The sequence below is a fragment of the Cupressus sempervirens genome, chromosome 3 (assembly GCF_028749045.1).
Source record: "Cupressus sempervirens isolate cs-2001-9-10 chromosome 3, ASM2874904v1, whole genome shotgun sequence".
Lineage (NCBI taxonomy): Eukaryota > Viridiplantae > Streptophyta > Pinopsida > Cupressales > Cupressaceae > Cupressus > Cupressus sempervirens.
In genome coordinates this window covers 28,248,818-28,392,996 of record NC_143120.1, presented here as the reverse complement: position 1 = coordinate 28,392,996, position 144,179 = coordinate 28,248,818, and the positions used below count along the sequence as shown (strand labels likewise).

General features: G+C 35.6%; 2 protein-coding genes across 3 annotated transcripts; both read left to right on the top strand.

The window, feature by feature from the left end:
* The first annotated feature begins 54,384 nt into the window (after positions 1 to 54,384).
* On the top strand, positions 54,385 to 131,817 carry LOC149564602 (uncharacterized). 2 transcript variants are annotated; one of them, XM_089818151.1, is made up of 6 exons: positions 54,385 to 54,727; positions 91,868 to 91,968; positions 107,121 to 107,198; positions 107,528 to 107,599; positions 108,249 to 108,349; positions 129,977 to 131,817. In XM_089818151.1, the coding sequence occupies exons 1-6, from the start codon at positions 54,710 to 54,712 to the stop codon at positions 131,617 to 131,619; spliced, it is 2,013 nt and encodes a 670-aa protein (XP_089674277.1). In that variant the 5' UTR covers positions 54,385 to 54,709; the 3' UTR covers positions 131,620 to 131,817. The 2 variants fall into 2 exon arrangements, with proteins under 2 accessions (XP_089674277.1, XP_089674276.1); XM_089818150.1 differs by lacking the exon at positions 91,868 to 91,968 and having other exon boundaries at positions 54,505 to 54,727.
* On the top strand, positions 122,331 to 123,261 carry LOC149564603 (uncharacterized). The gene is made up of 2 exons (XM_089823323.1): positions 122,331 to 122,749; positions 122,875 to 123,261. Exons 1-2 carry the CDS (start codon positions 122,429 to 122,431, stop codon positions 123,259 to 123,261), a joined length of 708 nt encoding a protein of 235 aa, XP_089679449.1. The 5' UTR covers positions 122,331 to 122,428.
* Positions 131,818 to 144,179: the final 12,362 nt, after the last annotated feature.

Below are 144,179 nucleotides of genomic sequence, written 5' to 3'. Positions count from 1 at the left end.
GTGATATGATAGAGGATAAACTTGGACACTTGAACTCCTATAGCAGTGACAAGGGGGACTGCTTCTACCCATTTTATGAAATAATTGGTGGCAATGATTATCCACTTGTGTCCTTCTGAAGAGAGAGGTGCAATAACACCAACAAGGTCAAACCCCCAACATGCAAATGACCATGGTGGCATAATAGGCTGGAGATCTTGAGTTGGGGCTCAGATTAAGTTAGCATGTTGTTGATAAAGTAGACACCATTTTACAAAGTCACATGCATTATGCTCTAGGGTGGGCCAATAATATCTTTCCCATATGATTTTCTTAGCTAGAACTATCACATTTGTGTGAGTGCCACAAAGTCTAGTGTGTACTTCTTTGAGAGCCATTGGAGCCTTATTCTGGTCTAAACGTCGAGAGAGAGTATCATGATAGTGATGATGATATATGGTTTGAGCTATAATAGTATAATGGGATGCTCTATGAATAAGGTTTTAGCATTGGGTTTGTGTGAGATGGGGAGATGTGATACCATTTTGTAGGTAAGCATGAATTTCATGGTACCATGGGGATTTGGGACCAACCAAGATGTAGACCCATGTTGATTCATCATTCTCATGTGTAGGCTCGTGTAGTTGCTCAACTAATAATTCATACTATATAGCCTCCCACGAGATCTCTAAAAGTGAGCCAATAGTGGCCATGGCATTGGCCGCCTTGTTTTCTAATCTAGGTATCTATAGGAATTGAATCTGAGTAAAATGTTCCTTCAACTGATCTACCAACATTTTGTAAGGTTGTAGCTTGTCATCTTTGGTCTGATATTCATCTAGAACCTATTTAATAATGAGTTGTGAATCTTTGAAGACTTGAAGCTCTATCATGTTCCTCTCAACTACTATCTTGAGTCTTGTAATAAGGGCCTCATACTTTGAGATGTTGGTACACTAAAATTGTAGTTTAAAAGATTTAGGAATGTAATCTCCCTAAGGTGTGACCAAGAGTATGCCAACTCCGGAGCCATGGGATGTATAAGATCTATCAAAGTATAACTTCTAGGATGGTTGTTCATCTATTAAATAGAGGTGTTCATTTGGGAATTCCATAATGAGAGGGCGATCCACAACCAAAGGTGCATCTACCAAGTAATCTACTATAACCTGGCCTTTGATGGCCTTTATGTCAATGTATTAGATGCCTAATTTGCTGAGCAGCATGACCCATTTAGCTAGGCACCATGTGAGCATTGTGGGTGACAACATATACTTTAATGGATCAATTTTGGATGTTAGTTACACAATGTAACTTAACATGTAATGGTGCAACTTCTGAGTGGCAAATACCATGGCTAAGCAAGAGTTTTCCATTGGTGTGTAATTGAACTCATATCCAACTAAAGCATGGTTGATGTAGCAAATAGCCCTTTCCTTTCCTGCATCATCAAGTTGTGCCAGAAGCGCACCTAGGGCTATGGGAGTAGTTGTAATGTATAATATGAGTGGGCATCCTACAATTAGAGGAACCAAGATAGGTGGGTTAGCCAAGTATTTCTTGATGAGCTCAAAGTTGCATTGAAAAATGGGGTCCCACTTGAAGTTTTGATCCTTTTTGAGTAGATGTGTAAATGGTTGGCACTTGTCAGCAAGCTGTGAGATAAATTGCCTGACTGATTACAACTTTCCTTGAAGAGAGCAGAGTTGTATGAGTGTCTTAGGAGGAGCCATATCCATGATGGCCTTGACCTTCTTAAGATCAATCTCAATTCCACGTCATGATACAATGAATCTGAGGAGTTTTCTTGAGGTAACACCAAAGACACATTTCTTAGGATTGAGCATGAGATGATATTTAGCCAATTGATCAAACACTTCCTCGAGATGAGACAAGTGATCAAGGGCATTAAGAGATTTGACTAAAATATCATCCATGTAGTCCTCAAGAGTTTTATGGATGAGGTCATGGAAGATGACCATCATGGCATGCTGATATGTTGCCCCAACATTCTTTAACCCAAATGGCATCATGTTATAACAAAATGTCCCCCAAGGGGTGGTAAATGTTGTCTTATGTTGGTCTTCCTTCGCTATTTGAATTTGATTGTATTTGGAGAAACCATCCATGAGTGATAAGAGTCCATGGCCTAGGTGAGATCAATAATCATGTCTATGTTTGGTAATAGGAAATCATCCTTTGAGAAAGCATTGTTGAGATCTTTGAAGTCTGTGCAAATTTTGATATCACTAGAAGGTTTTGTGACAGGTACTATGTTGGAGATCCAATCTGAATAGTCAATTGGGCGAAGGATCTTTGCCTCTAGCAATTTTTCTGAGTTTTCTTTAACCAATAAAGCGACTTTGGGGTGTATCTTACCAAGCTTTTTCTTGACAGGTTTGGCCTTTGGATCCATGGCCAAATGGTGGACTACAAACTTGGGGTCTAATCTTGACATGTCTTGATAGGACCATGCAAAGCAACCAACATTTTCATGGAGGACTTTGATAAGAAGATCTGCCTGCTCTAGTGGTAGAGATGTCATGATATATGTGATCTGTGGTATATTAGTTAGACTAATATTGACTAGTCTAGTTTCCTCTGTCAAGACTAAAGATATGGGAGGCTTACAATCTTGTGGGGGAAGGATGAAATTTCCATCGTTGGGTGTCTCTAAGAGGTTTTCACTGTTGGATACGTCCTTTGTTTTCTTTTCATTTTTTGAATCATTCAATGGTGCTCCAGAGGAGTTTTCACCAAAGAATGGTTTGCTTTTACTTTTTTGCTTTTTTGTTTCATTTTTCAACTCAATTTTGCGACTAGATATTTCCTCCTCCACAACGTAACCTATTGGATCTAGTTTGTAGACATATGCTAATGGTGGTTGTAGCTGTTTATGTAGTGTTTCTACCCCCATGAATTTAAGGAGTGTGTGTTCTATAAATAATTTTTCAACATGGACAACACTTGGTTGGTCCCAATCAATGAGTTCGAGGTGAGCAAGTAGCACGTCTATGAGATTTAAGGATAATCGGCAGAGCATACAGGATCCTAGGATAATTTTGTCAAGGAAAATATCATCATAGGCTTTCTTTTCTACCTCTTCAAGAATGTCTACGACCTCAACGTGACTATTTTGGATGTTTGTGAAGGCATGGCCTTCTTTCATAGTGCCCCCAGTTACGAGGAGTCCATAGCCTAAGCCTTTCTTTTTCTTTTCTTGGTATGCTTTGATAGGCTACTTAATGCCTGATTCTAGACAGCCCAAACCACCTCCTTGATAATCCTATTGCTCAGTGGCAAGGCAATGTGTCCAAGGATATTTTTGTTTAAAGTGATCAAGAAGTTCTTCACTTTTAGGAGGTAGATCCTTGTATATCCATGTGCTAATGTTTGGCATAGTTTCCTCTCCATCAAGGATACCCTTGGTAATAAATGTGGTAGGGCCCAACTATCTAAGTTGAGAGGTGGTATCTAACCTTGGCCCATGATGTGTCAGGTGCCCTTGAGTATGTGGATCAAGTGGTAGAGTGCCAACAGAAAAAGCATCTATGAGATTATATTCACCACAACCTTGGTAGTTGATCTTAACTGTGGAACAATTCGAGGCTAAAATGGCATTTAGATTGTGGCAAGTGCTAGAGGAACTAGCTATGGTGTGGTCAACTTTGATTCTAGGGCAATGGTTGGTGTATGAAGCTTTGACCACATTGCAATAAAAAAAGGGTTCAAGATCTGCATGGATGGTTACCTTAGTTCCATTATGTGTAAATTTGATGCACTGATGGTATATGGATGGGACAGCTTTCATGGCATGAATCCATGGCCAGCCAAGGAGGATGTTGTATAGAAGGTTAAGATCAACTATGTGACAAACTATTTCTTGAGTGGCAGGACTGACTCTAAGAGGGAGCAAGATGGTTCCTTCAGTGGTGCGCTCCAAGTTTTCATATGCTTTGATGGTGATTACCTCATTACTGATATCTGCCTCAATGTATCCTACCTGTTTGATGAATTTTAAAGTACATAGATTTAAAGCCAATCCATTATCTATCATGACCCGTTTGACTACAAAGTTAGAAATCATGATAGCTATACTAAGTGGAAGGGTACGATAGGGTTCAACTGCTAGGATATCAAAGGTCTTGAAGCACAAAGCACATGATGCAAAAAGATGGCTGACCAAGTTGCAAAACTCAGTGGCATTTATGTCAGTGGGGACGCATGACTCATGGAGAGTACTGTCAAGGATCTCTTGATAAAGTGGGCTTGTTTGTAAGAAATCTAGAATGGAAATTTGAGTTGGCATGTTTCCAAGGTGTTCCAAGATATTATATTGTGGTCCTAATGAAGGTGACCCTAATGAAGGTGTTTTGGATGGAGGTGGTCTTGATGGTGTAGACACATATGGGCCAGTTATATTGAGTCGAGCTCATCGAGTAGTAATTGTAGAGTGGGTGTCTGGGCCTTTGACGTTTATAACATTGATAGAAGCCTCAACTTGTGATATGCATCCAATGAGGCTCCCATAGTCCAAGTACGATGAGGTATAGTTTTGAGACTTGTCTTGATTATCTGCTTGTTTTTTTTAGTGGTATTGGGTTTATTGGTGGGAGTATTTATAGGTGCTTTGCCCACATTTGTGTTGTAGGGAGGAAAAGTATTTTGGTACATCAATAATCTAGCATTGGGTCAGGCTTGTGCTCCCATTGTGATCTCCTTTTGGTCAATAAGGTCTTGGACATAGTACTTGAGTTGCATACACTTGAGGGTTGTATGTCTTTTGACACGATGGAATTTGCAAAACTCATTATCCTTATACCAAGATGCCCTAGACTGGTTTGGTTCCAAGGGTTATGTTTGTGGATATCGAACAAGGTTTTCCTTGGCCAATTTTTCAAAGACTGCATCAAGAGGCTCCCTTAATGGGATGTATACGCGTGGTTGTCTCTAAACACATGGTTTAGGTCCAGCCAAAAGTGTGATGGAACTAGTTTGATTTTGATAGGCGAGCACTTGTTTATTGTTTTGCATAGGCAATTGCTGATATGCAAGTGGTTGTTGTTGATAAGGTTGTTGTTGACAAAATGTGGTGGGAATGTTGGCTGCAGTCCTAATGATATGAACATGTCGAGTGTTGAAATAACTATGTTCTTATTTTTATTCCAATAGCATGGTTTGTCATTGCTTGGACCTCGGTCCTAGGTGCTTTCTTTGTAAATTTTGATGACACCATCTTTGATGAGCCCTTGCTTGAGTCTCATCCCTTTTTCCTTAATGTCTTTGTATGTTTGTAAATAGTTCATAACCATGTGGTGGGCAAGACTAGGATGTGCGTTGTTAATGAACATTTTGACAAGGTGACGCTAGGGGATGGTACATGAGATCCTAGTTGTGAGGGTTTACCAACAAAGGTTTTAATGGTGCCCTAGGGTATACAATAGAACCACTCAAGGGCTGGTCTTTCTAAGCTTTTTAGAAAAAGTCACATGACAAATACATCATTATAGGCCACTTCTTCGAAATGTATATAGAATTCTTCAACATGCATGACTGGATCAGTTTTCCTTCTAAATTTATCAAACTTGGGGATCTCAAAGTGTTTAGGAAATGGTGTCGTTGTGATGGTTTTGTCAAACGGATATGGATAATCATTTTCAAATATAAAAGTTTTGGAGTCTGTCCCATCTATGAGAGCCTTGAGAGCATTTTTCATTTCTTCCAATTTAGAGTTTATAGGTGGGGTAATGGATGCCCCTAGTCTAGGTGCCTCCAGTGTGGGATACACAACAAATGCTAAAGGTTGATACAGGAAACCTTGACTTCCATATGGTGGTTGTGAAAAAATAGGTTGCACGACTAGTGGGATGGATGTTGTGGGTTGTTGGGATGTAGTTTTTGCATATTGTTGCATCTGTTGGTTAGATTGATGGTGGGGAGGGTAAGTATGAGGGTGTTTGTTTCCCTACTATAAAATTATGTGTAGATACATGGGCATACTGCTAGTGTGATGATTGTGACTGAAAAGATGGTAGCATCAACAATTCCTAAGCCATGCTTTGGGAATGTATACTTTGCCCAATATATGTTGGTTGTGCTTCTGCTTGAGAGAGCAATTGAGTATTAATAGAGGCAAGGTAATTAATATGAGGAAAAGTGTTCATAGTAGGATATTGTTGTGGAGGGGTGATTTGACTATTGCCCAAGGGTGACATATAAAAATAGCTGGTCATGGGTGGTAATGAATAGACTTAAGGATTGGACGATGATAGTGACTGAGGTATGGACATAGTGGTAGGCCCTTGTGCCATACCAACACTCCAAGGCCCTAAAGGGGATGAGGTCAAAGTACTTTGGCTAGTAACAAATGGATTGATAGTGATGTTGGCTAGGATGGAAGATGAGGTATTTGACCCTAGTGGAGGCATGCCAGTAGTAAATGAATTAGATGTGCTTTGAGATGAAAGGGAAAATGTAGTGTTGCTGGATGTAAAAGGGGGATTTTTTGAAGTAGAAGGATGGGTGGTGGAAGCAACTATAGATGATATACTTGGGGTTGGTTGAGATGTGTTATGTACTAAGGGTTGAGTGAGGATGGGATGGATGTTTTGTGGAATGGGAGTAGTCACCTAGGTTGAGGGTATATTTGGGTTTGTCAGTTTTTTCTATGGTGGTTGGTACCAACTGTTAGGTGAGGAGAAAGGATCATGAGGGATAGATGACCCTACAGATGGTGGTTTCCACCCAAATAGAGGATGTGCAAGATCCATAATGTTGGGAGGTGGTGGGCGTCCAAACTCAAAGGCACCAACATTGTCCCTTAAGAAATTTGCCATGATGGTTTCCTTATTTCAATCTATGATGGCATTAACAATGGTTGCATGGCCAGGTTGGTTCATGAAAGTATCAATATCTATGGAAGAACTTGTATCTTTAAGGGTTTGTAGTGGTGGATCTGGTGGTGTCATGGAAACTATGGGATAGGGCTGAGCCCGAGCTGTGCTACTATTATGAGTAAGATCCATATCCTTCTTTTCGTGTGTTCTTATAGAAACGTGTGGAGGGTGGCATGAAAAGATAATTTCCCTAAGGATGAAATGCAAACAAGAGGACAATGAGTGTATGTGAAAAGATGATTTACTTAGGTGTGACTAGGGTGGAAGGATTTCCTAAGATGTAAAGGAGGATGTGCGAATAATTTTTTAATGGTATCTAGGAAGCCTAAATGATATGGTACTAAGTGGAGGAGATTGTGTTTCTCTTAAGTGTGAGCTTGAGAATATGGTGGTGATATCAAACCCTAAAGTATCCTTGTGACCTTGTGGAAGACAAATGGGATAAGTGCGTAGCCCAACCTTTTGCCTAAGGTGATATGGGACACAAGTGATAGTTTATCCTAAATGATGCTTAGTTTAGAGACAACTATGGTAGTGAGATGGATGGAGATTTCTTTAGGGAAGAAAATCTTAAAAAGGGGGGTGATAAGAAATGCTTCTAAGTGTGGAGCAACTAATGGAGGACACTAGGTTGTAATGATGCTTAACTTTGGAGGAATTTTGAAAATCTAAGGTTGATGATAAAAGAGGGAAGAAATGGTTCTACCACATGTGCAGATGGGATGAGGAGCTATGTGAAAGACTAAGCCTATGAGGAGATAAGTGCATGAGTGTGTGTGGAAAAAGGAGGACTAATCAGAGTAACTACCACTAGAGTTGTCTATAAGACTACGGTTGACACCTCATCAGAGAGTTAGGTTCTAAATATTGTAATCCCACTCAGTTTGTAGAGCAATGTTTGCATTGTCCTTCTCAATTTGGTCTAGTTTGGAAATACTTGGGTTGGGGATATACTTCTTGCGTTCTACTTCTATTTCCTTTTAAACTAGGATTTGTGGAAGTTGAGCTTTTTTGAACTTGGTTTTGGTTTGGCCTAACATGCGATAACTCAATGAGATTTGATCACAACTGTTGGTTTTTAGAGGTAGTGACTACATTAAGTATACCTTTTAACCTTGGGTTGAAAATATAAATCAATTGAGGAATAACTAGGTTTCAAGAAAATGGTGGTTTTGATTAAAGATGTTTTTCTTGGGTAAAATGGTCTTTTTTGGGATATTTTCAGGATATAAGTAGTAAAGTGGGACAAACTAGGCCTAGGATTGTTCCAAATAAACTTACTAACAATCTTTTTGAACAAGGATAGGGATGACCTCATTTTGAAAATGGAGGTTTGGCTTTGCAAGGAAACTTTTCGATCAAGTAGGATATCTAACAATGGTATTTTGAGAAAGGAAACCTTTGGACCAAAGAGGGACAAGTTTGTTTACAACTAGACTTTGTCAATAACTGCTTTTGAGATAACAAGAATAGTTTTTTAAAAAAGGGGGAAATTGGACCAACGAAACCAAAGTTGTCGCAAATGGACTTGCTAACAACTATTTTCTGTGAAAATATCAAGGATGGGGTCTTTCAAAGAAAAAATGTGTTATTTTCAGTAAAGTAGGATAAGTAACAAGGATACTTTGAAAAGGACAAACTTTGGACTAAGGAAAAAAGGATTTGTGACTAGAACTTTCTTAGTGGTTTGTTGTTTGAGGGAACAAGTATAATTTTGGATAAGGGAAAGTTGAACTAACAAGAAAAAAGTTGTTGCGAATGGACTTGCTAACAACTTTTTTTTTTTAAATAATAAAATATAAGATTTGTGTAAGGGATTTATGAGCAAATAGCTTCTCAAAGGACAAAGCAACTTTGAGAAAGACAAACAAATGATCTCTTTAGCAAAAGGATTTGATAACAACCATAGAATTGTGTATGTTTTTACAAATGTTTTTCATGGGTCTTGAGCACAAGTAAGACAATTCAAACACATGCTTTATCCTTAAGCTCAAATTTTTTGTTGCAATATGCTATTCAATGGCCCACAACTTGATGTCTCCTAATTCTAGTGCAATATGTCCCTCTCATTGAAGAGGTGATTTGATACAAGAGTCGATCGACAAATTATACACATCAAAGAATCTTCAAGGCATGGCAAATAGAAATCCCTCTTCTACAACAATGGCCCTTGGAGATGAAACCCAAGTGGCCTTATGCCTCTTCCAAGAGAGCACAATGGTGAGTAATCTAGAGGGATGTTGTTTCCCTTGCACCATGAATGAACATACCATGGATAAAATCAAGAATGACTAAAATAGGGTTGTAAATGGGTCTGTGGCATCTCATCAAATAGTTGTTACGTATGTGATCCATTTAAGAATATATTTTATACATGTTGAAATCGTGGGAAAGTATTCCCACCTTAGGCTATCCCCAAAAACACACCGCTCGAACTTGGGTGATAGAGCAAGAAAGTTTACTTTTCCCCTCATTTATATACCATCCAGACTTTTTACCAGTTTGAACTTCTCACCAGAGGGGAAGCACTTCTCAGAGGTGGATGAACTCTCTTAGAAGCACTCCTAGGTTGTTGTGGATGATCTTGCTAACAACTTGCAGTACATGCGTCATGTATTTTAAGGTCTTAAGATGTAGGAAATAGAGAAGACAAAGATGTGCTAGAGGGCACAATCTCAGAACACGCAAGGCTCTTGGTTCATTTCTATTTGGATGCTTTAGTGTATCCTAAAAAATTAGTTTCTAAAGACACACATGAGATTAACATTCAATTTGTTCATTTTCAACTTTATAGCGATGGTCAACAAAGGGAAATCGAGTCAACAAAAGTAAATCAATTGAGAAAGCTTTGTAAAAGGAGGGAATAAGAGCGAATTTAGCTTTAGGGCATTCAATATTTCATGATTTCATTTTAAGCACTAAAAGTGAGGTGTTCGCACATAATGTTCATTTGCACCTTTAAATGAAGTGTTCATCGCATTAGTTCTATTTTTAGTACTTGAAATACGAGAGTGGATTTTTAAATAAAAAATTATCCAAGCATTCCAATCAAAAAAATGCTCTAAAAAACTTAGACATTCATTCCATGAAAAAGTGAGATTTGTTCATTTTTAAGCCTTAAAACACAATTATAATGATGAAAACCTGCAAAATCTTATTAGTGTTATGCTCCAAAAAGTACTTGCAATAGAGAAATGTTTAAAAATTTATCGTTAATTGGTCAAACCTACAAACTTGTGGGCTTAGGCCACGATCTCGCAATGCAAGAATGTGGTTAAAAGTCACGAGATTGAGGTACAACGACTGGTGAAAAAAAAAAAAAAAAATGGGCCGTAGGTTAAAAAGTTGCAAATAGATCCCACAAAACAGCAATCCCATAGGTTTTTGGGAGCATTTTTGTGGACAGATGGGTTGGCGGGTTCGATTGGAGAGAGAAAAAGTGAGTTTTTAAGATTGACTAACTGTGTTGAGCGTTCCTGCCAGTAAAAATTGACATTCTCGTAGGTATAGGGTCAGCAACGATGTAGGGGATGTGATTAGTGGCATGTGGTGATGGTGGTTGAAGGAAAACAACGATCCCACCTTCGTGGGTTTGCGTTCCCACTAGTTTATGACAGTGATCCCACAGTTGCGGATTCATGATTTTAGGGTGGCAAGATCGTGAACAAAGTGCATATGGAAGTGCTTTAAAGTAGAAAACAATTTTATGGTTGGGAGCGCAATTTCTGATGAGAGACCTATGTACCTACAAAAATATTAGAAAACCACCTGCGCATACACACAAGTACAAAATGTCAATTTTGGTTAGTCTAACATATAGCAAATAAAAATATGATTATAGTGACCCAAATGCGGGTCCCACCTGACATGCCAAAATGTATCACTTAATCTAGTTGTGTAATAAAGGAATACTAACTAATAATGAAAGCATTAACACAACTAAATAATTTAACACTTATGATAGGATGGGGTTATCACCACAAAAGGAAGCAAACCAAGAGTGGTAGGCTCCTTATGGTATAACCTACAATGACGTAGTTGTGTCCCTGATGGGTAGAGATGTGTGCTCACGAGGTGCTCAAGCTTCTGATTGATGGATGATGATCAAGTATGGGGGTGGATGGATGATTCAACAATGGAGCTTAAGGGGCAAGTGACTTAACTTTGATGGGATGGGTTAGTTAGGAGGCTAGGTGAGGTTAGTATGGGTGAATGGGTTGGACTAGGGGTAAAGATAGGGTATAGGGATGTTTTAAGGGTTTGGAGTGATTTATTAAATGATTTATTTAATAAATATGGGATGAGGGGTTAAATTAAATAGATTTGGACATTTGTTTAATTTAATGGAGGAATGGGGATTTAATTGATAAGTTGATTTTGGGTTATCATTCAATTTTATCAATTGGACTATAGTTAATTAAATTAATCAATTACCGAGGGGATGACGATTAATTAATTAAATAATAAATATTTAATCGGTAATGTCCTAGGAGATGACTAAATATGATTACTTATTTTGTAATTAGATTTAGGTGTCTATAGAATGGAGCTATAAATTTGCAAAGTGAGTTTTATTGTATCAAATCAAACTTGTTTGTTACTTTCTAACAACTGTGGCAATAAAACCCTTTAATCAAGGTTGACCTAATAGTCATATTGTAAATCCTTCAATTAAGGTAGCATTCTAATGGGATGTTCTAAAGACCTCTAACAAGGCCACTCCTAATAGGGTGATTAAATCCTTTAATAGAGTCACACCTAATAGTGTGTTTTGCAACCTTTAATAGGGTTGTATCTTAATTGAGCTCACTTTAGAAGAGTTAAAATTGGTAGCATGTTACTTGGTGGTTATCCCAAATTGGGTTTCCACATTAAATCCTAGTGTCATACTTGTTTGAATGCTATTTTCATGTTTCATGTTATTTGTTGTTATATGTTTATGTTATTCGATATATACTAAATACAGAGCTAAGTGTTGGATGAATAAGTTGAATTGTTGATGAATTGCTATATTTTTCAAGTGGTTTTATGAGATTGTAAAAAGTTGTTTGAATTTTTTAAAGTTGAATTTGTATATCTAGACTCGTGGATAACTGATTCACCCCCCTTCTCAGTTATTCTAAGCATACCAACATGCATGATTCTCATTTGAGTAAAAAAATGTGAGAACCACTAAATGTTGCAAAACCATCGATGACACCGCCTAGGTAAGGATGTGTGTTGCTTCAAGTTTATTTGATTTTAATATGAATTTGGTTGAAATGTGATTTATGTGATTTGAAAATATATTTTTTTGAAACCTGATATATGTGATTTGAAAATAAAATTGCCTAGCTTGAAACCTAATTTATTTTTAAATGAAATTGATTGAAATTGCATAAACTTGAATTAGTACATGTACATATACATATACATATGCATATTCTTAGGCATATGCATATACATATACATATAAATACACATATACACAAGATAATGTGTTATGAGTTCTTCATCAATGTGATGAAACCCGAATCCAAGAGGCAGTAGTGCATCAACCTTATCATGAATGTAACCAAAGTTAAGAACCATGATGAGAACATCTATTTCTTCAAGTTTATGTGATTTGAAAATGAAATTTCTTGAAACACAACTTATGTGATTTGAAAATGAATTTTTTTCAAACCTGATTTATGTGATTTGAAAATAAAATTGTCTAGCTTGAAGCCTGATTTTATTTGAAAATGAAATTTCTTGTAACCACATAAACTTCAAGTTGCACATTTACATATACATATGCATATGCATAATCATACGCATGTACATGCACATACACATGCACATACACATACACATACACATACACATACACATACACATACACATACACATATACATGAGTTAATATTTTATGAGCTTTTCATCAATGGGATGGAACCTAAATCTAGGGGCCAGTTGTGCATCAATCTTATTATGATTGCAACCAAAGTTAAGAGCCATGATGAGAATGTGTATTGCTTCAAGTTAATGTGGTTTGAAAAATGAAATTTCTTGATACATTATTTATGTGACTTGAAAATGATTTTCTTTCAAACCTAATTTATGTGATTTGACAATGAAATTGCTTGAAACAACAAAAACTTGAAGCAATACATGTAAATATGCATATGCATACACATACACATATGCATACATATACACATACATATATGCATACACATACACATACACATATACATATAAATATACATATACATATACATATATGCATATACATGTACGCATACATAGACATGAGATAATTTGTTATGAGTTATTCATCAATGGAATGGAACTTGAATTCAGAAGGCGGTTGTGTGTCAACCTCATCATGATTGTAGCCAAAGTTAAGAAGAGTCAAAGAATTGAGTAAAAAGAAAGTGTGACCTAGTATCCTATGGTTAATGAAGAAGTTGAAGCAGAAGATTAAGGAACTTAAGTAATTATTAAGAAAATAGTATTAGTTGAGTGTTGGTAATGGTCGAGCAAGATGAAGGGAAAACTAAAGTAAATACCAAGTGCAATGAAGGTTGAGTGAGCCAGTGTAAGTCGCGTGATAAATATCAATAGAGATCGAGCTACTTAGTGTTAATCAAGTTAAAGAATAGAGTGATGGTTGAGTGTCATCAAAATAATAGTTTGTGAAAGAAACAAGATTTGAGGCAGACATGGTTGATTTACAAATTGGTCAAAATGTGTAAATGATAAGGATTGATGAGCTAGCATATTTAATGCATGAATAGAGTTTGTTAAATGATCTAAGGTGAGGATTTAATGAGAAGTTTCCACAAGTTTCAAGAAAGGAGAGGAAAGAAAAACTAATGAACATATGAAATGAATCTGATTAAACCCTAAGTTTTATGGTTATATTTAAGGAACAAAAGATTAACCAATCTATTTAAGGAGGCTCAAGATGTGTTTTAGGTTGATTGTTGGACTAGAAAATTTGTGAAGAATAGAGTTGCAGAGGAAAAGTGAGAACTTGGTGAAGCCATATTGCTTGAAGGGTTGCCCAACATATCAGAGAGGGAGAATGTGATGAAGTCCAATCAATGAAATAGGAATGAGCTTAATGGAGATCTGAATTTGCAAATTGAGTTTTATTATATCAAATCAAACCTATTTGTTACTTTCTAAAAATTGTGGCAATAAAACCCTTTAATCAAGGTTGACCTAAAAGTCATATTGTAAGTCCTTTAATCAAGATGGCATTCTAATGGGATGTTCTAAAGACCCCTAACAAGGCCGCTCCTAATAGGGTGATTAAATCCTTTAACAGGGTCACACCTAACAGAGTGTTTTGCAACCTTTAATAGGGTTGGATCTTAACTGAGCTTACTTCAGAAGAGTGAAAATTGGTAGCATGTTACTTAGTAGTTATCCCAAATTAGGTTTCCATATTAAATTCTTGTGTCATACTTGTTTGAATGTTGTTTTCATGTTTCATGTTATTTATTGTTATATGTTTATGTTATTCAATATATACTGAATAGAGAGCTAAGTGTTGGATGAATAAGTTGAATTGTTGATGAATTGTTATATTTCGAGTGGTTTTATGAGATTGAAAAAAGTTGTTTGAATTTTTTAAAAGTTGAATTGGTACATCTAGACTCGAGGATAACTAAGTCACCCCCCTCTCACTTATTCCAATCATACCAACATGCATGATTCTCATTTGAGCACAAAAAAGTGAGAACCACTAAATGTTGCAAAACCGCTAACGACATCGCCTAGGTAAGGATGTGTGTTGCTTCAAGTTTATTTGATTTCAATATGAAATTGCTTGAAACATGATTTATGTTATTTGAAAATGATTTTTTTGAAACCTAATATATGTGATTTGAAAATAAAATTTCCTATCTTGAAACCTAATTTATTTGAAAATGAAATCGCTTGAAATTACATAAACCTAAAGTAGTATATGTACATATACATATACATATGCTTAGGCATACGCATACACATATGCATATACATATACATATACATATAAATACACATATACATAAGATAATGTGTTATGAGCTCTTCATCAATGGGATGAAACCCAAATCCAAGAGGTAGTAGTGCATCAACCTTATCATGAATGTAACCAAAGTTAAGAGCCATGATGAAAACATGTATTTCTTCACATTTATGTGATTTGAAAATAAAAATTCTTCAAACATGATTTATGTGATTTGAAAATGTTTTTTTTCAAACCTGATTTATGTGATTTCAAAATAAAATTGCCTAGCTTGAAACCTAATTTTATTTTTAAATGAAATTGCTTGAAACCACATAAACTTGAAGTTGTACACATGTACATATACATATACATATGCATAATCATACACATGTACATGCACATGCACATACACATCTACACATATACATGAGATAATGTTTTATGAGTTTTTCATTAGCAGGATGCAACCTAGATACATGAGCTAGTTATGCATCAACCTTATCATGCCTGCAACCAAAGTTAAGAGCCATGATGAGAATGTGTATTCCTTCAAGTTTATGTGGATTGAAAAATGAAAATTTTTGATACATGATTTATGTGACTTGAAAATGATTTTTTTTGAAACCTGATTTATGTGATTTGAAAATGAAATTGCTTGAAACCACATAAACTTGAAGTAGTACATGTAAATATGCATACATATATGCACACACACACACACACACACACACACACACACACACACACACACACACACACACACACACACACATACACACACACACACACACACACACACACACACACACACACACACACACACATACGCCTACATATACATGAGATAATTTGTTATGAGCTCTTCATCAGTAGGATGGAACTTGAATCTAGAAGGTGGTTATGCATCAACCTTCTCATGATAGTAGCCAAAGTTAAGAGTTGTCAACCTTATTTAGTGAGACCTAGTGGGTCCTAGGTTTAATATTTGAACCATGATGAAAACCCTAAACCTAAACATGATTCTAACCATTTATATAGTCCTCCTTTTAAATACATAAATTTAGAAACTATAATTACATAAAATTTCAAATGTGAATAAAGTTAGCTAAATAAAATCTATCAAAATGATACTTAAAAGAAAAAATATTACACAAATATCAATGTCACAAGTAGCATAAATAAATCCTTTTGATAAAATTAAGAAGATGAGCTTTTATGCAATTGGAAACTTTGATCAATACAAAGTTTTTTTAATTTTCACTACTAAATTATAAAACTAAAAATGGTATGTGTAGTGTGGAAATTGATTCAATGATGTATCGAGACATACCAGGGTTTCAATAGAAAGTACACCACACTACCAGTGTTTAGATGCATGGCTCTACATCATTGAATCAACTACCACACAATGCATAATATTTGTAGTTTTTAAAATAGCAATGCAAATATTTAAAAAAATCCCACATTGATCATAGTTTCTGGTTGCACAAGAGCTCATCTTCTTAATTTTCTCGAAAGAATATATTTATGCTTCTTCTGACATTAATATTTGTGTAATATTTTTCCTAGTACACATCATTTTGATATATTTTATTTAAATGACTTTAATTCACATTTGAGATTTTATGTAATTACAATTTCTAAATTTGTGTATTTAAAGAGAGGACTATATAAGATGTTATATATAGAGGGAAGCAAGTTGTGTCTATACTTCACCTTTGAAAAATATGATATGTGGATTGTGGGGAGATGTTGTGTTGATGCGATAATCTTTGTGCCTAGATCTTTCGGAGTATTTAGTACTACAAGGCCATTAAACATAAGGCATTTAAGTTTCATGATGTACATGTAGTTAATAAAGACTAGTGTGAAACTATTGTCTAAAACCTTTCTCATGAGATAAAGTGTTCCTATTCACACATGCATCGTGATGGTGAAATGCATCTTTTCAAAATAAGCATACAAACATATATATATATATATATATATATATATATATATATATATATATATATATATATATATATATATATATATATATATATATATATATATATATATAATTTTAAATATTTATGATCTAATTGTGGTCCAACTATGGTCCAAAAAAAGAAATCAACCCTTATATTATTTCTAGCTATGCACTTTTTTTTAGAGTCCCAACAAATAAGTTCAATTATAATACAAAGAAGGTATCGTAAAAAGAAAATTTTAGCCTCTCAAGTCTTACAACACTTGCACTCTATTCCTTCATCACATGCTTTAGTTGTTGATTGTCCATCAATGTTGACCCAACTAAAGCATATGTTAGATGGCAGTGACTGATCAAGGAAGTACTGCACATACTCCATAATTCCTTGGGGGGGTTTGGGGCCAAGTCAAGCCCTAAGCAGGGGTTTGGGGGCAGTAACCCCCAATATAGTCGAGGCCATTAGGCCACGACTATCTAGGGGTTTGGAGATGAAGCCCCCAAGGATTTTTTTTGGGGCTATTTTATTAGCATTTTATGGCTAACATGTAGTAACTAATTTTAACCCTAAAGTGGCAAAAATACTTGTCTAAAAGGGCTTAGGGTTAGGGATCGTTTCATTGTTGGTGATGCAAAATTGGTTCTTGCGGCAGTATTGAGTTGTAAGGGATTACAGATTGTAATTAGGTTGCAATCACTAGATTGTAATAATATTGGATTTGTTGTTTGGTGGACGTAGCCCAAGGATTGGGTTAACCAGGTTAAATTTGGTGTCTTGTGTTGTTTTTTGTGTGATTTATTATTTTTTGATATTGTTCATATTTGCATGTAATTGTTATTTCAATCTGTGGTTAAATCCTAACAAGTGGTATTAGAGCCAATTTTTTTTAGTTATCCTCTGTAAGAAAGTCTTATGGTTGAGTGGGAGCGATGGCAGATGAGGGTAAGCTGAAGGTTGACAAGTTTAATGGGTAGAACTTTTAGTTATGGAAGATGCAAATGAAGGAATATCTTTATCAGAAGGATTTATGGAAGCCATTGGAAGGAAAAACCAAGAATTAGGGATCTATGACAATGACAACTGGGATATTTTAGACAGAAAGGCACTTGGAAGCATTCAATTATGCCTGACACAATAATTGGCTTTTAATATTACAAAAGTGAAGATGACAAAAGAGTTGATGGAAACCCTAGCAAAATTGTATGAAAAGCCCTTTGCTTCAAACAAGGTATTTCTCATGAAGCATTTATATAATATGAAGATGGCAGAAGGTGGATCTATTGCAGATTATTTAAATGAGTGTAATACTTTTACTAGTCAGTTATCTTCTGTGGGTATTAATTTTGATGAAAAAATTAGGGCTCTCTTGATTTTGTGTTCTTTGCTTGAAAGTTGGAATGGCTTGGTAATGCTTGTGAGTACTTCCATTTCTGGATCTAATACTCTAAAATATGATGATGTGATTAGTGTTATTTTGAGTGAGGAAACTCATAGGAAATCCTTAGGTGGATCTACATCAAGAAGTGCTTTGACCACACAAATTCGAGGCATAATGACTAAGAGAGGAATTAATTTCAGAAAATCATGGGAAATCAAGAGGAAAGTCAAAAGGGAAAGGGTCTCAATTGAGAGGACCAAATGACTACTAGTATTATGGGAAACTAGGGCATAAGAATGAAAAATGAGGAGATAAACTAGATGGAGACAAGGAAGCAAATGTGGTAAGTAACAAATCTAAAGAGGATGCTTTGCTTCTATCTTTAGAAAGTGTTGATGACTCATGGGTTTTAGATTATGGTTCTTCATTTCATGCTACACCTCATAGAGGTTATTTCATTCATTATGTCCAAGGAGATTTTGGGCTTGTTTATTTGGGGGATAATGAAACCTATCAGATTGTTGGAAAGAGAAAAGTTAAGATTAAGTTGCAGAATGGGAATCATTGGCTACTACATGAGGTAAGACATGTTCCAATGCTAAGAAGGAATTTAATTTCAGTAGGGTAATTCAATGATGAGAGTTGTGTAGTTAATTTTAATGATAGAAATTGGAAGGTTTCAAAAGGTTCCCTTGTAGTAGAAAAAGGTGTGAAAGTAGGCACCTTATATATGTGTACATGTCATATTGTTCCTTCTACTTTAATTATTTCAAAGTAAAATGAATGTTCAGGAATAGTTGCTACAGTTGAGCAGGGAGAACAAATAGTTGTTGTAGATTCTAATACAACACTATGGCACAAGAGACTTGGGCACGTGAGTGAGAAAGGTATGAAAGCACTTCATTCAAAGAAACTTTTACCAGTTCTAAAATGTGTTAATATAGATTTCTATGAAAGTTGTGTGTATGGAAAACAAAAGAGAGTAAATTTTGTGAAGACTAGGAAGGAAAATAAAAGGGAGAAATTAGAGCTTATGCATACAAAAGTATAAGGACTAGCTCAGGTATCTTCCCTTGGTGGATCTCATTATTATGTTACATTTATTGATGGTGCAACTAGAAAAGTATGGGTTTATTTTCTTAGATAGAAATCTAACTCATTTTGAACTTTTAAGAAATGGAATGCTTGGTTGAAAATGAGATTAGTAAGAAATTAAAATATCTCAGATCTGATAATGGTGGTGAGTATTGTAGTCATGAATTTCAATATTATTGCTCCACTAATGGTATTCATAAATAGAAAATTATTCCATGGACTCCACAGAAAAATGGAGTGGCTGAATGCATGAACATGGCTATAATGGAGTGTACAAGGAGCATAAGGTTGCATGTTGGGTTGCCCTTACACATGTGGATGAAGGCTATTAATACTACTATATATTTGATTAATAGAGGTCCCTCTACTCCTTTGAGCTATGGTATTCTAGAGGAAGCATGGACTAGTAAGAAGATGAGTTATTATTTTCTTAAAACCTTCAGTTGTGAAGCATTTGCTCATAGATTCTGAAAATAATGAAACTAGAAGCTAACTTAAAGAAATGTGTATTTGTTGGATATGGCATTGATGAATTTGGTTATAGGCTTTGAGATTTTTAAAATCATAAAACTACATCAAAAACCAAAAACAACTATACCAGCATCTCCGTCTCGGAACCAGCTTTCCGGCGCATTTTTCAGATTGAAAAAATACGTCCGTATACTCAAGTTACGGAGAAAAACCTCCAGGGCCTCTGAAAATGCAAAAAATTATTATTTTTTTAAAAAAATAATAATAAAAAACAAAAATCTTTTAAAAAATCTTGCTACTCTAATACCATGTTAGAATTAGGTGATAAACTAATCTCCCAAGAACACCTGCATGCATAATCCTGTCACATGGATGAAGCAAAGAACAGAGGCAAGGAAAAATCAAGGAGGCCAAAAAGCCAGATCCATCTTATGGACATGCAAAGAGCAATATCTCATATAATCCAAATAAGTGAATGTTTAAAATACAAAGAGGTGAATCCTTATAAAGGAATCATGAAACCCGAAAAGGGAAGCTAAAGCCTAAAAAAGCTAGGGTTGCACAATATAATTAATAAAATAGTAATTATATGCACCTACAAGATAGCTTAAGAAAACTAGAGTAATAGGCAACTTAATTAATTAAATCAAAGTGATTTAATTAATAAGTTAGAACAAATAATTACTCTAACACCCCCCCTTAAGCGAAGCTTGGGAGGAAGCTAACCTAGCATAGCTATGAAAGAGAATTGGGTCCCGACAACAAGGCCAGATCAGGTACCCAATCACAACAAAATCTCTATAAAGAGGAGAAATAGAGAAAACCACATGGGAAAAACCCTACTCCAAAAAGAGATAGAAAAGAATGTTCCAGAAGAAGGAACAAAGAGATAATTGTTGATATTCATTGTAAGCATTTTTATGCAACGCACTGAGATAAAGTGCCACTCTTGCGTTTCGAGATCCTTTTCATCATTGTGATTCGTTGTACTTGCACTATTATATAAAGTGCCATGGGGGGGATAGTTGTTTGCCGCTTATAGGCCCTCTTTCTCTAATTCCATATGCAGTTTCGATGACACAAGCCTTTATTTGTGTTTGTACCTCACTCTCGATGTGTTTGGCTCCTGTGTTGTAGGAGATTTTTGGCCCATCTTTTCAGCTGCCTATCACCTCACCTGCCTTAAGGAGAGGTTATATTGATGTTCTATGCTTCTTTGGTTGATGGTTCGTGCCTTCTATTTCCATGGAGGTTCCTTTGGTTGATGGTTCGTGCTTTCTATTTCCATGGAGGTTCTACAGATCAGCATTTTGATAGAGTTTTGCGGTTCTTCATGCTTCAATGATTCTCTTTTGATCTCTTTGTTCCTTCTTCTAGAAAATTCTTTTCTATCTCTTTTCGGAGTAGGGTTTTTCCCATGTGGTTTTCTCTATTTCTCCTCTTTATAGAGATTTTGTTGTGATTGGGTACCTGATCTGGCCTTGTTGCCGGGACCCAATTCTCTTTCATAGCTGTGCTAGGTTAGCTTCCTCCCAAGCTTCGCTTAAGGGGGGGTGTTAGAGTAATTAGTTGTTCTAACTTATTAATTAAATCACTTTGATTTAATTAATTAAGTTGCCTATTACTCTAGTTTTCTTAAGCTATCTTGTAGGTGCATATAATTAATATTTTATTAATTATATTGTGCAACCCTAGCTTTTTTAGGCTTTAGTTTCCCTTTTAGGGTTTCATGATTCCTTTATAAGGATTCACCTCTTTGTATTTTAAAAATTCACTTATTTGGATTATATGAGATATTTCTCTTTGCATGTCCATAAGATGGATCTGGCTTTTTGGCCTCCTTGATTTTTCCTTGCCTCTGTTCTTTGCTTCATCCATGTGACAGGATTATGCATGCAGGTGTTCTTGGGAGACTAGTTTATCACCTAATTCTAACACATAGGGATTTGAGGTCAAAGGTAAGGAGAACTTAGTGTGCATATTGAAGAAAAGTTTATATGGCTTGAAGCAAGCACCGAGGAAATGGTATCTGAAATTTGTCAGTTTTATGCATGAGCATGGATATAGTAGGTGTCATTCAAATTATTGTGTTTATTTTAAGAGGTTGGATGATGACAACTACATTATTTTATGTTTATATGTTGATGATATGCTTGTAATTGGGTCTAACATGAATCATATTAAGGGGTTAAAATGCTAATTAGCACATGTATTTTCTATGAAGGATTTGGGGGAAGCCAAATAAATCCTTGGTATGAATATTTGTAGAGATAGGAAGAATAGGAAATTGATGCTATCTCAGGCTAATTATATTGAGAAGGTGTTGCAACATTTCTCTCTAGAGGATGATAAAGTTGTCAGTACACTTTTACCTGGTCATTTGAAGTTGACTAAGGAGATGTGTCCCAAGACACAAGAAGAGGAGGATAAGATGTCCAAGGTACCCTATGCTTCAGCTATAGGAAGCTTGATGTATGCTATGGTATATACTAGGCCAGATCGTGTACATGCAGTGGGAGTCGTTAGCAGGTATATGAGTCATCCAAGAATTGAGCATTGGAATGTTGTTGAATGGATTCTTATATATTTGAGAGGAACATCCAGTGGTAGCCAAGGAGATTATATGGCTTCAATTCTTCTTAGAAGAATTAGGACACCCTTAGAGGGATAATTATTTGTTTATAGATAGTTAGTGCCATTCATCTTGCAAACAATTCACCTTTGCATTCAAAGACAAAACACATTCTGTTGCGACACCATTTCATTTGGTTAGCTTTGGATGATGGACAAGATACATAGAGATGACAATCTAATAGATATGTTTAGAAAGGGAGTGATAAGGGAGAAACTGAATTCCTCTTTAGCTTCAGTTGGTCTTCTAAACTGAACATAAATAAAAGAATAATAGAGTCCAGGGTGGTTTGATCCAGTGGGAGCCTCATGGAGTAGTGGCATAGCTACAGGATTAGTCTCTAAGTGGGAGATTTTTGTTTAATGTGGAGTCTGATCAGTCTCCAACTGGGAGATTGTTAGATGGTGGTGACTAATTAGGGAAATACTATACATACTCCATAATTCCTCGATGGGGTTGGGGGCTATTTTATTAGCATTTTATGGCTGACATGTTGTAACTAATTTTAACCCTAAAGCAAAAAAAATACTTGTATAAAAGGGCTAAAGGTTAGGGATCATTTCATTGTGGGTAATGCAAAAATTGGTTCTTGCGGTGGTATTGAGTTGTAAGGGATTACAGATTGTAATCAGGTTGTAATCACTAGATTGTAATAATATTTGACTTGATGTTTGGTGGATGTAGCCCAGGGATTGGGTTAATGTTAAATCATGGTGGTGTCTTGTGTTCTTTTCAGTGTGATCTATTATTTTATGGTATTGCTTATATTTGCATGTAATTGTTATTTCTATGTGTGGTTAAATCCTAATAGTATCCACACCCATTATTTCCCTAAAATATCAAATCTTTGTTAGTTCTTACTAAAATAATTAGTTATTATGCTAATTTTTAACAAAATTAATAATTGCATTGGCAACCCTTTTCCTATTCAAGTAACACAAATATTGATGCCCAAGATTAGTTTGTGTGTTTGAGGTCTTCAACAAACATGGGCTAGCACCACATTGATATTTTGGCACATTCATGAAAAGCATCAACCCTACAAAATCAAAACTACATTTGTTACAAGCCATTGATCAATATAGGAAAAGTGGCTTACAAATTTTGTGGTGTTCCATAATTACATAACATTGAACTAATGTAAGGTAGAATAACCAAATAAAATATTGATGCATGATTAAGAGCCATTGCTCTGAGACAAATGATTATAGGACCATTGGCTCACATATTTTATGTTGTTCCAATGTAGTCAAAATAGCAGAAGGAAATGCATGGAAAATTCATTAATATTGTGTATTCATTCTCAAATGTTTGCAATTGATTTAAAATCTCAAGGGCCCATCATGGTACTTTTGCATAGTTTTCTTACGGTTTCAAGCAATTTCATTTTCAAATAAAATCTAGTTTCAACCTAGACAATTTTATTTTCAAATCACATAAATCAAGTTTCTAATAATTTCATTTTCAAATCAAATAAATCATATTTCAAGCAATTTCATTTTCAAATCACATAAACTTGAAGCCACACATGTCCTACCCAGGTAGTGTTAATATTATGTTGGTTTGTAGCATTGAGTCACTTGTTGGCTCCTAATTTGACAAGGTTTAAATTACCTTTTTAGAAAGTGGAAGATACCTAGGAGTTAGCTACAAACCATGATAACTATATCCAATCAAACCAAAAGGAATAACTAACAAGACAATACAACCTTCTCCCCTTTGAATTCTGCAAAATTTAGGTGGGTATACCTAGGATTAATCAATATTTTCTCTCTTTATAACTTTTGAACATTAATCCTCATTATAATAGAAGCTAACTTTTCAATCTTCTAGTGTGTGCTGAGTGAAACAAAAGGTGTTCAGCAAGTTCATTTTCCAAGCAGATAATAGGTGTCAAGCATCAATAAAATTTAGTTGATGCTGAGTGAATCCATAGTAGGTGTTGAGTATCAATAAAATGTAGTTGGTTCTGAGTAACACAGTATGTGTCGAGCATTAGAAATTCAATGGTGTCGAGCTACTACATTACTTGAAAAGTCAAAGATTCATCAGATCTAATCTGACAAGTTTGTTACCTTGAATTTTTTAAACCAAATGGAAGATAAGGATGATGAGATGGTGGCACAAAATTTTAGGTTAACCATTTTTGGGTGAATACAGGTGGATTTCTGATGATGTTTCTAGAAGAAACAAGGGGTAGATTCATTGAATATTACCTAACCCATTCAAACTAAAATTAAGAGAGGAAATATTAGAGTGTGAAAAGTGTTCCAGACTTCTATTTAAGAAGTTACACATCAAGAAGCAAGAGTTTTTGAGTGGTTGGTTGTGGATGTCAAGGTGAAGGCGTCAAGAGGGAAGAAAAGAGTATAGAGACTCTACTTCAATAATGACCACAAAGGTGATTGCACTAGCACATTGAACATGGAGACTCAAGGAGATGAAGCTTGAAAGGGGGACAAGTTGTCAGAGCTGTAGAGACTGAAAGCTAGGAAAATTTGTGAGCTGAATTGAGATCTAAAGTCTACAAGTTATGTTGTGAGTTGTATCAGATCAAAAGCCCTTATTGTTACTCTCTAACAATTGTATCAGCTAGGGTAAAATCCTATGGACTTAGGTTGGTTTAACAACCATTGTGTAAATCCTTTAACAGGGTGAGATTCCAAGTGAATATTCTAAAGTCCTTTAACCAGGCCCACTTCTAACAGGGTGGTTAAATCCTTTAACCAAGTCACATTTGACAGTGTGTTGTAGCCTTTAATAGGGTAGGCCTTTCATAGGGCATCACTTCAGAAGAGTGAGAATTGAGTAGCATGTAATTGGTGGTTTTTCCTATTGATCTTTCATGTCTTATTCCTGCATGTTGATTTTTCAATAACTTGCTAGGATGAATGTTTAGCTTGGATGCATGGTTAGTTTAATTGGGCATGTTATACTTAGTGAAAAAGTTTTATTAGGAAATTTGGACCTTGAATAACTAATTCACCCCCCCCAGTTGTTCCAAAGCATTTCTAACAATTGGTATCAGAGCAATCTTTTGATTTAGTTTAAAGGTACTAGAAGCAAAAAATATCAAGATGTCCAAGAGATAAGTTCCCAAGCTCAACAGAGATAACTTTGTTGCATGGAAAAGTTTAATTAAGCTACACCTTGGATCAATAAGTGATCATGCACAAACCTCAATTGAAGTGAAACATGTTGATCCAACTATTCCCACTATAGAAGATATGACGAAAAAGAAGGAGCACAATCATGCAATGCTAGAGATTTCCTCTACCCTCAACTATGTTGAATTTGATGACATCAAGGGATGTGACTCTGCATTCAAGATGTAGAAAGCCTTGACTGATATTTATGGAGGAGATCGAAATGTTCGAAGAGCAAAAAGAGAAAGCCTTAGAGGAAAGTTTGATGACATGAGAATGGAGGAAGGTGAGAACATTGCTCAATATGCCTCTAGGATAAAGGAAGTAGTAAGTTCCATAAGAAGTTTGGGTGGTCATTTAGATGATGAAACTATCAATAAAAAATTCTTAAGCCTTGCTCCCCATCTATGCTATTAGAGTTTTAGCTATCCAAGAGTTAAGATTCTTACTAGGAAACAAGCTAACTCTTGAAGGTATAGTGGGAAGACTCACTGCATTTGAGTTGTCCAACTTTGATAACTACAGACCTCAGAATCTTGAATCTACTTTCAGAGCCAAGTTGTTGTTAAAAGATACTAAGGAGGTGAAACCAAAGAAGAAGAAGAGAAAGGTAAATATGCATCCAGTGACAACAACACAGATGAGGAAGATGTGGATTAATTGGAAGCATTATTGGCTAGAAGATTTCATAGAGGCAAAGCTAAATTCAAAGGTAAGCTACCTATTATTTGTTTTAACTGCAATGAAGTAGGACATATTGCTACAAGGTGTATACAGAAGAAGAACTATAGAGAAGGCAACAAGTGCAAGAACTAAAGAGAAGATGATAGTAGAGATTACAAAGACAAAGGCCAAAAATGCTACATTGTTGAAGAAGAGGATTTTGATGAAAATGATGATGAGGTAGTCTATGTAGCCATCAAGGATGAGTCAGATGAAGATGAGGCAACAACACTGATAACCTATGTAAACAAGAATGATAAATAGATCATAAATAGTGGGTGCTCACATCACATGATAGGAGACAAAAGTAAGTTCGTTACCTTTACTCAGTATGATGGAAATAGTGTTAGATTTGGAAATGAGGCTCCATGTCTAATCAAAGGAAAAGGTTCTATTAAGCTTATAGAGAAAATTTCATGTGATAATGCATACTATATTGAAGGATTGAACTACAATCTGTTGAGTGTGTCACAGTTAGGCAATGTAGGATGCAAAGTAGAATTTGGAAACAAAACTGCTAGAATCTATGACACTGATGGAAATCTAATAGGAAAAGGAGACCAAACTAGGAGTAATTTGTTTTACCTAGATATGGAAGATGCAACCTGTCTTGTTGTTAGATTTGATTATGTTTGGCTATGGCATAAAAAGCTATGTCATGTCAACTTTGATAATCTGATTAGCATCAGCAAAATGAAGAAAGTCAGAGGTGTACCAAAACTAAAGAAGCTTGACAATACAGTGTGAAAATAGTGTCAACTAGGAAAGATGACCAAGTCAAGTTTCAAAAGTAAAACCTATACTTCTAAAGAAGTATTAGAGTTAGTCCATACAAATTTATGTGGCCCAATAGAAGTGCAAAGCTTCAAAGGAGATAGATACATAATGTTGTTTGTTGATGACTACTCTAGGATGATGACTGCCATGTTCTTAAAGTAGAAATCTGATGCATTTCAAATGTTCAAGTGGTATTTGGCCAAGGTTGAGAAAAAAATAGGAAAGAGTTTGAAGTGCCTAAGATCAGATAGAGGAGGAGAGTTTACATCAAAAGAATTTGAGACATTTTGCAATGATAAAGGAATCAAGAGACAAACATCAACACCTAGAACTCCCCCACAAAATGGAATTGCAGAAAGAAGGAATAGATCAGTAATAGATTGTTCTAGAACATTAATGATGGAGAAGAATGTTGTTCTAAAGTGTTGGAGAGAAGTAGTTAGTATTGTTGTTTACACCCTAAATCGAGTACAAGTCAAGAAAGGTACAAATGCAACACCTTTTGAATTATGGTATGGTCACTCACCTAATGTAAAACATTTCAAAGTGTTTGGTTGTAGATGTTACATTTTTAAAGATTCTATAAATGGTAAGTTTGATGCAATGAGTGATGAAGGCATATTCCTTAGATACTCCACTAGAAGTAAAGCATATAAGTGTTTAAATACTAACACTAACAAGATTGTGGAGAGTCCAAATGTAAATTTTAATGAGCATACAAAAGTTGAAGATGATAAATCCATCAAGAAACTAGAAGAGTATAGATCATTTGTATACTTCTATGAAGGAATGCATGTTGAAGAAGAAGTTGTCAATCAAGTTGGGAATCAGTAACAAGTTTCAGTATTAGCTGAGTCACAACCAGCTAATGTCAAGTTGTATTCAAAAGTCGAGATGAAAATGAAGAAAATGTACATTATGATTCTGAAATTAGTACACATGAAAGAGATGTCGAGCTACTTGAAAGAGAAGTGCATAGTGACTTTGAAGCTGAAAGACCTAACATGAAAACAAGGACATAACCAAGGCTATACAAGTATGTGAGAAAACATCACCGTGCAGAACAAATTATTGGTGACAAGGATGCTAGACCAATGACAAGGAACAAACTAAGGAATAGATCATGTCTACTAAGCAAGATTGAGCCCAAATAGTGAAGGATGCACTACATGATGATGATTAGTGTAAAGCTATGGAAGAGGAGATTGATTAGATAGAGAAGAAAAAAACCTAGACTTTAGTTCCAAGACCAGCTAATAAGGATGTGATTGGTACCAAGTGGGTATTTAGAAACAAGCTAGATGAGAATGGTGATATCACAAGAAACAAGGCCAGACTAGTTTGTAAATGTTATGCACAAGAAGAAGGAATGGACTATGGGGAAACATTTACCCCTGTTGCAAGGATAGAAGGAGTAAGAACACTACTTGCATATGCTACCTATAGAGATTTTTAAGTCTACCAAATGGATGTAAAGTCTGCTTTTCTGAATGGTGTACTAGAAGAAGAAGTCTACATAGAACAACCAAAGGGATTTGTTGATGACAAACACAAGGATATGGTTTGAAAACTGCATAAAGCACTCTATGGTTGGAAACAAGTGCCTAGAGCATGGTATGATAGACTTCATAAATATCTTGTAAAGATAGGATTTGAGCGAACAAATGACAATAGCAACCTGTATATCAAGGCAAAAAAAGGTAAAGACATTTTGATATATAAAATCTCTATTGATGATATAATATTTGGAGAAAAAGATGCCCTATGCAAAGATTTTTCTGATCAAATGAAACACAAGTTTGAGATTTCAATGTTTGGAGAAATCAAATTCTTTGTTGGACTACAAGTACATCAACTAAAACATGGCATATTTGTGACCCAATCAAAATACATTAAGGAGATACTCAAGACATTTGGCTTAGAGGATTCAAAACCAGTCAATACACCAATGGTAATAGGACATAAGTTATTCAAGAATGATGAATCAGCTGAAGTAAATCAAACAATGCATAGATCAATGATTGGAAAGTTGCAGTATGTTGTGCATAGTAGACTAGACATTACATTAGTTTTTGGAACAGTGGCAAGATTTTCTGCAAATCCAAGAGAAAATCACCTTATGGTGGTAAAAAGAATAATGAGTTACCTAAAAGGAATTGATGACTTTGGATTATACTACAAGAGGACTAAAAAGTTTGAATTGAAAGCCTACACTAGTGCAAATTAGGGAGGTAATATAGATGACAGAAAAAGCACTAGCAGAGGAGCACTTTTCTTAGGCAAAAGATTAGTCACTTGGACTAGCAAAAAGCAAAGTTGTACCTCATAGTCCATAACTGAAGCTGAGTATGTTGCTACTGGTATCAACTACACCAATATTGTATGGATCAAGCATTTGTTGAAAGGTATGAAGGAAGAGGTAATTGAACCTATGATACTCTATTGTGATAATACAAGTGCCATCAACATATCAAAGAATCTTGCATGCTAAAATAAAGCACATTGAAATTAAGTATCACTATGTTAGAGAACTAGTGGAAAAAAAACAAGTGAAGATGGAATATGTAAACTCAAAGGAACAAATTACTGACATCCTCACAAAAGCATTACCTAAAGATGCATTTGAGTATCTTAGAGGCAAGTTAGGAGTGATACCCCTATCCAAGGTTGTTTGAGTAACAGTAAGATTGCCCTGCATCAAATGAGTTGATTGTTGAAATGTTATAAATTGATGCAAAGGATACTTACATTAGGTTTTTCATGTGGTAATTAATATACTAAAATTCCAAATTAGTCACAAGCAAGGTAATAGAGGGAGAAATTGGAGTTCCTACAAATACTACACCTACATGATAAGATTCTTGAATACTATATATTTGGCATTGATGTCAAAGAGGGAGAAATAGAAGAAATTGATCATACATGTAGAGGTTTGATCAAAGTGGTAAGCTACAGAAAAGAGGGAGAAATAGCATAATCTGATCTGACATGTAGAGGAAGTCATGAGAAATAATCTCTAGGATCAAATTTGTAGAGGGAGAAATAGCAGAAAATAGAAAAAAGGAAATAGCAGTTAAGAGGGAGAAGCAAAAGCAAAGGAATCAAAGAGGGAGCAGAACAAAAAGGGAGAAGATAGTGTATCAACAAAAGAGATATTCCTAATACTTTGTAAGAGGGAGTTTCTTACAAAATTCAGAGGGAGTCATAAGAAATTCAAAGTTCCTGATAGAATGAACAATTTTAGATACAAAGTTTTCTTTTTGGCATTTGACTTACTATTTTAACCTAGTTAGCATTTTGTTAACTTGGTTGATTAGTTTGGTTTGCCATCAATGCCAAAGAGGGATATTGTTGAAATCTAATTGAAAAGATCATTATTGAAGAAGGGAGATTGTTACAAAGAGGGAGATTGTTGATAAATAATGTTTTCAAACATTATTTTGTCACTGATGTCAAACCTACTATTTGTTGGAATGACAATTGCTTATAAGATCCAAGTACTATCACTTAGTTGATTGATGAAGAGGATTTAATCAATAAGATGTAACAAAAGCACCTAAGGGAAAGGTTGAGTTATGGTTTTGTAACGAAGTACAAGGATCAGTTAAAACAATGATAAAATGATGTATTGATAATACACTTGAAGATATAGAGGTTGGATACACTTAGAAAATCTAGAAGAATAAGTTGTAACAAAGTTGTCTACAAAACTTGACTAAATTCATTAGTGGATGCCAAGCAAGCTAGTTCATGCCAACCAGATTATCAGTAAGTGTCGAGCAAATGGAAAATCTAGTGTGTGCCGAGTGAAACAGAAGGTACCAAGCAAGTTCAAGTGTTGAGTAGATAATAGGTGTCCAGCATCAGTAAAATTTAGTTGATGCTGAGTGAATCCATAATAAGTGTCGAGTATTAGTAAAACATGGTACCAACTAACATAGTATATGCCAAGCATCATAAATTCAATGGTGTCGAGCTGCTACATTATTTGAAAAGTCAAAGATTCATCAGATCTGAGCTGACAAGTTTGTTACCTTAAATTTTGTGAAGCAGATGGAAGATAAGGATGATGAGTTGGTGGCACAAAATTTTAGATTAAAATTTTTTTAGTGAATATAAGTGGATTTCTCATGATGTTTCTAGAAGAAACAAGATAAGGGGTAGATTCGTTGAATCTTACGTAATCCATTTCAAACCAAAATTAAGAGAGGAAAGGTTAGAGCGGGAAAAGTGTTCCAAACTTCTATTTAAGGAGTTACAGATCAAGAAGCAAGAGTTGTTGAGTGGTTGGTTGTGGATGTCAAGGTGAAGGCATCAAGAGGGAAGAACCGAGTATAGAGACTATGCTTTGATAGCTTACCATGGAGGTGATTGCAGTGACACATCAAGCATGGAGACTCAAGGAGACAAAGCTTGAAAGGGGGACAAGTTGTTAGAGCTGCAGAGACTAAAAGCCAAGCAAATTTGTGAGTTGAATTGAGATCTAAAGTCTGCAAGTTATGTTTTGAGTTGTATCAGATCAAAATCCCTTATTGTTACTCTCTAACAATTGTATCGGCTAGGGTAAAATCCTATGGAATTAGGTTGGTTTAATAGCCATTGTATAAATCCTTTAACAGGGTGACATTCCAAGTGAATGTTTTAAAGTCCTTTAACCAGGCCCACTTCTGACAGGGTGGTTAAATCCTTTAACCAGGTCACATTTGATAGTGTGTTGTAGGCTTTAATAGGGTAGGCCTTTCATAGGGCATCACTTTAGAAGAGTGAGAATTGAGTAGCATGTTACTGGTGGTTTTTCCCAAATTTGGTTTCCATGTAAATCACTATGTTATGTGTTGATCTTTCATGTCTTATTCCTGCATGTTGATTTTTCAGTAACTTACTAGGATGAATGTTTAGCTTGGATGCATGGTTAGTTTAATTGGGCATGCTATAATTAGTGAAAAAGTTTTATTAGGACATTTGGACCTTGAATAACTAATTCACCCCCACCCCCCACCCCCCCTCTCTCAGTTATTCTAAAGCATTTCTAACACCCTATGATCTTCTCACAGCATATCAAGAAATTACTTACACATTAGAATAAAAGCAAGATGCAATTTGAGATATAATTTAGAATAAATTAAACTAAAAATTCACATAAACTTGATGTCAAATTTAGAAGATCAGAGAATAAAACACAAAGAGACAAGATCCACATAGTATAACTCTTTTGATCCTTCAGTTTGTATTAACTTTGCTTGAAAATCATAAATATTTATTCAGATCTATGACTCTAGAAGACCAAAAAGACTTAGAAAAATGCTATGTTTTTCCTTTAATTCATTGACAACATAAAATTGAATACACCAAGATTTGGACCAACTCATAATGAAATTACTTTTTTCAAATAAAGATTTGGACCCCCTTTTAAGTCTTGGGAACTCATTTATAGATATGAGTTGCAACAAGCTTCAGATTTTAAAGGAAAAAGACACGTCTCAAGAATATTGGACACAAGATTTGTTACATAAAAGACAAAATGTCAACATCTATTGTTTGCAAATGGGAAAGAAAAGAGAAAATTTATTTAGAGAAGTGGCAATTGGTAGCCCAATTTTTATATCATCTTTTATTCCTCATGTGGTAATATTTTATTTGTTGCAATGTTAATCTTTCCTTTGTTAGAATTTTACCCACCTAGGGCACATGTTGCAATGCCACATTGTCACTTTGAATAAACAGTGTGCAAATTCTTATAATGGTAAAGAAACCACCATACATCTCTTCAGATCTAATAATCTTGAAGTAAGAAAAGTGCTTCATATAGAGGACCATGTGACACATTTCTCTCATAGTCCTATTGTTACATTAGATAAAAAACATGCATGTTCTGATAAAGACATTATGCCAGCTATTGGATCTTCCCTAATCTGATAGTTTGGAAAAATCACTTTATTTACTCCCTGTAGAGAAATTGGCCCGCAATTGTATACGTAGCCTTACATGACTGGCCCTTAGAACCTTTGTTGTGTTAGCTAACTACATATATGTACCTAGACATGTGTCTTAATGTTGCATTGTCACGATGGTTAAGAATCTTGCATGTTTCCATATAAGCAACCAAGTGATGGTCATTAGATTAACTAAAAATTGGTGCTCAAGATTTAATCTCCCATTTACTCCTTGTGGCCCATCTTGCTGCCCAAGCTTTTGACACATGGTGCTCACTAAATTATTGATAGAATTGCCTTGCTTTGTCCCACCTTGGACACATTACATATTGTTGCATTGAATAATTTCCTTACATATTTTCATAGCAATAATAAAACCACCATAGATATCTTTCCATTCTAACTAGATCTAACCATAGCTACATGCGCCACAATGGACACATGTCTTCAATCACAATGTCACATTGAATAAATAGTATGTACCTTTCCATAATCACAAAGAAACCACTGTTGGATCTCCTAAGATCTGACTATCATGAAGTTGGGTATTGTGGTGGGTCCACCCACTTTTTGAGGCATGTTTTACCGAATTACACAAAGCCATATGGCCAAGAAAAGCAAAAATAATTGTTAGAAAATACAAGTGGACCTGGGTAATGCACTTCATATGATTTTTAACATATGTAGTTTACATGAACCAACTTTAAGGATATTTTACTTAGGAAAAGACATTTACCCTGAATGAAAAGTATCCCCACATGACCTTAGGAAATAACATTTAGCAAAAAGCTAGGTTTTAAAACAATAAATTATTTCGCTAGGTGAAACAAAGTTCCCCTTTGTACGATAAAAATGACCCCTTATTTAAGTCACAAAAAGGTAACTAGAAAATATAACAAGGGAATGGTTTTTTCTTTAGGGCTTCTCTCAATACTTAGAATTTTTTTAGAGCATGGTTATGGAGAAATAACCAAGCATGTTGAACCATAAGCAACAAAATTAACATTTTGCTTAAAATTCTAAAACATCCTTAAAAGGGGGCTAACATCACTCATACATATACGTATACGTATACATATACATATACATATGCATATTACAAAAGAAAAAACTGTGAAACTACTATCTAAAACCTTTCTAATGAGATAATGTGTTATGAGCTCTTTATCAAAGGGATGAAACCTGAATCTAGGAGGTAGATGTGCATTGCCCTTATCACTACTATTACTAAACTTAAGAGCCTCCATTATTGAATTCTCATTCCAATCTACACATAAAAACTTCAAAAACAAATGGTTTGTTTCAATTATCCTCCACTATATAGATTAGGGCAACCTTGCCCAATTTGCCATATGTGCACTTAGCCTTTTGCAAAATATGATATGTGGGTTGTGGGGAGATGTTGTATTGACTTCTTTTATGGGTGTTAGGAGAGGTAGGAAAATGGGATGGGATGGGATGTGGGGAGAGGCACATATCAAAGATGAATATGAATGAATCATATTGCTAGTCTGAAATGGACTCCCCCAGCCTAGTGTATAAATGTGTAAGGAAAGCATCACCATAGACAAGATTGCTTGGTGTGAGAAGATTACGTGTATATATAATTATCATTATAGGAGGAGAGGTTTAAGTTAAAATTATTACCCACCTTGAAAAAAATCCTAGCTATTTCTCATCAAATCCTACCTAGCTTTCTAAATGCCCCACAAACCATTAAAAAAACCATAATCAGGGTCAATGTGTGGATATACTAAATGAGTATATGATTAAAATGGGAATGGGCATGTTGTCTAGTTGGGCCAGGGGGTTGTGTTTGTATTGCAACTTAGTGTTGTTTGGAAGTCATCCCAAAAATATTGGTACCACAAATTATGTTGCTCAAATGCAACAAGAGTTATAGTGTTCTCAGGGCATAATTGATGGTGTTTTTGCACTTTTTTAAAATTTCAAGTAATTTCATTTTCAAATAAAATCAGGTTTCAAGCTAAGACATTTAAATTTAGAATCACATAAATTAGGTTTCCAAAAATTTCATTTTCAAATCACATAAATTATGTTTCAAGCAATTTCAATTTTAAATTACATAAACTTGAAGCAATACATTTCCTTACCCAGGTAGTGTCATTGGTGGGTTTGTAGAATAATTATACATCCTTACCCAGGTAGTGTTAGTAGTGGGTTTGTAGTATTCAGTGGAACTCACATTTTCATACTCAAATGAGAATTTTGCCTTTCGCGCGCAGTCTCAAGTGAAAATGATTTGGTGTTTGTCTTTTTTTTAAAAGATAATTTGAATTCCAAAGTTCATGAACAAGCAATCAAATGTCTGACAATTTTGGGGGCAATTTTTTTTTTTAAATACCAATTTTGTAAAATATGCCCCTCCATCATAACTTGATGTCATAAATTAGGGCCAAATGTAGTAGTGTGGGCTATGAGTGCTTGTGGACCTTGTGTTAGACCCACGGTGGAGTGTGATAGTTGTGCCCATTGGGCTTGGTGTCCCTGCTAAGCTTCCTTGCTTACAGATCTTGAGTGTTGGTTTCAGGGATGAGGTCCCCCAAATTGTGGCCTCAATGGTTCAAAACTCTAGTAAAAAATTAAAATATTATCTATCAATTTTTTTAATATAAATTGATAACAATTAGCTAACAAATTTATATCTATTTATCTAATTATTAAATATTAGTCATTTAATTTAACTGATGTATAATACACATGTTGATTTAATTATATCAATTTGTTAAAGTGTAGTTTACCTCTGTCAATTATTTATTTTATTATTATTATTCGGTTACCTTATTTTATTCATCTAAGGATCAACTAGCTATTATATATGTTGGATTTCATTATTAGGGAGGGATATTGCACTTGTCCACTAAGACTTCAAGGGAATAGTCTCATGAGATATGTTGATTCATGTATAAACTCCATGTTAAGGGCACAAAAATCCTTACGGTGATCATGAGAGTCTTCATTACCATCATATTTGTAATATTTTAGAAATTTCATCTTTGGAGGAAATGGAGTCATGTAAAGACCTTTATCAAAGGGAAAAGGATTGTTAATGTTTTATAGCTTTAGATGGATAAAACTATGAAAATATATATATATAAGATATAATGTGTTTATAATATATATAATAAACACATTATATAATTAATGAATAAACATGTCTCTTCATAGGCTTATTTGTGATATAAATGCAGAAAGATAGTTGTATTTGAAAACATATAGAGATCACAAGTAGTATTATTCTATTTGCAGTAATCCTTAAACTTAACATGGTATAAGAACATGAAACTTTAGGATCAACATAAGAGTTGGAATCAAATGATTATGCTAAACATAAATGAAGATATATATTTAGTGAGATATATATTCTCGGTATATATTGACTATAATAGATGATGATTGACAATGGTGATGAAAGAATCAATGAGACTATAACCGTAGAGTTTATATTAATATCTCATTAGTATTTTAAAGGGAAACTTCAGTTAGTAGACAATAAAGAGATCAAAAAAATTGAATACCACTAAATATATTGAATTAAAAACGTGAAATGACAACGTTCTATAAAAGTGGGTTAATCATAGGAGAGAAAACAATTTGTTGATTGTGATTTAGTTCAAGATTGATTTAGCAACTAAAGAGTTTTTACAAAGTGTTGCCACTAAGCACTACAAGATATTACCAAGTTATGAAGTGCTATTGAGAATCTCTATTGACAAAGCAAATATCATCATTTTTTTAAGAAGATGTTACTGGATCTCTAATAGTGTTGAGCAAGGATGGATGTATGTGGAAGATTGACCGTTGATAGGATTTATGTTGAATTTTTCCTACTAAAAATGCCACCAAGGATGTGAAACGTAGAATTCTACATGAGATTCTCAAATCTCCTAAAGATCGTGTGTAAGGGAACATTAAAAAATGTCTATGGCTTCTCCAGTAGTCGCAGGTGATATTTTTTTGTTTTGTGGATCCTCTTAGAAGAAATTGGTTGATAAGGAGGTACTAACAAAGGTTTGGAGTGATCATAGAGTAATATACAAGTGTACTGAATTTGGAGTCTAAAATTCTAAAGAATTCTAACATGATATTGCATTTTAAAATTATGGTAGAAAAGAGTTGACCTCTGAAGTGACTAAAAACTCTATAAAATGGAGTATGTGAGAATTTTACATTGTGGAGAAGAATAATAACCAATGTTCCATTCCCATTGTTTGACAAATGCTTATATCATGACATTTTTATGATTTGTTACATATGGGTCCCCTCATTGGAGCAACTCATATCAAGGATGCATAGTGAAAGGTTGGTACTTTAACTTGCTACCAAATATTATATAGAACTCAATACTATGACAATAGCTCCAAAGAAGTTTTGATTTAGATATTAGTCACCTTATGCTCATGTTGGATAAAATGAGTATCTTGAAGTGAACATCTTTGATGATTGAGATTATGATTACCCTTCTATAGCAAGAGGGATTTTGGCACATCCATCAGAGAGGGAGAAGATAGATGATATGTTTTAGTTTTCTTCCAAGAATCTTGGTCATATTGGTTCAAAAAGAGTAGACTATGTTGAGATGTTTTCTCTATTAATCAAAAAATTATCACAGTTAAAGGGACTATGATTCATGGGATGAAGTTCCGTGTGAACTAAGGATATCTAGACCATAACATTCCTAGATAGATGGGTACTTGTTGAACCAGGGAGAACAACAGTTTATTAGAAGAAACCTTGGACAAAGAGAGGGAGTGGATAGAGGATATGTTTCAGATTCAGATGAAATTTTGATACCTTATTGGAAAAAACCTTAACAAGGAGGTCAAAAGGTTAGTGTTTCTTTATGAAGAAGAAGTTCCAAGTGAAATCCCTCGTAATAAATTCTTATCTATGAGATATAAGTTTGAGGCGAAAACCTAATTCTCTAACATGATCTATGGTGGATATCATGACAACACCACATGATAGTATCTATATTGACTTTATGTGTATGTGAGCCCTCATATGTACATCATGAGGAAGTGATGACTTCCAAATGATTATTATTTGTACTTGTAGAAGTTATTGGAAGGTGGCGACCTTACAATAACTTATATCATGATATACATTTTGAGTAAATGTTGAAATAGACCATAAAAGGCTTTATCTTGTAAATCAACAACTAAGTGTTAGATGTCATTAAATTGACTGTTTATAAGTTGTTTGTATAGATATATGCTAGGTATTTGCTTAATATCTTGCATTGATATTCTAATAGGCCTTTACCACATTGAATACTTGGTGAATATCATTTAGTTGATGTTTTGATAGGCCATTATTCAGAGTACTTGGTGGATGTCATTTGATTGATGTTCTAATAGGTGAATTGATATAACTAGATACAAAACTCCTAGTCTAGGTCTCAATTCCCAGACTCTCTAAGGCTTCTCCTAAGCCTGTAGAGTTACTACTCGACCCTATTCCTAGAGGATCTCTCACAATTATCCCCTTCTACAAGATCTATTATCCAACTATTTTCACAATTATCAACCTTAATAAAACTTAACCATGTGAACAATATAATCAAAAACCACAACAAGATACTCATGCACAATAACACCAAATATGCTAACTAGGGAAACCCTTGATCAGAGGGAAAACCCTGGTGGGGATGGTGCCCACAAGATGATATACTAATATAAGTATTCCCTCTTAGGAGATTACAACCCTATTGGGAGTTGTACCAACCCTATTAGGAGTTGTGGAAGACAAATGAACCCATTGTCCAAACAACTTTAGGGGCAAGACAAATGACCCCACTATCCAAATGATCTATGTATTATTCCTTACAAAAAATAGAATTATATTGTACTGCTCCTTCCTCTTTCTTTGTCCTTTCAACTAGACCTCTTCTCCTTCTGATCTTATTACCAAATCAAAAACTTTGCATCTAATAATGCCTTGGATCACTTACTTGCATTCACCATATACTCTTCTCCTTTTCGCACTTCCCTAATCACTTCGCATACTTCATTAACATTCCATATGATACAAATAAAGAAAATATCTTTCCTTTATATGCTATCTTCAAAATAATTCCTTGAGTTGGCCTTGAGGCTTTCCCAATTAATTATTATAAGATAATTAATTAATTCATAATTACAATAGCACTTTTGGCTCATAGTCTATATGAAACCTCACACATACGACTTTAGGACTTACGCACTTTCTGATGTCACCACCAGACTATCCTTGATCACTTTCTAACTACACATCACTATATTATATCTCTACTAGAAGATATAATAGGATCATCAGAAAATGTTTTCCATGCACTCTATCTCTGCACTTCTCTTTGTAAATCACTTAGAGCTTCCATACCTCTTCGACTTAGACTCCATGCATTTAACCTCGTCATCAAGACACGAAGTAAAACATGTCCTTAACTGCACTTCACCTATACATCAAAACTCAGTCCGTACAAGTATGATCTGTGTCTACTGCTCTGCCAGTCTTCATAGAATTACTATTATGTTTACACCAATGACAAACATCTTCGTGAATGCAACATGTCAATACTCTCCAATGCTTAGGATACTCCCCCAAACAAATACCATCAACATTCATGCTAACAATCTCCCCATTTGGCATTGATGACTAATGCAGGAGCATCCTAGGGTAGTTGGATATCCTACATGATTAAGGGATTTTGGTAGGGTTGAGTGGACCTCTTTGGATTTTGGGTAGTTAATTTTGATGTATTTAATAATTATTGTAAGCCTTTAAAGGAATTTGGTATTTATTCCATGTTGGAGGCTGACTTGTGGCCCTTCAAGTAGTTAATGTAAGGGATATTTAATTTGTAACTTATTGGACTGACTTGTGGCTAAGTTGGGTATAAGTAGGGGTTGTGGTAAAATCTTTAGTCATTATTCATTCATTTGGAAGAGGAGTGAGTGTGGAGAGTAGCTAGAGAGTGAGTTTTTCCTGAGACTGTGGACAACATATATGAAAAACATTTATATTTTATGAATAAAGAGTTGTAATTTGGAATCAGATCTTGCATTGTTATTGTGCTTCCACTATGTGGTTGTTTGTTGGGGATTAGGACATCTCCTTTGGGGATTCTCCTACCTTGCACTGCATCAATGACAACATAGATGAAAAGCATCTAAGTTCCAAGAATTTACCAAACAATACTATGTTGTTGTTATCATCTTTCCAAATCCTCTTCATTAATCAAATATGAAATCCTCTAGAACATTGCTCTATTATATATCGTCATGCAGTATATCTCCCCCATAGAGATATTCATGGATCTTTCTAAATCTCCCTAATAACTATCTCTCCCCCGTACATATAGTTTAGGAGATGTTTTTCATGCATTCTCTCCCCCATTGACATCAATGTCAAGGGCTTCATTATGTCAATTTACTGCTTCAAGTCTTCAACTAGATCAAGTGTCCAAAGACACTATTTAATACCAAATACCAAGAGTCCTCAATGACTTTTCTCATTACAGATACTCCCCCGTATAGGAAGCATCAACATTTAGTCTAGTCAAACAATAGTGCTCTGTACCATTGGACTGATGCAATCTCTGCATCATCTACTTTGAAGTAGGTAGGGGCATAACCCCAAGTATACCTCTCAAGTACTCAAATGCATCTTTAGGTAAGGGTTTTGTAAATATATCTGTGATCTAATCCTTAGTACTCACATACTCCAATCTGATCTCCTTTTCTTTTGCCTTCTCTCTCAAAATATGATACTTAATAGATATATGCTTAGTCTTAAAATGTAATACATGATTCTTATGCATACTCATTGTACTTGTGTTATCACAATATATGATAATAGGTTCTAAAATTCTATCATAATATATTTCAATATCCACTTCATCCACATCACTTGATTACAATTATTTTTTGCTACTACATACTCAGCCTCAGTTGTATTATGTGAAATGCAATCCTATTTCTTGCTCATCCAAGAAACCAATCTTCCTCCAAGAAAGAATGCTCCACCACTGGTGCTCTTTCTGTTATCCATACGGCTTGCCCAATCTGTATTAGTATAAGTACATAGAGTGAAATCACTTGATCTATCATACCATATTCCATAATCAGATATTCCTTTTAAATATCTGAATATCCTTTTTATAGTTGCACAATGATACTCCTTAGGATCATCTTCAAATCTAGCTATAATCCCAATAGCATTTTCTATATCTAGTCTAGTGTGAGTTGGATATTGCAAACCTCCAATCATGGATCTGTACTTCTTCTTCTCAACTATAGGTGTCCCATCTTTGCTAGATAACTTGTGACCAATTATCATTGGTGTACCAACATGTTTACAACTTTCCAAGCCAAATCTCTTCAACAAGTCCTTCAAATACTTTGCTTGTGAAATAAAAATGCCATAACTATTCTGTACAATCTGCAAACCTAGCAATAACTTCATTTCTCCAATCATACTCATCTTTCATTTCTTCAATGAACTTATCACATGCTTCATCATTACCTCCAAATATTATGTCATCAAAAAATATTACTATTATCAACAATTCATTCTCTTTCTTTCAAATACAAGTTACTATAGGTCGTACCTTTAGCAAATCCAAGCTTTGTCAAATAATTGTCCAACCTTGCATACTAGGTTCTAGGTGCTTGCTTCAAACCATATAGAGATTTCTTCAATCTGCATACCATGTCTTTTTCTTCTGTTAGAGGGAAACCTTTAGGCTGCTCAATGTATACTTCTTCTTCAAGTTCTCCATTCAAGAAGGTTGATTTTACATCTATCTGATACACTGTGAATTTCTTATTTGTTGCATAAGCCAAGAACATTCTTACTACTTCCATTCTTGCTACAGGGATTCCTTCTTACTGTGAACATCCTTTGCACACAAGTATGACCTTGTTTCTTACCACTTCACCATATTCATTCATCTTGTTTCTAAATACCTACTTGGTTCCAATAACATTATTGTCTTTAGGTCTTGGAACTAATTTCCATGTTTCATTCTTCATAATCTGACCTAATTCTTCCTTCGTTTCTTGAATCCAATTATCATCCTTACATGATTCATCTATGCTCTTAAGTTCAACTTGAGAAATCAAACATAATTAACATACTTCTTCATTTACCTGATTTATGTTTCTGCTCCCAATGATTTGTTCAGGAGGGTGGCTTTTTGATATACTTCCGCTAGGAGTTGTCAACTCAACTCTTTCTTTTGTTCTAGGCTCAAATCTCTACTCTTCAATCTGATTCACCTTTTATAAATAAAAAGAATATCAGAATGCGATTGTTCAATTTTAATGACAAAAAAATGGTATTTGTGTTTAGAATTTGAAGGTGATGTAAACTGATGAAATGTGTTGAATTGGATGAATTTTATGCTACAATTATTATAATATTTTTGAGTAAGAATTTATTCATTTAAAAAATATTTGTAGTCCCTTTTTTAACTGTAAAAAATATTGGGTGTAGTTCTCGTCAAACAAGTATATGCAAATCATATTTTTTTTGTTCTAATTTGAAAATATCTTATAGATGACATGTATATCTAAGGAACAAAAAAACAAATAATTATATTTGATGCATATTTTCTTTATTATAAGTACTAAAGGTTGACCTTATCATAATCCAATGATTGTTTCCTCCCGTAAAAACTTCCCTATCAAATCTACAACTTTTTGAAAAAAATTTACATATTCATGAAGAGGACTCTCTCCTCTAGAGATAAATATAATTTTTTAATTTTTTTAATACATGATTATTATTAAATTTTGTTTCTTGAGAGAGCATCTTTTGAAATGTTGAAATATTGACTTATAATATTTTGAAATTTTAACATATTATAACTAATCAAAACACTCAGAAATTTATATAATGATGATATTGAATATGAGATCTATAAAAGGGCATTTTTAGTTTTTGAAAAAAATTTGAGTATTGATAGAGAAATGAGATTTGACCAAAAAAGGTTTTGGTATCCTAAAAGGTGACACAAATTTGTGCTTTTTCCTGATGGTCTCAATGATAACTTCTATATTCTCTTGGTTAGCCTTTGGATAAAAAATAGTTACCAAAGTTATCTCTTCTACTACTTCCTCTTTCTTAACCAATTAACGCTCATTTTCTTTATCATCATAGTCATTCAAGAATCTTTCCATACTTGCTTTAAATTCTTCATCTTCATCAGAAGGTGAACTCTTTCTAGTTTTTCTTACTCTCTTAGGACATCTAAATAAAAAATGGCCAAACTCTTTAGATGTCCAACAAACAAAAAATTTCATACCTTATGGCTCTCTTTTCATAAGTAGATCAATACCATCTTTGATCTTCTTATCTTCTTCGGATCTGGATCTGTCTTTACTTGTGCTTCTATTCTTTTGCATGCAACAAAAGGATTATGGATCTAGAACCTCAATACACTCAATTCTTTACACATTTCTAATGTCTCACCAAGAAACTCCATCTTCTAGGTGTTAAAATTTCCTCCATTAGACTTAGGACTATCATTTATGAAATGACTTGCCACTGATCTCCCAAACCTATTAAGCTTTCCCTTCAAGGACCTATGGATTTGGTACCAATTGTTGGGGGGGGTGTGAATCAGTTATCCAACTATTGTCACAATTATCAACCTTAATAAAACTTAACCATGTGAACAATATAATTAGAAACCACAACAAGATACTCATGCATAATAACACCAGATATGTTAACTAGGGAAACCCTTTGATTAGAGGGAAAATCCCAATGGTGATGGTACCCACAAGATGATGTACTAATATAAATATTCCTTGTTAGAGGATGGACCCTCAATTTGGAATATATAACAACATTTAGTACATACCAGGAGACTTTGAATCCCTATTAGGAGATTCCAACCTTGTTAGGAGTTATGGAAGATAGATGGACCCACTATCCAAATAGCTTGAGGGGCAAGACCAATGAACCCATTGTCCAATTAATCTTTGTATTACTCCTTGCAGAATAATAGAATTATATTGTACTGCTCCAAGTTCCTCTTTCTCTGTGATGTCAATTGGACCTCTATTCCTTCTGATCTTATTACCAGATCATGAACTTTGCATCCAATAATCCCTTGGATCAATTACTCACATTCACCAAATACTCTACTCCTTTTTGCACTTCCTTGATCACTTTGCATACTTCATTCACATGCCATATAACTAAAGAAAACATATTTTCTTTATACCCTATCTTCAAAATAATTCCTCGAGTTGTCCTTGAGGCTTTCCCAATTAATTATAATAAGATAATTAATTAATTCATAATTACAATAGCACTATCAGCTCATAGTCTATATGAAACTTCACACGTGCAACTTCAGGACTTGCACACTTTTTGATGTCACCATCAGATTGTCCTCGATCACTTTCTAACTACGCATCACTAGATTATATCTCTACTAAAAGATATAATAGGATCATTAGAAACTGATTCCCATGCACTTTGTCTCTACACTACTCTTTGTAAATCACTTAAATCTTTCGTACATCTTCAACTTAGACTTTGTGCATTTAATCTCATCATTGAGACACATTTTAAAACATGTCCTTAACCACACTTCACCTATACATCAAAACTTGGTCCATACAAGGGTGATCCGTGTCTGCTATTCTACTAGTCTTCACAGAATTACTACTATGTTGACATCAATGACAAACACAGTCACGAAAGCAACATGCCAATACTCTCCAATGCTTAGGATGCTCCCCCAAAGGAATACCATCAGCATTCATACCAACATGGTCAACCCTTGACCTATTCATGCCATTTCAAGCAACATTGGTAATCCAAAGACACTTCATTCATAACCTATCTATCTACCCCTAGTCACACCCTCGGGGCTTTATATTTAGCCCTTATTCACTGATGGTTGACTAGAACCATTTACAAGCCAGAATGTTTTAGGACCTTAACCTAGATCCTAGGTGCTCCTGCACCAGGAATAATCATGTTACTTAATATGGCATTAAAAGAGTATTTGGTAAATATCATATGTTGATATTTTGATATGCAAATACCCATACAATATTATATAATAGAATTCTTATGATCAAATATTTCCTTGATGTGATTTCCTAATATTACCAATGGTGTAATATTTATCATATGTTTATCCTTCCTAGCTAAGAGGGAGTGTTAATGTTTTATAGCTTTAGATGGATAAAACCTATGAATAAGTATATATGAGATATAATGTATTCATTATATATATATATATATATATATATATATATATATATATATATATATATATATATATATATATATATATATATATATATATATATATATATATATATATATATATATATATATATATATATATATATATATATATATATATATATATATATATATATATATATATATATATATATATATATATATATATATATATATATATATATATATATATATATGTATGTATATATATGTCCCTTCAAGGGACATGTCTCTTCATAGGCTTATTCTCAATATAAATGGAGAGAGATTGTTGTATTTGAAAATATACAAAAATCGCATGTAATATTATTTTATTTGCAAAAATCCTCAAACTTTACAAGAAGAAAGCATCTCAAGTGAGAATTGTGTCTTAGGTTATTTCTTCTCCTTTTGGTTAATCTTCTTTATCACCTCTTCCAATTGTTTGATTATGACCTCTAATGATGATGTTTCCTCTTTCTCAATCAAACCCTCTATGTTAAAGTTATGTGGCAACTTGACTCCTCGCAAGAATAGGTACATGAATTACTTGTCTTTCTCTCAATTGAAAGTGAGTTTCATGAATTTTGTAAACATTTTCTTGTTGAAATTGCAAGATCTCTTCCTCAGTAATCTCTTCATCTAGTCATCATTTTGGGATGCATGTTGTGATACTTGTTTATTGTGTTGAGAACCATGATGTGAACCATGTTTAGAAAGTGTGATTATTGAAATCTTGGTTCAAATATCTAATTTTATCTTCCATAGTCTCTTGATGTTCTTGATTTTCTTGTCCAAAGTGTCTATCCCCTATTCATTTCAAAATGGTCATCAATCTTCATATTTCATTCCACCATAGTCAAAGTATAAGAAAGATCATTTTTGGGCCTAGGTTGGAAAGGTTACAACTCACTAGGTGTGCAAGGAAAAAACCTATAACCCAAGATATCTCTCCTTGAAAATGTGTCTTGTCAAAGAGAGCTTTGAGCTTCTTTCCTCGATGAATATGATAAATAGTTGTAATCAACATGAAAGAAGGTGTAAGACGCCAATAGCATAACTAGAAGAGACTTGATTTTCAAACTAGGTAATCAAAGTGTCTACTTGTCCAAAGTGATGATGTAAAAAGAGCAAAGATAACTTGTCACAAGATGCCCAAGTTGTGGGCCTAATATGCCTTATGTATGACACTTGTAAAGCAAGCAAAGATAAGATAAAAATATCAACAAAAGAGATGATAAGAAAGATGGACAAGTGAATAATACACTAACCAAGTGTGTAGTCAAGCAATTCAAGTGCTCTTTCTAGATGAAGGCAACCTCTTTAACCTATTGGTATAGATCAAATATAAAAAAAGACCAAGTATAGGTTGTCCTAACAAACTAAGAACAAGTTTCAAGTGTAAGATACTCAAAACAGAAGTTGTATGATGAAACTTTGTAAACTAGGTGACAAAAGTGCAAGATAATGATAGGTAATTGTAAAGTAGGAGACAAACTTACCAGAAATGATAGTTTTGGTGAACTAGGGCAATAAATCCCCAAAAGCCAAATGATAGACCCTATAATTGATAGGTGATCAAACTATGTATCATGTGACATTTCTCAATACAATAGGTGATGAAAAAATCAAAAGGGAAAAATGCCCTAGAGTTTGACCCAAAAGTCCTAGTTTGACTCACTATTTGGATGATTTTAGTAATGTTTAGCAGTTTGATAACATTTGAACTTGATAAGAGAAACAAGTTTGGTGTTCAAAAACCACTCTTCCAAAGAAAAATTGTGATACAAGAATTAGTCTTCAAACAATCTCACAAGGGATAAAGTTGTTAGTTTTTTGTTGTTTAGCTTAGAAGGTGGACTGGAGTTGCTTTAAAGAAACTTGAGTTAGATATTTAGCAATAGCTTTATTTTTATTCTTTAAAATAATATTTCTAAGTTTGTGAGTTTGAGAAAAATAGGAAGTGATTTTATATATGATTTAAAGCCTAAGAAAGCAATAAAACATTCTTTTCCTACAAGCTAAATAAAGAAGTTGGGATCTATATATGTCAGATTATAGTAGAAAACTTGGATTGTATTGGATTGGATTCTATTGTATTTTGGAAGAGAAAGTTTGCTATTAGGTTGAATAGATGATCCAACGATTGTAGGCTTTTCCCCAAGCTAGGGTTTCCTATGTACATCTATGCTATTGTCTATATCTAATTGGCTTGTATTATTTTGCTTCCACTATTTGCTTCTGTTAATTAACCTAGAGTATTAATTGTTATAAATCAAATTGAGTTTCTTTGTCTGAATTTATTGTGTGATTGATCTATAACTAGGTTATAAGAAATTGACATGGTATCAGAGCTATGAGAATTTAACATGGTATCAAAGCTATAAGAAATCAACATGGTATTAGAGCTATGAACTCTACATAGAGAGCCAAGATCTATGACACAAGTTACAAAAGGAAAAAAAGACTTGTCTCCAATTCCTTTTATGGCTATGGCAACCAGTGATCGACTAAAGATAGGTTGCAGGGTGGCTATGGTGATCATCCTTTGGCATGGGGTTTGCATGTTGTAGATCCAAGGAGCAAGAATGAGTTGTGTGGAGGCATTGAGGAAGAGATTTTCTCGAGGAAGAATTTCCTCTATATATTGAGAGGAAGAGAGTTCCTAGATATGTTGAGAGGAAGAGATTTCCTAGAGACATTGAAGAAGTGATTTTTTGGAGGAAGAGAGTTCCTTGATCTGTTAGAGGAAGAGATTTCCTAGATATATTGTGTGGAAGATATTTCCAAGAGGAAGAGATTTCCTAGATATCCTGTGAGTAAGATATTTTGAAGAAAAACTAGGGAAGAAGGGTAAATACAATTTTCAACGAGGGAAGTAGAGGCAATTATTCTTGTGGATAGAAATTGCTATACTTTCAGCTGTGAATTTTTTAGATTCTTCCAAAGGCAGTTTTTAGCACAAGTTTGTGTGTGCACATTTAGTGAGAGTTGTTTTCTTAATAGAGAGAGGATTGTGAGGCTAAAGTTATTTTTGTATAGCTGTTGTAGCAATCTTGTAGTCTATTATTTCTCTTCAAGCTAGATAGATGGTGCAGTTACAGGTTTTCTTCATCGGAGATTGAGTGGAGAATCAACTAGTAAAACTCTAGTACTTTTCTATTAACAAATAGATAGTAGATATACTGACACAACCTTTGGCGAAGATTTTTTTTTAATTCTACAAGGATAAGTCGGGTGTTGTGTAGAACATCTTCCTTGCTAAGGAGTGTTATTTTTTTATTGTTTAGCTCATATGGTGGAGTGAAGTTTCTTTAAACTAACTTGAGTTGGATATTTAGCAAAAACTTTGTTTTTATTCTTTAAGAGAATATTTTTAAGTTTGCGAGTTTGAGAAAAATAGGAAATGATTTTATATATGATTTAAAGCCTAAGAAAGAAAGAAAGCATTCTTTTCTTGCAAGGTAAATAAAGAAGTTGGGCTCTATATATGTAAGATTGCAGTAGCAATCTTGGATTGGATTTTATTTTATTCTAGAAGAGAAAGTTTGTTGTTAGGCTGAATAGAAGATCCAACAGTTGTAGGTTTTTCCCCAAGCCAGGTTTCCTAGGTATATCTGTGTTATTGTCTATATCTGATTGGCTTCTATTGTTTTGCTTTGGCTATTTGCTTTTGTTAATTAACCTTGACCATTAATTGTTACAAATCAGATTGAGTTTCTTTCTAAATTTATTGTGCAATTGATTTGTAACTAGGTTATAAGAAATTGGCATGGTATCAAAGCTATGAGAATTTAACATGGCATTAGAGCTATAAGAAATTAACATGGTATCATAGCTATGAACTCTACATACAGAGCCAAGATCTATGACACAAGTTATAGAAGAAAAAAAGACTTGTCTCCAGTTTCTTTTATGGCTATGGCAACTAGTGATTGAGTAAAAATAGGTTGCAGGGTGGCTATGGTGATCATTCTTTGGCATGGGGTTTCCATGTTGCAGATCCAAGGAGCAAGGATGAATTGCATGAAGACATTAAGGAAAAGATTTCCTCAAGGAAGGATTTCCTCTATATATTGAGAGGAAAAGAGTTCCTGGATATGTTGAGAGGTAGAGATTTCCTAGAGACATTGAAGAAGTGATTTCTTGGAGGAAGAGAGTTCCTTGATATATTAGAGGAAGAGTTTTCTTAGAAGTATTGTGTGGAAGATATTTCCAAGAGGAAGAGATTTCCTAGATATCTTGTGAGGAAGATATTTCAAAGAAAAACTAGGGAAGAAGGGTAAATAAAAATTTTAGTGAGGGAAGTGGAAGAAATTATTCTTGTGGATAGAGATTGTTATACTTTCAACTTTGAATTTTTTATATTCTTTTGAAGTTAGTTTTTAGCACAAGTTTGTGTGTGCACATTTAGTGAGAGTTGTTTTCTTAATAAAGAGAGGATTGTGAGGCTGAAGTTATTTTTGTATAACTGCTATAGCAATCTTGTAGTCTATTATTGCTCTTCAAGCTAGATAGAACGTGTAGTTGTAGGTTTTCTTCATCAGAGATTGAGTGGAGAGTAGACTAGTGAAACTCTAGTACTTTCCTATTGATAAACATATAGCAGATATACTGACACAAGCTTTAGTGAAGAATAAGTTTCTATTCTTCAGGGATAAGTTGTGTATTAAGTAGAACACCTTGCTCATTAAGAGGGAGTGTTAGTTTTTGTTCTTTAGCTCAGATGGTGGAGTGAAGTTTCTTTAAAGCAACTTGAGTTGGATATTTAACAACATCTTTGTTTTTATTCTTTAAAAGAATATTTCTAAGTTTGAGAGTTTGAAAAAAATAGAAAGTGATTTTATATATGATTTAAAGCCTAAGAAAGTAAGAAAACATTCTTTTCTTGAAAGCTAAATAAAGTAGTTAGGCTCTATATATGTAAGATTGTAGTAGAAAACTTGGATTGTATTGGATTGGATTCTATTGTATTTTGGAAGAGAAAGTTTGTTGTTAGGCTAAATAGAAGATCCAATAGTTGCAAATTTTTCCCCAAGCTGGGGTTTCCTGGGTATATTTGTGTTATTGTATATATATGATTGGCTTTTGTTATTTTTCTTCCACTATTTGCTTTTGTTAATTAACCTAGAGTATTAATTGTTATTAATCAGATTGAGTTTCTTTCCATGCATTTCTTGTGCAATTGATCTATAATTGGGTTATAAGAAATTAAGAAAAGTAACCTTGCAAGATACAAGCATATGTGAAGTTTCAAAATGTAACCCCTAGAGCACTGTCATGTGTATGTTCAATGGATTTTTACGATTTTGAACACATTTCAAAAGCACATCAAATAATATCTACCTAAAGGTCACGCCTTGTATCAACACCTTTATCCACAACTTGATGCTTTCTCACCTCACACAAAGTGATATTGTCTTTGTCATGGAGTGCTTTTAACACATCCAAAGGAACCTATATGGTGAGTCAAGTCTTGAGGTGATCTGGGTAAACCACTTGGATCAATCTTTGTACAAAGATAATGATGCGACTAAAATCGAGTGGCCTCTAACCTAGGTTCTTAGTAAAAAATTTGTTCACAACATCTCGCTTGGTCCTGATATAGAATTAAGGCCTCACTAACCCAAGAGTAATTAGATGTGATGGTCACATAAGCAAGATTAAGGCCTCAAGGACCTTAGGCACACAAAGCATACCCAACTAGCAATACCACAAGTGGTCATAATCCCACAAGTGTTCTTACAAAATGGATGAAACTACCATGTCCCCTTAATACTCTGGTTTCTGCTAGAAACTTCTTTATTATAGTGGGTCAAATTAGTTAGGTTCACTTGTTTCCACTTGAGTCATTCACGTGAGATTTTTCCCTCAACAACTGGTCCTCTAAAGGATCTTAACACAAATGGATAACAAGTGAAGGTCTAGATTTCTAATTTCCCTCAAAGAGGCAAAGAGCATACTCTCCTACTTCATAAGCTTCTCCCAAACACACTAAACACTTGGTTCATTAAGGTCACTAAAGAGAAATCTTCTCTAATTCACTTTCCATGATCCAAAACAAAGGGTCTAGGTTTTTTATTGTCATAGAAAGACAATAACATACTTCTCTACCAATGAAAAGAACCCATACTCGTGAGCTTTTAATGTACCTAAATAAAATGAAAGTTAATAACAACAAGCACAATTGTGATATTGCTATCAGGATTTAACTGTGTGATTTTGAGTCAAACTCATTGACCTATTTTTCATGAGTAGTGATTCAACATGAATCCATCTCTCATGAGAATAAATGGAACACTTAGCACTCATTGGATCTAGGTGATGCTCACAGGGGTGAAGCACCAAGACTTCCTGGGAGGTCACCCATCCCAATACTACTCTAGCCTGAGCACACTTAACTATGGAGTTTCCTCCATGGTTAAACTCAAATCTTTCAACCCCATTTGCAAAATCTTCACCAAGTGTTGTGCCTTATGAAAAATTCATTAGAAAGCCCCTTAAGCTCATCAATTGATAAGTAGGAGATAATTTCCACAACAAGTGAAATTGTGATATTACTATCAGGATTTAACTATGTGATTTTGAGTCAAACTCGTTAACCTTTTTTTCATGAGTATTGATTCAACATGAATCCATCTCTCATGAGAATAAATGGAACACTTAGCACTCATTGGATCTAGGTGATGCTCACGGGGGTGAAGCATCGAGACTTCCCAGGAGGTCACCCATCCTAGTACTACTCTAGCCTGAGCGTGCTTAACTACAAAGTTTCCTCCATGGTTAAAGCTCATCAATTGATAAGTAGGAGATAATTTTCACATCAAGTTAATTTATGATATTGCTATCAGGGTTTAATTGTGTGATTTTGAGTCAAACCCATTGACCTATTTTCCATGAGTAGTGATTCAACATGAATCCATCTCTCATGAGAATAAATGGAACCTGTAACACTCATTGGATCTAGGTTATGCTCACAAGGGTGAAGCACCGAGACTTCCTAGGAAGTCACCCATCCAAGTACTACTCCAGCCTGAGCTAAGTGTTTCGTTTATTCTCATGAGAGATGGATTCATGTTGAATCACTACTCATGAAAATAGGTCAATGAGTTTGACTCAAAATCACATAGTTAAATCCTGATAGCAATATCACAATTTGACTTGCTGTGGAAATTATCTCCTACTTATCAATTGATGAGCTTAAGGGGCTTTCTAATGAATGGTTCATAAGGTACAACACTTGGTGAAGGTTTTACAAATGGGGTTGCAAGCTTTGAGTTTAACCATGGAGGAGACTTCATAGTTAAGTGCGCTCAGGCTAGAGTAGTACTGGGATGGGTGACCTCCTAGGAAGTCCTTGTGCTTCACCCTTATGAGCATCACCTAGATCCAATGAGTGCTATGTGTTCCATTTATTCTCATGAGAGATGGATTCATGTTGAATCACTACTCATGAAAAATAGGTTAATGAGTTTGACTCAAAATCACATAGTTAAATCCTAATAGCAATATCACAATTTGACTTGCTGTGGAAATTATCTCCTACTTATCAAAAAGCACAATGTTTTGTTGAATCTCCAAGGCAACCTACTAAACCACACATAAGTAATCTAGTAATGTAACTTTGACAAGTGAAATTACAAGTTAGGGTGCATATAATATCAAAATAAAAGCTCGAGAAAATTACAAAACCAGTTGATTAGTTATTGTGATAGACTAGAAATCTAAAATGCAAGAAAACTAAGCTAATAAACTCAAAAAATACAAAGTAACAGATTTGTATGATGAAATAAGCTTCACCAAAATATCATACGATAAAGTTCCATAAGCCAGATGATAAAACCTGCACAGGTAACAAAAATCCTTAACCAAAACGATAGAACTATGAAAGCCAAATGATATTCTAGAAAGCAACATGGTGACATAACACTATACAATAAGTGTCACATGTAGAACAAAATTTTATTGCACTCTATCTTACGATATTCTGTACAAAAGCATGAAAATAATACACCTATGATACTAAAATCAAAAAATATAAGAAATGAAGCTAGGAACTTGGCTCCAACCCTACAGTAGGCTCCAAAAATGTATACCAAAATTAAGGTACACTTATATTCATTATTATTCCCAAGAGATCCCATTGATTAAGAGGCTTGGAAGGCAACTAATGCCCTATCTATGACATGTGAGAATCCAAATGATATGGTAGTAGCTCTCAAGTGAACCTAGGATTGAAGATCCTTACAAGGTGCACCACAAAACGAGAGGTTCAAAGATAATATGCAAGAAGAGTGCCAGTATCCATGATCTCTATGATGATATGCAATGCAAAGTAAACTAAATAAAATGCAAGATTAAGCTACTATGATATGCAAGTATGAGAAAGTGAACTAAACTAACAAGATGTAAACTTCCTCCTAATTAAGCTGAATGAACTAAACTAGTCACAAATAAAAGGAAATCCTAAGCCAGAATGCAAGTATGCAAAATGCTCAAGAAATCAAGAATAGAAATGACAACATAACAATAAATCAAACAAGATGGATATGAAGAGTGACGAGAGAGCATCCTTTTAAAAAGATTTGAACAATCAAGATTAAGAAGCAAAAAATAATGGTGGAGATTTATTTTTTAGTTGATCTATGAGCTCAAGTCTCCTAAGAAGCAAAAAAAATAGTAGATGAGATTAAGAGGTAAAATAGTGAGTGGCAAAGATTAAGAGGCAGTTTTTACTTTTTTTGAAAAGTCAAGATTCTCCTCACCTTGGAAATTGCACTTTCAAATTGTAAATAAGTTCTTTTTCTTTTTAAATTAGATTTTTTTTTTTTACTAGGTAAATTAGAAAATGTCTTACGTGCGCACTTAGGATAAATGAGTTTTCTAGGATAAATGTCTTTACATGTGCACTCAGGAGGATAAATTTAGAATAATGTGCTTAAATTATAGAATATAATCAAATAAATGATTATGTGATGATTTGATCAATGATAGATGATCGATACATTATGCAAAATTGGTTAAGCCCATAATGTAGTCTAACATATAAATTAAAACTATAAAAAAATGAGACTTATCCTTTACTATATCAAAATTGGACGATTAAAATTACTATTTTTTTTTTTCCCTTAAACTATTAAAGTGCTTAGAATTGTGCTTAATATTGTTCTTTTACCGTTGAATTAAGAAACACCACGTCGCTGCTTTCAATATCAAAAGGTTTTAGAAACATAACCCCGAAAAATATTCTATGGTATACAAGAGTGCAGGTTAGACTTCAAATTACATTCTAGTTAGCGGCCATACGGTTACCGTCACATGAACTCCGGCTCGAGAATTTTGCGTCGTCTATCACATGGGGATTATCCCTTGGAACATTCAGGCGGAATCTCATCTTTAAAAGGAGAAAGCCAACAAATTACTAATTTTTTTTTTTTGGCCCATTTCCAGTCTCCTTTGAACTTCACAAAATCTCTTACGAATACCTTGCCATGGATCAATTATCAATGGTATGTATAAATTTCTGTGAAAAGTTGCATACATTTCTGATTTATAAGAATCGGGAAGATTATTTCTTCTTGCTATGAAATTGACGAACCGTGTGACATAGTTGGTGGCTGATTAAAATTGGAACTTCGATTTAGCTTCAAAGCTTTAACCTGGCAGGCTAATTGCCCTAATTTGAATTTTATTGACCCTGCGGTTTGAGGAATTACATGGCTTTGCTGGTCGTTCCATGAGACTTTCTTTCAGTATGGTTTAATTTTGGCTTTATGGGTTTGAAATGTTTAATTTTGGGCAAATTTTATGCCACCAAAGTATTGTATACCATATTCAAGTTTTACTTTTTTGGGGCTATTTTACCCCGTCAACTTGTATGAAAGATTCGAATTTAGAAACAGTTAAACAATTCAGATCTAAAATCAGGGTTTCTAAGAAAGCAGAAATTTCCTCAATTATGCCAGGTTTTTTAATTTTTTTTTTTGATTTATGAATTCCCCTTTGTAGGACAACCCTGCTTTAAACGCCTCGTCGGGGAGATTATTACTTTCATCCATTTTACCCGACTTAAATCATTGCTTTCAAAATCCACTTGCCGTAATTTCAAAGCAAGCGCAGTAGTGAATCCATAGCCCAATTTTTCTGTCACTCTCAATCTCAAAGGGGACATCACTTTTGTCAAGTTCAACCAAAAGTTAGGTTTTTCATTTCAATTTCCATTTGCAGTAATTTGAAAGCAAGCGTGCTACTGAATTCAAGTTCCAATTTTTCTGTGGGTCTCAACCATAACTTCTTTGAGGTATTCAACACAGTTTACCACGGTCCACTTTTTTCATTCCTTCCCGTTGGAGCTTATTCTGTTAGTTCCCACCCTAGCTTATTGTGAAATTGAAATTTATGCGACATATTAAACCCAAGAACAACGGATTTGAAATAAACATTAAGGGATTTGAAGAAAACAACGGATTTGAAAGCAAGTGCAGTACTGAATTCACGGCCCAAATTGTCTGTCACTCTCAATCACAAAGAGGGTATTACTTTTGTCAAGTTCATCCTTAACTTAGGTTTTTATCCTTCCAACTTCCAGTTGCAGTAATTTGAGAGCAAGTGTGCTACTGAAATCAAGCTGCAATTTTTTTTAGGTCTCATAACTTCCTTGAGATATTCAAATTAATTTACCATGGTCCACTTTTCCATTCCTCCCCATTGGAACTTCTTTTGTTCCTTCCCACCCCAGCTTGTTGTGAAATTGGAATTTACGCAACATATAAAACCCAAGAACAATGGATTTGAATTACAAATAAAGCTTCTTTTATGGTGTTTTGAGATTGTTGTGTGTGAATTGGCAATCTAAACTTGTATGCAGCAATTCCAATAACACATGATACGAATACACCTAATACCCTTGCTGCATAGGTTTTAAGAAAACAAAATATGTTTCTTATGGACCCTTGCTGTATAGGTTTTAAGAAAACAAAATATGTTTCATATGGCATGCTTCTGAGATAATTGTCTGATCTGGAAATGCCAAACTTGCATTTATCAATCCAAAAGCACATCATAAAAAATGATCAGTTTAAATTTTTCTTATTGTTTCTTAAATCAAATTCATAAAAAAAATGCCTAGCCTAAGTTTTAATTTTTGTTGCAAGTTGCCCTAGATTATGATATCTATAGATCCCTTGGGTTTGAGATAGGGCCTTGAAGCTAATATTTTGTAGGCGTTGAAGTTGGGAAAGAAAAAATGAAAGTTTCATAGAAAGGAAGAGTGCCTTGAAAATATTCTAGCTTCTAAGAAACATTGGTTCAAGGATATGTAACTAGTCCTTGTCGTGCTTTGGCGGTTTGATTTGTGGTTACTGTTTTTAAAAAAAAGTCTCAAGGGTTGGGTCTACCCATACAAAACTATATACACACACATAGAGATATTTATATATGACACACACACACACACATGTATGTGTGTATATCTACATAAATTATCATTATGTATATGTATATCTATATATATGTATGTGTGTGTATATTGGGGTGGGGTGCGAGAAGTTACAGCGAAGTGCCCTCAATAATCACTAGTGTCCATCCATCCTAAACAATGTTCTCTCTCTCTCTCTCTCTCCCTCTTTCTATACACACACACACACATATATATATATATATATATATATATATATATATATATATATATATATATATGTATGTATGTATGTATGTATGTGTGTGTGTGTGTGTTGGGGTGGGGTGGGAGAAGTTGCAGCCAAGTTCCCTCAATAATCACTAGTGTCCATCCATACAAAACAATTCTCTCTCTCTCTCTCTCTCTATATATATATATATATATTTAATACTTAACTGCCCTTATTTAGTGGGATCTTCCAATTTCCTCCCATCCTTTGTAAAAATGAAAACAAGCATTCAAGTTATGCCTGGTTTTCACCAAGATATAGTGCTTCATGGATTTAATAGATTGTGTTGTTTTCAATATTGGTTTTTTAACTTGTAAATTACAATTGTTTACAGAAGAAAATTGTGGCAAGATTATTTTAGAAATTATGGGTTTTTACCTGAACAAGATCGTGATTGTGGCTTGCTTCCATGTGTTAAAGGTTTTGTATAAATCATTATTTTTTTTGAATGACAGAGTGATATTTTTTGATCCTCCCTGGTCTGTGTGACGCATGACTTTTTTTTTTGCTGCATACGGTTGTTTTTGACATCTGTGTCCCTGTTTTTGGATAAATTGTGCTGTTTTTTTGTGGTGATATTCTCTGCTGCACATGACAATTTTCTTGATCTGGGTATGCTTTTACCTTTGGCTAGGGTTTGTGAGCCTTCCCACAAACGTTTTTATTGCAGATTTTTGAGAAAATTTATTAGTTTCTTGCAATCTAAATCACCCAGGATTTCAGACATGGGATTTTGTGCAGATTTTTTTTCAAAATTTTGACAGAATTGTGAGTTTTTATTTTTGACTGATTTGTTGTATAAAAATAAAGGTCTTCTTGTTCTATATGGCTGGTTGGGATTTGTTCATTGGAACAAGGGTAGTATACCATTTTTCCTTAGAAACAAAGTTTTGAGGATGCTTTTCTGTTTAAGTACCGACGCCTAGATCAGCTTGTTTTGGGTGCATATACTTGTACCATTGTGGCAGACAAAGACTAGCACAACTTTGAGGAACGTAATCATGAAGTGGATGTGTTGCTAAAGTTATTAGTCACTGACAAATTGCTTCCGAAAGTGTAATCAGATAAGATAACTGTGGAGATATGGGCGCATTTGAAAGATCTCATGAGGCATTAGACATGAGCTGAGCATTCTTTCTAAATAGCATGCTGTTTTCCATAATGATGGATGAGAAGATGTCTTTGTAGAAGCATCTTGTGAAGATCAAGGATTACATGAGCAATTGGAGGCCATTGGTTGCACAATGGAAGAGGAGGATATGGTGGTGGTAATGGTGAAGAGTTTACTATGCTCGTACAAACACTTTATTGAGATGCTCAACATTACCTCTAGTAATGTTGACTTGGACTTTGATGAGTTGTGCAACAAGCTAGGTAGAGACTATCAATTTGGTAGCCACAATGACATGGTGATGGAAATATTGTCATTGATGTCAAAGGAGAAAACAAGTTAGTCATCAATGTCTTCTGTGGGGTTTTTACACCATCGCCCCATTGCAAACCCCATTTTTGTCTGTTGGTCTTGTCCTTTTGGCTTTAGTTCTTGGTAGTCTTGGGCTTGATCTTCTAAGGTCCCCTCTTTCAAATGAGAATTGGTAAAATTGGCCAAGTCTAGAAAGTGTTGTCCATGTGGCTCCTAGAATGGAAATTGTTTGTTTATTTGAGAATTGAACGTCTTTACATACTATTTTTAGCTTGTCTATTTTTAGTAATTCTATTTATAGAAAATTTTATTGCCTCCTACATTCACCTTATTTTGACTTTGGAAGAACTTACTATTTTTAGAAAGTTTATTTTCAGTAAGTCTATTTTTAGTAAATTTCACTCTCTCGGATTGACCTAAATTTTGACTTTGGGACAACTGACTATTTTTAGAAAGTCTTTTTTTGGCAGGTCTATTGAAATATCCCTAGTAGACCGATTCACTGATCTGCTGTAATTTTATTTAAATAAATAGAATTCTCCTGCAATTTTTAAGTGTTCTTACAGAGTAGATAGAAGTGGAGAAGTTTGGTGTTTGATTTTTGATATTTTCTCTTCAAAATAGATGTGTTACAATATCTACTAGTAACAGCAATATTTAAACAGCACAGTAATGATCCAAAACCACAGCACTTGAAAGCTGGGAATACCCAAATGAACCCAATAATAACTGTTACAAAAATAAAAGCAACCCAGTACCTTAGCTACAGTCAACGCCAGATATGGATAGGCAGCTAGCTACAGGTCTGCAGCAGATCTGTTCCTATTCCAATGCCCAGGTGTGCAGAAAAGGCGGCCCAATGCTGAAGATCAGATCTGCGATGGCGGTTGCTGCTGAAAATCAGATAAGAAGGGTTGCCATTGCTGAAACTGCTTGCTTTCTGCCTGAAAATAGTACTGAAGACTTGCCGAATCACAGCTACTTAAGGGTTACGTCCCAAACAATTTACTCTCTCAACCTAGGGTTGGCGTCCTAGTTGGAGGAATGCTCTACCAGAGCCAAGCGCCCAAAATGATGGATGAATAATGTAAAAGATAATCTTTCCTTCCTTTGCTTCTCCTTATAACTCCCTACTAGGCATTCGAACCCTAAAAATGACCTAATATGACTTGAGTGGAAACTTTGGGTTATAATGTTTATTTTCATTATTGGCATCCAACGTAGAGGAAAAAACATTATTTCAATCATGGTAATAGTATCAAGCATCACCGAAGCTCTTGTAGCTGAAAATCAAATAGTAGAGGTCTGGCACTTTCCAATGGACTATCACACCCCAACACAACTGACCAACTGGAGCCAAAAATCTCCTTATTTCAACCTAGTGGCTAATAAATTAGCCTTATTTAAATATTTAATTACTAACTTAGGGAAATATTTAAATATATTTAAATATTTTCCAAGAGCCAACTAATAGCCAGATCACCATCAGAAGGTGAAACTGAACTTGCCACCACCTGTGACTGATGCTGGATATCAAGAAATAATCGACACTCTCATCCCTCGAATCTAGGGATAACCCTAAAAATTAGGAAGACCTTTGAATCTTCCGAAATTGAAACTAGGGGATGGTCTCCTATAACCTCAATGCTGGATGATACCTCCACCTCCTAGAAAGTAGGGTTCTCCTCCTATAATTAAGGAACTCCTCTGAATCGTGCCCTCACTGTCAGAAACTTCAAATTCAAACACTATAACCCTGATTGAGCCTCTAAACACTCTTGCCAGCCTACGAGACTCCTTGATAGGCTAACTCACATATCACTGCCAGAAGGAGCTAAAGAGGGGACATAACAGTCCTCCCCTCTCGGAGATGCTTGCCCACAAGCAACTGCAAACCTGGATGCTGTAAAACGGACTCACTTTCCCATGGGGCATCCTCAATAGGAAGGCCTTTCCAACGGATCAAGTACTCCCGGATCACCCTTCTCTTTAGTTGGCGTTCCCTTTCCTGCAAGATTTGCTTAGGAATTAGAATCAGTTTTCCTTCCTCATCCAACGGGGGTAGATCAAGGGATGCTACAACCTACTGCCCTAGTGCCTTTTTCAAGCGAGATACATGGAATACATTATGAACTCTGCTATCTGAAGGTAATTCAAGCTCATATGCAACCTCCCCAACACGCTTGAGGATCCTGTAGGGTCCATAGAAACGTCGCTTGAGCTTTTTAACTCCACCCCTTTTAAGGGTGCTCTGTCGGTAGGGCTGCAATCATAGAAAGACCAAATCATCCACTTCGAACACCCTCTCCGCTCGGTGCCGATCAGCGTAGATCTTCTACTGATTTTGTGACTGTTGCAAGTTCTCCCTGAGGGATTCCATAATCTTTTGGTTCTCTTGAACCCAGTCCTGTGGTAGAGGAACTCTACTATCCTCAATGGCCAAGTCTACGAATGATAAGGCATCATAACCATAAAGGGCTCTGAATGGTGTCATAGAAATAGACATATGATGGGTAGTATTGTAACAATACTTGCCCAGGTGTAACCAACGCAACCGTGCTCTTTGCTGTCCTGAGACAGTTGCGTAAATATCCCTCCACCCATTTGTTTACAATCTTAGTCTGTTCGTCTGTTTGTGGATGGTAGCTGGTACTAGGTGTCAACTCTATACTAGTGAGCTTGAAAATTTCTTGCCAAAATGAACTCATGAACCTACTGTCTCTATTGTTCACTATGGTCTTGGGAATGCCATGGAGTCTAAACACCTCTTTGAAGAACAACTCTGCTATTTGAGATTCGGTGAAGTCAACTGTGATAGGAAAGAAATGGGCGTATTTGGTCAATCTGTCAACTACCACATATATACAATCTTTCCCCTGTACTTGAGGAAGACCTGTAATGAAGTCCATGGAGATCCCTATCCACTTCTGTTTCGGTATGGGTAATGGCTGCAATAATCCAGTAGGGAAGGTATGTTCGGACTTATTCTGCTAACATGTCAAACATTTTCGAACATGACGTAAAACATCATCCTTGAGTCCTTTCCAAGAGAATCTCTCTCGTAATGCCCTGTAAGTCTTATTGTACCCTGGATGCCCTGCTATAGGGGTGTCATGGTAAGCCTGCAAAATTCGCTCCTTCAATTGAGAACTCGGAATAAGGAACACTCTGCCCCTGTAATAGATGATCTCATCTACTACACTATACCTATCATCTGAAATCAGCCTATCCATGATTTCACAAGCCTGCTGATCTTTGGAGTACTCAAGTAAAAGTTGAGCCTTCCAATCTGCTGAAATCTTGCTCAATGAACATATGGCAGCATTAGATGGTTTTCTAGAAAGTGCATCAGCAACCGCATTATTCTTCCCCTTAATGAACTCTATGTCAAAGTCATAAGCTTGGACTTTGCTTACCCATTTCTGCTGTCTATCATTGAGTTCTGTTTGATCAAGGAAGTATTTCAGACTGTTGTGGTCCGTCCTCGCCACAAATTTGTTGCCAACAATGTATTGCCTGAATTTGACTAATAGCCAACATTTCCTTGTCATATGTAGAGTATAGTCTCTCATTATCCCTCAGTTTCCTACTCTCATAGGCAATGAGATGTTTATTCTGCATCAATACTGCTCCTATGCCCACACCTGAGGCATCACATTCCAGCACAAAACGTTGTGAGAAATCAGGAAGTGCTAATACTGGACAGGTACTCATAACCTCCTTGAGTCTATCAAAAACTCCCTGTGCCTGCTCTATCCATCTGAAAGCTCCTTTCTTTATGAGATCAGTCAATGGTGCTGCTAACTGAGAAAAACCCCTCACAAACTGCCTGTAATAAGCACATAGACCAAGAAACCCACGTAACTCAGAAATGCTCTGGTGGTAGGGCCAATCACGAATAGCCTGAATCTTTTCCTCATGTACTTTAACTCCGTCAGCACTGATCACATGGCCCAAGTACAAAACCTCTCTAAGTCCAAATTCACATTTGGACAACTTAGCAAATAGAAACTGGTTCTCCATGATGCTAAGTACCTCCTCAACATGCCTGATGTGGTCATTCCAAGTCTGGTTGTAGATCAAGATATCGTCAAAGAACACTAGAACTGATTTCCTCAATTGCTTGTTGAAGATGTGGTTCATGCATGACTGGAAAGTAGCCGGTGCATTGGTAAGGCCAAAAGGCATCACCAAGAACTCATAATGTCCATAATGGCAGTGGAAAGCCGTCTTGTGTACATCCTCTGATCGTACATGGATCTGATGTTAACCTGAACAAAGATCAATCTTAGAGAAGTAGATAGCTCCATGAAGCTCATCTAGCAACTCATCAATGCGTGGAATAGGGTATCTGTTTTTGATTGTCTTTTTGTTCAGTGCCCTGTAATCTATACACATCCGCAAGGTCCTATCCTTCTTCTTGACAAGTACCACAGAAGAAGCAAAGGGGGCTAGAGCTGGGGCGTATGAAGCCCATGTCCAACAACTCATGAATGGTCTTCTCAATCTCATCCTTGTATGCCCTAGGGTGACGATATGGAGTGGTGATCACTGGTTTAGTTCCATCCTCCATTTCTATCCTATGCTCAAACCCTCTATCTGGAGGTACACCAGGAGGTATATCACCAAAAACTCTCCCATGTCAGTCCATTACTGACTAAATATCAACATGAAATATTCTGCCATCTTGAGGAGTAGGTATTTTGGACTTAACAAAACAACGTGTAGCCCAAATCATATCATCATGTCTAATAATAGACTCCATCCTACGAGACGTCACCTCCTTAGGTCCACCGTCTGAAGCTGCTCTTAGGATCACCTTCTTCCCCTTAGACAAAAACTCTAACTGCATGCGGTGGTGATCAATAATATACCTTTCGATTCCTTGTAGCCACTGCATACCCAAAATGACATCATAATCTTCCAAGGGTAGAATATAGAAGTCATCTGTCAAAGTGAAATCCCCCATTTGAATACTAAGCTGTGAGATCTTCCTAGTGCAGCCCAAAATTGCACCATTTGCAACCTTTACTCCAAAACCCTCAAATATCTCAGATTGTAACCCACGTTTCTCAACCAATTTCTGATCAATAAAGTTATGTGTAGCTCCTGTATCGACCAAGGTCATGATTCTCTGGCCTTGTAATGTGCCTTTCAGCCGAAAGGCATGGAATCTGGGATAACCAGATAAGGTAGCCATAGTCACTTTGGCTGCCGCCAATGACTCTGGCATGTCCAATTCCAACTGAGATTGCTCCTGATGAGTCTCCTCGAGACTGTCCTCAGTGTCAGTGTCAGGTATCTCCTCATCACCAAACTCAGATGTCACCTCAATCAAATGAACCTTGCCCTTACCCATACAACAGTGCCTGGGCTCCCAAGATTCTTTGCATGAAAAGCAAAGTTTTTTCCTCCTCAAATCATTCCGTGTCTTTGGGTCCATCCTAGGGGGTCTAGCTGAGTGTCCATCCCTATTCTGTGAGGTGTTGGCCTTTTGTGGAGGTCTTGCGTCCCTAAATGGTCTCTTATCAGACTGATAAGTAGGAATAACGTCCAGTCTTAGTGTTACATCAATGACGTCCTTAAGGGTGGTTGGCTGGAACGCTCAGACCAATCCCTTAAGTCTGTCCTGCAACCCCTCAATGAATAACATCACACTCCGGTTCTGGGGCATATTAGGTACCATCACAACAATACGCTGGAATTCATTAATGTAAGTTTCAGCCTGTCCTATCTGTGTAAGATGAGCCAATTCTCTGTAGTAGAGCTCTGTGTCTTTTCAGTCAAACCGAGTAATAAGCCACTCAGTAAAATCTGTATAAGAGTGAATCAATCCATGATCCTGGGTGATCAACCCATGATGCCACTAGTCATATGCAATCCCATTCAAGTGTAATACAACGAACTGTATAGCCTCCCTCTCTGGCATGGGACGTAAAGATAAGTAAATATCCAATTTGTGCACCCAAGCTCATGCACTAGTACTACATGTACCATCATAAGTGACCAGTGAGACTTTCCCAATAGCTCTGTTGAGATTATTATTTTGTTGTGGTCTAAAACCCCTATCACCTTTGAACCTAGTAGTATCCCTACGTTGAGAACAGTACTAGGGAAGAGGAAAAACATCACAGAACTCAGGAGGTAAGGCCCTCCATTCAGCTGTAGCTTCCATAACAGATTCTTGAAATTCCACCTCCGACGGATCTGCCTGTGCTCTACGCTCTCCTGGTAAGAGTTGTGGAAGCAAGGGTCTGTCTCCAGTAGGTGTATGGGGGCGTTCACGCCTATGGGAATGAAGGGAGCTCCTTACAAAAGCATGAGATTTGTGGCTGTGCTGACTCCCTGCTACTGACACAGATCTACTGCGTCCCTGTCTACCCCTGTGCCTATCCAACTCTATTCTTTCCAAGTTATCTTGTAATCTCTCATGGGCTTGGACTATCAAGGGCTGTGTTGTGATGAGTGTTTGCATCATTGCTCTTTCCTGTTCTTCTACTTGGTTCTGCCTGGCATTTCTCTGTTCATCGGCCATAGTGTTTCAATCCTAGATTGCAATCAACTCACAGGCTGGCAAGATCAGGCTCTGATACCACTTAAATATCCCTAGCAGACGGATTCACTGATCTGCTGTAATTTTATTTAAATAAATAGAATTCTCCTGCAATTTTTAAGTGTTCTTACAGACTAGACAGAAGTGCAGAAGTTTGGTGTTTGATTTTTGATATTTTCTCTTCAAAATAGATGTGTTACAATATCTACTAGTAATAGCAATATTTAAATAGCATAGTAATGATCCAATACCACAACACTTGAAAGCTGGGAATACCCAAACGAACCCAATAATAACTGTTACAAAAATAAAAGCAACCCAGTACCTTAGCTACAGTCAACGCCAGATATGGATAGGCGGCCAGCTACAGGTTTGCAGCAGATCTGTTCTTATTCCAACGCCCAGGCGTGCAGAAAAGGCGGCCCAATGCTGAAGATCAGATAAGAAGGGTTGCCTTTGCTGAAACTGCTTGCTTTCTACTTGAAAATAGTACTGAAGACTTGTAGAATTACAGTTGCTTGAGGGTTACGTCCCAAACAGTTTACTCTCTCAACCTAGGGTTGGCGTCCTAGTTGGAGGAATGCTCTACCAGAGCCAAGCGCCCAAAATGATGGATGAATAATGTAAAAGATAATCTTTCCTTTCTTTGCTTCTCCTTATAACTCCCTACTAGGCATTCGAACCCTAAAAATGGCCTAATATGACTTAAGTGGAAACTTTGGGTTATAATGTTTATTTTCATTATTGGCGTCCAACATAGAGGAAAAAACATTATTTCAATCATGGTAAAAGTATCAAGTGTCATTGAAGCTCTTGTAGTTGAAAATCAAATAGTAGAGGTCTGGCACTTTCCATTCCAACAGACTATCACACCCCAACACAACTAACCAACTGGAGCCAAAAATCTCCTTATTTCAACCTAGTGGCTAATAAATTAGCCTTATTTAAATATTTAATTACTTAGGGAAATATTTAAATATATTTAAATATTTCCCCAAGAGCCAACTAATAGCCAGATCACCATCCAAAGGTGAAACTGAACTTGCCACCACTTGTGACTGATGCCGGATATCAAGAAATAATCGACAGTCTCATCCCTCAAATCTAGGGATAACCCTAAAAAGTAGGAAGACTTCCAAATCTCCCGAAATTGAAACCAGGGGACGGTCTACTATAACCTCAATGCTTGATGATACCTCCACCTTCTAAAAAGTAGGGGTCTCCTCCTATAATTAAGGAACTTCTCTGAATCGTGCCTTCACTATGAGAAACTTCAAATCCAAACACTGTAACCCTGATTGAGCCTCTAAACACTCTTGCCAGCCTACGAGACTCCTTGATAGGCTAACTCACATGTCACTACTAGAAGGAGCTAAAAAGGGGACATGACATCTGTTTTGGCAACAAATGAGCTCTCCAGTTGATAAAGAGCCAAAAGGGTGTCTGTTTCTATATCCAAAACAATGAGCAAGGAAGACAGTCAATCAAAAAATGGTTAAATCTGGAATCACCCTTGAAATATCCAAAAGTGAAAATGCATGAAAACATTGAGAAAAATGGTTGTTGCGGAATTCTTCCATCATGGACAAATTCCATGACCACTCAAAAAACCCTACCTTGGAGAAAAATGTTTGTTATGAAATTCTTCTATCATGGACAATATCCATGACCACTTAAAAAATCCTGCCTTGGGGAAAAATGGTTGTTGCGGAATTCTTCCATCATGGACAAAAGCCATGACCACTAAAAAATCCTACCTTGGAGAAAAATGTTTATTGCAGAATTCTTCCATCATGGACAAAATCCTTGACCACTCAAAAAAGCCTACCTTGGAAAAATGGTTCTCGTGGAAAAACTCCTTCCTTTGAGAAAAATGGTTGTTTCGTAATTCTTCCATCATGGACAAAATCCATGACCACTTAAAGAATCCTACCTTGGAGAAAAATGGTTGTTGCAGAATTCTTCCATCATGGACAAAATCCATGACCACTCAAAAAATCCTTCCTTGGAGAAAAATGGTTGTTGCGGAATTCTTCTATCATGGACAAAATCCACGACCACTCAATAAATCCTGCCTTGGAGAAAAATGTTTGTTGCAAAATTCTTCCATCACGGACAAAATCCATGACCACTCAAAATTTCCTCCAAGAAAATTGAAAATCTTGGAAAACATGGCTAAGTGTTGGAAATTTCTCCTTCATGGGAAAAAATTGGCTAAGTGCTGGAAATTTGTCCTTCATGGAAGAAAGAATGACCCAGTGTTGGAAATTTTCTCCTGAATGGTAAAAACAATGACCAAGTGTAGGAAATTTTTTCCTTCATGGAAGAAAAAATGATCTTGTTGGAAAATTTCTCCTTCATGAAAGAAAAAATGGGTGTTGGAAAATTTCTCCTCCATGGAAGAGAAAAATAACTCTTGTATGGAAGAAAAATGGCTAAGTGTTTGAAATTTCTCCTTCATGGAAAAATGAAAAAGGATTAAGTGTTGGAAAATTTCTTCTCTAGGTCTCAAAGTTCACCCTCTCCAGGTGTGTAGCCATGACTAGAAAAATGTTTGATGATGATAAACAAAAAGGGGGAATTCATCAAAAACATAAGAAAAGGCGTAACAATGAATTTAAAGAATTTGAAGAGAAAAGAGGAGAAAGCTCTAGTTCTTTAAATTCAAGAAAGATGCTCAAATCCAAAATTCTAGTACCAACATCAAAGACATCAAAGTACTAAGTGATTTGGTCCTAGACATTCAAGGTTCAAAGATCAAAGTTTAAATCCAACAATCCAAGAACATGGCGAAGGAAGTTCAATATGAGGAAATTCTAAAGTGACAAAATCATCAACAACAGATTCCATTCCATTACAGGGAAATTTTTTTGAGTAGGTACATGAAAGATGGGATGTTCGAGGAGAGATTTTCAGAAAAGTCAGTCAAGGTTGGATCTTATCACATAGTTGGAAAGGAATCAAGCTTACGTGGCCTCCATCACAATTTTGTGGCACCTAGTTATCTTTACTAACGAGTTGAGGTCTCCAAGTCCAACTTCTATACATTCAGGGAATGGAATAAAAAATAATCTATTCAAGGAAGACTGAGCATTTGTCAAGGAATGGGCATGCATAGTGGATATTTATTGCACGCCACTCTCTTTTTGTGCAAGCATGCATAGTGAGAATTTATTACCTACTATGGTAGTGGATTACTTATTGGATTAATGTAGATTCCTTTTATTTGCCGTAACCCTAATCAGAGACGATGTGGCATGATTTGGGCCATTGGTTATTGTGATCATCCAGGCCATCCATTGTAATCGACAACCTATATAAAGGCCTCACTTCTGATTTGTAATGGGAAGATTTTCTGAGACTGTTGCTATGAGCTATTGAGATAATAGAGTTTTTAATGAAGCTTGGTGAATACTTGATGTGTCTTGGCGCTTGCTTGTTCTCTTAAATTCCCTCATTTAGATTAAGTTAAGCGTAGTTAAAGTGTTGTGAGTTGTTCTCTTAAATTCCCTCATTTAGATTTAAAGTGTTGTGATTGCAGTGGTGTTTGATCAATTCCTTTGGTTCATACTTTTGATGCTTTAGTGATTCTAAATCATTGTGCAAAGTTAGCCTGAACCCTTTTCATGCATATATTTCACTTCTATCTTTCATATGCATTGTTCTTTATGATGGTGTATGTAGTGGTATGAAAATCTTTTGTATAACCCTTGAAGATTGCACCAGTTTACACATAGTTTTAGTATAACTTGGCAAAACAAAGCTCGATAAATTGAGGAATTTGTCCACCAGAGTACCATTTATTGTCATCACTACCCATAGGATTATAATAGAATTCTTGAACCCTATCCTATTTCATTTTTGCATATTTTGTGAAAACCCAAAAAAGTACTTCATTGCAAAAAATTAAGATAGCTCCCACATCAAGTATGGCTTGAAATGAATATGAGTAAACACGTAAGACCCTTTTTTGATCATCAACAAATCACATCAACCACCGAGCTTATCCATAGTCAAGACCTGGCATTAAAGGAACCTTGAAGTCATCGTATGATCTTCTAGCAATCTTAGCATATACGAGACTTTATTCAAGAGAGGATAAGATATTTCAGTATTCTATTCTACTGTTTGGTGGGTCATAAAACATGCATCAACAATGTCGAAGGAGACTAGACTGATTATACAAGAAGTTATCAAAGACCATATTATAGGAGTTATGATTAGAATATATGCACACAAACATAGTATATATCTACAAAGAATTTTGTGAAGTATGCAAGGCTCAATGAGTAACAAGATGAGATTCAGATAGTGAAACATAAGGAAATAATGATAATCTGTTTACCTTATTACAGATTTCCCTGTTTATTTTAACACAGTGATTACTAAAGAATATGTATGTAAGTGGAGTTTTTTAAAGCTACAGATATACACATTTATATGTACAGATTTATTTATCTGTTGTATTAAATCGAAAATACAAGATTGAAGGATATAACGTACATAAGACCATTATCCCTGTCAGCATATCATGAAGTAATATTTTCACAACACTGAATATGAAAGGCAACAGAGGATATGATGGAGGAAGAAAGAAACGGTAACATTTGCATATGCAGCAATACAATTGATGGCAAGAAATTTGAATACACAGATCCATAGAAAGATGATATTTTAATTAGAAAATTAGCTTTATATTCATCAACTATTACAAGAGAATAAAAGCTTGATGAAATACATAAACCTCAGTGGCTATACGTCTGAGATTGTGCGGCAAATACATGGAAATATACGAGAGTGATAAATAGTGGATTTATATTCGTTTCTCATTCAAAGGATACAAACCCAGAGATAGAGCGATAAATATCAAGGTTACAAGTAAGAGCTTTCACATAGACTGGTTCTGATTATCATGAATAGACAAGGAGCATACTTCAAATTGTTATCCATTTGCATCCAAATAAATATAATTGAATGTTTAATGGGGCACAAAAGAGGAAACTTGGAGATGATAAATAAAACCGGAAATAAACTACTAAGGGATTGATTTATCATTAATGTTGTCATGTCCCCATTTTGGAGGCAATTTGATTTAATTAATTTAATTAATTAGGTTGTCCAAAATAATGAATATTTTATGAGGATGACTAATTAATTATTTTAATTAAATAAATAAGTGGTATTAAGTTAATTATTTATAAAGTTATCAAATAAATAGATATTAAAAAGGTAACTTTATATTTAATTAATTTAAAAAAGTGACTTGAATTATAAAATATTTTATAAAGTCACTTAATAGATTAAATAAAATAATGTTTTAGAAGTTTCTGGAGAAAGTAGAAAAAAAAGAATAAATAGGCATCCCGGGCTTCATTCTGATCATCCAGTTGTTTATTTCTCTCTTGACATCAAATTGTGATTCAGTCACAGTGTCTATTGTGGAGCCAAGTGGTTTCAGATAGTCAGTTGATCTTTGGGAACAAAAACTCTCTTGGATTTGCATAACTGAGGAAGTGAAATATCTTCTGAAGGGTTGCACATTTGGAGGTGATACTTCAGTCACTTTAGCTAGGGCATCATTGGGCCTAAGGCCATTTTCAGCATTTCGGCATTTCAGGAGGCAATTTTTAGCAGGGCCGAAATTATTGGAGGTCATTTCTAGCAGGTCCGAAACATTTTAAAGCAGTCCAAAAAAAGCAAGCCGAAAAAGTAGAACCAAAAAAAAAAAGGCCGAAAAAAGCAGTCCGAAAAAAGTAGCTCTGAAAAAACAATCCGAAAAAGCAGTTCGAAAAAGCAAAACGAAAAAAGCAAATCCGGAAAAAGCAGATCAGAAAAAAGCAAAGCAGAAGGGGCAGCATTGAAGAAAATTATTACAGCCATCTACAATCAGGTTCTTCACTTCTTGTTTGGCATATTTTCTGAGAAAAGTAGGTTTTCAGCTGAATACAAAATATAGCTTCAGCACTTCACTATTTTCATATTGTACTTGTCTTTGTTTGCCATTTGGCATTATTGGTCGTTCCCACTAGAGACATGTTCAATTGAGTTGCGTGCTGCAGCATGATTGTTGTGATATGCCTGACATGGTGGTGGCCTCTAGTACTGATGGCACGGAGACTAGAGATGTTGTATCAAAGATCATGTGTGATGTTGGTGAGCCGGCAGTTGGCATGGTTCCTGCTAGTAATACTACTCCCTTGGTGATATCTTCGGAGGTAGTAGTCAGTTCCAACATGGTTAATGATCGATTGCAGTTAGTTTCATTTGGATTGCAGTCTGAGCCATTGATTGAGATTGGCACATTCTATCGGCATTACACTGTGAAGTATGCTCATCAATTTACCTTTGGTGACCATGTCGATGAGATGATGATACAGAGATGTAATTTGGTTCCTAGTGCTTGTCATCAGTTATGGGACGGTTTGACGCCACGGGATGAGAGTTGTGATGGGCATGACATGGCGATAGGTTCTGTGGTTGATAGCTTGATAATATATGACTTAGAGCAGGAGTTTGGGAGTGATGCTTCAGCGGTTGTTGTTATTGATTCTACTCTTTTGGCTATGACATCTCCTGACTTAGCTGGTGATCAGTCACAGTGGGTTGTATCACTTGTTCATGGTGAGCTGTTGACTGAGGTTGGTTCTTTTTATCAACATTATACTGCAGGGTATGTACATTAGTTAGCATTTGATCCTTGTGTTGAGGAGTTGATGGCAGGCAGATTTGGTTTGGGTTCCATTTCCTGCTGTTTATCTTGTGATGTCTTTTCGCCATCAGCGGTGCATGAGAGTTATGATTATGAGACAGTGGCCGGTAATCTGTAGAGTTGTGTTAACTGCATTAGATGTACAGTGTGTGGATTCTTTGTATTTGGTGCAGTTTCATGTGGGAGTGGTCACCATTGTTGCAAAGTTGGATTGTACATTCCATATAGGCCAGTGGGATGTGTTGATGGTATTTACTGTGTTGGTAGTTTGAGTTGTCCACTTTACTTGGGATTTGATGTTCTAAGAGTTTGTGTCTCGTGGGTTTTTGACTGTGGCAGTTGTGATTTTGGAGTTTGGTTGAGCTGTAATTGTGAGTTTGATTATGGATTTCTCTTGGTTATATTACAGAGGATATTGCAGGAGCCTGTGTTGATTGATAGCAGTATAGTTCATGACTACATTTGGGATCCAGGCAGATTGATTGGTTTATTTTTCAGCTATTGCTTGGGGACAAGCAATTTCAGGAAGGGCGGACTGTCATGTTCCCATTTTGGAGGCAATTTGATTTAATTAATTTAATTAATTAGGTTGTCCAAAATAATGAATATTTTATGAGGATGACTAATTAATTATTTTAATTAAATAAATAAGTGGTATTAAGTTAATTATTTATAAAGTTATCAAATAAATAGATATTAAAAAGGTAACTTTATATTTAATTAATTTAATAAGATGACTTGAATTATAAAATATTTTGTAAAGTCACTTAATAAATAAAATAAAATAATGTTCTAGAAGTTTCTGGAGAAAGTGGAAAAAAAGAATAAATAGGCATCTCGGGCTTCATTCTGATCATCCAGTTGTTTATTTCTCTCTTGACATCAAATTGTGATTCAGTCACATAGTCTATTGTGGAGCCAAGTGGTTTCAGATAGTCAGTTGATCTTTGGGAATGAAAACTCCCTTGGATTTGCATAACTGAGGAAGTGAAATATCTTCTGAAGGGTTGCACATTTGGAGGTGATACTTCAGTCACTTCAGCTAGGGCATCATTGGGCCTAAGACCATTTTCAGCATTTCGGCATTTCAGGAGGCAATTTTTAGTAGGGCCGAAATTATTGGAGGTCATTTCTAGCAGGTCCGAAACATTTTAAAGCAGGTCGAAAAAGCAGGACCGAAAAAAAGCAGGCCGAAAAAAACAATCCGAAAAAAAAAATTCGAAAAAGCAGTTCGAAAAAGCAAAACGAAAAAAGCAAATCCGGAAAAAGCAAGTGGAAAAAGCAGATCGGAAAAAAGCAAAGTAGAAGGGGCAGCATTGAAGAAAATTATTACAACCATCTACAATCAGGTTCTTCACTTCTCATTTGGCATATTTTCTGAGAAAAGTAGGTTTTCAGTTGAGTACAAAATATAGCTTCAGCACTTCACTATTTTCATATTGTACATGTCTTTGTTTGCCATTTGGCATTATTGGTATCAAAGGAACGCTAGGATTTTGCAATTGAAAGAGCATTGTAATTTTTAGACTATCTATATTGCAAACCTAGAGTTTGATGATCAGCTTATTAGTTTGCATGCCAATTGTTTGACAAAATGTCAATTGGCTGTAAGTTCTCTTTTTGGCATAAATAATGTTATAATTTTGCATACTAAGTGTTTATATTAATGCCACTTGGTTGTAAGTGCATTAATGCCATCCTAGGTTGCATCCAAAGTGTTTGTCATAGTTACTAATTGCTGTAGCTGTATATTGCAAGTAGTTTAAGTCACATATTTGTATTGAATATTGCCAAAATTTAGTTGCACATTCATGTTAGGTCATTGTTTAGATAATCTGGAGTCTTTTGTAAGCATTCTCTTTGATGCAAATCGAAACAAGAGTTATTGCAGCAATCTGAAAAGTTATATTAGTCATATGACCCCTTCTATGCAAAGTGTTTGACAAAATTCTTCGAGCCTTAAATCAACATTTTAAGGTCGGATTTGAGCAGGGTCATTACAGTGATATCAGAGCTTGCTTGCAAAGTGTTTGACGGAATGTCAAACAACTGAAATATAAAGATTTTTGGTGTTTGAAGAAGTTATAACCTATTGGGGTTATTACAAATGTGAGCAGCAATATATGCAACTTAATGATGGTAGTGATGAGTGTGTTCATGGAATGAAGTCAATGCATATATTAGTCTAAGCATAGCTATTGATTGCTAAGGTATGGATTTCGTATGAAAGGCAATCATTGGCGAGTATACACGATAGAGAGCAGAAATGTTGGTTATCGAACAAAATCATTGAAGAAGATACAAGCCTCCATATAAACAATGGAGCATTCAATGCTGGCAGAGAAAACAACATCGGGAGTAATAAAGGAAATTTATCAAGATGAAGCAATGTGAATGGGAAAATATATAGAGTCGTCAGCGATGATTATTTCCAAAGCAGCGTATATTGGCATATTTAAGGAAGCATTGAGTATTTAAATTGCAAGGCGTGTTGAAGACATTTGCAGCAGGGATAATAGATTCTATAGCAGCCACTATGGAAGGATGCGAATTGAGTATTAGGCATATAGATTAGATCATTATTGTCATTATTATTGACTAACAAATCATACAGGTAGGCCTGATAAAATATTTTTGTACAGATTGGCGACCAGAAATGGCATCGCGGATCATCTAAGTTATATCATTGGAGTTATTGACATATATCAGATTAACACGAATGTACAAACAGTGATGGGAAGTGTAAAGAGCGGTGATTCATTTCCAAGGTCCAACGTGTATAGACACTTAAGCTGCTGAAGCTAGTCCTTGGAGCAATAAATTTATAAACGTAAAATAAGAATGTTTTAGAGAGGCTGTGATCTGTATGAAAAATGAGATGACCGGAAGGAACAACTTGTATGATGCATCGATGGATTAAATGGAGCCTGGTCAAAAAATAAACAGGTTTTGATAAATACAGAACCTGTCAAGTGTCAAACAATTAATTTGGAAATTGATACTGTTTTGTGCATATACGCGTTGGGAATTTAGAGGGAGGATTCCACGTTGAGAAGATTTCATTTCACATAATATCTTCATTAAAAAGGATCCATCAGAATTTGCAAAGGATTTGCCCGATAGTGAAGATGTGCATAGAGGAAGGAAGAAGATGTTTTAACATACTATTGAAAAGATTAAAGTCATTAAAAGATCATTATCAAAGCTGCAATTATGTTGGAGAAAAATTATTAAAATAAAGAGGTGCCAATATCATTAAGAGAGTATAATTTTAAAGGGGCATGATTCTTTAATTTGAAAAGTCATATCTTATAAAGGACAAGATATAAATAAGAGTAATTTATTTTTAGAAAAAAATGAATATGGAGAGCGAATAAAGAGCTGATAAATATAGGTGAGAGATGAGAAGTCAGATGTAAATAAGCAGAAGAAAGAAGTGAGAAAGTGAGCAGATGTAAGAAAAATAAGAAAGAAAAGTGAAAATAAAGAAATATATATATTCAGATTTAAATCTGGTATATGATATATGTTGGATAGATGAGATAAAAAGAAGTATAATATCATGCAGATTGGGGACAGATATAAAAGGTATATTTATGAGATGTATATGCAGATATAGAAGAAACATATGCAAATTATGGAAAGGATGTGAAGACTTGAAATAAAGATTTGATTGTCCATCAGTTGAGCAAGCAACATTGTCAAGGTGGAAAAGAGTTTGTAGTGGGTTGGTGCTCACGAAGACAGCAGTGGGAGTTGGTGCTTACAATAGGTCGAAGCCTACAAAGTGTGGGAGTCCGGGCTTCTAATGAGTTGGTGCTCATAAACATAGAGGTCGTAGCCTTTAGTAGATTGGAGCCTACAAATTAATTTGCAAAAGAACAAGTTTTTATAAAAACATTTATTTGTCGTTGTCTTCTCCCGCATTGGGTTTCCACGTAAAACCTGTGTTATTGTGTTCATGTGCATATTTGTTCATTTCAGCATTTGAAATTAATTGTTTGGATTTAAGTTTAAATTGACAAATTTGTTAACATACTGATTCACCCCCCCTCTCAGTATATTCATGTGCCCTTCACATGGTTGGTGCAAAATAGGAGTTTATTGCCATGGATAAATGTAAAGGTGAGTCCACTTAGCAAAAAGGACACTACACATATGATGAGGGTGGTAAGAAGACTATGACTTGTCACAATTGTGAGAAGCTTGATCATATCCAAAGGTTTTGTAAAATGGGGTGTTCTGATGAGAAGTGCAACCAAGGATAGTCTCGACCATAGTTGGAAAGCTCACCAAAGTCAAAAACTCGCCAAGGTCTGAAAAATAAATTCAGGGAAAACTCAGCCAGTTTTGAGCAAAAACTCAGCAACTTAAAAAATTGCTTAAATTTAATTAGAAATACATTTTTTTTTTTGCAAAATTCAATGAGAAGATACATCCAATGAGTCAAAAAACGAGAACACAAAAAAAACAAGCTTAGTCTAGATATATTTAAACACACTAAGGATAGTCTCGACCATAGTTGGAAAGCTCACCAAAGTCAAAAACTCACCAAGGTCTGAAAAATAAATTTGGGGAAAACTCGGCCAGTTTTGAGCATAAACTCAGCAACTTAAAAAATTGCTTAAATTTAATTAGAAATGCTTTTTTTTTTGCAAAATTCAATGAGAAGATACATCCAATGAGTCAAAAAACGAGAACACAAAACAGACAAGCTTAGTCTAGATATATTTAAACACAAAGTGGGTACAAAATCGCATTCTCCTGAGGAAGACTCATGGCTGGAAGCAAAATAGTAAATAATTTATGTAAAAATAAACATAAATACATCATTCCAATTACATCTTCCTCTTCTCAGCTCTAAAAAAAACTGAGAGGTAGAATTAGAGGGTCTAATCTTATAAGTCTACACTAGCCACGATTGCCTTCTTGCTCTGTATGTCTTACTCAGTTTGTGACTTGCCCTCAATCCTAGATATAGCTTTGTCTCTAGCTTCTCCAGGCGCTAGCATTGACTACTCATTCAACTCAATGTCATCTAGTGTGAAACCAAATCCGCCCCCTCCTACATAGCCTGCTCCTTCAAATATTTAATGTCATCCTCTTCAAAAACTCCGCTCCAAACCGCTGCAAATGTGCTTTAAACCTGCCCCAAGTCCGCTTCAAATCGATTGAAATCAGTTTGCAAGTGTTTGGAAGACTTTTTCCTCTCAGCAAAACACGAGTGAAAAAATGATAAATCAAACTTATTTGGGCCGTTTTTTGCCTTTAATCGGTCTTATCAAACTATGACTGAGTTTTTAACCAAAAAACTCAACAAGTACTTGACAAAAATTCTGCTAGTTGCGCTAGTAAAATTCATAAAAACTCACCAAGCCAAAAACCTCGGCCAGTTTTTGCCAATAGTCCATCTATGGTCTCGACTATAGGCTCATGTAGTAGATCACTTAGAGGAGTCAACCTTCGATGCATTCATGCCAAAAAGACTTGATTGTTTGTCTCCTATTAGGGTAGTAAAATAGCCATTAAGGGAGGGGCAGTAATGTGATTAATGTAATGTAATGTCCCCTTTTCTATAAACTAAATAAGTCTTGTAATTTTATGATTCAAGGAATATACAACAATCTTTGGTAAACAATTTCTATTATATGATGCTTAATTTCGATTGCATATACTACTATAGAATGATAATGATGGCATAACAATCCTATCAATAATATATGATGTCTTTGTCTGATATGCAAATAATTATATGCTTAACCAGAGAGTTGTCTTAGTTACCTGGTATTGTTTTCTTTGATATACAATTGATAACATGCAAATATGCAGGCTGTCTTGGCACAACAATAACATTGTGCACTGTATATTGTAACATGTTGTATTTGAGGTGTTGATATTCCTAGAATTTGAACAACGTGAAAGTCATCTTTGACATATACATATATATTATATATGTGTATGTATATGTATATGTATTGGCACTTGCACTAATGATTGCCTTCGACAATAAAGCTCTAAACAAAGCGATCTGCAAAGGAGACAATATATTTTAGATTCTCCAATTCTCTTCTTTACCATATGATGTAGTCTTCAATATAAATGTTCACGATGAAGGGAAGAGGTGTGTATCGAATAGTAACCTTTAATAATGAAAGGTTATCATAATAACAATTAATCATATATTACTAATTTCCTTATTAATCATGCCTCCATGTTTAATTACGTAATGTAAAGATAATTGTAGGCATAGTGCGATCTTATGAAGAATATGCTAAGTGCAGGTATGATGCAATATAGATCCAATGCTATTATGGTAATATGATGCTTAGTGATTAAGATTCTTATGCGTCTATTAGTATGATGTGGTCATATGTATGGCCAATGCTTAGTATATTTATGGATTGAATGATGAATGCAATCACATCAATCTGGACACATGTATGCATGACATTATTATACTATTGTATATGTGCATATGAAAGTGATAGCTGTGGCACATGTATATGGCCGAATATATGATGGTGACATGGATGAATGTACGCAATGTGATGGCATTTGCATTTTCAAGTTTACTAACTAATATAATGCATATCATGATTGTGATTACAAGATGATGGTTGCTACAACTGATCATCAAACCATCAGTCCATCATACAACCAATGTGCTATAGCAGTGTTTACAAGCGATCATCTATGGTGTAGATAACATCATAACCATGTTGTCTACATGGTGGATGAATGTTCTGGTGATTGCCAAGCTCCATCTATCATCACAGACAATTTTTTTGGCTATACAAATACATATTATCTACGAGAGATAAGGTATTTTCCTATGCTCCACGGAGTTTCTGGGACTGGGACGTTTTAGGGGACGGGAATGTGTTTCCGGTATGGGTACGGGTCGAAGCCAAAATTTAGGGGACGGGACCTTAGGGGACGACAATTAACAGCATAGGGGTTTTTTTATATATATAGAGACAAAATTCAAATATGCATATCATAACATTGACAAACCATTCACCATAGACATTTTAGAAGATCAATACATTGAATATTATCAAATGGCAAATACTAAGTACTTCCATTATAACAATATCACATACATATAGAGCAAAAATCAGAATGCCTAAAGGCTCCAAGTATCATGTTGAAATTAGAATGAAATAAAGAGAAGTCCAACTAAAATAGTTCGTAAATACTAAACGCAATCTTTCCTTAGTGTTGCTATTGCTCGTGTTTTTTTCTTCCTCTTAACAAGTATGTCAAATGTAAAAATGATTAGAAGAGTTAGTGTTTTAATGGATCAAATATGGGTTGTATATTTTTATTATGTCTTTAAGATGACTAGGGGTTGTGCAGACAGTAAGGCTTAGCAAAAAAATGATTTTTTGGGGGCGTTTTGCCTTTACTAGATACTCTGGAAAAAGGGGGACGGCCAGCAATTTTGGGGACGGCAAAATTGTCCCCAGTATTGTTGGCCGTCCCCAAGTTTCCTACAAAAAAAAATTGGCTGTTTTAGGGACGTTTCTGAATTTGCCAAAAAGGGGATGACTTAGGGGACAGCCAAAATCCGTCCCCGTGTCCCCGTTTCGTCCCTGGTATAAGTACAACCCCAGAACCATAGGGGATGCGTCCCCCATGGAACACATGTATTTTCATTCCTTTCCAAACTTACCTGTTTCGTAATGGTGACATATCACATGGTATATTAGTGGTCATTTAGGAATATTTAGTCTATTAGACAGATTCTAATTATGTAAAGAGACTAAATCTCCATTTGTAAACACTCAATCATTGAATAATGAAATATTCTTACAAAATCCTAGTTTTTGTGGAGTTTTGCCATGGGTGAGTTTCTGGCGAGTCCTGGGCCCCTAAGACTTGGCTAGGGTGACTTGGCTCGAAACTCTCCAAGACTCGACGAGTCTTAGAGAGTATATATATATTAAGGGTCATATATATATATATATATATATAGTAGTTTCAGGAATAATTAAGTTTGAAATGCCACAAAGCATCATATATTATACAATAAGTGAAACCACCATGAAAACTAAAAATATTACAATGTCAATTAGTCAAACTTGTATATCATGATATATATTAAAATTACAAAATAACAATGTTGCATCAACAAGTAGTTATTGTCGATGAAGCATCATCATATAGGTCTTAAAAAATATTGTAATCACCATCCGTGTTAGATGATGTAGGCATTGGTGTATTGGAAGAGTAAAAAATAGTACCACTAGCATTAGCACTGACATTCTTATGTTTGGTACTTAGCTTGTCTTTAACATCAAAGGGAGCAAGGTGAGAAGTGGAATCATTCAAATTAGTGTGCTCTAGCTTGATATCTCACTTCCTTATTTCCCTTCCTTGTAGCCATATTGTTTCTGTGAAAGGATATACAATTTTGAATGCACATACACTAAGTTTCATGCCTTTTTTTAAGTGTAGTTGAATGTACTTAGTTGAAGAAGGATTATCTTCTCCAATTCCTCTCAAATGTATATAAACTAGCATTTACAAAATTAGAGAGTTAAGAGTTATAAAATAAATTTTTTAATTATAAAATGTTAATGGAATTTAAAAGATAAATATATATTTTGAATTGCATATTAATTTCAATCTTGCTCATATGAGCATTAACATGATACTGATTAAAGCTTCTTATGAAGAAACACATAAGAAATCACCAATAAAAACTAGTACAATACTTAGAAATCTAGTTGAACTTAGAAACCACATCCATAAGAAGCCAAACATGGGAGATGAAGATTCGCAACTTAGAATTCTACTTTAGATGCTTTTACGGGAAGTTAATCTTGGGTTTCCACAATGAGAACCCAATGTTTTAACCAGTGTTATGGGACTCGGACTGGCCTCTGGCTCGGACTCGAAAAATCGAAAGACCCATGAAATTCAAAGATTTTTGTAAGAATTTGCCTAAGGCAATAATGCAATGCCAAGATCTAGAAGCACAAGAGAGACAAGAGATGATCAAATGAGAGTCTCAATAATGATCAAATGATAATGGATTTCAGATGAATACATCATAGAAGTGCCTTGTACATAAAGGCAATCAAGATGACTAGGAGACAACAAAGAGATAATCATAACAACTAAGCACATGTCCACCAAGAGTGGATTATCCTCCATTGTGCTTGAATGTATGTGCAACAATGAGAGGATAAGAATACAAAGGTGTATCCCATAAAGAGTTGTAGTAGACAACATGTGCTCAATTGGAGTGCAAACTACTGTGTTGTCTACATGACAACTCATATGAATATACAAACTCCTAGGTGTCTACATGACAATTAATATGAATATGCATTATCCTAAGTAAACTTAAGTAAAGTGTAAATAGTAAATAGTTATTTACACCAACAATTTATAGGGATTTAAAGATTTTTTCATACATCTTTTAGTCAATTAACATCAAATACACGATAATTGAGATAAATAGAAGTTAGTTAACACACATACACAATTTTTCATAGATTACATAAGTATAAAAGCGAATTTATGAAGGAAAAAAAACTAAATAACATAATATAAAGTTAAACATGGATTATGAAATTCATGGAATCAAAAGTTCAAAACATATATCAAAATAAGAACTAGAATGTAGAAGACTAAGGCTCATAGTACCCTATGTCCTATGAATACGCCTAAGATAAGTCATGGAAGACTCTAGAGCCATCTTCTCTCCTTGTGTCTAAGGCTAAATTTTAGGGGCATCCTCATCCTCATCCTTACCCACATAATCCTCATCATTAGACTTGGATCCATCACTCCTAACCTAAGGGTCCTTGCACTCGGTCTCATCACGCTCTAGCCTCCTTGACTCCCATTGCTACTGCATTTGCCTCCCAATCCACTTGATCAACTTACTCCAAGACATCACTAAAAACATGATCAACAATCTTTGTGTTCCACTCTGCATGTTGATCAATAGTCTCTAATACAATCAATGCTGTATCGGTACCTTGTATGTGTTTATGGTAAGGCGAAGGTTGTAGTGAACAATGACAAGATCATTCAATTTTTGCACAAACAATGGAAATGCAAGTTTATAGAAGCCTCCTCAAAATGCTTCCTTTAGCTTCTCTCAATGCTTAAGTGCAATCAACAATCGATATGGGAGGCCAACCGGTTTGCTAATCTCTCTCTCAAAACCCCAATACTCTTTAACTCTTTTCTCTCTAATACAAGCATTACCAAAGGATGGAATGACCCTTTTAGGGCAAATGGATGTTATACAAAGCACAAACAATTCACTTCACCCTTTTTGTTTTTGTTTGCACTTTGAGTCCTACTGCCAGCGAGAGTCTAGAGTTCGGGACTTTGCGAGTCAAGAGAGCCCTTGGACTCGGCAAGTCTATGGTGACTCTGCCGAGTTTGAGGCCAAAGGTAATCTGCTTCGTTTTGATGGACTTTGGCTCGGATGCTGCGAGTCTTCCTCCAACCTGTAGACTCTTGAAACTATGGTTTTAACCAATCAAGTGCAAGCTCTAAGACATAAAAGAACATTTTCATAAACTTATGATAAAATTTTGATTGCAAGTGGTTGTAGGTGTGTGATTGATTGGCCACGAAAGTAGTACCAACTATTGGCATTGATTTTAAACTTGTCATGAAGAGCATCATATCAAAGTTATTGGAGCACATAAAATCCACAAACTCAATCCTTATTGCAACCCACATGTTAGGATCAATAAAGAGCCTATGAAGTGCTAGCTTGTACCCTTGACTAGGCTCAACATCTCTACGTGGCACAGTTCATTTTGAGACATAAAAAAGGAGCTCAATGCTGTAATATTGGGGTTTTAATGCAAATGCAAGATGTAGCAGGGTGGTCATTTTGTTCTATCTTTCTTTATTATTTTTGTATAGTTGTTTGAAGAAGGTTTCTTTATGATCTTGCTCATGCTCATTAATATTGGTCTTCATTTTTAAATAATTGAGGTGATGCCATCATATGTGTCTCCCAAACAAGGCTTATCCATGTTGGTATAATGGATCATACTCAATATGGGTTTCATTAAATGAAGTAGATATTTAACACGATACCTCCAAATGTTGCTGAAGACCATTCACTTAATTTTTTTGTTTCCCTTGAAGTGCTAGATTGCCTCCATATGGACCAATTTGTGCAGATCATGTTGGTAAGTGCTTCATGAACATTCACAAGTTGACTCAAGACAATTAATAACCTATTTGATGTTACTTGACATTTGTTGCCCTTGCAATGCTAAATTGATTCCATGTGGACCAATTTGGGCTAATGATTTTCTATAAAATATCAAATATATATAATTTTTTTGTGACATACGCAAAGTATCCCCCATCTCCTATTTTGGAAAAATACTTGTATTTGTCTCCGAAGTACCCAAGTACTGTCTCTGTGCAATCCTGTAAAATAGTGACAGATTTCCATTTTTCTTTGCAACTATAGCAAGGGTGAAATTTGCGATCAGGGAAATAACAACAATGATTAGGGTTGTTTTGTTTAATGGATTTTTGGAATCAGCTAGGGTTTTGCAGGAGGATTGTCATATCCCTACCGAATTTTTAACCATTAAAATCAGATCTGAAATTGATATAACAACTTTGCATCATTTACAACAAATCTCCACAGACAATAATAAGTAGTCTTCAGCACATTAACACCAAAATGCATTGGAAAGCTACAAATGTGATTTTATTGAATACTGAGTAATCAGACTAATACATCAAAAGAGATCTAATACATTTGCTTGCCACTAGTAGCAACAACAAAATTTTAGTTTGGAACATAAACTGCAAACTCTACATAAAATCAGTACACTAGGAAACTAGTCAACACCAAACCGCCCCAGATGAAAATGAAATGCTTGCAAACCTTATAATACTTTTCTGATTTTTGCAACAAATAGGATTATTAAGACAGTTATTGCAACATCTGGAACAACTCATTCAAAACTGAAAACAGCAACAAACAAATTACTACAAGAAATTTTAACAATCTGTCTAGAATTTCACTAGAATTACTATCAGATTTCACCCACATAAAATGTGAATGCTACCGTTTGAAGGATTTTTCTGCAGCGATATACTAGCAAAATACACGAAACAATAGCAAAACCACCTACAACAAAACCAGAAAACCAAACTACAATACCACACGTGCACTTGCTGGATGATAATGTTGTTCAGAATCAAAGGGTTTTTGTCCTCCGACTCCCTTAATGTGTGACTTTTTGTCCTTAAGCCTTAATATTCCATGGGTTGTTGAAGATTGTAGCTATGATAAGAGATCTTTATCTCTGATTTTCCGTATGATGAAATAAAGAGAATATATTTATGATAATATTTAAGATAGTATTATTAAGAGACATATGCCATGCCTTATACAAAGAGGCATGTGTTTGAAAAAATGAAAAGACTTATTTTAGGAAATTGAAGAGGCCTTTGGTAATGATGTGAAGAGTCTCTCAATTCTATATATATATATATATGATTACTTTGTGTGTCGTAACACATCAAGTGGAAAACATTTTACTTGTATATTTATTATGAATAAAAGAGATAGTTTGTTGGTGTAGCTGGGTTTTTTGCTTCAAGTAGAAGGTTTTCCTAGGATAAATCTCGTGTTTTTTGTGCTTCTTTATTCTACTTTTCTTATTGTTGCTTATCATTATTTTCTGGGCAAAAATTGAACATGGTAGTAGAGCTCGGTTGGATAACAACAATAAGGGAGTTTCTCTTGTTCATTAGTTTGTTGCAGTCTATAATGAGCATTGTCATATGCAATTTGTATGCGTTTATGCTTTTGTAGCGGTAGGAGATATAAACCATACTTGTGATACTTCATCAACAAACAAGTTGTATGATTGTATTGTCTATTCTCTATTATGTCTTATTTTACCTCATGGTCGGGAATCTTAGACTGTGAAGAGTATTTGATTGTTTATCTATTTGATAAGTCATTTTTGCTACTCTAGCTCATGAAATGACACTTTGTAACTTTCGTCTAGTTGTTTGTCATGACAGCCAGATCTCTAAGCAACCTTCATTTGTTATTATCATGATTATCCAAATTAAGGCATTGAATATTTTGAAAGTGAATTGGCTATCTTTCATAAAGACATCGCCCACGTTATGAAGGCCGAGCATCGTCGGGTTTGAGGTTGTGTGAAATTCTATGTTTGTCGGAAACCTCAAGCAGGGTTTGTCTTCACTATTATGGAGATTCACTATGTATTCATTTCGCCTCGAAGGAGAGGAAGGTCGCGACAAACATTATGAAGAACCACATCAAACAGAACAAAAAGAGTTATCCATACCATGCGATAGTAATAAGGAGATTAGTAGCATGCTGTGTTGTGTATTATTTTGGAGATGCAATAATTCTAAGAGATGTGCTATAGACATTAGCTTATGAAACGACATTGTATGTGTACTTGCTGTCTATCCAAGTTGTACGACAATTGGAGAGTGAAATTCTTATTTGTTTTTCTTTTTCGTATTCTGTAATAAATGGTGATTGGGTTTGCAATATGTGTGTATCGTGAGTTCCAGATCACTATGTGATTCCTGTATTTGAGCTTGCAATTAGAGGCACACTTAGTCTATTGAAGGCCTACGTTAAGGCCAAGAGTGTGAGACCAGTACTGTTCACGTCATCAATAATTACAATCTTGATTATCAAGGAGGATGGGAAGTGTACATAAGCTGTTGAAGAACCTTCCTCAAGCTTTATTGGTTGTTGATATATTGAGGCTTGCTGTTGAGATACTTATGTCTTCAAGATTACATTATTACTGTGTCAATCTCGAAATTATAATGCACAGTGCATTTGTTGAACATAATCTCACACGAAGGTGATTTTGAGGTAAGAAGCATCTTCAATATGGGAGTATTGCAAGTAATTGCATGTAAATCTCTCCATTTTGAAGTATTCAGTGTTCAATAGAGCTCTACAAGTCTCATTTGTGCATAATACTTTTCAGCAATGTACATGTATCTACACTTCGTTTTAAGTCGATCTTTTCAATTTTCAATTGTTATACTATATGCCGCGGGCTAGCAATTTTGGCAATTGTGCTGGTTTTTGTTTTGATATGCTTAAAAGAACTCATATTAGTGCTAGATATAAACCCTAAACCTCCATTTCGATGAGCGTAGTTAGCATATTCTTTTAACTTGCTCTTCTAAAACATGTACAATCCTTTTCAGCTGATCATTCTTTTAGTCTTAATGTTTATTGGGTGTTTACAACATCGATGCTTGTGCCATAGATTTTGTGATTTTGTTTAAAATATTTATCATGGATCTTTAATGTGCCTTCATAATCCCAGGTAAGCTTATTAATCTGCTTATTTGATTATGGTTCTTTCTGAGATTGTTCTTTTTGAGATTGTGTTTGATTAATGTTGCGGTCTTCATAAGAGTGTTATTTGTGAAGGAAATAAATTGTTAATGATGGTTGAGGTGTACTTTTGTGCTTTCATTTCACTTGAAAAACATTGTGGCTGAATGACGCACAAGAGGTGTGTGGACATGTATTTGGACATATATTCTATAGAATAACTCTTGTGAGTATAGATTGAAGTATCTTATCTCATTCTATCATAAATGGGTCTTCTTATGTTTATATAGATAAGTATTCTATAATTAATGACTATAAATAAGAGTTGTTTTCTTAGCATTGATTTATAAATATTTCTCTATGATAGGTTGATTTTATCTCACTTGGCTGTAGGGTGCAGCAAGAAGCAATGAGATGAGGATGTTGCTGCTTTGATGATACATATTTAGAGGAAGATGTTTTAGCTTCAGAGGGAGGTTGCATCAGCTATCTTCTCGTGATGATCGAAGTTGTCCCTATTGAGAGTGAGCCTCTATGAAATCTCAGCCATTTTTATACATGTTAACGAGTTCATCTTTGCGAAGGATAAGTTCAAGGTGATATACCTTGTTAACGAGTTCTTCTCTGTGAGAGAAGTTCGAGGTGAAATCCCTTGTTAATGATTTCATTTTTGTGAGAGAAGTTCGAGGTGAAATCCCTTGTTAATGAGTTCATTTCTATGAGAGAAGTTCGAGGTGAAATCCCTTGTTAATGAGTTCATTTTTGTGAGAGAAGTTTGAGGTGAAATCCTTTGCTCCACCCTCTACAAGTAGGTATCGTCGATACAACCTTTGCGATGAGACATGGTGAGATGCATTCATCTCTAGGAGAAGTTTGAGGTGAAAGCCCTTGGATCCACCCTTTGTAATGAGGCATGGTGGAAAAGCATTCTTCCTTGGGAGAAGTTTGAGGTGAAAGCCCTTGTTCCACTCTCTGTGATGAGGCATGGTGGAAATGCATTCTTCTCAGGGAGAAGCTTGATGTGAGAGCCCTCATTCCACCCTCTATAATGAGGCATGATGGAAGTCATGTGTGTGACTCCGTGATGTTAATCTTGTGCTAGTATGAGGAATAATGTTATGACGAAATAACACATTTTTATGAGAATCTATGTGATGAGAATTTATCCTTGACATCTTTGGTTGCAGCTAGGTGTGACTGCCATACTAAAGATCTCTCTCTTGCCAAGAGGGAGTGTTGAAGATTGTAGTTGCGATAGAGATATTTCTCTCCAGTTTTTTTGTATGTTGAGAAAAAGAGAATATGTTTATGATAATATTATATGAAGATACAAGTGTCACGTGTCATGCGAAGAGGCATGCATTTGAAAATATTAAAGGACTTGTTTTTGGAAATTAAAGAGACCTTTGGTTGTGAGGTGAAGAGTCTCTCAATTTTATATACATGTATGATTACTTTGTGTGTTATAACACATCAAGTGAAAAGCATCCTACTTGCATATTTATTATGAATAAAAGAGATATTTTGTTGGTGTGGCTGGGTTTATCCCTCCAAGTGGAAGGGTTTTCCTAGGATAAATCTTGTGGTTTTTGTGCTTTTTTATTCTACTTTTCTTATTGCTGTTTATATTTTCTGGGCAAAACTTTAACATGGGTTTCGTCTATAAAGGATATTTCTAGAAAATCAGGTTCATGCAATGAAATTTCGTGTAGAAGTGGAAAAGGACAATCATTTCAAATGAAATATTTTTCTAACTTTATATGTTGCAAGCTAAATTTGGTTACTCAAAATCCCATGTCCCAATTTGGAAAATTAATTGGAAATAATATTCCAAGACTGCTTTGCAACCGTCAACATAAATTAGTGAATGGCCACTGTCATAGAAGATGCTTCATTTAAATTTTAAATAGTGCCAAATGGTCATGGAGTTTTCCAACAACCCCACATTTTGATAATATAAAATTTGAAGGTATAAATTCTTACAGGTCCATGAAGTAAATATTATATTAGTTTTTTTTCAAGTCTTGCCTTAGTCCATGGAAATATTGGAATGAGCATTTTTGGGACAAAGCAAGTGTTAATGGGATTATAGAATGCAACACAGGGTTTGAGATGGGTATTTTCAGATTTGAGGGTTTGTCTTTGAAAGGGGAAAAAATTAAAATACTTTAATGGCATCATCGAGCCTCAATTTTGAGGATAGATTAGATAGTGTATTAAACTTCTTGTTTAGGAAACTTAGGATGACTTTGCTGCTGGAGGAAAATTTTCTTTTAAAAATTGTGAAGGATGTGGTTCCTACACTTGTAAATGCTAACCAATTGGTAGCTCACAAGAAGAAAGAGGTAAAGGTCAAGTTGATGAACTTGGATGTAACAAAAGATCAATTAGTTCTACATTTATCTAAAAAGGAAAAAAACTGTTTGATTCCCTAATTAGTCTTTACTAGGGTGGAAACATTAATAGGAAAATGATATTGTGAAACAGACCTAGATCCATAGAGATGTGTACATCGGATTCGGTTTCTAGTTACATGATGGTCACACAACTTTGTGACTGACATGTAGCAGCTGGGGAGAAGGTTGGAAGACCTAGAGCTATTGAACTTGGCTTTGAATGTGTTCTCATTTTCATGACAAGCTTTTGTTTAGGGCAATTGTGCTTGAAAGAACGTTCTCTCTTTTGAGAGATTGTTGGATGACTCTATCCAACAGGTAAGTTGAATGGAGTCAAAAGCTAGCAAGAAGGGTGGTTATGATATTGCTATCGGATTTAAGGGTGGTTAAGAAGGGTGGTGACAATAATTTAATCTTTGTTGGAGAGATTAAGGGAAATAAAAGAAAAAGAAACAAAAGGGTAATGGACGAGGTTTCATCCTCAAAGCTAGGGAAAGACTCGAGTAAAACCAAGTGCTTCATGAATCATAAGTTTAGTCATTATGTATCAAAGTCTCCAGATAAGAGGGACAAAGGGGAGCAACAAGAAGAAGTGGCAACCTCTGCATATATTATAGGGGTTAGAGTAGTCAATTTGTATTAGGGTATAGGGTGAACCAGTTTTAGTAGCAATGATGGGTAACATCATGGATTTAGAGCCTTCCAATTTCTAGGAGTAGACTAATAGGCTTAGAAGATGCCATGGTGAAGTACATATTCTCATAGATTATTAGTAGGTAGTTGATATTCTGACCAACCTCTGCACCAAAGGGAAGTTTGAAGTTTTCAACAACAACTTAGCTTGGTGTAGAGTTCCTTCCTCTCTAAGAGGGAGTATTGAGTATTTTAGGCTTGGATGAATACTTCCATGTCAGTTCAGCGTGGATGTATCAGAAAGTAGTAAAAGTTTGAGTTATCATATTTTGCATTTTTCTTTTAAGGATTAAATTGAATTTTTTTATCGCATAGATTCATAGATAGTTGATATTCTGACCAATCTCTCAACAAAAGGTAAGTTTGAATTTTTCATGGACAACTTAGATTAGTGAAAAGCTCCTTCCTCACTAAGAGGGAGTATTGAGTTTCTTTGGCTTGAATGGATACGTCCATGAAGGTTCAATGTTTATGCATTGGAATGTTTGATAAAGTTGTTTGAGTTAGTATATTTTGAGTTTCAATTTCAAGGATAAAGAGAAACTCTTTTATTTAGCTAATTAAATCTGATAAAGAGTAGATAAACACTAATGAGTTGGACTTAACTTTGAGGATGCTTTTTGGAAAATTAGATTTTTAGCTAAATTGTATATAGATAGGAGCAAGACAGAAGATTGTAATTTGCAATAAATTTCCCTGCAACTGTCACATGAATAGTTTGTAGAGATTTCCTTGTAAGTTTTTTGAAGGAGCGAAAGATTGATTTAGAGGTGTAAATTATCTATGTATTAGTTTTTTGCTTTTGCAGTTGAAATTATAATAGTTGTGTGATGAATGCAATGTTAGAAAAATAAATTTTGTTTTTTTGGACGTTAGGACTTAAGTCATCTTGCTTGAAACTTTTCACCAAAATTGCAGTATATGCCTACCGACTATTTCTAGAATAGCCTTAGATGGAGTAATAGCTATATTTTCAAATCCAAGTGGGTATCTTGGCAGAATACATGCAATACTCTCATATGCTCCAATAACCGAAAACACTCAAATTTTTTTAATATGTGATCCATTCCATCGTCCTCTCATGCAAATTTATTTTTGTATTGTATTTCAGAAGTAGAAGCTCGCTTCTCCTTCCCATTTGCAAATTCAAGTTTTGCGACTAGAGGAGAGCTTCTATACTTTCTTAAACCTTTGTATCAACTATTGTGCCCTATAGTTAAATCAAGAAATTAACCTTTCTTTTCCTTGGCTCTCTTTCATCCCAATGATGGATCATGTAGTATGATCTGAAGTGACAACCTTTATCGATTCAGGAAACCTTAGGATATGAATGTCATTTAGATAATTAGTCCCAAGTATGACTTTGACAGCTTTGAGCATATCTTGAGAGGGACAATAAAAACTCTTCTTGAGATGAAAATTTGTCAGACTATCTTTATGATACTAAGCTCTCCCCATCTGTGGATTGACCATTGCCTTATAGCCAAAACTCTACTATAGTGAGACAACACACTAGAGAGGAGCTAAATCAAGCCACCAAACAGAGTTCTTGGGGTATAAAACCTTACAAATCTTGACTCCTAGACGCTACTGTAAATAGTATTGCTACTGATGAATGGACTATAGGTGCAAGCAAATAATCAAATCAAGTAAACCAAACTTCCAATAATTTTAGCTTCTAACATCATAATGAGCTGATATTATTAAGGTAATTTTCTTTCAAAATAATAGGCACTAGATGATTCCAATTATTCATGTCCTTCATCATTCTTTGCCCTTTGTAACAATGTACACCCATTTTCTTTTCAAATTTCTTATTTCCATGTAGCAACTCCCTCTAGAAGAGAGTTGCAAACAACTCCAGCGATATTTTCTTGACTGATTCAATCGCCAATTTGTAGTCCCCTTCAACTTTAATTGTGCAATATGTTAAGCTGCTTTCTACTCAGATTCTGAGGTTTCCCACTCCTCATAATATGTGCTTAAAGAAAAATGTATAGAAACTCCCATAAAAAAATCACGAAAAGAGCTAATTATTATCTTTTTATCAAAGTTCAATTTCAAGGGAGGTTTGCCATTATTATAAATTGAAGTCTTTACGAATCAAAATCTTAAGCGCTTTTAACAAATGAATATTGTTGGTACTAACATTTCTTTGTACGTTAATGCCTTGAACTCTTTATATTTCAAAACACGGGTCATTCTATTACCACCCTGAAAGAGTGGTTAATGATTATTAAAGCTTCAGGCTACAGTTATCATCTCTCTCACAGTAGTTTTGAGATGCTACAGAATATCCTTGCTTCAAATAATATAGCTAAGTATTATTAATCAAATTGTTTTCTACCTCAGAATTCTTGATATCCCTTTTGATAGTGACTTGGGAGTTTTCTGATTAGGCCATTCTTCTACCACTTTTTGTGGCTTTAGAAATGCTATAGATGGAAAAGCATGATGTCTCCCCTTGGTTGTTGGGAACAATATAGTAACAAACAAAATTAAGGTTATTCTCAGAGGCCGTGATCCAATTAATGTTTAATGTATCGTACTCCCTTTCCGGAGGGACCCATTTGCCATTGTCCTCTTAGGATGACTATTGTTAATCCCACTCATGGGCAGATGTCATGAGATACTGTTGTGCTCAAGTATGCCATGGTATTTAGTCTTTTGCTCTTTCTTGTTGGAATCTTAATCATTGAACTTTTCTTGTCTCTTAAATAAATATCATGATTGCTTGGCATACTTATTCTTGTGTTTGGGAGTTGGAGAAGTTCCTTTCTTAGCATTTAAAGAGGATGGCTTATTTTGTAATGCTACATATGTTTTCAGGCAGGAGAGTTGGCTAGGCTTATAAAGGACAACTTGCCTTGTAAACATCTTATTATTTCAGCCGAAGAGACATTTCTTGAGTTCCTTGCACCATCCTCCAGGTAAGATCCTGGCTTTGTAGTTTCGGTTTGCCAATGGAATGTAATTTTATGATTATTTGCACTTGATTTGTTAGTTATTTAGCCACCTATGAGATTCTTTGTACTTGATTTTGTTGCATCCTTGTTTCTGTCTAATGCTATTTTACCACTTAAAGTTTGGATATGTTATAGATTCCATTGCAATATAGGTAATTTTTCCTGCTAGTTCGATTATAACTTGTGATTTAGAGTTAAGCTTTATTGGAGCTATTGAGGCTGACAATAAAGAATATCTGCCAAGGTGCTTGTTATTTATTGGCTTTACTTTTAGCCATTTTAGAATAGCCAATATAATTGTTATATAATATTTTCACGAACAGAGATTAGAACTTACAACCATCCCCTGTAAGAAACAGAGATAAACCAATACTAGCCAGTGGTGTTGTGTTATACTGTTACTTGTTGACCATAGACACAATTAAGGTGGCCCTGAATGAGAAACTTACCTTTTATTAAGTACATATGTATCATTTATATCATTTGAATCTGATTCTGAAAAACTGGGCAATATAAGAATTTCTACAGGCTTATGTCACTTTCATAGGCCATATGAAGATGCCAATTATATCTACTTTGTAAAGATGTGATACTTGGGTCTAGATCTAGGAACAGGATTGTACCAGTTACCCTGTTTCTCTTTCTATTCATGCTTTGAACTCATTGTGGATGTTGGGGTGTGCCATTATTTAATCTTTAGCAGTTGTCTCCGTGTCCTGGGTACAGTATTTATTTTTTGTAGTGGCTTCCTTACTCTATTTTAAGTGCTAAACTTCTATTAAAAAAACATCCAAAACATCCATGAAAGTTCCATGTGGTAATGATTGCATGTATCACACTTTGACTCATTTTTCTAGAAATATTTTGACTACGAGCTGTTCTACACAAGTTTATGTAAAACAGAGAATGTATTAGTGGACTTCCAAATGCCAGGTTTACATCTATTGCAACATATTCTATTTTGCCTAAAAGCAGTAGCTTAGATAGCATGGATATTGCACAATCTGATAATTGAAGATTAATCAGATGATAATAATGAATGGCCTAAGCTCATAATGTAGACACAGAAAGGAAACACAAGGAAGCCTAGCCAAAAATATATGAAGTATTTAAAATCTGCTTACAAAATGTCAATCAATCCTTCAATGAACAATCGATATGCAAAACGTTTATAATTTCAGTCGGTTGGGTGCGTGGAGTATTATCTTTCTATAAACTACTCATGCGTATTGCTTCTAGTAACTAAAATTTCTATTGATTTGTTTATGTAAGTTGATAAGTTGAGGAGCAAACCTATAACCTCGTACTGTAAATAATAAGACCCATTGTAATTTGGCAAATCGTCATTCACAGTGTTAACTGAATTAATGTAGAGATGGATGTAGGCAGCTTACAATGCCTACTGTTATGTTTGATAATATTGGTTATTTGACAATATATTAATTGTTCGTATCAAGATGGTTATTACACTTGGGTAGTTGTTAAGTGTTGGTTGGTTGATGGTTGGGTTTGTCATCGCAATTGTTGGGTTTTTAAAATATATTGCTGTGTATCATCAAGGAATGTAGTATGGTATGGCTGTATGAATGAGAATCCTTGGCTGACAATATCTAGTCTTCTTCTTTGTAATCGACTCATGAGTGAATAAAGATATATTTTTTTAACTCTTGTACCTGGTAGGCATTGTCATCTTTATTATTATTTTATATGTAATTTATTAAAAATAGTAGTAAATATTTGACACTGTTCCCTTAAAAGAAGTCGGGTCAGAGTTGTATGATTCATGCCCTTAGATCCCAATAATGAGCAAAGGCAAGAAGAGGCCACTAGGTGGTCAAGACCAAGTGATCTAACGATCTTTAAGGATTGTAGAACAATGAGAACAAAGAACATTATGAGAAATATGTGACAAAAGTTTAGTTGGACAATTCCCAAGTTAGAGCCCTTCTAGAGAGCAAAGTAAATACAAAGCTTTAGCCAAAGTCGTAGTTGGGAGGAAAGGAAATCATCCAACAAGGAAGGTGCAAATCATAGGTGGAGTGGGAGGATATTGCTAGATACTTACCACTCGTAGACGAAACATATTTCGACCTTGTTGACTAATCAAACAACCCCTCCACACAATCAACGTTAGACGAGGAGTACGAAGAAGAAAATCTTCAGTTGACAGACATATTCCATTGCGTTGAGAATCGATCATCTCAAAAGGAGCTAGAGTTGGAGGATTCAAATCAAAGCCCCTTGGACATAGGGAGTATAGGAAAGAGTTAGAGCTTGAAAGTACCCAAGGTGTTGGGGACATTGGAGGTGGATTTGTAGAGGAGTATAGGGAAAGCATGAGAACATAGCAGTTGGAATTGTCCACCTAGGTTTTAGACAAATAGTAGCAAGCATTCAAGAAAGATGGTGACTCCTTTGACAAGGCCAAATGTGGATGAACAAAAATTTGTCAAGGTTAACAGGGAATGAGTTTGAAGATCCTATGAAGCACTACAAGATGTACAAGTCTATCTTGATAACCATAGCCTCCTGTGATGCGTTGAAGAAGGCATTTGAGGTCACTTTCAAATTGCTATGTGATGATAATGAGATAATCATTGAAATTTACAAAACCAAACAATGGAAACATGGGAGCGTACTGTCGATGTGACTTTATGCCACTACCACGTGCATAATCGAATGCTAAGTATTTCGAATGAAATAAAAAGCTCCGATTTTTCTTGAATAAGGATGCTTATATGCTAAACAATGTATGTGGATTGTGCGATCAAGTGAGACAACCCCAAGGTTCTTATTTTGGACTTTAACTTAGTGTTAATGATGTGATATGTTGGTATTAGGAAGGGATTTCTGTTGTTCATTCAATGTACATCAATTACTTCAAACACTTCAAACCAAACAAATTGCAAATGAATAAGGGTCTAGAAAGCCATTCTACTCCTAGATTGCAAGAGATGATAGAATACCTTTGTGACTACTAGACTTAGCTTAGCCATCAACATCAACCAAGCTAGTACAATATCCTAAGATCAATGTAAAATGTTCAAACTATTACCATACCATTGATGTTACATTCCAATTTTTGGCTCAATTTAAATATGTTTATACAGTTATTGAGGATTCATGTGAAGTCAGTTGACAGGTAAAATTAATTATGATCATGTGAAATGGTAAGATAGTTAATTGTTATAATAGATGTGAAGATGACATGTTAATTAATCATTATGATGCTATTATATTGTTATCTTGAAATCTTGGAAAGTTAGTTATTTGTCATAAATTCATGGGAAGTGAAATGGTGGTTAGCCGCTATGATGGTTTATGAATAATAACTTGTTATAGTAATCATGATTATATTGAGGAATATGATCTTATCGTGGAGAATTTCTTTAATTAGGCACATAGGTCACCACCTATCATAGGACAAATGGGTACGAGCCTTGAACCATCATGGCTAAGGGTAAACAGCCAGGCAAGCAAGAGTGTACATTGGATGACGATGAGCTAATCAGTTATATTATATATCACTTAATAAAAAGAAATAATTGAGCATAAATTGAACTCTGAACAAGTTGGTACCTTAATAATTGTGTTATTTGGTTGAAACCTCTTGATGTTTAAAGCATGTCCTAACATATCGACACCATGATACCTAAATATCTATACATGTACATACATGTATGTGTATATACGTAAACCAGTTATACACACACACACACACACACACATATATATCAAAGAACGTATACACATACTTGATATTTGATGTATACATAAGAAATATATGGTTGGGGCATACACAAGCACATGTATATATATACATACATAGGTATTTATAGATACCATGATGTTGTATGGTAAGATAGTGTTATTATTTCTTTCATCCTTGGCCAAAGTCTTATTTAATTGTCTTGAGCGGCCTTTTTGCTTATTCCTTCATCAGGCTTTAAGTCATTTTGGTGGCCAAATTTTTTAATATTATAATTGCCACATATGCTGATGACTCTTCATTTTTGTAACTCTAATTGCTGTGTTTTTCTTGTTCTTGCTTGTAATGGAGCATGTAAGTTTATATGCAATGGTTCTCTTTGCAATTTGCAAGATGCCAATTCTCTTACATTGTTGGTCGCCATAGCTCTGCTAATATAATTCTTTCACAATTGTATATAGCTCTGTTAATTCATATCACAGTCACTTCTTATTTTTTTCTTTACACAATCGCATTTACGTATGTATAGCCGCAGGGTGATCAGAAGTTCACTCCATTCTACCCCAGCCATTTGGGTCTGAAATTCATTTCAATCTTAGTTCCATATCTTGGCAAGATCTGCTATCTTAGTTGCCTATTCCAGTGATGTGCATCATTACTGGTGCAACCTTTCACACCATGAGCCATAACAAGGGCCATGTTTCATAAGATCTCTATCACACTATTCATGATTCTTGCGACATATCCTCTTCCAGTGCTAAGGAGCCGACCAGATATTGTGGTCTCCTTTATCACAAGGAAGTGGTAGACCTTACAGGTCATGCATTCTTCTTTTGATATTTTATTTATTAAAATTCGATATAAGAGGTTCTGAATTCTTAGTTGGAAAGAGAAGGAAATCCTTGTTAAGCATAGAAAGAGTCTTACCCCGGAAGGAGTGACATTTGTTTACTCATGCTTGGCTGCACTTATATTCATATGAACTAAAGAACATGTTATAATTGGAAATTGTTTTCTTAGCTGAACTTTGTTTTTAAAAGAATCCAATCAGTGCAAGCTTATACAGAGGCATCTTCCATATGCTTCTGAGATAAGAGACAACACATTTAGGAAGAGCCAATTTATATTTTTCAAAACACAACATGAATCTTTTATAATGCCATGGCCCAGGTTGGGCAGATGCATTGGCTGTGATTACAAATGCCTATACATCCACTCAGTGATTCATTCAAGAAGACCAACATGGTTGAGATGAAGGGTGTGAAATGACAATCTTTGAACTATGGTTTAATCCTGCATGTTAAATGAAAAAGAACAATCAATAATTTAAACAAGTAATAAAAGATGTTTAAAATCCGTGACAGCTCATGGTAGTCCAATGTTTAGATTTTGTTTGTCTAGTCGAGTGGTGGGTTGACACTCTATTATCAGGATGCTCAGTGGCTGGACAGTGGTGGCCCAAGCCCATTCCCAGGGGAGTGTTGGTTGTGTTTTCATTCTTTGATGTCAAAAGTTGTCTAAGGAGCTTGAAGTGTTCAAAGAGCAGCTAGTGGAAATCTGGATGATAGGAGGATCAGCTGCTTTGTTATTTGCCAAGTGTTCAGTTGGGATCTGAAGTCTTTTGTCCACGTTGCCTTTATTTCCTACAGGAACTTTTTTCTGCACACCCGCCTATAACCTTCATCCAATATGCTCTTTGCAATAACTTCTGTATTTGCAGCATTATGCACAGTATGACATAATTCTGTTACATCACTTTTTGTTAGGAATATATCTGCTCTGAGATTCTATTTCTGGCTTTCAGAGGTAAGTCTAACTTAGGCGGGAATGGTTCCTTTTTGGTATTACTGGAAAATACATGCCGTGAATATTGACAAGCGTTGGTTATGAATCATGATGGCCCTGTTGCTTGAAAGCGGCAAGTGTTTTCAGCTCATTAAGTCTGCTATACATACTTGTTTGTGATGTCCCCTTTTTCTGGGACATCATAATTCGGTGTTGTCAGCTCACTTCGCCATGGTTTTGGGGGCGAAAAAGTTCTTTATGGGGTCCAGTTTGAGATTTGGCTTAGACATTTCTAGTTTTAGACCCATTAGAGCAGTTTTGGCAGGTCGTCCGGATGCTTACTATTTTTAGTAAGTAAACAGAGTTCAGTATTCTTGATATCTCAGTGTTGGTTTGGAAGCGTCTCACCGAGAGCTTTCCAATGAGCTATTGCACGTGCTTATCCAAATTCGTTTGGTCAATTATTTTAATACCTGATGATTATATGGTTTACAGACTAAGTGACTTTTAAAGTTCATTTAACTTGTCACTTTATTTAGAAAAGGTACTATGTTCATTTAAGTGACTAGAGGACAAAAAAGGTGCTTTATCCCACATTGCTTAAAAGAGCGTACATCACATTGGGAAAAGTGATAAAGGTACAACAAGCTCCACATGGGAAGTTATGAAGAATATAATATTCAAAGCAAATATGAATCTGGGAGCTGGAAACAGTGACTGGTTATCTCTTTGCGGACTCAAACCCTTGAAGAAGCCTTTGGAGGTTGGATGCAAACCTAACCTTCTTACAGGTTTTATCTATATTTGCCAATTTGACTGTTATTTCTGTTTATAAGATTGGATTATTTGGATTGTTGCATGTTATTGTATTGTTGTTGTATAATATAGTAACGTTATTTGACGGCTATTTGTGTTAACTGCTGGTTTAAATATGTACTTCTGAATATTGGAGGAATAAAACAATCTTTTCTGAGTTTTCTTGAATGCAAGTCTGCTGGTTACAAATCAATTAAAGTTCTAGAATTTATATCGGATATTGGTTTTCTGTTTGGTTTTAAATCTGCAAGTTTATGTCAAGGGTTTTTTAGTAAAATATCCGGAAAGGGATATTACATTGTTAGGTGGATGAATGAACGGACAAGGGACTACAAGTTTGTGGGGACCATAAACTAGATGCTATTGGCATTTTGGCTAATTCTGAACGTATCCTTGCTGCTATGATGAGCTGGCAGCTTCTTGGAATCATGACTCTGCAATTTGTCTACAATGCAGAGATGCCACGGTGAAAGAAAGGAGTAACAGGTTCATCAAAAACTCTTCTCCCATTTTGAGGATATTCAGATTTAGCATATACAGTTCGCAACATACAGCTTGATATACTCGGACATTTGGATGTAAAAAAAAGGTGGCAAGTCTTGGTAAGATGGGCGTCTGTCAGACAGTGTAATGATTGTTGTACTATTTTGAGAATATACACATTGAATGGTGATGAGCTGTGATAAGATACGCAGCCATTTTTTTGCAAAGAAAAGCAGATTTCATATTGATTGGGTGCTGTGTATGAAAAGAAATCAGGTTCAATATTTTCCAATCTATGGAGTGTATGCATGACAGATGGGTAGCAATGGCATGAAAAGTGTTTTGAAAGGTTGCATTACTGTGTTTATTTTATGAGTCTTTTATCTTCTCTTGGTAATGCAAGAGTTTAAGCTGAGTATTATTCTTTTCTTATATCTGATACTGGAAAGGTGCATGCTTGAGATTGTGGCCTTTGCGTTCTGATTTAAGCCATCCATTTAACAAGAGTTGTAGCTTTTAAGGGTTGAAGCCTGTAACTATTTGTGAAAGGTTGGAGCCTTGTTGTATTGGGTTGTAGCCCATTGTTGTTGGAGACTAGTGATACCATGGTTCTTACCTAAAAGGGTTTCCTCGAGAATAATGTTTGTGTCCTTGTTCTCTTGTGTTCAATCAGTTGTGTTTATGATCATTAAAATTTTGAAACACTGATTCACCTGTGTTCAATCAGTTGTGTTCATGGTCATTAAAATTTTGAAACACTGATTCACCCCTCTCCCTCTCAGTATTTCCTTTTTTCAGGGAGGGCTTTTCTCGGTTGAGATTGTGTGGGGATACTTTAGGGTCTATGGTCAGGACGTTAAGCTCTTGACAATGCTTCTCTTCTCCACCAGATGCCAAGGCTTGCATGAGACAGAGTTAAGATCTGCATTCAAATGTCTCCTAGTTATGGGTATTTTACTCTTATGAATTTGGAAATTTCAAGTTGAAGGTATGTTAGATAGTTAATATTGTTTAATCAGCTATTCCCTTCAATGTTTAGAAATCGGTTTTCCTTTTCAATGTATTACGAAATCAATTAAATTAGTTGATTTTTCAATCGAACATGAAATGTAACTGCATGCATGGGATAGGCTTACTTGATGATTGTTATAATTGTCCTTCATTCATGTGAATATAAATATGAAAGCATCTTTTATTTTCATTTAATTGTTATAAATAGCAATGGGATAAAGGGGATGTTATAATGGTTTTGTTGCCCTAATTGATATTGGTTATTACGATACAATGATATACTGTATAACTACTTGTGCCCTAAACAGTATATATGGACTAGTCTGAATTTTGCAGATGTCACCCTAGGCGGATTTTGGTTTTGGAATTTAGGGTATTGCAAACTTAAATTCTTCAATTTAGTTTTTGAATTATATCTTATTAGTAATCAAGATTACTAATTAGATATACGGGTCAAACTAAATTTTAAATAGCAATATGTTCATCGACATGAAAATGTAATTACATGATGAAGATCTTGTTTACTTAAATTGATTATCAATGTTTAACCACTCGTTCTAATTGAATACTCCAATTAGTAGTTATGATATTGCAGTCAAACTGATTGTGATCGTTAATCTCTTTCATATGTTAATCTCTTTCATATGAACATTAAAAACAATTGTTATAACTGCTTTTCATGAATATGAAGTAGTCACTGTATTTGGATGATATGCTAGTTGTTAGCTAAGGCCTAGGAAAAGGGGTCGTTACAATTGACACTATCCATCGATGCCTATTAATGTGCAAGCAATAATCAAAATTAGCTCATGAATGTGCTAGTTGACCATGCAAGGCAAACTTACAATCAACAAATAACTAGTGATATGGTCTATGTGAGTCTCACAAAGATGCTTCCAAAATTACTTTCATTTATCTAAACTACTTTTCCTCAACATAAAATAAAATCTACTCTAAGTGAGGAAATGTAGAAATTATGCAACACTCCAAAGCAATACAAGTAATCAACCATGAAGACTAACAATGAATTAGCAATTACTTTGATAGCATTACAACAATCATTTCAACGAGTCTCTTCCATTTGCCTTTTATATTAGTTCTCAGTGCAATGAAGGGCTTTGACTGATTTGAAATCAAGAGCCAAAATTAATCCAATACAGCCCTAGTATACCTAACTGTTACAAGCATTAAATGCTGGGCAATTACAATGGGGAACCACCTTGTGGCCAGTAAGAATGTTAAATTGCTTTAACGAACCAATAAGAAAAACACCTTGATCATGTGGAACAGGTTTTGAGGAGTCTTCATTAGCACAAGTTGGTGATCAACTTGGAAAAATGCATATTCATGAAGAAGGAACTTGTGTTCCTAGGGTTTGTCATCTCACAAGGCACCCTCAAGATGGATCCTAATAAGATTGAAGCCATTGTCAACTGGCCGAAGCTTATAGGAGGAGGCACCAATCCATGGGCCAATAGTGAAATACCATGTGGGCTTACAACAAATCTTCTTTTAGAAAATAATCTCCTCTAACTTTTTACCTTTTTAGCAAATTCAATGATTCTAGAGATAATATTGTTAATATTGGAAAAAAAAAGTGTCATATTCAACCTCATCCATGTAACTTGCAAGGATGGTGCTTTCGCAAATTCGTACTCTACATGTGTAATTGAGTTATGCCCATTGCAACAATCCACCGCATTGAATGCCTTTTAAGTTATAATTTCTATTATAGCAATCTGCAAGTTGAATTGAATGCAAGTCTTGATTTTGATATGAAGGCTCCCGTGATGAAGGTTAACTCCCGCAACATTGTTCTTGTGCTTGCCATCGCGCGATCTGTATTGCCCTATCCGCATGGCTCCTTCTATGATGTTCCTTCTGCGTTTGTTCATGTGCCCTCCGTCGACCTTTGCTTGCTTTGTGTGTTTTGTTTTTTGTCGTTCTTTCTCTCTCATGTCTAGAGCTCCGACTTCACGGGCGCAAGGCTCAGATTGGTCTTTTGTCGTCGGGATCGTTGTGTCTGTGTCTAACAGATTACTGGCGTTGGTTTTGGGTTCTTGCTTAACCACTGATTGCATTCTGCTTCCGTCTGAGCCTGTGTTTTTCACAGGGGTTTCTATCATTGCCGACAATTTTTGCTTGTGTTTTTCACGATTTTCCTTCATCTTCTTTCATTGTTTGTTCACCTTGCTGTGCCTTGTTGGGTATCTCCATCAGTTTTTGCAAGAGTTATTTCTGATATTGCCAGGTCGGTTCATTTTAGCTGGAAGTTGTATTTGTCTTTGCATGTTGTAACTTGTTCTTGCAGGGGTTACATTTGTCATTGCTGACAGTGTTTTGGCTCTCTCATACGGTGCTCTTCTCTACAACTTCGGCTGTGGTTTGTATCCTGTCTGGTTATGGCAGACTGTATTGACTCAGGCTCAACCCATGGCCAACAACTCCTCACTTATCAGAGGTTATGTGATAGAATTTCCAAGCTAGAATCTGACAATGTTCAGTTGAGAGAGCAGGTTACCTCCTTTACTGTTACCATTTGTGAACTTAAGAGTACCACAAACTCCAATGCGGCTCGGTTCCAATGTTTCTTGTTAATTGCTAGAATGGTAATGGATCTTTATGGTCATTACCTGGTCTTCTACTTGATGCTGTGGGGTCCGCAAATATTCTTATCATATCAGAGACTCATGAGAGTCCTGTGCGTCCTCTTCCAGGTGTCACCAGTTTTCAGTGGTTATCCATTTGTAGAGAGGAGGTTCGTGTTTCCGGTGGTGTATGAGACTCAAGTGGTGTGGCCTGTTTGATCAAGGAAGATATTTTCAGTAGTACTTCTATTGTACACTCAGACATGTTCGCCATATTTATGTGGGTCCGCATTGATCGTAAGTGTCATCGTCAGAGAGATCTCTATTTGGCCGCTTGGTACTTTCCACCGACTGCTTCTCACTATGCTATTCATGGTATCGATGACGGAGACCTTGTTATTGATCTTTGCTAGACTATCTCACAGTTTGCTACTCTAGGGGACACTATTATTCTTGGGGATTTCAATGCGAGAACCAAAGTACTGCAGACTTCACTTTACGATTGTAGTTCGGATTCCATATGCTCCACCAAGATTGATCCTACTTCTTTAGGGCTTCAGAGATATTCTGTGGATGCTCTTGGGCCGTTATCCATGTATGGTAGACATTAGTTGTGGCTTTGTGAGTCTTCTGGCTTTGTGATCTTGAGCGGCCTCTCCTGCTTTCCTAGTTCTGAGCTCTTCACTTGTTGGCCCCATTGTGGTGGTGCTAGTGTCATGGATTATCTTCTTGCCTATCCCTCCTTCATCCCTTGCATCCGTAGTTTCACCATCTTGTGCCTTCCTCTGGCGGATCATGCTCTCCTCGGTATTCATTTCTCCCCTCTTTGTGCTCCCCCTCTCATGTCACCTCATCATTCTTCTGTCATTGCTCGCTCGCCCATTCGCTTTCGTTTTATTGATGGTGACTGTAAGCTCTTCTCTACTCATCTTTCGAGATTCTTCAGCCCTTTGTGCTTCTTGGATTCATGCGAGGCTGCCTCCATGTATGACTTGCTCGCGTCGACTATCCTCAAGTCTACCACCCTTTCCATTCCTCATCATCCTCCCTTGCTCCTTTGCAGCAAACGTTATTTTACCTGCCCCATGAACCAGTGGTTCGATTCAGATTGCAAATCCTTCCATTGTGTTATGCGCTCTACTTTTGAGGCTCACTCCATTGACTTTGCCAGTATTTGCTCATCTTATCCCCGCTTGCTTCGGAGTAAGAAGTGTAACTTTGCTGCCTCTAAGTGAAGTCTCGTTGCTCCACGCTGATTCACAATCCCCAGCTCTTTTGGCGCACTCCTTTCCCCCATAATTCCCCTCCACCTTCCACCCTTGACTTTCACTCCCTTACCTTGCACACCATGGCTCTTTATGACATTCCTGAGCAGCCTTCCATCCACCCCTCCTTGCTTGCTTTCGTATGCTTTTTCACCTCTTCCCACAGTTATGAGGCAATCAGATCCATGAAGTGTAGTAGAGCTGCTGATGAGGGTGGTTTCCAAGTTGAACTTTTCAAGTTCGGTGCCTCAGTTCTGGGCCCCTATCTCTCTACTCTTTTTAATAGAGTGATTCACACTGGGTTTCCGACCTCCTGGTCTAGGCATTTGATTTATCCCATTTGCAAGACCAGCCTTGTCTTTGATCTGGGGAACTACAGAACCATCATGATTGGGCACACTTTTGCAAAACAGTTTGACACAACTCTTAATACTATGCTCGAGAGGATTGGTTGTAGGGCTAGAGGGTAGGGTGGTTTTCGGGCAAACTATCAGACTATGGATCACATCTTCATGCTACAAGCTATTATTGAGGAGGTCAGACACAGATTGGAGAAGGTCTATTGTTGCTTTGTTGATTTTTGCAAATCTTTTGATTCTGTTCCTAGGGTGGCTCTGTTTGAGAAACTTAGGGAGATTGGTATTTCTGAGATGCTACATATCGCTATTATGAGATTGTATGAGACCGTGGTTGGTAGATTCTGAAATCCTGAGGGCTTCTCGGATCCGATCCATAGCACCATTGGGGTTAAGCAGGGGTGTCCTCTCTCTCCTACTTTATTTGGGTTATATATTGATGAGCTTGAGGACTTCCTCTTGAAGTCTTCGCTCTCAGGAGATGGTTGTTATCTTCATCAAGTTCTGATCTCTATCATTCTTTTTGCGGATGATGTTGTTCTCCTTGCTTCTTCTCTAGATCGGTTACAGAGACTTCTTGATGGCTTGGCTTTATTTTGTGATCAAAGATAGCTTGTGGTTAACTTGGGTAAGACTCGGGTCATGATCTTTAATTGTTTAAAGACTTTTCATCTTCACTTCATATTTTAGGGTCAGGAGATTGAGATCACTTCATCCTACACATATCTAGGGGTTATGTTTTCCGGTTCGTGGTTTAGTATGAGACTAGCTATTTAGCCCAGAGTTAATAAGGGTATGGGTTCTCTTGCTTTGCTTGAGAAACAATGCTTCAGACATCACTTCCAGGATACCTCGTCTAAGCTATCTCTCTTAGATGCTCTTGTTTGGCCGACTATTCTTTATGGTTTTGTGGTTTGGGGCCCTTCTCTTCTTAGCTCTGATTGGGCCTCGATTGAGCGAGTTTAGACTTTGTTCTTGAGGCGCATTATCAGATGTCACAGGTTCACTCCTCACAGTGTCATTCTTGTTGAGTTTGGTGCTCATCCTTTTAGACTCACGACCATTTTTGACTTGGTTTGGTTCCTTCATTGCCTTTGTGGGTTTGCGGATACTGCTAGGGATCGGGACTGCTACTCCTATTTAGCTTATTGCTCTTCTGTTTCCACTGTGGCTACTGAGTCTGGTTCTCGCGTGCGATGTTGGTATGTATAGGTTTCTTCTTTGTTGAGTTCGATTGGGATTGACACATTGATCGTCTCCCCCCTTTTAAGTTTTCATTGGATGCCCCGGTTCATCTTCTCCCTTCTCGGTAGGAGTTAAATGAGCATGTTCGTCTTGATATTTATAGATGTTACATTACTACTACCTGGGTTAACCCTCTTGACAGGTTACGCCCATGGATGTCTTTTTATGCGGCGCACTTTTTGGAGATTTTTGATGGGATTATTGCCTATCCTAGCTATCTCTCATAGTGTTGGTCTCATGCCCTGCGGATCCCTTTAGGTTCTTTCAAAGTTGGTTCTCACTATTTTCGGGCTCAGACTGATCATCATATTGACAATGGGAGCGGATCTGTATGCTCTGTAGTTTAGGGGAGGTGGAGAATGAGGCTCATTTTCTTTTTCGATGCCCTATTTATTATGAGATCAGGGGGAGATTCTTTTGTCTGTTCTGGGAGTGCTTCTCTCTCTATGACTTCTTCAGCTATTATGATCAGAGATGCCTTGCACTGTATCTTCGTAAGGCCACCATGCTCTGTGATAGCACGATCCAAACACTGCTTCCACCTGGGCATTCGTCTACTAAGCTCATTACTGCTTTTTTTACACCATTTTCCCCTTTGCATGGTGTGAAAAGGCCCTCTAGCTCTATTCGACCTAATGGGCTTTCCATATGTGTCAGATCCCGCTCTGGTTATTTGCACCAGAGACACTCCTCTGTGACTGGCCGGAGACAATGCAGTACCTCTACACATCAGCATGTGTATCATTCCGTGACTGATTTCTTTTTGCCCAAGAAAGCCTCCTAGTGCTTTCTCTGTCTCTGTTCTTCGTTGCTATTTCTTTGGTTGTATTCACTTATTTTCAGACACATTTGTGTGCTCCTGCTGGTGTCAGCCTCACTGTTGTAATCTTTCAGTCTCATAGACCTCTCTTTGGTCTTTTGTTGGACATTAATATCATTATATTATCTTATCTCTCCCACTAGGACACTTGGGATGATCTGACTAGCTGAAGACGAATTGGCACCACCTTAGAATGTTTATCTCATAGATTTGATCTATCCGTTAGTGATGAGAAAATATCTCTTGATAGTCAATAATATTAATCCTTAAATGATTGCGATTGCTCATATTCCTACATTGTTCCCATTAAGTCGTCCTTCAAAGTTTTTCACCCTAAAACCTTCTCATTTACATGTTCATGAATTTGGCCTTGTACTTGAATTTTTCCCAAAGCTCTAATTCCATGGTTAGTCATAGCACAAGTGGTCTTTTAGTAAACCATACTAGCTTTTATGTTGCCTCCCCCCAGTGACTACAACTCCAAAGTAAAACCACGTCTTGCAAGTTGTTCGATGATCGTAACATATCTCCATGGAGGAGATGCTTGATTATATTTGAATTGTCTATTTTCTTTGGAGGCTACTAAACTTGAATCAGTAGCCTTTCTAAATAGATTGCTGTTATTAGATTAATAGTGCAGACTAGTGCCCACTCCTGACCCATAACTGGTTTGTTTTTGTGATGGTAGGGAAACATGAGGAGCTCAGCTTTTCATGAGTAAAAGTAATAATAAATGTTTTTTTGCTACATTTAAGTGGTCATATAATTACTTGAAGCCTGTGTTTTGTTTTCAGCCACACTTCAGCTTTTCATAGTTTCTTTAAAGCACACGTACTGCGATATTTGTGTTTTTTTATAATGTTGTGCAGTCTACAACAAAATTTCACTCTGGGTGTTTCATAAAATGCAAATGTTCCGAATGTAAAATAAATCAAGGCACTAATTCTCGGATAATTCTGAATAGGTTATCTCGTTTATTAATTGCTGGTATATCTAGTTTATCATCTGTCTTGAATTGATCTGTACTTGGTTTTGCAGTTTAGAAGATATATTGGAGCTTGAGCCTATGATTTCCTACCACAGAATGCTTCTTCATAGGCTTGCTGAAATATTTGGGTATATATTTTTCTATTATTAACTTTAATATATTTTGGAGTGGCAAAATGTTTTCAAACTTGCTATCAGTAAATTCAATATATGCATATTCTGAATATTTTTTGTTTATTGAGAGATTGCATGTTTAGAATCAAGAATGCTTATCTGTTTTTGGATTATTCCTATTCCTCAGTAGAAATATCGTGCATGAATGAATTGCAGTAATTTGGGTTTCTGAGCATACAATAGTTTTTCTAATTATTCTGCATATGACATGCCTTCTTTTGTTGTGAAACTTTTATCCCATGAAGTTAATCCTTACACAGTTACACCTACTTTTGCATTGGCAGTTTAGCTCATGAATCTGTGGGAGAAGGTGACGACCGTCATCTTATTGTAGAACGATGCCAAGATTCCTCCATGTATGTAAAAATAAGCCAAGTGACATATATGGTCAGCAATTTCGATGTTTTCGACATTTACTGTTCATGTATGGTTAATTTAATGGAGCTGAAAGTTTCTCTTTCCAATTTACATCTTATAGATTTTGATGCACAGCAGGTTGGTTTTAAAAAGGAAACATATGTGTGCGAACCCTGTAAATTTTATGGATGTGACTTTGTGGGTTTTATATAAATACATCTATTAACAAATTCATTATAATTGGAAGGTTCTACATAAATATGTTTTAGTATCTCAAGTAGCATGGTAGAATGGTAATGTATATGAGGAGGTTTCAAGGGAGTCGCACATTATTCGTAACTGAATGTTTCAGATTAAATGTGTTTAGTACTATAAATAGTCTGGTTTACTGGAGGTATAAAGAGAGCCATCTTGTTCAAGGAGTGGTCTTTGTAACTGTTTTAGAAGTACAGTCGTACTGTCATTGGGAACATGGATTTGCATGTTTGATTTTTGAAGCAAATAAATATTTATCATATAGCAAATGAGATGACAATTTTATAAGCTATTGCAGATATTCGAGCATTGATTTTGTATGTATCTTCATAGTTTTGGAATGATCATTATCAGTAATGTATGTCAAAACTATTTGTCGTCAAAACTTCACAGACCTGCTATCTTGGTGAGTGATATTTTGGAGTGGCAATATGGAGAAACACAAAGTCAACAAGCTGCTTGTCAGTTACTTAAGCGGAAAATAGCATTACCAGGTATGTTTAAATTGTATCATCAATAGTTAAGACACTTCTTAAAACAAATAAGTTTATTGATATTGTCAGCTAGCAGATTTATTGGTTGGTATATTTTTCCCTTTACATCAGCAAGGCTTTTTACTTTTATCATACACATTAACCAAACTAGAAAGAAGAGGTCTTGTTTAATTAAATTTTTTAAAACTAATGCAAGAAACTTCTTTGTAATTTACACAGTTTATCATTTCCAAGTTACTGTATTTCTGCACTTGTTCCCACTTGTAGAGAGAATAACTATCGTGATTTAGGGGCTCTTATGAATGGTTAATAAAGGTGCATTCTATGCTTGAAAAGAAATGCAATAATCAAACACTGCAGCATTCAAAATAAATTTCATCCAAAATTTCTTTGCCCACTGTTTGAGGAGGAATATTGTCCATCTCCAATATGGATCATAGCATATCTATCAGAGATAATAATATGGCGCACCTAAGGGACTAAACCTTGCGTTTTGGGAATTTAAAAAACTTTTTTTCTTGCTTGGCACTTGGAAGTTACTGTTTCAAGGGAAAGATAAGCTAACAGCAGAGAGGAAAAGAAATGCTGCCGAAACTAAGTAATGTTTGTTAGAAAACATAATTTCTTATTTGGTAGAAAAAAAATAAAATATATAGTTGCCCGTTGATATAAGTTTGTAACTGTGGCAGAAAAAAGTGACACAAGAACTTGTGTTAGCCTTGCCAGATCTAATTAAGTCATTTCAAATAGATTATAGTGCTATTGGAACTGAAATTGGAATTTTTTGAGTCAAGAAGGGAGATCTATTTCTTAGTTAAATGAGAAGTTGATGGTGCCAAAATATAGTACAGTTCACGATCAGGAATTCTATGCAATTGTGCAAAGCGCCTGAAGAAACAGAGGCATTATTTGTCAAAAGAATTTGGTTTTTATACCAATCAACAAGCATTGCAATAATTGACTAGTTTAGCTTATCAAAAGCATGTCAAAAGGGTTGACATTTCAAAACTTCATTCTCTTTTGTTGAAACATAGAAGTGGTAAATCAAATAAATTAGCTAAATTAGAGTAGAAGGCATAATTTTCTGATGGAAATGAGAATTCAAGTTGTTGGTTTTGCTGAATTCAAGAACTTGTATGTGGTTGATGCTGATTTTCATGGGGCATAAAAGACGTAAGCTATTAGTAAGTTGATATAAAATTCTAGATGGTAGGAATATTTTATTCGAGATAATTTGTTATTAAAAGGAACCAGTTGCATATGACTAAGAGTTCAACTAGGGTAAATTTATTAGAAAAGAAACATAGCAGGAGATCAACATGTTTTTTTGGGATTGAAAAAATTCGCAAGACATTGATGTTGGTAAGTAAACATTTTTTGGCTGCAAATATACAAGGATATAAAACGTAATTTGCAAAACAAGAGTTTATCAAAGTATTTGAGGGAAGTAGTCTAATATAAACCATTATCATTTCCAAAGAAACTATGTAAGGATATTAGCATGGATTTCGTGTTAGGATTGCCAATAACTCAGGAAAGAAATGAATTTCTTTTTAGTAGTTGATAGGTTTTTTAAATATGCATAGTGACACCATTGTTGGGATAGGGGGAGGCCAAAATAAGTGGATTGGTTTCCAAGATGAGGGGACAAAGGGGTCTCAATTTGGGGGCAGTAGGATGGGGTGTATATTTTGGCAGTTGGTCAATGTCCCTCGTTAGATTCATGACATGGTTTAACAACCTCCTGTGTCTTCTATAAGCCTAGCGTTTGTATTGGGCATTGACAAGTCGATTTTTGGTGCAATGGCAACCCTAGCGGTTAACAATTGGTATTAGAGCTTGGTCCAGGTTCAGACCTTTGTAGGTCGCAACGAGTTATGTTGGGAGTGTCGTCGGTAAATACTGTGCTGTGTAGCCGATAGGGCATGTGTCAGGATGTATGTTGTCGGTATTTGGAAGGTTTGTGTCAAGATGTATGTCGTTGCTATCGGGAGGGTTCATGTCAGGATGTATGTCATCGGTATCGAGAAGGTTTGTGTGAGGATGTATGTTGTCGGTATCGGGAAGGTTCTTATTCTTAGCCGACATGTTATATGTGGCCGACGGACACCTTTGAGAAGGTTCTTTGGGATGTATATATCATTGTAATCATTGTAATCATCATCATAAGCATAATGTAATGTCTCTGACATATGCGAATAATATAAGAAGTTCTGCTATTCTGATCCATTGTCTGTACGCATTGATCTCTTTACCTAGTACGGTAAACATTTGGCGCCGTTGCCCCATGAACTTGCAAGGAGGGAGGAATGAAGATCAATGCCAAATCAGCTTAACAAGGATCGAAATAAGATAAAGGGAAAAGATGGAATACATACTGCGCAAGAAAACTTAATCTTGGCACAAAAAGCCGAACGTAGGAGGTTTCAAAAGATTGTCGACGGACACTGAAGCTCTAAAGAATTGTTGGAAGAGACTCGACAGTGGGTGGAATTGGTGGAAGAAGCAAAGGAAGAATTTTTGAGCCTGTATTCGCTGAGGGAAGAGGATCCAGACGGAAGGGAATTGACTCGCCCGACTCGGAGTACCGAGGGAGCACGAGCGTGGAGTGAACTCTTCATCCACGATACACTTCCAGAACGGACAAATTCGCTTAACGGAGAACCTTCTTACCAAAAAGCAAAGCTGTCGTAGGTGCCAGAGTACAAAGCGTTGGTATCAGGATACAAAGCGTTGGTGCTGGAGTACAAAGCATTGGCGTCGGGATACAAAGCGTTGGCGTCAGGATACAAAGCATTGGTGACGGAGTACAAAGTGTTGGCATCGGGATATAAAGCGTTGGTGCCAGAATACAAAATGTCAGTGTTCCTACACATCCAGTAGTAATGGCAGGACCAAAAGAAAAATTGCCAAAATTTGATGGTGATGGAGCAGCTCATCCAATCCGACATTGTAAAACATGTGAAACAATTTGGAGAGCAAATGGCATAACAGATACAAACGAATGGGTCGGGTAGTTCCCCGCCACTCTATGGGGTGTTGCAATTGACTGGTTTGCCGATACAGATCCCCAGAAGCTAAACAATTGAGACAACATAAAAAAGGAATTCATTATAGAATTTCAATTTTTAAGTGACGACAACGAAATTGTAGCGGAGATATACAATACAAGACAAGGGAAAAATGAAACGGTCCGAGTCTATGTGAGGAAATTAAAAGATATGATTAATAAAATGGAAAATAAGTTGGCAGATGGACTGCAAAAAAGATGGTTCATTGAAGGCTTACACCTGAATTTGCGGAAGAAGATGAAGATTGTGCCGTCATCGTCATACACGGAAGCATACAATCGAGCGATGAATTTAGAAAGCAAGCAGAAGACGAAAAAGAAAAAGAAGAGTAGTTCATCTGAGTCCGATGATGATGCGTCTTCAGAAGAAGAAAGCAACGATGACAAAAAGGGCAGCAAGAAGGTCCGTGCCCTCCAAAAGGATATGATTCGGATGATGAAAGAATTCAAGAACATGTAGAAGGAGACCATGGGAAATGAGTTGTGGTGCACCGAGTGCAAGAAAGAAGGCCATACGAAGGGATCCTGTTCGAAGGATCAATTTTGCGAAATTTGCCAAATCATGGGGCATTCCACTAAGGAATGCCCTTTCAATCTTAAAACACGAGGTCCTCAGCAAGTGTTCCTGATACAGGAGGCTTCTGCATCAGGAAGGAGTGGGAACACCAGCATGGAGGGTGCCATGTCAGGAGGATACAGAAATAATTGACGAGGTCAAAACAACAACAGTGGCAACAATAATAATGGCAGTAGGAGTCGAATTCATTATGATGCGAATGATCGAGCCATAGTTCAATGTCGAGCATGTCATTTGTGGGGCCACTTTGCTCGTGACTGTACAACAACAAACACACCAAAATTGTTATGCAGATTGTGTGGACTCGGTGATCATGAAGATGCTAAGTGCCGGAAGTCGGGAGTAAATTTGATCACCGTCGGGACGGACGAAGAGGAAGTTTTGGCTATCACACGAAAGCAAGCGAAAGTATACCCCGGCCCAATGAAAGAAAAGAAGAGATTGGAGGAAGCACGGGCCAGACAGAGAAGGCACACTTGAAGGACACCACTAGTACCTCCGCACGGAACTGCGCCGAACAGAACATCGTACGACAAATATTACAAACCGAGTTACCCGTCAAATAAATGATCTATTGCTCACTATGCCTCAACTTCGTACACAACTCACGAACATTGCTCCAACTGCTAAGTTACTAGCAGAACAAGGAATGGAGAAAGAAGGTGGCGCAAGTGTAGAAGATCTGATGCTGCTAGCCCTCTCATTTGGACGACATCTAGCAGCCGTCGAAATGGGAATTCTGGGGACTGTTTTGACAAACACGATTGTGGACGAGGGTCTAGTGTCAATGTGTTACCCGAGGACACTTGGAACATAGCCATGCCTGCTTGACTTTGTCGTAATCCTGCTGAAGAGGAGAGGGTACGATGCCATCTTGGGCCAAGGGTGGCTCATACAAGCCAAAGTTAAACACGACTGGAAGAAAAACACTCTCACTTGAAAGGAAAGGGCAGAAATTCATCATTGATTTACACACCCAAATGGTAGGAGAAGAAGCTCTGTCATTAGATTTCGAAGAGGAGGATGAAGGGAGGCAGTGTATGGAACTAGATTAGGAGGGACTCCTGCAGTTGGAAGGAGACGATGATTTGGATTCGGTGAACGGTCTTTACCACTAGCAGATGGAAGATTACGAGCTCTTTCTGAGCTGTAATATGTTAAGGGTCAATGAAGGTGAGAAAGAAAAGAGAAATGAATGTCCGAAGGAATACAGAGAAGTGAAAGAAGGAAAGGCGGTTGGGACTGAAGTTGAAGGAAAGAACATAGAGTACGAACCAACAAAAGGAAAGATTCCACCGTACAACCGCGTATAAAGGAAATGTTACGTCGAACCACAGATATAGCAGAAAGGTGCTGGCAACAAGGAAAACACATCATACAGTTTGCATAGGAAACAAAGAGGAAGGGTTTAATAAAAGTTGCAGCAGTACGGAGTGGAGGTGTTATTGACGGCAAGAAGGGGTAGCTGACGGAGTCCATGGTACTGAGCTTCAGGAACAAACTGGTCGATATGGAAAACCGGATGGAGAGATCGTGTACTTTAAATAAACTTGATGAGTGATGATTGCAGGCACAAGGGGCCACAGAGGTGACATAGAATAGGTGCAAGGCATGGCATGATAGACACCTGAAATTGAATAAGTTCTAACCGGGACAATTGGTGTTGAAGTATGACAGACGGAATGAGATAAAACCAAGCAAGTTTCAAGTGAAATGGGTTGGGCCGTACCAAATTTGGGAATTGGGAGATAACGGAGCAATAAAACTATGGATGCTAGACGGAAAGGAAGTGGTCGACGCAATGAATAGGTCGAAGTTGAATGTCTACCATGAAAGAAATAATGCACCTCCGTGGATGAACAACTAAGAAAAGAACGACTGTAAATATTGTATATATGTAAATATTATACATATGTAAGATAAGTAAGGACAGAGTTAATCAAAAAAATAAAAAAATAAATAAATCGACAAATAAAAAATGTTCAAAATGCATAAGGAATGATGCCAAAGGAAAAGGAAAACATCAGCGGTTGCTAGAAAATAGTGTGGGATCAGCAGAAAATCACAAAAATAGTGTGTTCCATGTAGTTTTGTGTGGGTTCTGGAGTGCTGATTTGGTCTTGGCGACGCTGCCCCTCGACCCCGCTGGGGGCGATGCCCCCTAGACCTCTAGTCGGTGCGGTTATCAGTCGTGGGAAGTGTGACCAGTTGATGAGACCTAAAGCTGTTGCAAGCATAGTGTGCCAGAGGTGGAGAGATCACTGAGCGAAGCAAGTCCCCGGTAGAGTTGGTGCTAATAGAGAGAAGACGGGCAGACGCTGGGCAGGACCTTGAGAGATGACCAAGAAGGCTTGGGAGGAGATGGTTGACCAACTTGCCACCCAGCAGATTGCTTGGGAAGCAGAGTGGACAACCTTGTTAGCACAACTTGAGGAAAGTACACGAGGGAAGTAGCAGACAGAACAACAACTAGCAGCAACAGAACAACGTTTGGCAGCAACACTGCAAGAGAAGGACTCAGCGAAGAAGGCTTATGATCAGAAAGAAGTTGAGTGCTAGGAGGTTACCTTGATGCTGAAAGAAGTAGTGGAGGAGAATTCTCAGATTAGAGCTGATTTGAAGGTTTGGATGGATCAAGTGTATTAGTTTCGACGCAGCCGGTCTTCACAATTTGAGACACAACCTTTTGGTTCATGATGTCTATGTTGTTTTTATGAATAAATGTAATTAGTTGTTTTGAGTTTTGTTGTGTTGTTGTCGGGAGACGACTTTTCTTTTTGGGGGGGATGATGTCATCGGTAAATACTATGTAGCTGACAGGGTATGTGTCAGGATGTATGTTGTCAGTATTGGGAAGGTTCGTGTCAGGATGTATGTCGTTGGTATCGGGAAGGTTCTTATTCTTAGCCGACATGTTATATGTGGCCGACGGACACCTTTGAGAAGGTTCTTCGGGATGTATATATACCCCTCCGGGTAATCATTGTAATCATCATCATAAGCATAATGTAATGTCTCTGACATATGCGAATAATATAAGAAGTTCTGCTATTCTGATCCATTGTCTGTATGCATTGATCTCTTTACCTAGTGCGGTAAACAGGGAGGAGGACTCTTGGCAATGGGCCAACTTCCTTCGTTGGATTCACATTATAGTTTAATAGCCTCATGTCTTCTATAAGTCTAGTTGTTGTATTGGGCATTGACAAGTCGGTATTTTGGCGCAACAACCACCCTAGCGGCTAATAGTATATACTATACGCTATACATATGGTACTTACAATGCTAGTTACGAAAAGATGTATAAGACTATTAAGAAGTAAAAGACTAAGTAAAATAACATGACGTCAAAATGAGTACAAAATGTCAAAATGTAGTGAAGGGAGGTCTCTAATCAACCCTTGGGATGTCGGGCCTCAGGAGACAATTGACGATTGACAAACGACACAACTAGGGACTTGGGGATGATGTCACCAAGTCCCAAAGATGTTCGCGTCCCAGGGCCACTAGCACTTGGGGGAGGCATCCTTTTGGAACATTGCAAATATTACACGTTTCTTGGTCATATTTGGATGAGATAGGGATATGCAAAATTTATTAGTCATATGTGGATGACACTATGGAAGAAATTTGTTATGATTGTATAGAGAACATGCTTATAAATAACTATGAATTAAGAACCAAAGTGAGGGTTTGTTTATTAAGGGAAGATTTCGAAAGAGACGTACAGTAAACTAAGAATGAAGAACTTTGGTCCTTGCAAGATTGCTAAGAAATTTGATTAAGGATGTGTAAGAGCTGCAATTGCTAAAAGACGTTATATCACAAGGGTTTAACATTATCATGAGTGTTGGAGTAAAAATTGGGATAGAGTCAAACTTTATCACATGGGGTAGGGCTCAAGCAAATGAAGGGTCTCAAAGAGATAAATTGGAATAGAGGCCTATGTTTGGTGTGTTAACGCAAAAGGGTTTTTTGATCGCTTTCAACTTTTCTAGAATGCCTTTAATAGTTGCTCAAACTATGGTTTGGAATCCTGGCTTCAATATTCAAGTATGCAAATACATAGAGGTCTTACAAAATAAACAAGCCTCAAGAGAGAAATTTGTGTATGTCAATGCAAAGCAGTATAAAGGAATCCTAAGACATAGGAAGATTTGACAAGCTAAGTATGCAAGAAGGGGGAAGCTGACAAATATATTTCCAAGAACTATGCTGAAAGCACTAGAAATAAATGAGCAATACAAGTAGAGGCAAATTAAAAGAGAGGAAAGTAAGATCATTGAGTCCCACTCCACACCGGTTGCAAAAAACCCTGAGGGGGGATCTTATGCAAGAAACATGATAGAAGCTGTAGAAAATGGAATCACAAACACACACAACCCCTCTTCAACATCTTTAATATGGTGTCCAAACTTGTTTGTAAATCAACTGATGTTCATAAAAGAGAGGCTTCAGGTTTTAGAAACAAGGATTCATTTGAAGGATAGTAGGTTAAAGGAAGTCATCAAATGCAAATTGAAGCTAACATGCAAAAAAAAATTGCTCAGAGAACAGGTTCAAAAGCTACAATTTAATGTGGAAATAGGGGAGTATGAGCCGATTCTATTAAGGTAGGCAATGGATGAAACAAAACCAATAGGAGGATGCAAAGTAAGGGTGAAAGAGATGATCTACAAAGTAAAGAAGCATAATCTGCAATGGCAAACATGGAGTTAAAAGAAAACCAACTCAGAAAACAAATAGAAGAAGTCAAATCATGGACCCAAGTAGTGAAAGGACTGTCAAACACGCCAAGTGAGTTCATAGAAAAGCAAGTAAGAAGGCCGAATCGAGAGGAGAAAGATAGAAACGATAAGGCAACAAATATCATCATTAAAGGGTTAAAAGACTATGGAGAACACAAAATATTTGGGAAGAGACTTCCTTAAGAATCATCTAGAGTGGCATGGAATAATCCAACAAGCACAAAGGATTGGTAAATGGACAGAAGATAACATGAGCATGCAAGGGTTATTTCGAAGAACACAAAAGTCAAGAACATGGTATCGAGAGACAAGAGGCTCTCCAAAGGCACACACACACACACACACACACACACACACACATATATATAACAAGAAGAAAGAAGTAAAGAATGGGAAAAGTTAGTAGGGAGAATGGAAAGTGAGCATGGTTACAAGGTAGTAAGGCCCAAATTAATGAAAGAATGGAACACAAGAAATAGGTGTTGGATGAATGCCTTGAACTAAATGATAAAAATTAGTAAGGAAAACATAAAACAAATACAAGAGATACAAAAATTACATTGGAAAACCCTACCAAAATTGAAGGGAAAAACCCAACCACATAACAAAATATCATTTAAGTGGTACATTGCTTTTCACTTGAAGTGATATATATAACAAAAAGAGAGATCCTACACATTACAACCAAAGGTCTCTTGAATTTCCCCGAAACATGACTCTTCAGTTTTGAATACACAACTCTTCGTATTTCCATGACTCAATGCATGTCGAATGACACGTCTTTATATTTAATTCATAAATGTCCTTTTCGGCTGAAAGCGACCATAACAATAATAACACCCATATTTCTAGAGATAAAGATTTCTATCATAGCTACAATCTCCAACACTCCCTCTTAGCAAGAAATCTTTAGTTAAGCAGTCACACAAGGTTGCAACCAAAAATGCCAATGATAAATTCTGATATCATAGATCCAAAACATTATTCATGGAATCACTCAACATGAAACAACTGGAAGAATCAAAATCAACTTTCATCATAGACTCGCTCAACATGATGCTGTCATGGAATCTTTGAACACGACAAACTTGCAAAAATCACAATTAGCTTTCATCACGAACTCGCTCAACGTGATATTGTCATGGAATCTCTCAATGTTGATTTTTGGATCTACTGCAAATGTACTAAGCACTGCCTTCTTGGTATGTGTTTTCCAATTAGTAGCAATCACTTATTTTATATTGAGATTATATCAAGAAGAGACATGCCCCTTCATGGGACATGTCTATTCTTTAAAATAATAACAACATATATATATATATATATATATATATATATATATATATATATATATATATAAAATTTATTATTTAGTTTATATATATACACACACACACACATATATATCTGCACTTTAGTCTCATAGTTTTATTTGACTAAAGCTACCAAACATCAACACTCCCTTTTAGCTAGGGAGGATAAACACACGACAGATATTACACCATTGGTAATATTAGGAATGACAAATTTGAAGGACATCTTTAATTAGAAGATCTCCACTATTTTGATATCACATTTGATATCAAGAGTATTGGTCTTCTAGAATATCAACACATGATATTCACCAAACAGTCTAAATAAAATTTTGATATCACATTTGATATCATGAGTATTGGTCTCGCAAAATATCAAGACATGATATTCACCAAGTACTCAAACAAGGTTTTGATATTACATTTGATATCATGAGTATTAGTTTTCGAGAATATCAATGATAGTCACGAAATACTCAAATAAGATTTGATATGACATCTCATATCATGAGTATTGGTCTTCCAGAATATCAATGATATTCATCAAATACTCTTTGAGTAATGGCCTTCCAGAATGTTGAGATGCGAGATATTCATCAAATGTTGTGAGTAATGGCCTTCCAGAACATCAAGTCGCATGATATTCACCAAGGACTCTGTGTAATGACCCTCCAGAACATCAATTTGCATAACGTTCACCATTTACTTAAAAAATGTTTATAAGGTATGTGCACATGCATTCTCATAATGCTTACCATATTAACATCCACCATGGAAAATATAGTCTATCATGATTTGCATAGACATTGTAAGATATCCATCATAATAGAAAATTAAGTTATTGTAAGATCGTCACCTTTCAATAACTTTTGCAAATATAAGTGATGATCATTTGGAAGTCGTCACTTTCTCATGATGTACGTAGGGGGTAGGCCCATTAAATCATGCAGTCACACACATGATACCAAAAGTTTACCTGAAGTCAAGACTCCCTCTCATTCTGATATGATCAAGATCTTCAAGGATCAATTGAGACATGTCCTCTATCTTCTCCCTCAGACGAATGTGTCAGACTCCCTCTCATTTTGATATGATCAAGATCTTCAAGGATCAACTGAGACATATCCTCTATCTGCTCCTTTAGACGAATGTGGCAGACTCCCTTTGAATTTGATATCAAACTCCTTTTCCTACAATAGCAATCACTGAGAGAAAGGAAAAGGTCAAGGCAAATAATTCTTATAGTACATATTGAAATAAAAATAAGAGATTGACTACAAAAGTAAATAAAGGTAGTTCTCAAGACATAATAATCAAAAGATACTTATCTCATTTAATATCCTTAATGCAAATTGCTCCAATGAGGGTCCATTTATCCATTTAGCTCTTTTACTTGAACCTCCAAGATTTCAATTAATGGTTGACTATAAGTCGTATGCTTTGATGAAATACAATACTTATGGAATTGACTAATCATCCACTTGAGGTCCATTATGTTTACTCTTACATCTTTAGTAAAAGACCTAAGTTGCCAGATTCGGACCCTGGAGCTTGGGTCTGGGTCTGGATTCGAGCCTGGATCCGGGCAGGGTCTGTGTTTTGCCCTACGGGCATGGACCCAGGCAGACCTGTAGGGAAAAACACGGACCCTGCTTGGACCCATCGTGGACTCGGGTGAATCCGAGCAGACCCGCGACAGGTGGGGCCAAATAGTGGCCCAAAAAAGCATTAAAAATATGTTTTTAAATTATTTTTTTGCCAAACCCTAAAGTAAGGCCTATTAGATGCATTTCATTCATCTAATCTCTCATTTGCGTTGTCATTTTGCTCTCTCATTTTGGTGTGGCCATTTTGCAAGTTTGAAGAGAAGGTTGTAGAGATTGTTTGTAGAGTCTCAAGTCCTTCAAATAATCAGTGCCAAGTGTTCCAGGTATGCATTTGATCCTTCCTTTTGCTTCTTTCATAGTTTGTTTTTAGTTTTTTATTTATATTTATTGTTCTAAATTTTTATCAAGTTTTGTATAAGTTTTGAAATATTTTTTTAAATTTGTTTTTATAGATTGCAAGAATCCAAGAATGAGTAGTCAAGGTTCAGTGAGTGGGGTGGGATCCCAAAGATTTAAAATTGATAAAGGCTCTCCTTTGTGGAAGTATACAACAAGAATTGAGCAATGTGTTGGTGGGGGAGGGTATATATGGAAATGCAATTTTTGCCAAAACCAATATAGAAGCTCCTATTACCGGGTTAAACATCATTTGATAGGTCCACCAGGTTAGGGGATTTCCATGTGTGAGGGGCCCCCAGAGGGAGGTAAAAAAGGGTTGCCAGCTCCTCAAATAGCAGGCATGTTAAAAGAACAACAAGAGGCTGATAGGTTAGTGTCAAAGGCAAAAAAAGATACGTCAGCAAAAACCACCAACACCACCCTCTCAAACAATCAGTAGACCACATCCCTTCCTACCTACCCCATATGTGGATGAAGATGAAATAGAAACACTCGCATCCTGCAAGAGAGGCCCATTAGATACAACATTTGAAAATGACAAGAGAGAAATTGCTGACATAAAGATTGGGCGTTGCCTCATTATGGTGTTTCATTCAATCTAGTGAGATCCCCTTATTGGAGAGCCTGAACTTCCTGTGGTTCACCACTACCATCTATGTTGGCATTCTCTATGTCGGAATTCATTAATTGCAGAATTATGGCATTCATTTCATCGGCGCTAAGAGGTACCTTTTTGGTTTCCTGCATACCTTTCAGATACCCTCGAATGAATACACCTGATAGCAGTGCCTTATCGTAATCTTTTGCTTTTTTAATTAAGAGTTTCAAGATCTGAGCGCAGACATCAACAAGGTTATCGTTTAAAGAAACAGCTTTACCTACTGTATAGGTAACTTCTCCGGACGGGATCTTCATGACATAACCTATGGTAAACTGACCAGACTCAAACTCAGTAGAGTATACATGCTTCAGTAACAGCTGCAGGACTGCCAATAGTATCATTTCATAATCCGCGCATTGGATATATTTATATTTATATCGTGAATAAAAAGAGGCTAGGGGGTTTACATTTATAATATATTGATAATGTAATTTAATGTAATAACAATAATCCACCAAAATAGAAGATAAAGTATAACGTATCATAGAAGATTGATACGTATCAACGTTTTAATGAACATTCTGTCCTGTAATGGAGCAAAAAAACTACCGATCCCCTGGATATGAAGAGTTGCATAAGGAGAGAAAGAATGTAGAAAACCTCCTCAAACCAATAAGAGATTCTTGGATCCAAACGGGGGTGAGCATTGTCTCTGATGGATGGAAAGATTGCAAAAACCATCCATTAATAAATGTGATTGCCGTTTGCCTCAGGGGCAATGTTTTTGAAGGCGGTTGATTGTGAAGAGCAAGTAAAGGATGCAAATTTTATTGCCAAACTTCTCATTGAATCCATAGAGTCCATGGGAGCTGACAATGTTGTCCAAGTAATAACGGACAATGCTAAAGTTTGTAAGGCTGCAGGTGCTTTGGTAGAAGCACGATATGAGCATATCTTTTGGACACCATGCACTGTGCACACCTTGAGCTTGGTGATGAAAACAATGGGCAGCCAAATTGAATGGATGAAAAATGTGTATGAGGAGGGTGAGCAGATCCAAATGTTTGTAACAAACCACCATATGTCAAAAGCAATTTTCAGAACTTTCTTCCGCTTGGAATTATTGAAGATAAATTTTAAACTTTATTTAGCTTCATTTATCATTTTAATTTTTGTGTCATACTTTACAAAATTTAATACATATTCTTAAATTTTTGTGTTATCAACTTATCATATTAACTTACAATTTGAATTAATAGGGTAATAGGTTGTTGAAACAAGGTTTGCTTCACACACAATCGTTCTTAGACGACTTGTGAGGGTGAAAGAGGCATTGTGTCAAATGGTTATTAGCAACAAATGGGGTGGATGGAAGCAAGCTGATACAGAAAAGGCCAAAACTGTAAAGGATTTGATCTTGAGTGATGATTTTTGGAATAGGGTGGAATATGCATTAGAACTCATTGAGCCCATCATGTCTATGCTTCGGTATGCCGACATGGATGAGCCTTGTCTGGGGAACATATATGATGCCATGGACTCCATGCTAGAAAGAATGAAATCAGTAAGTTTAAATTTTTATACAATACTTTATCCTTGTTTATTGAGAGATTTTAATTTTTGATTTTAATTAAGTTATTGACACTACATCAAGCTAACTTACATGTACATCATTTGAAATCCTAGTTCATTTAGAGGAGAGAGCAGGATCCTGATACCTTGTACACTAAGGTGGAGAAAATTGTTCTACATTGTTGGAACAAGATGACTACACCTTTACACCTCCTGACATATGCACTTTCTCCTAGATATTATAGCAGTGAGATACTTGCTATTCTTGGTAGAGTGGCACCATCTAGAGATCTTGAAGTTGCTGCTGGGTATAAGAGGGCACTTAACAGGCTCTTTAGTGATCCTGATGTGGCATCAAATGTTAGGAGAGAGTTTGTTAATTTTGTCTCAAGCAAAAATGCAGAACCGGATGCAATCAATGACCAAAGTAGATTGGATGCCATTGGATGGTGGTACTTACATGGGGAAAGTTACATGTACCTCCAACCTCTTGCCATTAAGATCTTGTCACAAGTATGTATTTAAGTTTTTTTCCTTTTCTTATGGCCACTTAGCTTGTCAAATCAACACTCTTAAACTCCTATTGTATTGTAAAATTACTTAGCTAATTTTTTAAAATTTGTTGGTTGTCTCTCTAGGTTGCGAGCTCTTCTACTGCTGAGCAGAATTGGAGTACATACTCCAATATCCACTCAGTGAAGCGTAACTGGTTGGGTTCGAAGAAAGCAGAGGACTTGGTATTTATTCACAACAACTGGCGGCTCCTATCACGCAAGGATCCAGGATATAAGAAGGGACCAGAGAAGTTGTGGGATGTACTACCTGAGACTTCTGACTTGGATATGACTATCCAAGATATATCTAGAATTGCTTTGCTAGATGTTGAGGAGGACGAGGAGGAGGATGTGGCTGCATCTAGGGCTAGTGGAACTGGTTTGGATTCCAATGATGAGGAAAATGTCAACGATATAGATGAGGATGAAGCCATTGATCCCTCATATTTTGATGACCCATTTGACCCTTGAAGGGCATTTGCATCTTTGATAAACTATGTTTAAACATTTGTCATTGACTCATGGAGTCATTTATGATTTATCACCATGTTTCACAGTTTCAAATTTTATTAAGTCATAATTTATTATCTATCAATCTGATGAAGTAGTCTATGTTTTGAAATTCCATTTTGCATTTTAGTAATTCAATGTATGATTTTATTTACAACATTAGCATAGATTAATGAGTGAGTATTTAATGTTTATCTTCGACATTTGGCATTGATCAATAATCAAGTAACAGTGATATATTCACACTATGGAATGACTTAGTTTTACTTTTACAACTATGTGAGTTTTTTTTTTTGCATGTATATATATATATATACACTCACGAATCCACCCATGAACCGAAATGGGGAATTTTTTTTTTTGCTTGAACCCACGAACCTGAACCCCGAACCGGAATCCGTCCTTGAACCCGAATCGACAACTTAGAAAAAGACTCATCCCCTTTATTGATTTCATATATAAGACCATGCAGAAGATATTTCAATCACTTGGGATGCTATAATTCTTTCCAACAAATCAATTTAATTAAGGCCAAATAATATCATTTTGGATTGTGAATGGTATTCTAATAAGCCTTAAGGGAATTCAATATATCTCCAGACACAGAATTGAAATTATTAAGGCCTGCGACCTTCTCCACTTCTAGAGCACTCAACATATTCTTTCAATATTACTTCCTCAATCAGTAAACTTTCATGACAGTCAGTATTCTGTCATATATTTTAATATTAGTACATCAAATGTATTAAAAAATAAAACAAAATTCAGTGGCAATCCACCACAGTAAGTTCCTATCAATGAACGTCTACAGTTTTCTGTATAGTGTAGTTTACCTTATTTTTGTTTGTGAACCATCCTTATTTCTCCCCATAGCTCATGTCTCATGGAATCATTGTTCTGATTTGATATTACCAGATTATTGACGTTATTATAAATTAGAGGTTGGATGATTGTTGTCTTTAGATTTGATGATTCCCCCCATATGCTTCTTTGTAAATTACCACTGTATGATCACTCTAAGATCTCTTCTAACAATGTTGGGTCTATGAGTATGCTCACTCCTCTTGTCTATCTTGAATTCCTTATTCTCTGGAAACAAATGGTTGATTATTGTCAATATGGCTACCGTTCTCCACATCACCTTGACTGGTCATATGTCCCTCAATCCTTCTCTTACTTTGGTTTGTGGTGATTATCTTATACATCCATGCTAACCATTTCTTATGATTGTCGTTCATCTTGTCCCTTTTGATATTCTAGAAAATTTGATGGATATGTCGTCTATGTAACTATTCATGTATGCAGCCTCATAACAATCCAATATTACAATGTCTAATGTTTGTCTTATATTTCATTTACTCTATATATTCAATATATATTCATACTGCACTAATGCCCACCTTAGTTTTACAAAATTTAGTTTACTTGAATTTATTTTATACGTCCATAATGAAGTCCACGTTATCATTGCACAAGCTTACCACAAGATATTAAACAATCTCCTTTACTAGATTAGTGGGACATTCGATTGCCTTTTTTATTTAATACATAGTATGAAACAAACTGTGCTTAGTTGGCTTGACAATATGTCTTATGGATGTTGCTTGATATAAACCACCGCTCGATGTATATCGATTTTGCCTCAATTCAAAATAATACAACTAAGATGCTTCCTTACATCATTGTTAACAATTCTTACGGGAAGTGACAGTTCCAATAGACACTATTGACCCTCCGCTTGGAATATTTGAGTGTGATCAGGCAGAATCCACTTGTACCGTTATCCTTATTCTTTCCGATCGCCATTCCTACTTTAGAGAATTGTTATTACTCAGGAATGTTATCGGTTGATACTAGTAAAATATCTGTCTCTGATTTTCTCACATTTGCAGTCTGGCTTTGATACCATGTTGATTTTTGGATCTGCTGCAAATGTACTAAGCACTACCTTCTTGGTATGTGTTTTCCAATTGGTAGCGATCACTTATTTTATATTGAGATTATATCAAGAATAGACATGTCCCTCATGGGACATGTCTATTCATTATATATATATATATCTCACACACACACATACAGACATATATATTTGCACTTAAGTCTCATAGATTTACTAGCTCAAGCTACCAAACATCAACACTCAACATGACAAACCTGCAAAAATCACAATCTGCGTTCATCACGGACTCACTCAATGTGACACTGTCATGAAATCTCTCAACATGACAAATTGGTAAAATTCACAATCAACTTTCATCAAGGACTCACTCAATGTGATGCTGTCATGGAATCTCTTGACATGACAAACCTGCAAAGACTCACAATCAACCTTCATCACGGACTTGCTCAACATGATGTTGTCATGGAATCTCCTTTCGTGACAAACTTGCAAAAAATCACAACTATCTTTCATCACGGACTCAACGTGATGTTGCCATGGAATCTCTCAACATGACAAACTGGTAAAAATCACAATCTGCTTTCATCTCCGACTTGCTCAACGTGATGTTGTCATGGAATCTTTCGACATGACACACTTGCAAAAAATCACAATCAACTTTCATCACAGACGCACTCAACGTGATTTCATGGAATCTCTCAACATGACAAACTTGCAAAAAATCACAATTAACTTTCATCACGGACTAACTCACGTGATGTTGTGATGGAATCTATCAACATGACAGATTAGTAAGGTTTACATTGTACAACCAACATTTTATCAGGGATTCTCCCAACTTGATACAACTATGGACTCTCTCAACATGACTTCCAACTCCCATCACAAAATCTCTCAACATGATGACATCATGGACTCTCTCTATATGATGCTCACTATGAATCTTTCTTAAGTGAAAGAGTTATGAAGCTGTCCTTATAATTTTAATAATTTCACATGAGTAAGAACTCATAATCAACAAGAAAAGAAATCACAACAGAAACTCTTTTCCAACAAGAGTCTCAAGTTTTACAATTCCAAGCACGTATGACTTTGGCAGGGACCCCATAAATACTCCCTCTCAATTAAGAATTATTTTGATCACAACAATAAACAAGAAGATGCAACATCCCTTGGCTGAGCACCTCCCTCTGGATATGTAACATCAAAACTACATCCTCGTCTCATGCATCCTGCCTCTAGGACACCCTCCACTTTGCAAGAACAAACAAGCATGACTAAAGCATGAACCCCACCAGCTAGTGCAACTTCCATACTGCACTTGTCATTGACAGCCAAGTTAGTAAGTGTGCCTGCAACATGTTCGAAAATTTTATCGCCAGCAGAGGCACACTTAGATATAAGATCTACAAGTGCCTTTACATCACCTGCTACTGCAATGACGCTCTTGTATTCTTCTCCGACAGAAAGATTCCATAAACCACCTGCAGCCTCCTCAGCAACCAATATGTTCGGGAACCTTGCACGGCATGCTAAAAATGCCAATTCCTCCTCCTATTGCCACTGATTTTGCAACATCAGCATTGACAGGCAAGTTTGTTATAGCCTTAACAGCTTCTGATTGGACACACTCACAACAAGACTCTGCAATTCCCAAGAGGAACTGAATCCCTCCACCACACCAGTGCTTATGCCCTTGATATGTCTTATGGATGTTGTTCCAATTTCAATTCCATAAAAGTTAGGAAAGGTTATGGGAGATAATACCGATGGAGGTGTTGAATCCTGAAATTTGGGTAACTCTAGAATTTCTAGAAACTCCCTGAAATATAAAATCTTTATTGTAACTCCTGTGAACCTGAAACCTCTCTTAAACATCCAGGCAATATTTATATAAAATATAAGAAAAAAAAGAAAAGTAAAATATTATATTTTATATAAATCATCTCACCTTCTATTTTGAAGAAGTTGAAGTGAACAAGTTGGGAATTGGAACATGCAAAATCAGGTTGGAATTCAGTCCTTGTGAATTCCCCAATCCTTAAAACCTCCACCACCAGCCCTCTTGAGTGGAATTTTTCGCGGCTTGTGAATTTCATTCTCATGACTCGGGAATTTCATTCCCCACCTTTCCAAATTGATGCCCTAGGAGGTTTGATCAAAATGGCTGAAAATAGTAAAATTGGAGGAGTAGGATGAAATCCACCAAACACTTGGAGAAAAAAATTAAATCTGAAGATGAAATGTTTGGATAGCTAAAAGTCAGATTGAAATCCATAATTGAAAGAACAGTTATGAGATGTTTGTACTGCTTTCTTCATTTTTCATATGTCAAACTGATTCCAACCAGTTGAATTTTTATTTTCTGTATTAGCGAAATCGTGAGTGGTAAAATAAACCTTACCGGAACATTTTTTGCATTGGTAATAGATGACAGAAGAGAGAAAAAAGATAGATCGTGCTAACAAAAGATCACAATTCAAAGCATTGAAGCAGTATCAAAGAAGGAATAGTATACATAAAAGCCATATATTCTACTCACATAAGCCTGGCAAAATCAAATCAAAATGAAACTGATTACATATTGCGATTCTTACAGTATATATCTTTGTTAGACATTTTATTTTTTCCAAGCATAACTTTATTTCATTGCAATGCAAAACAGAAAGATTTTTGTTACCAATATTTCTGAGATTACTTTTGACATCCATGCTACCACCCAATGGAAATCAACTATTAATGATGGCAGTGGATTAAAGAGATATCAGAATGATGGACATCACAATGGCATTGTTGTCTTGTCATTGCTCGAATGAAGTCTATAAGTAATTCACGCTTTCCAATTTTCATATAAGTTTGGTACATGATAGCTCTTTGCTGTTGACACTTGTGCCAAAGAAATATTCAAAGTTAGAGTTGCAGTTTCAAATACCACCTTTTATTAGCTGCTGAGTACGCATGAAGAAGAATATCCACTCTATTAAAGCCCTATCTATGATCATAATTCTTTTTCCAAAGAGTAGTTATGAGATGTTTATGCTGCTTTCTTCATTGCTCAAATGTCAAACTGATTCGAACCAATTGCAATTTTTATTTTCTGCATTAGTGAAAAGTTTGGAGTGGTAAAGTAAACACTTCAATGGAACATTTTTTTGAAGTGGCAATAGATTACTAAAAGCTAAGTCATAGTATACGCTGAATTTCATCCATGAAGTTCGAATTATATTAAAGTCTTACATGAATATATGATGTCATTATAGGGTTAATCTATTTAGTGTATTTTTATGGGGAATTTAATGCACAACTTGAAGATGGTATCATGTAGATCTGAGCATGGTGCATGCTAGAGAATTCAGTTCATAAGGAAAGTTAAGCAAAGAGGTTGCCTAACCTCACTCTTTTCAGTGGCCTAGTTCTAGGACCCTCTTGCCATAGCAATAGCCGGAGTTATTAGAATTGAAGTTGTAGTTGTGCCTGCCAAGTCTATGGCTCAAACCTGGAGGAGTAAATGTTTAATACCATCTGATAGAAAATAAATTTATTAAATAAAGTTCATGAAAGTCATTGGTCTGTTATGCCCAATAAGTCATGAGACGTGTTGTGAAGTCAGGAGGGCTCAAGAGTTGATGCTTGCAGGTTCACCAAGAAAGTAGCTTATAAATGGGTCGACAATTATATCATTTTAAATTAATTGCAATTAATTTATCCGAATATTTTTATGACAATTGTGTGTGTAGCTTGAGTTATAATATGTAATTTTCATTGCAAATTAGAAAGTATCAATGGATTACGCAAGTACTGCAGTCAAATATATAGATGGTAGAAAAAAATAAAAAGGAAATTCACCAGCCTAATGTTTAATTGGTCTCACTGTAGGAAGTCCCTGGCAGTATAATGTTGTCCATCAGATTCACTTTCTTGTTGGAATGGTTATTCTTACTTCATGGCTTGATGACAAGTTGTCTTGTAAAGAGGATCTAGAAACGATCCTTGAAGGAAGGAACTTGATGCATTTAATGAGAAATGTCTGGCTAATATAAGTTAGTCGGCAATTATTCAGTTAAATTGTCAACGGACCTTTTTTTACTAATGCCACAGTTTGAAAAACAGAGAACTTTTAATATGTCAATTTCAATTTTAATTGAGTCCTTCTGAGTGGCTACTTGGCCACATGTGAATGGCTTTTGAAATTTGTAATGGTTAATCACACTATTGCATTTGTCAATTTCGTGTCTAATAATTTGTTACAAAGTCAAGAACAGATAAGGGACAAATGTCTGTGGTGCGGTCCAGATGCAACTGTGATAAATCTGGATATATGATATTTGTGATTCAATTATTAAAATTATTGTATATTTTTACAAGTACTACAAAATTTTTCAACAAATTGAGTTAATTGGCCTGGTTTCTCTTGCATTATTCTCTGTGTTATGAATAGCTTGAGACCTTGTGGGTTTTCAATAGTTTCGTGCTTATGTCTTTGCAATCTTTATAATATTTGCATCCATGCCTCCATGCATAAATTGACAGTATATTGTGGAATCATGGATAGGTTTAGTGCCATCTTTTAGCTGTCTCAAACTTCTTAGCTTATGAAGCAGGGAAAGTACTTTGAACAGAGCTCTTTATGGTAGTTTTGGATTATTGAGCATGCCATTTATATTTTTTGTTGTATTTGGACGAAATAAGTCCGTGGAGTTGTAACTGCAAATTTCAGAATATGGTTATGATGTTGATCTTGTGTGGTCAATGATTGATAAGTGTTTTTAATTCCAGATTTGCAGCAGAAGCAGACAGCCAACCAGTTGCCTTCCATATCTTTTGAAGAGCGGGAAGCTGCCTACCTTGCTGCACGTGAACGGATTTTTTCTTTAAGTTCATGTGAAGAAAATGATGAGCAGAAGGAGCTGGCAATTCCTAGGCCTAGAACTGTACCATTAGTTGCTCGCAGAATGATTGCTCATGCTCTAGGCAAGAGGATAATGGTAGATGCATCTTGTGAGAAGCCCGATATACCTAAGATTATTGAGGCTCCACAAGTGAATAAGAAGATACCGGATAAATGCTTGAATGGTGCACTGGGACAAGTTCATGTTCAGCATGCTGTGAAGGATAGTTCAGAAGAGCCATCTGCTGCAGCTGTTAAAATAATGAACAACTGCATAAATGGAGATGTTTCATGCACTAATGGGAAGGCGGAAACAAAAGTTGTATCTGCAGATATGAAAGCAGTGCAGAGAAACTCTGGTGATTTGCCACATGTCGTTGGTGCTCCACATTTCACAAATGATGGATCGGAACATCTTCCTGTTAAAGAAGCAGAAAGAGTGCCAGTAAGAATCTTGAATTCAAAGATTGCTTCCATGGATGATAAACTGTTAGATAAGAGTTCGATTTCAAACAAACCTTATCTAGATGAGAAATTGCCAGACAAAAGCGGGATTGATAAAACAGAAGTTGCAAGTGGGGTTCAGCAGCCAGTAAAGGCTAGTTTAGGACATATGCCGGCAGCAGCAGCTAAGAGGATGTTTGCACAAGCTCTTGGGCTACCTTTATCAAATGGTTTTTTGAAGAGTACCATAGAATCAACATCGAGGCTTGGAATTGGAAGTAGCAATACTTCTGCAACAGAAACTTTTCAAGATGATACTTCGTACCAGAATTCCCCACAGTTTAAAGTTGGTGTTGAACAAGATAAAAACATACCCTTAGCATCCAAGGTGAGGCATGAAGAATTGCATCAATCAAGGGCTGATTTTGAACCTCCTTCAACAAGTGAATCACAATTAACAAATTCTCAGAATCAAACAGGGCAAAACCAAAGTAAAAACATTCCTGGGAGAGCTGCTCAAAGGCTTTTTGCACAAGCTCTTGGGATTCAGAGCGTTAGTTCAACTTGTGCGGATGGAAACCGGTCGAGAAACTCATTATCTACATCTACAGCTTTGAGGGGTCTTCCAGCAGGACATAAGCCAGGAGCTAGTTTTGGACCCTCTAATGCAATACATACTTTATTGACATCTGATTCAGGTACAGAGATAACATCTAATGATGAGTGTCAAAACTCTGATAGCAATCCAAATAATTTTCTTGCTCAGGTTGGGGATCAAAATGAGGAAAGTAACTCAGAAGCAACAATTTATGTTGATTTGAACTCTTCTGAACCTAGCGAAAATATTGATCCAGAAAGACGTACTCCTGGATCATCTCTGAAGCAATTGGGAGATGAGAGGGTTTTTGCTAGCTCTGTAAGCTACAAGAGCAGGAAAAACTTTCAAGTCAACACAAATAACTTTAGCCCCAAAAACTTTGGTAGGGTCAGACGCATGAATAATTCTGGACCTATCAAGACAAAACATTCTAATTATAGGATTGCAAGCACTTGTTCTACAGATGAAACAGGTATTGTTTCATTGTAGGCAGCTTGCAGATCACTTTATCAATGTATTAATCTGTATTTTTAGCCTTTAGGAGGGTACTCTAAAATTATCTTTTGAGGTTGGGATGCTTCCAATGCTGCTTTCATCGTCTAACATAAATGCAATTCAATATACATAAAGGACTGTAATTCAATAAATTTCTATGTTTGTAAATAAATGGCATTCACGTTTTTTAAATTTAACACATGCAAATAGATCTAGAAAAGGTTATTTGAATGCTAATTAAGGCATTACAAAAGGGTTTTTAAAAGGAACATCTGAAGATCTTGTTGACAATCTGATTAACCAATTTGCTAGTTTGTATTTGCACAAACTCACAGAGAGATTCTGATTTCAAATTTCCATATCAATGATATGGTTGCCACATTGAATATGATGGTGCAAGCCCTTTTTCATGCTGCGTAAAGTAATTGTTCCTCACTTTTTCTCTAAATTGTTCATGCTCTTTAGTGGCTTCACAGAGGTCTGTATTTTAGAAAGACAGAACATGACAGGGTGTTCAGTGAGCCAGACACAGTGCCCGATCAGGCTTCAATTTATAAATTTGGTGCAATAAAAATATTCTTGGTTACAAAGACTGATGGTTTGGAGATTTTGGAATTTTGAGTCCCATCGAGATGGGTTTTGAATAGAATAGCATGTAAATTACTGACACAGAATAGAAGACCACAAACAACAGTAGAAGAGATTATACCAGGAATGGAATTGCTGGGTGAGGATCATTGTATTGTAAGATTTCTGTAATCAACATATACTTGTTATAGCGCATGATGTGCATAGAATAGTGTGTCAATTTTTTTAGTATCTGCGAGAGAAATCATTCTTACCTGTGGTGATCTGTTTTATGTTTCTTCAGATATATGGTTGTGATGTTCTTACTATCGAAGACTAGAGCTGTTAAAATGAAGTAGCTGCTATGCCTGTTGTTGGTAATTCATTAATTCTTAGTATTGCTTCTGTATATGAAGTGCTGTTCTGCAGATACCATTTCCGCTTAGCTGAGAACTTTTATGGGCTTCCTTATGCGACTGGCTCTTAATTATCGTCAGATTACTCCTTTATTAATCTCCTACTGTGTGCTGAGAAAATGGTGACATGGCACCATATCTGTTATTATTTGTCATTGTGTGTATCTATTATTACTTGGTATCATATGTGACTATTATTACTTGGTATCATTGTGGGGTTCTTTATTGGCTCGTGTTTTATGACTTCCATTCAAGGTTGGAGATCATCACATCTCTTGGCCAAGCCCATTACAGGCAGTGGTTACTTTCATGGGAGTCTTTATTTCTTGTAACATCTCTTCAATGGTGGTGAGACTTCAGCTATCAATGGTGGACTCTTTGTCTATTGTGTAGTCTGATGTCATAGTTTTTAAATCTGTTTTACTTCTTTCCATGTATGCCGGAGACAATCATAATTGAAATGTATTCAAAACGGTGTATGTGAGAGATGTAAGGGTGCTTGTATATCAGGTGCTGAGAAGTTGGTGTGGTGTGATAGGTGTGTGGTTGCTTATGTATCGTGGGCTGACTGAGTGCTTATATGCCTACTTTGTGGTGATACTGTATACAAGTGTAAGATCTCTATTATCTGTATGACCTGTGCATGATCAGCTTTTTTGCTTTGTCAAACCTTTTTTGCATCTGTGAATACACAGAGTTGGTTATGTATTTGGCGATTTAGCAGTCAGGCTTTTGATTGATTGATCAGTATTTCAATCATTAGTTAGAAGTAATTGTAATTGTTTTGAGATCTAAACAAAGGGATCATCTTTTTGCGGGCTGGGTTTCTCACCTTCAAGAGGAGAATTTTCCCAGGATAAGTTTCTTGTGTCTCTTGTTTATTTGATTTCAGATTTGATATTATTTTATTCTGGTTCAAATTTAACATGGTATCAAAGAGGGTTTAATAAAGATCTAAATCTAATAGCACCTCTACAGTCTTGATGCTATGAAACGTGGGGTAGAACATTGTTTGTTGGCATAGGACTAACTGGTTGGTGATTGTGTATTCCATTCAGTTAGGTTTTTGTGTAATATTCAAGCCAATAGTCAATTCAGACGTGATCTAAGCTCTCGTTCTTGCATTTCAAGCGGTTGGGTCAATTGAGAGTTAAATGTAAAGGAAGCCCAAACAAAGGTTGGAGAGGCAGATTTCATGTGTGCTGCTTTAACAAAGCAGTCCCAATTGATTTTTGCTTCAAATCTATTAACCTTGCTGCTAACAAAGAAATTATTGGTGTATTTGAGATATATGTATAGGCATTCTTGAATTATTTATGATTAAATCTTAGAATATTGATTATGAATTTTGTGTAGTTAAACATGACACTGAGAATAGTGTGTGCTTCTAGTATTGTATGTATATTTCTCTTCTTGATAGCTTGGTTTTTGAAATATTACTAATCTCTTTAAAATACTTTTGGAATGAATCAAGAACCAACTTAATGTTGAAAGAATACATGCAAAGTTATGCAAGCTGAAGAAATGAATCAACATAAGGACTTTGTTTCCAGTCATGGGATTGAATTGATGACACATAAATCCTTTTTTACACAATATAGCCAATTGAATTTTTTTTTTGGACAGGACAAATTGAAAACATTTGTGTACAAATTTTGAACGGAAATTTTGCACGACCTAAATTCGCCCATGGTTTTATAAATATTTATTTAGGGTACCAACTTTGCCTATCATTTTGTGGGTCATGTCACAAACCAATGCCAATTCTATTATTCACGGCAATATATTTGACGAAACTTAATTGCTTCGAGAATGACATAAGACGTGTTATTATTATGTAGTTTTACCAAATATTTGCATACACTATAAGCATTTTGCTTAATTTGCCAAAAAAGATTCGTATACATGCATTCATAGATCAATGTTATTTTACACAATTCAAGAGCATTGATGAGTGACGATTGCATTGACACCAATTTAGTGATTTATTTTTGAAGTATGCTTAGACCTCTATTTGTGTGCAATTTTGAGCTCATTCTTATTTAGTGGGTATAAGTTAATGGTCAAAGGTCACCTGGGAGATCTCAACCAATTTAGTGATTTATTTTTGAAGTATGCTTAGACCTCTATTTGTGTGCAATTTTGAGCTCATTCTTATTTAGTGGGTATAAGTTAATGGTCAAAGGTCACCTGGGAGATCTCAGACATGATGCCATCTATATTTTATATTATAGGTCGCATAGCAAATGAATTATATGAATATATGTGATAGTCTATTGTCAAACATAAATAAATAAATAAATAAATAAAAATAAAAAAATAAAAATTATATATATATATATATATATATATATATATATATATATATATATATATATATATATATATATATATATATATATATATATATATATATATAAGTAAGACATGATACCATCTATATTTTATATATTAGGATGCGTGGCAAATGAATTATATTTAGATGAAATATTTGTGATAAATATATGTGACCTTTATTTCGTTGATCATGTCACATGAATAAGGGTAAGAGTCTTGCATGTGGGGAAAGCTAAGAAATGCCAACAAATATAGAACCTTATCATCATACTTTAGTTGCATAAAAGTTTATGGCCAAAATCAAGAAGCTACATCATTGCAAGTACAATTATAATATTCTCAACCTACAAGTATTAGTACACCATTGCGAAATATTGAAGAAGTTTGGCAAACCTAATATCTCTAATTATGACGATCTTGAAGAATATTTTCAAGTAAATACTCATAGTAGCCAGAATGCTATAATTGACTTAGATGAGAATGCTAGAGATGATGGTGGTGAACGACCATGAAAGGGCGAAAGTAAATACAAATACAAAACAAATACAAAATTTAAAAAAAAGATTGGAAGTGGGATGTGTTGATGGAGAATTTTCAAATGAATTGGGCCTAAAATTATTCATTCATTCAACTTGTGGACAATCCAATTGAAGCTGAGCCTCTAGTAGAATGCAAATGTAAGATATCCACAGGGATAAATAAAAAAGGAAATGAGTTGCAACAAAAATTTGACACCATCGAGAAGCATATGGGTAAAGTTTATAAGAAGATCACATATGGAGTTCAATAATTAGTGGTAAGATGAAAAATTAAGGAGGAAGCCCAACACATGAAGAGTGCAAAAATATTTGAATTTCAAGAAAAAATACAGAGTGAGCCTGCTAAAGTAAAAGACTCAATTAAAGTTTTTCTTGGAAAAGCAAATGAAGTAGAACAAATTGGAAATACTCTTTAGTTAAGTGTAGTCTTCTATATTTTGAGCTAAGGGTGTCATATGACAAACTTGTTAAAAAGTAAAGTTCACACACAATTAAGGGGAGCGGGGGGTTATGGCTGGGGGTGAATCAATTATGAATAGATATAATTAAATCCAAATTTATAAATCTAATCTCCAACAACTAAAACAATGACGCACAACAAGAAGACATCGTACACTACAACACAATGATATATTGACTAGAAAAACCCAGCTTGCACAAAGGGAAAACACCAATGGGGATGGTATTTACAAGATAATTTACTAATATATACGTTCCTTGTGAAAGGACGCGACCCTATAAGGAGTCAAATATAATTCATTTAGTGCAATAGTCCTTTCAGCAATAGTCCTTGTTAAAAGGACAAATATCTGTTAGGAGACCTTGAACGCTTGTTAGAAGGTTCCAACCCTGATAAAGGCTGATAAGAACAAGTAGACCCATTGTCTAAATGCACAAACATATGTGAAAAACTATACTTTCAGGATAACATATCAAAATAACACGAACTAACTGATCTACAACTGCCAAAATAGTTCCTTTAAAGTCTACTTCAATCAACTACATTACGTCTGCTATGCGTTGGTAATCCAACATCAAGGCTCATATCATATGTATGAAGACACACCTTTCATTTTGTACATACATACCCAACCAAGGAAAATAACACTCATTTATACCTTTTACAAATAATTAGTTAGGTCAACTTGTTAGAGCATCTCCAATGCACAATTAATTACATAAGGCCATGCTAAGGCATGCATGCCTTCATAAGCATCATTACAATCATTATATTAAGTTTCTCACACATTACAATGACAATATTACATTTGCCAATGATAAATCACACACTTGTTCAACACAATCGACTGCCAACAAAATATAGACACTAGCGACCATTCTAGAATAATACAAATGCTTGTCACTTACAAACATACATGCACAAACAAGTTTTCTATCACTTTTTATGCTTGATAGGGCTAATCATGTTCGCTAATAAGATATAGCCAAAATGCAACTATCTCTATCATGATTTCCTATACATTATGCTGCTACCAATCTTCACCAAACAATCAGAGACATAATCGTCACATAAAGAATAACGTACATAGGTATGAATTCTATACTCATTCTATCGTACACATGTAACCTCACATACATACTTCTATCAACCACTGCTCTCACTAATCTGATAAATAACATGCGATATAGGGGATTTGAGCCTGTCATGAATATAAGAACATATGTTGTCATCAATACAACATCTCTACAACTCATCTAAGGGCCGACAAAGTCCTCAATTCCTAACAAGACTATCCATCATTGAATGATTTATTACACTTCATGAAAGTTTGTAACCGTTGTAAGAGTCAATGGTATGTAAACAATGGATGGGAATGGGTAAGTTGTTTTGCCAAGATTGAAAAAGAAGAGGTAAAGAAAAAAATTAAAGACTCAACCTTTCTTGCATTGTCTTTAGATAAGGTTACAACAATAGATAATGCTTCATGGGTATGCATGCTACATGTTTATACTGTACATAATTTTGTCTACCAACCTAATATAATGACTACTATTAAAATTAAGGATAATACAACAATGGATAACTTTTTTGAACTAGTGATAGTTCTATAAGTGAATATGAACATATAGATGACATGATGCTTGCCCAAAAGTTGGTGTGTGTAGGAGCAAATGGAGCTTCAGTAATGCAAGACCACAAGAATGGTCTTTGCATAAAGAGAAATTTTTTGTGCAGCTTATGCTGTTTGCATTCACTGCATGACTCATAAGATGAATCTAGCTTTTGGAATTGTTAGCATCCCAACTAAATAAAATTGATGTTATAATCACATAGATCTACCAAAACTTTTGTCAAAGTCCTAAACGATTTAGGGAATTTCAACACTTTCCTGGAGGACTAACTGATGGGAACAAGTTGGATAATAATACTAGATGGATCTTTTTAGATAGACCAACACGTTGAGTTTCTTTTGAATATCCATTGTTGCTTGGTCTAATGAACTCAAATCATGACATACAAAAATTTTCTGAGTTGCTTTGAATGTTAAGTAATCTAGAGATACTCCTAATGTTAGCATGTCTACTCCCCATGCTAGATGAAATGAGGGGTATAATGAACAACGCCAAACAAAGAGCTATGTATGTTGCATAGATTGACATGCGTGGGCCTCAATAATCTTTATCTATATCTACCATCATTTTGTGATGATGTAAAATTTGTCGAGTGGATGAGACTCACAAATTTGAACATTCCTGATAACATGGTCGAAATGGGGAGTTATGTGGCAATATATGTTGTGTTGAGATACCAATGCACTACTTTTCTATGGTTGAGTCTGAGGAACTACGAAAGAAACCAATGAAGGTTGCAAGTGTCACGAAGGAAATCTTTACCAAGATTGTTGAGCCTATAACTTCTATGAAAGAAATTGGCTATGATTTTTTCTTATAGCATAAAGATAGATTCCCTTTAGTCAAACTACTTGATGCCATGTCTATTGTGTTTCCTTATTATTGGAGTCTCAAAAATTCAAAAGATTTTAAAAATAAGATTGATTTTGCTAGATCATTATTGTAAAACAAAAGTAATCAATAGAGTAATTGTAAATGAAATTTTAGATGAATCTCGTTTGAGAGAGAAATCACATCGTTTTGCAAATACAATGAAGAAACAATATGAAATTATGTAGAACTCTAAAGAAGAAGAATTTGCAGCCAAACTTTTGGGAAATCTGGCTTAGAGAAAAATGTTTATGGATTCAATACCAAATATTTTCAAGCTTGCTTCTTTAAGTCTGACCATGATATTGGGGTTAGTGGAGGATGAGAGAGTTTTTAGTGCTTTGGGGTTCCTAAAGTTAAAGATAGGAAAAGACAAGGCAAGAATTTGAAAATTTGCTTGGGGCTCTATACATCCAAGTATGAAGTCCATAATTTTCCTTTTTTTGAAAATGAATGTGTGGAGGAAGAAATGTCAAGAAGAGGGTTAGGCAATATTTCAAACCAAATTGGGAGTTCCAAAAATAATGATATCATTATCAGCGACTCAAATACTGGTTGTGGTAGCATTGAATTTGAAATTAAGATGCAGTTAAGCGAAGGTATGTAGACTAAAGAAACATGAGGAATCTAAGGATCCAATGAAAAGATGATGTGGCAACTCTGACAGTGGTAGAAGTAGCAGGTCATATCCTCTAATTATTTATGAAACTTATTACTATAATCCACTGTCTCAATTCTGGATTCTATCCACTGTATCTCATCATTTGTCATGCATAATAAGTTATAACATATTCCAATTTCAAAAATATGTATGTGATCATGATGATGCCATCAATTATTGAACTTTTGCCATCAATACTGATTTTTATTTGCATTATTAAGCTCATATGCTTTGTTGGTATGGTACAATCCTTGAAGATTTTCATTAATTTTTTGAAATATAGGAATTCATAGAGATTATCATTACTTTATTTACACAATACAATTCAATGAACTGATTCATCACTAGTAGTAAGTAGAAAACTCTACTCACTGTGTGATTCTGTTTGCAAAAGTCAAATTTTAATATCCAAATTCATAATCATAATACTTAGCAAATGACTACGAATTCCCTTTTATAGAAAGAAAGGAGAAATGACTATTAGGTAAATGAGAGGGGAGAGAAGGTTGGCGGGGAGGGGGTTGTGAATCAATTATCCTTAGGCCCTTTAAAAAAATTTACGTCACTTATACCAACTTAAACTTATCAATAATTCCACTCGGTAATCACAATAAACTTAATCAACCTTATGCCAGTAAATGGATTTCAACTTCCTATACTGAGTATTAGCTTCGTTAATCAAATTACAGAAATAACAAGAGTTTTAACATGCCAACATAAAATAACATGTAAAACATTCATGCACACATTAACATTCAAAAATATGTATGTTATAATGATGATGCCATCAATTATGCAACTTTTACCATCAATATTGATTTTTATTTAAATTATTAAGCTCATATGCTATGTTGGTATGCTACAATCCTTGAAGATTTTCATTAATTTTTTGAAATATAGGAGTCCATAGACATTATCATTATCTTATTTACACGATACAATTCAGTGAACTAATTCGTCGCTAGTAGTAAGTAGAAAGCTCTACTCAACGGTGCGGGGGGGGGGGTTGTGAATCAATTATCCTCAGGCCCTTTAAAAAATTCACGTCACTTATACCAACTTAGACTTATCAACAATTCCACTTGGTAATCACAATAAACTTAATCAACCTTAGGCTAGTAAATGAATTTCAACTTCCTATACTGAGTATTACCTTCGTTAATCAAATTATAGAAATAACGAGAGTTTTAACATGTAAAACATTAATGCACACATTAACACTGATTTTTTTAACATTGAAACCTGAATAGGGTAAAAACCACCTGGAAATTGTCACCCAAAAATAATGCACTCTTTTGAAGTGATCTCAGTTAAGAGCCAACCCTGTCAAAAGGTTGCAAGCAAACTTGCTAGGTGTGATCCTATTAGGGGATTTAAAAAAAAGATCACCGAGACCTTGTCACCCTTCAACAAGTGGCCTCTCTAAAGGGCTTACAAACATTCAATGAAATGCCACCTTACAAAAGGATTTACAAATAAAGGCTGTTGAATCCTCCTAGTTAAGAGATTTTCTGCTACAATGGCTAGAGAGTAACGATTAAATGATTTGATAAATATGCAACTCACTTTGCTCATTTATATCTACATTCTTCTCATATCCTTTCTCACTAACTGACCATCACATCAACTCTTCACTCAATTTCAACTCGCACTTTAGATCTGCTTGGTATCAACTCTTTCAGCAACTTTGCACCAACTCGATTAGGAAATAGACCAACAACATTTGCCTTCTTGTCTCTTCCTTATATAGACATATTTTTGCCACTTCATCTCATTCCTTATATAGACATATTTTTTCCACTTCATCTCATTCCTTAGGGTTTCTATGAAATCCTCTCATCCACATGACCATCAACCAACTTAGATACAATGAATCTGGTGCTAGGTAAAAAGTTTTTCAAATCTTAAAAGTTGTATCTCCACCTTGGATCTTGAACTTTTCTTGGATCTCAAAACATGTCTCAAATCTTCACCATCAGATCTTGCCTTAATTATTGCAACTGTTGATCTTCCTAACTGACTTTGTCCTTATCTTAGAATCTTCTAGTATAGTCCATATTTTTCGTTTGGCATCTTCCTTTACTAAATCTTTCACAAACTGTTCTCTTTTATCAAATTATGTTCTTCCTTTGTCAAACACCTACATCACTTGGTTAATATTACCCTTGGTTAACACTAAACACACTCGATTAAAGCTTTTGCTTGGATAATAATGTTCTTTACTTAACCTTCTTTTCTTCTTCATTTACTGACCACTATCTCTAGCTCAGTGTCACTCATTGATTCCTTATCTTTTCACCTTCCAACTTTACTCCTTTACCAACCAAAATAACTTTCTTGAACATCATCTTAGCACTTTATCAAATTATGTAAAATAATCAAACCAATAGTATATTTTCATAAACCTATTATGAAATATACCATCTGATACCAAACTTCATTATCTTCTCAACTATATGTATCTCACTTATCACTAAGTTTCCTCCTTCGATTATGCTTCCTTCTTCTTTCTTCATCCCTACTTCTTTTCTCTCTCAAGTTCTAATCTGCTTTGTTCTTTTACAGCTTCAGACGTTCAATTCTTCAACAATATATCTCTCCTTTACATCATATTCTCCCCCTTAGGGTATACACTCAATTACTCCGCATTATATTGTTTATCAACATAATCTCTCCATACAATACTTTCCTTTACTCTTTGTCCCTCTGTTTGACAACAATGCTAAAGGTATCAATAAACTTCTATCAAAAACTTATTTTCCATGTAGTTATACCTTTTACCTTGGATGTACTGATCACTTCAACTTCTTTATTTCATATTCACTACTTTAAGACTGCCTAAAGAGTGAATTCCCACATCAACTCACAAATAAATATTATGATAAATCATGAATTAATGCAATCCTACATCTTCTTCTAGTGAACATTAGATAGGGGAAGGACCTCTAGTTTACCTCTTAGATATTCAAAGGTATCCTTAGGTAATAGCTTTGTAAATATATCTGCAATTTGTTTCTTTGACTTCACATACTCCAACCATACTTGTTTCTCCTAAACTTGCTCTCTCAAACAGTAATACTTATAGATACATGCTTTGTATTTGCAAGCATCACTAGATTCTTTGGAATATTGATTGTACTTGTGTTGTTACAAGATAAATCACTTCCTCTTACATGCCTTCCAATAATTGTTTGATCCACACAATATTAGAACAATCTATTGTAGAAACTACATATTTTTCCTCAATAGTTGTTTGTAAAATACAAATCTGTTTCTTTCTTATTCATGTCACTAGTCTTTCTCCTAAGAAGGAGGCTCCACCACTTGTACTCTTTCTTTCATCCACATTACCTGCCCAATCAACATTAGTATAGAATTAGTTCAAAATATCCATCCTTCTTGTACCATCAACCATAGTCCTTTGTCTCTTTTAGATATCTAAAGATTCTCTTCACAAAAATCTTGTGTGTTTCCTTAGGATTAGAAAAAAATATTACCACAATATTTACAATATGAGCAATATCTGGTATACTATGAACAACATATTGTAGCTTACCAATCATAGATTTATAAGTGTTTCGTTTACCTTAATAGTATCATTGTTTTCTTTTGATGGTTTACACCATGTGATCATCGATGCACCAACTAGTCTTGAATCTTCCATGCCAAAGGTCTTCAATATCTCTTTGATATACTTGGACTGAGTTATGTATATACCATCCTTGAATTGTTGGACTTGCAATCCAATAAAGAGTTTTATCTCACCAAACATTGGCATTTCAAGAGTTTTATCTCACCAAAAATAGACATTTCAAACTCTTTTCTCATTTCATAAAAGAATGTTCTACACATCAGTTCATGTCCTCCAAATATAATATCATCAACAATTATTTCAATCAAGATCTTATGCTCAGATTCACTTTTTAGGTACAAATTATTGTTGTCACTAGTTTCAAGAAAACCAATTCTCATCAAATAAGAGTGTAATCTTTCATACCATGATTGAGGTGTCTACTTCAATCCATATAGTGCCTTGTGTAGCTTAAAAACCATGTTCTTCTAATTTGGGTCAAAAAATCCTTCTGGTTGCTCAATGTAGAATTCTTCCATAATTTAATTAAAAAGTGCAGACTTAACATCCATTTGATAATCTTTGAATCATTTAAAAGTAGGAAATGCAAGTAATATCTCCACTCCTAGTTTAGCAACAAGGGAAAGTGTCTCACCATAGTCAATTCCTTCTTCCTTTGCATATCCCTTATAGACCAATCTTTCTTTGTTTCTTATCACTTCTTCATTTTCATTCATCTTGTTTTTGGAAATCCACGCAATACCATTAACATTCTTGTTCTTGGGTCTCAGTTCTAGTGTGCATATGTTATTCTTCTCTATCTATTCAATCTCTTCATGCATAACATTAATTCAATCTTCATTCTCAAGTGCATCATTAACTATTCTATTGAAGTTGATGAAAGTTCAACCCCACAACTCCCAAGAATCACCTGCATGCAAACACCCGTCACAGAAAGAGAGAAGCAAAAAACTATGGAGGCTGAAATTGCTAGATCCACAGATGAGACATTCTCGATGAGAAAAAAGAGAGATTGCTATTATCAATAGTGAATTAATAAATTACAAAGAGATCAATCTTTATAAAAGGAGATCAAAACCATAACATGGTAAAACTTAGGTTGCATGATAATAATTAATAAAAGAATTTATTATTATATGCCTGAAGTTTAACTTAAATAAAATAGAGATAATAAGTGACTTAATAATTAAATCAATGTGACTTAATTAATGAGAAAATATTTTATTACTCTAACACACCCCCTTAAGATAAACTTAGGGAGTAGCTAAACCTAGAAAATACTGTTGAAAGCAAATTTGGGTCCCAACAACAAGACCTGATGAGGTACTCAAGCATAACCAAATCTCTAAAAAGAGGAGAAATAGAGAAAACCATATGGGAAAAACCCCACTCCAAAAAGAGATGGAAAGAATGTTCCAAAAGATAGAAACAAAAGGATGATCATGAAGAACACTGCTGAAGCATGAAACTGCAAATAC

What these genes read in the sequence shown, in the direction of transcription:
- LOC149564602 (XM_089818150.1), top strand. Translation starts at nt 54,537, where the DNA reads ATGAACTCCGGCTCGAGAATTTTGCGTCGTCTATCACATGGGGATTAT. An exon ending in CCATGGATCAATTATCAATG is followed by an intron (nt 54,728 to 107,120) that starts GTATGTATAAAT and finishes TTGGTTTTGCAG; the next exon opens with TTTAGAAGATATATTGGAGC. An exon ending in GCGGAAAATAGCATTACCAG is followed by an intron (nt 108,350 to 129,976) that starts GTATGTTTAAAT and finishes TTTTAATTCCAG; the next exon opens with ATTTGCAGCAGAAGCAGACA.
- LOC149564603 (XM_089823323.1), top strand. Translation starts at nt 122,429, where the DNA reads ATGACTACACCTTTACACCTCCTGACATATGCACTTTCTCCTAGATAT. An exon ending in CCATTAAGATCTTGTCACAA is followed by an intron (nt 122,750 to 122,874) that starts GTATGTATTTAA and finishes TTGTCTCTCTAG; the next exon opens with GTTGCGAGCTCTTCTACTGC.